Source organism: Pan troglodytes, chromosome 15, assembly GCF_028858775.2.
Source record: "Pan troglodytes isolate AG18354 chromosome 15, NHGRI_mPanTro3-v2.0_pri, whole genome shotgun sequence".
Taxonomy (NCBI): Eukaryota; Metazoa; Chordata; class Mammalia; order Primates; family Hominidae; genus Pan; species Pan troglodytes.
In genome coordinates this window covers 53,819,539-53,963,717 of record NC_072413.2, presented here as the reverse complement: position 1 = coordinate 53,963,717, position 144,179 = coordinate 53,819,539, and the positions used below count along the sequence as shown (strand labels likewise).

Here is a 144,179-nt window from a genome sequence, read left to right as displayed (position 1 = left end):
AAGTGATGAGTTCAGCTTGGACATTTTGAGTTCGAGGTGGTTATGGGACAAACAACAATACCACTCCATGGGGTTCTTATAAGAATTAAGTGACACAACATATGCAAAATTCTGGCACCCGGTGGATATCCACCAAAGTGTAGTTTTCTTTTCTGTTTCTCAAACCATTTCCCTTGCCTGGAATGCCCTCTTTCTCATTTCCATAAGTGTGAATATAACCCATATTGCAGAGCCCATCTCAAAAATCACCTTCTAGCACTTCCCCAACCTTCCTAGTCAGAAGCTTTCCATACTCTGACCTCCCAGAGCATATGCTTGACCTTGCATTGTAGTTATTTGTAGCTCTGTCATGTTGCTCCTATAGCTACGGACATTTCGTTAATGATAGAACCCATGCCTGATTGACCTCTGACCCTCACATTGGCATTTGGTAATAAACAATAATATTTATATAATAATAAAAGAATTGTTATGTATGTAATAATATATATTGCAATATACCATTTATAATGTATAGTATATTATAATAAAATATAATCATATTAGTGTAATAATTCAGGGAGCCAATACAGTTATTACTAAATGAATCTGTATATTTTGCCAGACCATTTTTCTCCTGAAAGTAGTAAAGAGTGGTGGGGAAAAGAGCGTCGGTTTCTGAATAAAACTGACTTCAGTAAGTAGTTCTTTCATTTCCTAATAGTGTGACTTCAAATAAGTTAACCTAATATCTCTGACCCTCAATTTCTTTATCTGGAAAATGGTAATAGAATTACCTGACTCTGGAGGTGACCATGGAAATAGATGAACTACAGTAAGTAAAGTGTCCAGGACAGTATCTGGCCCTTCAACACTAAATTCTGGCTTCTTCACACTCCCACTGTTAGCATTCACTGAAGATCAAGGAGGAATGGAGAACCAAACACTGGCAATAAGAAGACAATATTTATATATTTCAAATGTCTTCAGATATATTTATTGAGTATGCTCACTTATAGTACAAATTTCCGGTATGTCTGCTGCTGTTATTAACGCCGCAATACTTCATTCCATGGTCTGTTTTCATTTCCCATTATGTTATATGCCTTGCTTCCTCTTACTTTGTCATTTCTGCAAATTTGTATAATATTCAGAAATGATAAACAAGGGTCATTGCTTTGATCAGAGTCTAACAGAAATCACTGATAGAAAGCTGGCCTGCCTATTGTTTAAAGAATCTTCCGAGGATGGGAGACGATGAAGTAGAAAACAGAACCAAATATTGACCGAAGGCAGCCACAGAAGTCAGAATGCCACCCTATCTAATCAGGACTTAAAAGAAACAGCAAAATGGGTAAAATTGAACTTGAGAGATGCAAAGGCTCAGAGATGAGGAGTAATTTGAAAATGTGTGCATTGAGGGATAAAAGGGATCAGTGTCTTCTCATTAATATCCAAATTGGCTTTATATTTTTCAGGATCAATCACATAATTAAATATATATCTGGCAAACGATAGCATAAAATCATTTGTTTATAGTACACCATATTAAGAAGTGTTTTTTAAAAGTTCAAAATAAAAACAGGAATTATGGCCATGAAAGAAGAGCAGACACATCATTTATGAGTTTTCCCTGTGTTTGCACTAAAAAGGCAAGATGATTCATTTTCCATGCAAAACATGCTTGAGATTGAGAAGAAAGTTACTGCCAGCAATTTCTGAATCTTCTCTGGGTAATCAATCAAGGTATAGAATTTAGAACCAGGCGGCTCCCTCCCCAGTGGACCAACCTTCATCTGTATCTGCCCTTGTCAAAACAGTTGCAATACCAAACTGGAAGGCAAGATCCTGGGCACCATTCCAGGTGAGTGGAGTGGAATTCTATGCACTGAGTTTTGACCCCCGGCTTCACCCTCATGTGTAAAACGGACATAATATAGTCTCTTGTCTATGTATGCATGTTACCCAAGTGAAGGCATGGCTCAGAGTTTCTCTCACACTAATCATAGCTTTCAGAGATGGAGAGAGTATAATTCTAATTCTGCTGAAACAACCAGACAATCCTGTCTGAGAAGAAAAGCCCTAAAATCTGTCCTTAGCCCAAGGTCACACCAATTTTGGGCTCTCTCCTTTCCCTATCAGCTCCCCTTTGAGATCCCAACATGCCTTACAGTTGAGGCCATATGGGTCATGTCTTTTTGCAGCATTTTTCCTGAAGAAGGTCCAGAGTTTCAATGCTGTTACTTTCTTCTAAGGCAACATTACAATCATATTTTAATGAACTCATTCTCATCAGCTTTCTGTCTTAGTTGATGTTTTCCTTTGGGATCTGTATGGTCTTAGAGAACAAGACCTATGTCCATTTTACCTACTGTGCAATTATCAATGGCATTTTAATAAAGATAATTTAAAATCTCACATCTGCTTCTAGAGTTCTTGGAGATTAGTTTTCAGGAATCTGGAAGGGAGGGCTTCTGAGCTTCCACTGGCAACCACTCAACTTTTATGACCTCGGTGGGTGGCAAAGGGGGTGTAGGGGGCTGTTGCGGTCAGAGACAACCCTTCTTGTCACTATATCTGTCTTTCTTTTAGGGTTCTGGGGAAAAAAAAAAGCCAGGGATCAGCTAACCTTCAGCCCTACCCAGGCCACAACTTCCAGTAGCAGAAGACTGCCAGAGCTCAGACATACAAGCACTCGGTGGACAGAAGATGCCTGAGCTGAGTAGTGGGGCAACCCCACCATGGATATTGTCATTTGGGGAGGGCAAGCTGGACTCATATAGCCTGGGGACAGCCAATCCTATTGCCAACTTAGTTTAAAATCCAACAACAGACTGTCAGCTTACAAATGTCTTTAAACCTGGCTGGGAAATAAGAGCTCAAGTTTTCTCAACAAGAAGGAATCATGGGTTTAGAAAGGGCCATGGGAATACACAGCCAGTTGTCTGCCTTCTGCATATCCTAGAGAGTTACACTTCTACCCTGTGTTTAGAGATTCAGAGAGCAGAATATTTTGCAGGCACCCAGCACCATCCAAGTTCTTTATTCAAGAATGGTTTATTGAGCACCTACTATGAGCTCAGGAAGTAACAAATAAATGTTACTTTTACCATCTGGCTAAAATTTTTTACAAGACACTTCAACCCCTTGCTCCCTGTTCTGGATTAGAATACAAGAATTTCTGAACTAGAAATATCCTGGAAATTGAATTCAAATCCTTCTTTTTAGGGGTGAGGAAATAAAGCCCAGGAGGCCAGGTGAATTTTTCAGTGTTCTGAAAGCAGATATGACAGAGGTAAGATGTGAGCGCAGGCCTCCTAGCTCGCTGTGCAGTGTCATTTGCCTGCTGCTTGACATTTCTTGCAGTGTACCCTGGCATGAGCTTCACCGAGTCCCCACAGAAATACGCTGAAGCACCCAAACATTATTTTCCCAGCAATCCATAAGCCTTTAGGTCTGCATTGTGTTATCTGTGGGGCCCCTAGGCACTTCTGTCTTTGTGGGCCTCTTCCTCCATTAAAAAAAAAAAAATTTAAAATTCCATTTAACAACTGAGCTGGGATGAAGCTGGATATACTCATATTATATATAAAAACATTTTCTTTAACCTAAAAGTTAATTTTTTTCTTCTGATTTTAAAAGAAATTAAAACTTCTTCGTGGACCCCTAAAAGTCTTGTGGGCCCTGGGCAGTATGCCTCCTACGTTAATGGATAAGTCAGTCTTGCACTCACTAAATGCAAGTCACAGAATCCCTTCCTGGAAAGGAGACTGAGAAATGTAAAGATCTTTCCCATCAGCCAGCACATAAGAACGCTGGAGAGAAAGGATGCACTTTTTTTCAGGAGTAGTGGATCTGTTTCCTTCAGAAATGGTAAAGACTGGCATTTACTAAAATAAAAACTGTGCTAGTCACAGATCATTTCCTCCATCAGTGTCTCCCCACTAAGGAAACCCAGATGCAAACATTTTGGTTGAGTCACGCCTGTAAATTCTCCTGCCCTCTTTTGCCCAATCATTTCTAACAACAGCCAACCATTCCAGGGGCTGAGATAATAAGCCCATCTTCAGCGAGGTAATATCTTATTTCACTTCATCATCAGTTATATGATTGGTGTCATCTTTCTTAATAAAAAGCCATTGCTAAAAGCTATCTCCACTAAATACTCTTGACATCACTTCCTTTAATAGAGCTTAAAAGTTATAAAATATTTAAGCGGCAAAGCGTGACAGCGCATTTACTACTCTGGGCCATTCATTCAGCTCTCACTCCTGGTGTGAGACAAGATGCTGAAGGCCAGTCTGTTGCCTGCCTCCCCTGGAGTTTGAGGGCAGATGCTGAAGGCTACCTCATCGGGAAAACTAATTTACTACCAACATTGGTCTTAAAAATAATTACTAGATGGAAAAGCATCAACACAGATGATTACCATAAAAATAAACTGACCCCCTGACAGTACCACGTGTCTCGCTGTCTGTCCTCTGATTATTCTATAATATTGTAGTCTCTCTGTGCCAGTGAATGCTAACTTGAGTGAGGCCCCCTTAAGCAAGGCAAAAGACTGTGTGAGCCACTAACATCACCTATTCCCAATTTTCAGTGGAGAAGGAACTCAATGATCACAAGAACTGAAGAGAAACTAAATAGAAACCCAAAAACTACCGTGCAGCATTGTACACACACAAAACAAGCTTTGAACAGAAGTAAGAGCTACAAATAGAAGTTGATTAATGGTAGAACAGCAATGAAAAGCCACAATCATCCAAAGCAAAACTCATATTCTGTGCTGATAAGGATGCATTCTTTCTCACAAGTTTCAAGAATTCCAATAATCTATAAAAGGGTTCTATGCCCAATAGGAACTTTTCCAAATAAGTAAGTCATTTTAATAGCATAGCTATTATGCCTTAGTTGGCTCTCCTAATGTGTTAATTTATGAATATCAAATTTCAGTAAGCTTTAATACTTCAGTTTGTAAGTTACTAGACATTAGTTGTAAGTAAAAACAAAAATCTGTAAAATTATGCAATCATTTGCATATATGATCCAAAGAAAAGACTTGTTCTTTTGAACTAGTTTTCACCTCACCCTTGAAAGCTATCAGCGGGCTACACTTAGAGAAACATTGTTCTGTTGAGACGTGCCTCACACATAGTAGGTGCTCAACAAAGCAAAAAAGTTTGATCCTCCATCCTGGCTAACACGGTGAAACCCCATCTTTACTAAAAATACAAAAAATTAGCTGGGCGTGGCAGCATGTGCCTGTGGTCCCAGCTATTCGGGAGGCTGAGACAGGAGAATGGCGTGAACCCGGGAGGCAGAGCTTGCAGTGAGCCGAGATCGTGCCACTGCACTCCAGCCTGGGTGACACAGTGAGACTCCGTCTCAAAAACAACAACAACAACAACAACAACAAAAATTTGATCCTAATAGTTCCCACCATTCTCTCCTAGCCTCTCTCTCTTTAGTAGGATGATAAATCATCACCTTTCTAAGAAAACACGTTTGCTTGGTATAATGCAGAGTCTGAGAGCCAAGATATGAAGTCCATATTCCTTGCTCTTTAAAAGCATCTCCCAAAAACATCCACAACTCTTTTGCAGGTGAGATAAAATTAATCTTTTTAATGTCTTTAAAGTGAGTGGTTGAAGGCTTTGAGAAATCAGATCAAAAATGGAAAATGTGGAGTGGAATGTGAGTATAATTAGGCGGTAGCTCATGTCCTGACAGACGATTCCAGAGGAAAAAAAACAAACAAAGCCTGCCATATGTTCAGCTTTCTGTTAAACCACTGTAGACAGAGATCTTTACAGAATATTCTATAGCATATGTCTAGTCAGTATGTTTGTTCCACCCTACTTGTTGCCAAGTTCTAAATGCTTGAAATAATTAACCTTTGCCTCCTCTTTGGAAAGCTTTGCAATACATTCCCAAAAACAAGGCTTTATTCTGTCAACCTTAGAGGTCGTATCCCACCAAAATTCACCAATGAAATAGATTTATTCTCCCCTGAAATTCAGTCCCAGCATTTATGGTAGGAAATCTGTTTTCCAGAATGCAGTTCAGCTGGTTGTACAAACATGTGCCAAACACTAGCTTTTCAACCATTACAAAGTGTATACAAGAAATGATATTAATGAAACATGGACGATACTCAGTGTTAAGTTGCCATTTGTATGAACATGGGTTTTTAAAATCCGTTGTTTCACTGAATATTGAGTAAGTACCTACTACATGGTAAGTGCTTCAGATGCAAATATAAGTGAGACCAGTTCTCTGATCAAAAGAACTTACACCCAAATAGTGGAAACATGCCTGCAAAGAACTATTTCTCTTACAAAAGGAAGATATGGGGGATCGTACTGGGTCGATCAGCTAAGCTGGATCTGTGTTTCTCAGAATCCCCTTCCCTGCACAGTTCTAGGTTGCCACAGGTCACAAGAGCTGTTTTACAGGCAACTTGAAAGCAGAAGTGAAATCGCCACATTTCTTTTACACTGGAGGGTTGGGGTAGGGGCAGGGGTGCTCTGGGAATCCCACATACGCAGCTGCTTACCAGTCGTCTTGCCTGGAGGCGGACGGTGGTGCAACAACAAGGCCCACACAGACTCCAGCTCCTGCTGGATCGTTTTTCAGCTTCTCTGACTCCTGGGCCAGGTGCATATCAAGCATGAAAAAGTGCACCAGCTTCTCTTGCAGAACATCCGCATCATTAAAGTTGAAAGCTTGGATTTCCAACCAAGGTTCCAGACCAACACGGGTTCCAGTTCATCCTCATAGGCACCATTCAGGTCCCAATTTGTTCTTCTTTTCCATTTTCCCTTTTCAACTTCCTGCCTTCAAGATAAACACAACAACCTCCCAAAGGCTGTTTACCAACTAACTAGCGCCCACAGTTGTGAAATGTCAAATTCCTATAATAAGTCATACATATCCTAGTGGTTCTGTCAGGGGACATCAAGAAATATTTCTTAACCAATTGGTATTTGAGTTGAGGGTTTTCAAAGATGAAGAGGAGTTCTCCTGTACAGAAAGTAAGAGCAAGACCTTGCATGCATGGGGAATAGCAGATGCAAAGGCTTGGAGACACGCAAGACTATCACATTTTCAGGGTACAGTGAACCCCAATGTTTGTAGAAGAGGGTCCTAAGAGTTGAAACTGAAAAGGTGGGGCAGAGGTAGCTCTAAGGAGGCTGAGGTAGCTCCATGTGGGCCATGCTAAAAAGTTGAGTGAAATCTAGTCAGCAATCAGGAACCACAGAAACACTTTAAGCAGATGCTGCATGGAGATGTGTGTCTGTTTTTTGTGTAAAATAATAAGATCTGTCTTTTAAAGATAATGCTGGCAGCTATGTGAAGATTAGAAGACACAGGACAGGCCCAGAGCCAGAGAGTTTGGTTAGGTGCCTGTTGCAATACTAATCAGCAAAAGATAAAGGAGGGTAGAAGTTGGGGAAAGTCTCCTGTCCTGTAGAGTCCAAAATTTCATTTTGTATATACAATTATAGGAGACATAAATTCAATCACCATGCAGATGTGCAGGATCATCCCGCTAAACTGTTCTTCTTCACTTAGAGTTAAATCACACTGACTCCCCGTAGCAGTTAGGAACCCTCAAGGTGAAAACAAACATCAAGAGACCTAATCCTAACCAATCTAAACTATAAAGGACTTTAATGCAAGGTTCAGAGGCTGGACTTAAAGATTGGTTTGACCCAGAGCTTCAACCATGTCACCAAAATTTGGTGATTTTTGTCTCTCTGCTCTACCTTCCAAGAAAATTAAAACACAAACACATACCAAAAGCAATAAACAGATATCTTAATTTGTTTGAGCTGCTATAACAAAACACCTTAGACTGGGTAATTTGTAAATAATAGAAATTTATTTCTCAGAGTTCTGGAGGTTGAGAAGTTCAAGATCAAGATGCCGGCAGATTTAATGCCCAGTGAGAGCTTGTTCTCTGCTTCTTGCTTCCAAAATGGCACCTGTTGCTGCTGTGTTTTCATCTGGTAGAAAGAGAGGAAGGGCAAAAGGACAAAAAGGGAGAACTAGCTCCTCAAGCTCTTTTATGAGGGCACTAATCCCATCAATGAGGGCAGAGCGCTTATGGCTCAGTCACCTTCCAAAGGCTCCATCTCTTAATACCATCACCTTGGGGTTTAAGTTCCAACAAATGAATTTTGGAGGGGCACATACATTCAAACCATAGCAATAAAGAACACGTGTTAAGCATTTACTTTGCACCAGGAACTGTTAAAAGTGCTTTACATGTATGTACCAGGTTTCATCCTAAAGTAAAGTGCTACTAGCAGCAATTAAAACACCATAATTCCTTGAACACAGATCACAGGAAATGAAATAATCTCCCTCTGCTGTCACCCAACAGTATTCACCCCAAACCAATTGCTATGGAAGTAGCAATGAGATTATACTCACACTACTCTAATCAAATCTCCTTCTGAATCTGGGGTTAGTGTCAATGACCAACAAAATAATTTGTAATTCCATTACAAGTGAGAAGAGGAGCCTGGAAAATCAACTAACAGTACTCACTATTTGTATTATTATTGGTTAAGTGTCCCAGTCCTGGATCTGCACTCTTCCTTCTTGTGCTCTGCTTGTTATAGCTCTGCTTGTTCTTGTGCTCTGCCTGTTATAGCTGTTATTGTCATGAAAAGTGGCTATTTAGTCCCACCTATCAATACTAAGGGAATGAAAGGAAGACAAAATCTTCTTTTCTCACCTTTAAAATTTTCTTATTCTTTCATCATATTATAAGCACAGTCTCATGTCCCAGTAGGACTGTAGCTCATTGAAGACATGGATCTTGTCATATTATTTTTGCATCACCTAAAGCCAACATATAGAAAGCATTAAGAAATGCCTTCTAACCTAAATTGGAATCATGGGGCCTAAACCCATAATTACATGATGCCATAATAGTGACATGTATCCAGTTGATTCTGTCCATTTTTACTTCATGTATCTGGAAGCTCTGTTATTCAGCATGTACACATTTATGTTTATTAGGTATTCCTGATGAACAAACTTTTATCATTTAGAAATGTTCCTTTATATCTATTTTTTCTGATATTAATATAGCTACTCCAGTCTCTTATATTTTCAATTTGTGTGGTATATCCATTTTCTAGCCATTTACCTTCAACCTACATTGTTTTTATTTTTAAAGTAACTCTTATAGACAGCATATAGTTAGGTAGTGCTTTGTAAAATCCATGTTGACAACCTCTGCCTCTGAACTGAAGTGTTTAACTCACTAATATTGAACACATTTATCCATATGTTTAGATTTAGATTTACCATTTTATTATCTATTTCCTGTTTGCCTGATTGTTTTTTGTTCTTCTGTTCTCTCTTTCCTGACTTCTTTGGATTTTAACATGTTTTAGATTTTTTCTTTTAATTACTTTATTGGCACTTTAGCTATACCTCCTTGCATTACTTTTATACTCTTTGCATTACAGTATTAATTACTGTTAATATTTGCTGCAGTGATTACAAGATATATCCTTAACTTTGCGGACTACTTAAAGTTATTATTGTACCATTTTACATAAAATAGGCTCCAATCCCTTTTCTTTTATCCTATATTTTATTTCTTTATTCTCTTGTCGTCATATGAATTTCTTCCTCATATATTATAGCCCTACATGAAACATTATTTTTTCTTAAATAATTCTCTTTATTTTAAAGAAACAAAGAGGGAAAAATCATCTTTTACAGTTACCTATTGTTCCATTATCTTAAGTAATCTTTATTCCTTCCTGAAGATTCAAGTTTCTCTCCAGTATCATTTTCATTTATCTTGGAGAGATTTATTTAACATTTTTTGTAGTGCAGAACTCCTGATAAGTTCTCTTACTTTTCTTTATCCAAAAATATATTTAGTTTATATTCATTTTGAATATTTTTGCTGAATGTAAACTTCAGAATTTATAGGTTTTATTTTTCTAAGTCTGCAAAACACGTTGTTTTGCTGTCTTTTGACCTCTGGACTTTTTAAGGAGACACCTTCCTGTCATTTAAATCATTCTTCCCCTTTAGGTAATGTATCAGTTTTCCCTGGCTGCTTTCAATATTTTCTGTTTATATTTGGATTTATTTCAACTGTTTGACTAAGAGGTGTTTAAGCATGATTTTCTTCATCTATGTCCTGTTTGGGGATCATTGAGTTTCTTGAATTTGTAAATTTACATCTTTCACCAATTTTGAGAAATTTTTGGCAATTGAAGAAATGTTTGAATTTCTTCAAATATTCCTACTGTCCCATTTTTCTCTCTCTTTTTCTCCTGGAACTCCAATTACATATCTGTTGGATTTTTTTGCCATTATCCCCACATCCTTGAAGCTCTGTTTATGTTTTCAATCTTTTCTCTCTCTTTTTCTGTCATCAAGTTTATTGACACGTTTCTATCATCTCTATTCTGCTATCCAGGCTATCTAGTAATTTTCGCTTGTTTTAGATATTGTAATCTTCCATTCTAGAATTTTCATTTGATTTTTAAAAAATATTTTCTATTTCTTTGCTATGATTTTTAAATCCCATTTATTACAAGTATGTATTCCATTATCTCATTGGGCATAGCTATGATATTTCCTTGTTTGAGAATTCCAATCTAGGTTATCTTGGGATAGGTTTCCATTGATTGTCTTTTCTGGGGGGCTGGGTCACACTTTGTATGTCAAATGATTTTAGCTTGGATTCTGCACATTGTAAATGTTATGTTGTGGAGGCCTTGGATTCTTTTGTTAAATTTATTATTACTATTTTTATGCTATTTTGAATGGAATTTTTTCCTTTAATTTTATAACCTTTTCCAGAAAAAAAAAAAAAAAAAAAAACAGTTCAGGCATCAGGAAGGGACCAGAATAAAACATAAATCAAAGTAGGGTCTATAAGGAATCTACAGCATCATCTCTGATAGGAGTTGGCAGAGATACTGGCCAATGACTCTGCTTGGTAAAATGAGGTGGTTTAAGTTATTGCTTCCTTCTCTCCTTCTATACCTGATTAGGAGAGAGCCACCACAAAGCTCTTACCCTGTGATCCCCTTTCTGGGCCAGTCTCTAGTGCTGCTAGTGCTGCTAGTGCTGGTGGAATTTCCTGATGACTCCGTGAAGTGGATGAATGGGACATACAGAGGGGGCAGTCAGCAGAGAAGAGGACTGGCTTATCGAGGGAGTAGGTCTTCAGTACTAGAAATAGCTTTTGGAAATAGTGGCTCACACCTGTAATCCCAGTGCTTTGGGAGGCTGAGGTGGGTGATTGCTTGAGCCCAGGAGTTCAAGACCAGCCTGAGCAACATGGCAAAACCTGTCTCTATAAAAAAATTTTAAAAATTAGCCAGACGTCGTGGTACACACCTGTAGTCCCAGCTACTCAAGAGGCTGAGATGGAAGAATTACCTGGGCCTAGGGAGGTCAAGGCTGCAGTGAGCTGTGATAGTGCCATTGCACTCCAACCTGGGTGACAGGAGTGAGATCTTGTCAAAAAAAAAAAAAAGAAAGAAAGAAAGAAAGAAAGAAAGAAAGAAAGAAAGAAAGAAAGAAAGAAAGAAGGAAAGAAAGGAAGGGAAAGAAAAAAAGAGGAATAGTAGCTTTAGTCACCACAGTCTACCAATATAGTTAGTGATGGCTTTAAATCCTTTTTTAAAATCTATGCTTCAACAAGAGGCAAGACTAAAGAGTTTAATTCAGTACATGTTCCAAAGCGTATTCAAAGTTACTTTAAATGTGTTGCCTAAAATATTTTAGGAACAAAGCAGGGCATAAATAAATAATAAATAAATACCTATTTCTGTAAGTGGGTCAAGAAAAGTAGAGACGTAACCACTATTCCACAGATATCTGTTGGGACTCAAAAAAATAGGTGCGCCTTAAATAAAAACTCTCCCAAGGGATCTGTGGCACAAAATACTTCTACCACTAATCTACTGGGTCGTAGGACCCAAGAGCTAAGGGGAGTCTTGAGGTCATTTAGTTCAATCTCCTACCCAAACCCAATGTACTAGACCCCATAGTCTAGTACATAGTCTAGTACATTGCTTACGGATAAGTAACAATGATGATAATAATACAAAATACTTATGTGTATTTTACTATGTACTTTTTAACATTAATTTCTTTAAACCTCAGAATAACCTTGGAAGGTAGGTAGTCGAATATGCCCATTTTACAGAAGAGTACAGCTGAAGACACAGGCTTAAATGTCTATCCAACTTTTGCTTAAATGTTACTGCCTTGTAGTTTCATTATGAAAAGGATATGCCTGATATAAAGCTCCCCTTATAAAAATTAGTCCCAAAAGTTTTTCCTCCCTAACAACTCTAATTCCTTTTAATTCAATCTGAGCTGTTTCTTCTTCCTCCCAGATAATAGGAATTCCCAACCCAAACTCAGCATGCACTTCAGTCTATTGCCCTCCCTGCATGAAGGCAATGTTTTCTGGACAGCATCCCTTGGCATCACTCTAAAGGTTATTGCCTGCATTACAAATTTACCTTTGCCCTTTGCTTCAAGGAAGGCCCCAATTACCACATTGCTTCTTCCAAGGGTCTGGGAGCTCTGGGCAGGCAATAATTCAGGTCTCTTTAACAAGCAGGCAGTGGCTCTGTTGTCCAGGGGACAGCATTCGATAAACATGCTGCGCTTCGAACATCCCCCCATCTCCACTTACCTCTAAAACTAATTACCTTGCTAACTCCGGAGGCTGTACAGTCATGCTAATGAGCTGCTGGACAATGGCAGTTTTTGTTCTCCAGAGAAAAGCCACAATGCAGTGGGAGCCTCGGCAAGTTCAGGTCAGCTCTTCTCTGAGACTAAGCTTCGGAATTCTCAAAATACCACTTAGCAGGGAGACGGACTTGGATGCAAATTCCTCCTGGTGCTGAACATGTCCTTTAATTAGCATTCAGGGAAATAAAGAAAAATGAAGATTTAAAGGTCACCGCATTAACATTTTACCCCCATTTCTGAATAGCCTTGTGCGTATACTAATCTTCCACCCATTCCTTCTATTAATCACTGTCTCTAAGGAGAATTTGGCCAAAGCAGATTAGCCAACATGATTCCTGATGGCAAAATTCTCCTCCATAAATAATAATAAAAGAAATCCCTGCCTATTTGTTTAACATTAACGTTTTCATATAAGTGAGTGCAATTGGGGTGGTTAAAATTTTAGCTCCCACTGAAAAGAAGTCAGACAGAATTTCTTGTTCCTCTGCAAACCGAGATCAGTGTCAAGACCTTTTTTTTTTAACCTTCAAATCTGACCAGTTATCCTTCTCCCTAGAAGGATTTCATTTTACAAAATGCCCATTAGTGACAGACTCTTTTCCTGGATGAACTAAGAAGCCATTACAATATTTCCTTTGCAAACAACACAATATGTTCTTTAGATTTGAAAACTGTCGAGTCCAGAAGAAAGGCTTTAGGAAACAGTTTGGAATTCAGCATCTTCTGGTCACTGTACCTGTAGCCCACTCCACCCCAGTCCCCCACCATTTGCAATAACCTCAAAGCCTTTCCCTTGAAGTAGCACCTTTCCATACTGCCCTGCTCTCCTAGTACCTGAATGACTGAGAAGAGGACAAATTACACAGCCGAGCCCCAAATTCCCACAATGCTTGTTCAGTGAAAAAAGAGCCGCTGGGGGTTTCCTTCCAGAGGTCTTCAAATGGACTTGCACTGCTTCTTCAGCTCTGCCCTTTCATGGGAAACATTTTACACTGTATCATGAAAAGACAGTCTCAGAGAAAACCCATCCCTGGTGCTACCCTGGTACAGAGACATCTCAGAATCTGAGGGGCTGGGGGTCTGGACACCAACCATTCTGACCAGTGAGCATAGCCTTGAGATTTGGTAGCCAACAAACCACACTTGTTTCTACAGCACTTTCCATAGCGTTTCTTCTGCACACACACACTACCTCCAGTACAAAATGTTTCTAAAGCTGATGGGAAGGGGAGCGGATGTCCTGACAATTCATCTCTGCAATGATTTTTTTTTCCAGCAAGCAGCCAAAAATCATTCCAAACCAGCAGCTATAAAGATCAGGAGGGAAATCTGTTGCTGTCTTTGAATAATTTCTTATACACATTAGGAGAGTATGGTAGAACAGGGAAAGGAATGGATGCCTCTTTCTTAGTGTCAACCTGAAAGGCATGAGACCTTTCCTTCCCTGCCTCTCCGCCCACCTGTTGGCATCACTCACACCATGCCAAGGTATATTATTATCCAGACCACAAGAGCATTATTGATTCACTGACTTTCACAGACCAGAGTGCTGCCCAATGGACTCTGTTATTACAAATATAATAAGCAAGAAACTGGCCCTTTCTTGTTAGACAATTCCAAGTTTTATTGATCCCATCACTTCTGTCTAATGGTACACAACCAGGAACAATAAATCTCAAAAAATGATTGAAAGCAGAAATCAAATGCATGTTTTCTAGTATTCATAGGCTGGTCCAGTCCTCTTCTCAGAGGAAGGAGTGAACAAAACATTACATTTTGGCTGTGCATCAGGAGAAGTCCCCCAAGAGGCACACAGTCGCATTCACTGTTAAAAATAAAGAAGTTTAGGGTCCACCAGAGAGAGGGAAAAACTTGCTGTGCACATAGGGTTTCAAGAACTTCTAATAAAGGGGCTGTACAATTTGGTCAATGGCTGTTAAGAGCAGACAGAGCCATACGCCATCCTTAACTGTAACTCAGCCCAGTTCCCTGATGCCCATAGGTCAGTAGGCAATGAGACCTTCATTAAATGTCCCTTGGAGGGACATTTCAGGTCTCCAGAATATAGTCAGCCCAGCAACAGAAGAAAGTGAAAGTGACTATAGCTCAATTTTCTTGATCAAAAACACAAGCGTACACCAAGAATTATATACAGGGCAGGCTGGCACTTAATTGAACTACACCTACAAACAAATAGGATAACAGAATTAACAAACTGTTTGAGCAAAATAATTGTAATGAACAATGTAATACTTCTGACCCTTCATGGTACTCTAGGCTTTATTTGGCAGAAGAATTCATCACCAGATGGAAGCAGCAAGTCCTCTGAGTCCTCCTGTGACCCTACCTTCTTTAGATCCACCTATGGGTAGAGCTGGGGTCACAGTAACAGCAATGTCTCATGTGTGAGGTCCTCAGCACTTCTCGGAGTCCCAGGGCATGTCTACTGTATGCTGATGAACAAGCTCCCTCCTGCGGGGCACAGTACATGCTTCGCCCAGAGCTGGGACCCTGCCGTATCACCACCAGCACCCTGGCTTTCCACGATGCTATAGCTGCTTGGTTTATGGCAAATGGAAGTTGAATTCTCCCCTCCCATTTCAGTAATTCTTGCTAAAGCCATACTTTCTGATATTTATAGTTTTCAGCAGGACAGCTTTTGCAGTTCCTACCACTAATTCTCTCTCTGCTTAGGTTCCACAGAGTATCCAAATCCAGCAATGGACCATACACTGTCCTTAGTGTCACTGCACTCCTCTGATGATTAAGGCTGTGACTCAGCCAATTCAACATATCCAGCTCCTTCTCTGTTTGTTTGTTTTTGTTTTTTTGAGACAGAGTCTCACTCTGTCGTCCAGACTGGAGTGCAATGGCATGATCTCGGCTCACTGCAACCTCCGCCTCCCAAGGCTCAAGTGATCCTCCTGCTTCAGCCTCCTAAGTATCTGGGATTACAGGCACGCACCGTCACACTCAGCTAATTTTCTTATTTTTTGTAGAGACAAGGTTTCACCAGGTTGCCCAGGCTGGTCTCAAACTACTGGGCTCAAGCAATCTGCCCACCTTGCTGTCCCAAAGTGCTGGGATTACAGGCATGAGCCACTGGGCCCAGCCTCCTTCTTCCTTTAGGATACTTTCTCTCCAACGGGTTTCCTTAGCTTGTTCACAGAAACTTGTGCCATGTCATCCTGTGGTCCAGACAAATCATAGCACCAGCAGTGGGCAGGTATCAGACAGAAGCAGGGCTTCTGCTTATCTTCGTATAGGAAAATTCTCCCACATCCTTACAGAGACGGCCCCATGGTGGTATGAGACCCTGGGGCAGGGAGTCAACACACAATGTGGGATCTTCTCTCATATGTATTTGCTTCATCTGATCTGACACACCTATAAACTATCAGAGGGGCTCTCTGATGGAGGCAATACTTCACTGTTTCTAGAGAGATGGTGCAGACTTTTGAGTCTGAAATTTAAAACCTTCTTGAACTTTCCTAATGAAATGAATTAAGTCAAGGTTTGGTTGATGGAATAGCAAGGAACAATTTCCACCTTTTCTGTGTGGTATTTGAAGTCCCTCTATTGCCTGTCAGGCTCACCTGCTCACAAGAGCCACTCTGGAAACATTTGCTAAGCAAAACTGAGTTCTACTCCACTTCTCTCCTCCACCTCCAGGGAAGAGCAAAAGGCATGAGAGAGAAAAGTGGAAAGGATTCCTGTTCAATCAAGTCCTGAACCAAGTCCACCATTCTTATATCTACTAAACAAGAGGCCAACATTTCCACCAGAGCATGTCCTCACATCTTGCTTAATGTTGGAAAGCTGAGTGCACAGAACAGCTCTAGGCAACACCAACTGAAAATGTTTCTCATAGTTTCATATTTTAAGTTGATGCTTAAAATAGTAAACACATCTTTTATATTTACCAATAACTTTAGGTTTCAGAAGTACTCTTTAGCATTTATCTCACCCACAAAAGACTTGGAGATAACAGTTTTTTCTTCCTATTTTAGAGAGAATTTATTCCTATTTAGTGTATGGAACCATCTACTCATACACTTACTCACTCTTTCACTTCCCCATCCATCCATTCATCTATCTTCTATTCTTTCCATCTCAAACCTGAATTACATCCATCTTTTCACCTGTTTTTTTTTTAAGTGCCACAATTATGATACGAGCAGGAGAGGGTAGAAGCTTACAGACTTTCTCCCTATCCCATCCCTTCTCCATCAGTCAGGATTCAATCAGAGAAACAGAAACACTAGGAGATAATATTGGAAAGGACTAGGAGATTTATTGGAAAGGACTGCTTATGTGACAGTGGGGCTGGCTAGGCAGGTCCAAAATCTATACAGCAGGCCATCAGGAAGGGCAGGCTGGAATTCTCAGGCACTGACTGAAGCTTCAGTCCACAGGTAGAAACGTCTTCCTCTTCCAGGAAACCTCAGCTCTGCTTCCCAGGCCTTTCAACTGATTGAACCAGGCCCATTAGATTATCGAGGACACTCTCCCTTACTTCATGTCAAATGATTATGGACTTTAATCACAGCTACAAAATACCTTCATGACAACACCTATATTAGTGGTTAACTGGGGCTATAGCCAAGCGAAGCTGACACATAAAACTGACCTTCATACCATCCACAAGACAACACTTCAAGATCACTTTCTTTCTTTCTTTCCTCAAGCTACCATACTCCTCAGACATTCAGAATTATAATTGCACTTTGAAACACAGCATTATGGGCAAGGTCCAAATTTTAAGAGCTGTTAATGTGAAGTGTCTCTGACTGTTTTTTAACATTTTTTAACTCCCTCATTCCTACTGAGAGTATTCTCAACATCCATCATGTCCCAACCCTGGACCCTATCACATGCACCTAGTCCACCGGCACACTTTCAGCCCAAGTCACACTCCACCTGGTTTGGTCAATGATGCTCTAGTAACATGAGCGTCCCCTCTGTGACACTCTGACATTTCTCCAGACTTAACCTGTCTTTTCAATCCCTACTGCTGGGAAACACCAATTCACCCATTTCCACCATTGTTTCTGTCTGTCTGTCTCTCTCTCTGCCTGCCTATTGTAATATCCTAGGAATTCAAGAACTGATGCCATAATAAATGTACATTCTCCACCCTAAATGAGCCTCTCACTGCTACTTGGATTTTTACCCACCTCCATCTGATTCCCCTATCGCTCCTCCAGTATAGGAAATCTTCCCACTCTCTTCAAGCCTCCAGCTGCCCCTTCTCTGCAGGTGACCTAGATCCCTAATCAACTGATGCTGCAGAACATGAATTTTCCCTCCTCTTCCCTCCATTTCTAAATGTCTCTGTATCTTCCCTCACCCTTTCCTCCCTCCTTCCAATTACAGAGATGGTTCTTTCATTTCCCTCTCTGGTCCTAACTCCTTTACTTACATTAACCATCCTAAGCTTCTCAATTCTTCTTGGATTTTGTTTCTTATCAGCCCCTCTCTTGTATCCAAGTTCTCTGCTCTTTACTGCTTTTCTCTCCATTATTAAAAACACGTGCAGCATTATTCTCTTATGAAACAAAACAGAAAAAAACCTTCTCTATGTCCCCGCTTCTTCCTGAAGTTATTTCCTCTTATCAGTTGCTCTCCTTACATCCTCAAAAAGCCTTCTCTGTCCACATTTATTCTACCCATGGCTCTTGCCTCCTCACCAAAGAAATCATTCCTTTGAACATTAAGTGGCTTACCAGGCACCCAACCCAATGGTCTTTTTGCAACACTTGACTGTTAAATCTCCCTCAGTTTCCAAGACCTGGTAATTTCTTGGACTCCTCTGCCTTTCTTGACTATTCCTTGTTTGTCTCCTCTTACCAGTGATTATCCTTTGTTCCACATTTATAGATTACAGGTACTTACATCTTTCAAATGGAGTATTAATATCCATGAGGCTTCCCTATGATGCTGCAGGAGGATGTGAAGACACAAGATAACCAGAATGTGTATAAAGTGGAGAAGATGCGTTTAAAAATAATGACAGGGACCCTTTACAGAGAATTCAAAACTAGCTATGACGTTCAACACAAGCCTTCTAAGAAATAGCATATGTTTAGCAGGACACTTTAAGCCACACCCTCCAGACTACCCACGAATGCTATTCACTGTCTTCTGACACCAGACTTTGGCGGAAAAGGCTCCGAAACTTTGACCACATTATCTTATTTGACCATCATGACAAATCTATTTTCAGGACACTATAATTATTACTCAGTTTTGCAGGTGAGGAATATGAGGGTAGAGTAGTTTCCTTAATTAATCTGGGGCTTCAGTTATCAAGTGCTACATTTGAAAACATACCAAAGTTAGTGGTTTGCAACAACAACCAATTTATTATTTCAAATGATTGTGTGGGTGGACTGGGGATCAGCTGGACAGTTCTTTTGCTGACCTCACTTGGGATTTCTCATGATGCTGCATCAGATGGTGGCTGGGGCTGGAATGTCTTAGATGGCTCACTCCCATGTCTGGCACCTGGCTGGGGACAGCTAAAAGGCCGGGCTCAGCTGGGATGGCTGGGTCACTCTCTCCATGGGGTCTCAGGGCCTCTCCCTTTCTATGGGCTCTCCGGCAGGGTAATTGGATTTCTCGCATGGTGGCTCAGAGTTACTCAAAGAGCAAAAGCCTTCTTAGAACTTAAGTCCAGAATGAACACAATGTCACTCCCACTGCATTCTTTTGCTTAAAGCCAACCACTGGCCTATGCCAGGTGCAAGCAGAGGGGAAGCATGGTCCATTAGAAACTGCCAATATGACCCACTACTGGACTTGTCTGAGTGATGAAGCTGGGGCTTGGGCCCAGTTTTTCTTTAATTTTACCTTTTTAAAATTATTTCTTGCTGTTAAGTTACTTGGTGATGAACAACCTCATTTATGTAGCTTTTTAATGTTTGAGGTTACTTCCTAAATGTCCAAAATTGGTGTTACTAGATTTAATAATATGAATGCTTTTGTAGCTCTTGATGCATACTGCCAACTATTGTCCAAGACATTTAAACTGTTTTATAAAGAGATTTGTATATATCATATGAATACACAATTTTCCTATCCCTTCAATTAGAACTGAATATTATCATCAAAGTTTTTCCAATTTAATTAGCAAGAAGTGATATTAATACTTCAGTTTGTATTTCTTTGAGTAGTGAGGCTGGCCATTTGCATACATTTATTTACCTATTATAATTCTTCTTTTAGGAATTGTGTGTCCATGTCTTTTACCCATTTGCCCTTTGATATTTTGCCTTATTTCTTGTCAATTTTATGGTGCTTTATGTAATAATACAATTTTCAATTGCCTATACATCTTTTAATAGTTTTTTTCTTAGACGGAGTCTCATTGTCACCTGGCTGCAGTGCAGTGGCACGATCTCGGCTCACTGCAACCTCCACCTCCTGGGTTCAAGCAATTCTCCTGCCTCAGTCTCCCGAGTAGTTGGGATTACAGGCACACACCACCACGCCCAGCTAATTTGTGTATTTTTGGTAGAGACGGTGTTTCACCATGTTGGCCAGAATGGTCTTGATCTCCTGACCTTGTGATCCGCCCGCCCTGGCCACAAAGTGCTGGGATTACAAGCGTGAGCCACCTCGCCGAGCCTTAATAGTTATTTTTAAGTCACAGGCCTGAATGTAACAATCTTCTCCTAAAAATGAAACAGAACAGCCAATCAATGAAAAGAAGGGTCAGCAGTTCCCTACTGTGTAACATAGCTGTTCCCACCACCTTCTCACTCAGGCATCTGTGACAGATGGCAGTCACGTGCCTGACACACCACCATGACACATCCCGGGTTATGCACATTTTGCACATTTGTTGTAACTTTACCCCTTTCTTTCGCTTTTAAGAAAGTATATCAAAATTTTCTATTTCTCTGCTGTGATTGCTTATTTTTTCATCCATTAAAAGTATATCTTAGTTTGATATACTCCCACTTGTTTATTTTTGCTTTTGCTGCTGGTACTTTTGGTGCAATATCCAAAAGAATTCTTGCCAACATCAATAAAGGAGATTTTCCCTGTGTTTTGTTTTAGGAGTTTTACGGTTTCAGATCTTATGTTTAAGTCTTTAACTCATTTTGAGTTGATTTTTGTATGTGGCGTAAGATAAGGATTCAATTTCATTCTTTATCATATGAAACTTCATACCCTTTGACCTTTGTACCCTTTGACCCTTTATCATGTGAATATCCAATTTTTCCAGGATGTTTTGTAGAAAAAAAATATTCTTTTCCCATTGTATCTTTTTGGTGACCTTATTGAAGATCTGTTGGCCATATATGAGTGGCTTTGTTTCCGGGCTCTCTACTCTGTTTCATTGGTCTGTACATTTTTTTTTTTACGCCAGTAGCATACTGTTTTGATTACTATTGTTTGTAATATAATTTGAAATTAGGAAGTGTGATACTTCCAACTTTGTTTTTCTTTCTCAGGATTGTTTCAGCTACTTGGAGTTTTTTGTAATTCTATATGAATTTTAGGATTTTTTTCCATTTCTGCTAAGTGAATTAAACCAGAACAGAAAGAAAAATGCTGGATAATCTCACTTATGTGTGGAATCTAAACTAAACAACAACAACAACAAAAATCCCTTGAAATCATAGAAACAGATAATAGAAGGGTGGTTACCAGGGGCAGGGTGGTGGGGAAGGTTGTAAGAGAGGGAATGGGAAGACAGAGGTCAAAGGGTACAAAGTTGCAGTTATGTGGGATAAATAAGTCTAGAAATCTAATGTACAGCATGAGAACTATGGTTAATAATATTGTACTATTTAGTGAAAAATTACTAAGAGAATAGATTTTAGGCACTTTTACCAAAAAAACAAAATTGTGAGATAAAGCATATTTTCTTTTACCTGATTAAGCATGGTTATATCAGCTGCTTTTCTAACAATCCCAATGTCTACATTGCTCTTTTCTAACAATTCTAATGTCTACATTATTTTGAAGTTAACATCTGTTGATTGTCCTATCCCTTAGGAATGGGTCACATCTTCCTGGTTCTTAAGTACTTTTGGACTATGTCTTTAACATATCAATACTATGTTGTGGAGACTCTCAATTCTTTTATACTTTTTCAAAGGGTGTTTTTTTTTTCTTTCTTTAGAAAGCAATTAACTTGGTTAGACTCAAAATGCACACTGCCTGCCCAGGGTGTGGGAAGATTTAGGGGAAAGAATCTAGGGCAACTGGAATCACTGGAGGATAATGGGAAACCCCAGTATACTAGTCCCTTTTTATACTGCTATAAAAAACTGCCCAAGACTGGGTAATTTATAAAGGCTTAGTTGACTCACAGTTCAGCATGGCTGGGGAGGCCTGAGGAAACTTACAATCATGGTGGAAGGTGAAGGGGAAGTAACGCACTTTCTTCACAAGGTAGCAGGAAGGAAAAGTGCCAAGTGAAGGGGAAAGAGTCCCTTATAAAACCATCAGATCTCATGAGAACTCACTCACTATCATGAGAACAGCATGGGGGAAACTTCCCCCATGATCTAATTAACTCCACCTGATCTCTTCCTTGACACGTGGGGATTATGGAGATTACAATTCAAGACGAGATTTAGGTGGGGACACAAAGCCTAACCATATCACCCAGAAAGGAGAAAACCAGAGAAGGGAATGCCAGATTCTGAGTATAAACTATGCCCAAGACATTAGCTGACTGCTGAGCCACACAGGCTCACCTTCCCTTAAATCCTCTCACCAGAGAGGCACAGACTTTCTATTGAAGTTTTAACTTCATGCCAACATTATGATTGCCCTGAGGGTAAAACTCAGCAGTCTGAATTTGACTCCCTTTTTTTTCTGCTCTTCTACACTCTCCAGAGCCCTCAAAGAATAGTTGTTTTTTAAGGGGGATTTTTGGTCTGGACTTTATAGTTGTTACCTGTCAGAGAGTCAGGCTATTAGATAAAAAACTTACTTCACTATACTGGAAACAGAACTCTTTCAGAATATGTGCTTGTTACATGCAATAGAAAGTTCATAAAAATACACATGGTATTTGTCCAAAGTGAGGAAAGGAAAATTTTAGTTTAGGGAATCACTACTTACTCACAACTTTTTGTTAATGATGGCTGTGGAAGTATAAAACATTGCAAGTATAATAGCATTTTTTTCTATATTAATGGCTTACACACACTTCTAACAACATACACAGTTTTTGTAACTCTTTTTTTCTGTTTGTTCTGGTTTAACCCACTGAAATGCTATGTCTATCTGTTAAATATGTATAACATATTAATATCTAAATACATATATGTGTATATTTTAAATATATTTTTGCTATGAAAATATTGACATATAACCAGCCTCTTGTAGTTCATCATCATCAGGTCTATTTGATAAGTATTCTCATGTGGATTTCCAGTAATATTTTTTTTTCTCCACACAAGCAGACTCTGATTAAATTGGTTTATGTTGACTCCCATAAATATTTGCACCTACATTATAACTACCATGTAACATTGTTGGTATAGTACCTAGATTTTGTTGTAATTGCTCTTTGTTGTTTGTTTTGTTTTGTTTAGAATTTCTGTACTGGGCTGGGCACGGTGGTTCGAGTGCAGTGGCACAATCTCAGCTCACTGCAACCTCTGCCTCCCAGGTTCAAGCTCACACCTGTGATCCCAGCACTTTGGGAGGCCGAGCTGGGCAGATCACCTGAGGTCAGGAGTTCGAGACCAGCCTGGTCAACATGGTAAAACTCCATCTCTACTAAAAATACAAAAATTACCCAGGTGTGGTGGTACACACCTGTAATCCCAGCTACTTGTGGGGGCTGAGGCAGGAGAATCACTTGAACCTGGGAGATGGAAGTTGCAGTGAGCCCAGATCGCACCACTGCACTCCAGCCTGGGCAACAGAGCAAGACTCTGTCTCAAAAAAAAAAAAAAAAAGTATTCCTATAGTAAGTGGTGTTAGTAAGTTCCACGAGAATCTGTAGATTCCAGTGGGAAGTCTGGAACCAGTGCTCACTAATAGACTTCTCCATACATTCCCAAAAGAAGGAGGAACTTTGTCGTGTGGGGAAGATCAATAGAATTTTGGTGCCTGGTAAAGGTGGAAGATTCCAGTTTCTTCTTGATCAAACCCCATACAAACATTGGTGATATCAGTGGTATCCTATGTTATGATATGAATATGAGAACTTTGGCCATATCCCTAGTTTCTTCACTCTCACATATTGGCCACCACTTGGTGCACCTGATACAAATGAGTCTTGCAGCACCTCCCGGGGGGGCAGTGATGCCTAACTTCAGACCTAAAGTCCATTTTTGCCAGTGAGTTTTTCATAAAGAGAAAAAAGAGTAAATATACCTTTTTCAGGCAAGCAATACCTACCCCATTAGGACTCCAAAATAATGACTGCTTTAGTCAACCATCTGCAACTAAAGGAATCATAGATACTAATATGTAATTCTTATATTTATGACCAAATATTTATGTGGATGCCCCTCCAAGGAGTAAATGTATATGCATATGTTCAGTGCCATAGTTTCAACTCAGCTGCTATGCTACAAATCCAATCAGCTTGCTGTGCTGTGTCCACACTGTGGTTGCTCTCACAGCTGACCCTGAACTTGGTCATCCTCACAGCCTCTTTCTTCTTCTTTTACCATGATGTCAAGCATACATGTCAACTCACAGCTGAAAATTGCTCCCCTTCCAGAAGCCTCTCCAGCAACTTCCTCTTATTGCTACAGAACATAGATCAGCAGGTCAGTGCTGCATTATTCTGCACTTGTTTTTATATCACTTCTCGGTTAAACAAGATTATTGAGCACGTGACTGCCTTCACTCCCACAATCACTTAGGTGGACCTGAAATTTATGTGATATCCCAGACAGGTAGCCTGAAAAAAAATTTTTTTGAAAAATCTTTTTTATTATATAGCTAATTCAATTGTGTTGTGGAAAATTTATAAAATATATAAAACAATAAAAATTACCCATAATTCTACCTGCAAGCAACAGTAGCTGTTAGCATGTTGGTATATTCCCTTCTAGAGAACACTGCATATAACTGTAGACAGATGTAGAGATAAATATGGATACAGACCCAGATGTCGATGTAGATATAGATGTATTGGAAAAATGTTCAGCTTGTTTTCTAGTCAACTTTGAAAAAACTGACTAGATTATGAATGGTTATGAAGATAACAATTCCATGGGGAAATACAACTTAGATACTGTGATGGTTAATTTTAGGTATAATTTCACCGGATTAAAGGATATCCAGACAGCTGGTAAAGCACTATTTCTAGATGTGTTTGTGAGGGCATTTCTGAAGGAGATTGGCATTAGAATTGATGGACTAAGCAAGAAAGAGCCATCCACAATGTGGATGGGCTCCACCCAATCAGCTGGGGGCCTGGATAGAACAAAAAGGCAGAGAGAATAATTCTCTCCTCTCTTGGAGCTGAGACATCTTTCTTCTCCTGCTCTTGGATGTTAGAATCCCAGGTTATCTGGCCTCTGGACTCTGGGACTTGCACCAGCACCCACCCCCCCAGGTTCTCAGGCCCCCAGCCTTGGACTGAGAGTAACACCATTGACTTCCCTGGTTCTAAGGCCTTCAGACTTGGACTGAGCCACACGCCTGACTTTTCCTCCTTTCCTTACAGCTTATAGATGGTCTACTGTGGGACTTTATAGCCTCTATAATCACAAGAACCAATTCCCCTAATAAACCCCCTCTATGTATGTATGTATGTATGTATGCATCTATCTATTTATCTTTCAGTTCTGCTTCCCTAGAGAACCCTAATTAATGCAGGTATTTTACATTAAGAGATACTCTACCAGTTCTTAGGTTAAATTCCAAAAGACTGCTTTTCTTACCTGGAAAAGAGGAAAGGAATTTTGCCAATTCACTGGCTCTAAGGCCTTTCCTGGATACAAGGAAAGTTAAATGTAAACACGAGTTGCTGGGGGCATGTCATGTAATCTCCTCTAGCTGTCTTAATAGAACCAGTAACAAAACCATATAAATTCTAGTACATAAGGACAATGTAAATGTGGCCTTCTGAAGGCAAGGGTACAATGGCAAAACAATCCTCTAGGTTGCCACATGAAATTCTGCTTCCATCTAGGGGGTCTTGTGGCAAGGTGGGCCAAGTCATGAGCCATGAAACCCTGTTCTAATTAACTACTTCTGTGGCCACAGGAAAGTCAGTTTACCCCTCTGAGCAGCAACATCCTGAGTTTTAAAATAAGGACGTTATAGGGGAAATCATCCATGAGAGGATGTGGCACATCAGCTATGGTCATGATTCCTTACTTCCAGACAAGAAGAGGCTTGCTTCCTATTGGTTTCTAAATCTTTTTTTTCTTCTTCATGAGACATTATAAATAGAAACTTCTCTTAAAAAAAAAAAACCTTTTTGGAGTCTGTATCACTTGAGACTTACCAGTTTCTTAAGGATTGGCAAAGACTTTCTGACAAAATAAAGACACACATCCCCATCCCACATCTTTATACTCATGAAAAGATTTTATATGATCATATGACATTTCCTGGATTTGGTTTGGACTAGAAAATACAACACAGGATGAGACCAAAAATTTCAGAGGTTTTAAAACTCAGACAGTAGAAAAATCAATGCAAACTATTGGAAAAACTGGGGAGAAATGAACCTGAGCAGTGCCTGCCCTGCACTGTCTCTATGTGGTATAATGCTATCCCTGGGGGGAAGGTCTTCATAGAACAGAGTAGCCATTCCAATATTCAGAGAACTTATCACTTCCACACATAAAGGCAAACACACTCTTTTGTAACCCTGGTATTCTTTGGATAGGATTTTGTTAAACAGTATTGTAACATATTTATTAATATAGGGTTTCTATTTTTATACGCATTTGGGTATGGCAGAGAAACTAGAGGAAAGAATGAGTTGGTGAGGTGGAGAGTCAAGTGTACTCCACCAAGTTCTCTAAAACTTGAGGGCCTGAGCCTCAGTTTCTCCACTGTAAAATGTAAATAGTAATTCTCAGTGAGGTGTCATGGTGCTCAAATTACATAATAGATCTGAAAGGGCTAGACAAACTGGAAAGCACTATATCATTATAGGGTAATGTTACTACAAAAGATGAAAATCTCATTTTTGTACACTGAGCATGTGTGACATCTAAGATTTCTTTCCATAGCACCTAAATGTACCTATTTCATTATACTTACTATACCACCAATCCAGATCCCGTCTCTGAGCTCCAGAGTGTGAATCCAATTGCTTACCTGACATGCCCACTGGGATATCTTACAATTACCTCAAACTCTACAGGTCCAAAAGCAAATGCATGATCCTTCCTCCTCAAGCCTGGTCTTCTTTCAGCATTCTTTAACTCAGGGAATGGGGTCACCTTTCATCAAACAATGCAAGCCAGAAAATGTGGAATTATTGACATCTCTCTTTCCATCACCATAAGCTGAACTCAACGGCCTAAGGGAAAAAAATAACAGTTTTTGGCTTTGCACATTTAACAAATTAAATAGTCTTTTCCACAAAGCAGTCTCCAATGTTAAAAGCAAACAAACAAAAACCACTTCATATTGAATTTAAGGACTCGGGATTCCTAATGCAACTAATGGTGACACACCATAGCACCCCAGATTTCTTGACATGTGTATACTATTAGGCTCTCCCTGAATCTGTGCTTCTTATATTCAAGTCAAGATTTAGGTGGGGAAAAGAATCTAGAGACTGGCTATAAATATAATTTAATCAATGCCAGCCAAATCTTTGGCTGGATTAAAGTCAGGATCTGAAATGTGTACTTTGGAAATTCATTCATTTCTCTACGTCTGTGGTTCCCTCCCTCTCTTAGTAAAAATGACAACCTTGTTGTATATGAACAAAGTGGGATGGAAGTCTTCAACCATCAATCAGGTTAGAGGGGTGAGGTAGGGGTAGAGGCAGCAGACCCACAAAACTGAGGGAGACAAACATTAGGACCAGAAGGCGGAAGAATTAGTGCTACCATCGACTGCCAATAGGGGATTTAACTATGCCATCCAATGACATGCTGGGAGCAAAGGGTAAGACTGGACAAAGGAGTGGAGTGCTGAGCAGGGAAGGAGGGCCCCTAGACACCCCAAACCAGGCCAACTGGGCCCCCTAGGAGAGTATCTGACAGCAGGGCTGGAAGGCTGGAGGGCAGGTTGATGGCTATTACTATGGTAATAGCCCTAGAGCTGAATCAATCAGGGATCAAAGCTGGAGACAGGCTTCTTTTCTGTTTTCCACCAATCATTTGCAAAAAAAAAAAAAGTGTAAAGCATTGGAACATTTGCAGACAAATTAAATCTTAAATATAAACCCAATACATAACAGATCAAGGCAAGAAATGCTGCTCTAGTTACAAAGATGTGGGGAGATTGGGCTCCACTTTGTCTACTGGAGATGGGAGGGGTCCCTTTCCACTCCTCTTAATCACTGTGGATGGAGTTGGGGGGTGCAGAAGTGGGGGAGTGGAGACATTGAGCCTTTTCTTCAATCCTTACCCCATCCCTGACTGATGAGAGAAAGATCTGTTAGAAACTCTTGCCTCTGGTTATTTGCCTTCAATCCTGGCCAAGAAAAAAAGCAAATAGGAATGCTAAATCTTATAGAAGATCCTGGCAATGTTGGCCACACCTGGAGCCAAACCAAAAATAAAAAAAAAAAAAAATTCCCTGATAGCTAGCAGGCTTTAAAGTAGATAAGGAGGAAAAATATATTGCCCACATTTTCCCTGGCATAAATTTATGGTGTAGAATTGTGCAATGACAGCTGTCATGTGAACAAGGGTGGCCTTGGGCTTTGACTGCACATAATGGTTACCACTGAGGCAGAAAGTTCTGGGCTGTGGATCCGAAGCTGTGCTACAGTGAGCTGGTGTTACAGGGAGTTTCTGTAACAACAGTAAAGAGAACACACTCAGTGCTCATGTCCAACAAGCACACTAAGTGCGGGGCTGAGTATCCGCCACATACTGTAAATAATGGCAATAAAAACACAGCGGAAGGTGCAGGGAAAAGCCACTCATTCTTTATTGGTGGGAATACAAATTGGTCCAACTTTCCTTGAGAAATCTGGCAATATAGTCATCATTTTAAGCATGCATACTTGTCAGCACTGCAATTCCATTTCTCAGAACATATCTTGTAGAAATACTCAACAAGTATACACATATATAGATACATGAGATTTTTTGCAGCATGGTTTTTAATAGCAAAAAGAAAAAGTGGAAGTATTAAAACGACCATTAGTAGAGAGCTTGTCAAATACATTATGAGCAATACTCAGGATGGAATCCAACACAGCTTTTAAAATGGGATATATCCATATATATGGATGTGGAATTAATTATCACTATAGTAAGCAAAAGAGAGTTTCAGGCAGTATGTATTGTATAATTCCACTTGTGTATAAAAAGCTCAAGACTATATGCATTTATATAATCCATATTGATGGCTGGAGTCATGGTTAGGCAATGCCATGGAAAAAGATAGATAAACACCCAATAATTTTAACACTGTTTTCCCCCTTGGGAACAAGAGTGCAGGAATAACTCAAGGAATCTTCATTTTAACTTTATACTGTTCAGTGTTATTTGAAGTTTTTCAACAAGAAAACAATAAGACAGGTATGGAAAACACAAGGAAATGACAGTGTTCAAGATTTGCGGCCAGGTTGGACTGACTCCACCATCCATATTCTCTGCTCTGTGCCACAAGCAAAAACATACCACCATCTATAATATGAATTGCCTACCACTCTATCTAGGGTTCTTTTCAGCAGGTTCCACTCCTGCTGCCACAGTCTGCAGCCAAAACTTTGTTCATTGCTTTATCCCTCTCAGAACGGTGACTTGTCATTTAAGAGTCCCTGAGATAGAGAACGGGACAAGCTATTTGAGGCCCTGGCCACTCATGACCAGGAATTCGTCTTCGTTTTATTAATCAAAAACAAATCCCCTATTAGCAAGCTCAGCATAAGCACATGTGAAGCAAACATCAGAGCAGAGTAGGTGTTCAGAAGAAACCTCTTGATCAGACAAGCTCCAAGGCCTGGTTGACTATGCTACCCTTCCTAGCATTTAAATCCCTTGTCTCATGGCTGTAGTTAGGTTAAGGAGGGGGTCTGGCTTCTTTTCAGGAGGATGTGGACACCCTCCAAGGGTGACACTGGGTCTGGTTCAGGTTAGAAGCCTAGAAACCATCTCAGCTTCTCCTGAGCACCTGGGGCATGGATTTCTGAGACTCTTGCCCTCCAACTGTTTCCTGCCAAACTTCCCTTTCAAAGGGAGCACAGCCATGGCAGAAAAGGCCCCTGGGTTTCCTGATCTGCTTTTTCACCCTCTCAAAGCAGACTCTTTTACTAGTGCTGGTCAGGTGTCCACACATGAGCCCCACTGCTCCAGGCCAGAACATCCTCTTGTGCCTGTCGCTGGTCAATACAAGGAGACTTTCCTACCTTAGAGTGCTGCTTTACTCTTTCTGTTTGAAAAATATCTGTTCTTGACCTCCCTCTTTTCACACTTCACACTTCTGATCACCAATGTTTTCCTCAGATACCATCAGTGACAACTTTTATTTATCTGATTCTTAACTGTACCCGCTATTGTGGGACTTGTACCCTCCTATTTCTCCATCCCTAATTATCTCCATCACTTTTCTTCCGGGAGAGCCTGATCTTGCTCACAATCCACAAGGCAGTGGTAGCATGCCACCTGCATCCACCTGCATTCAGCGATGCAGGAGGCAGAATCACCTCAGGGCACTCAGCATGTGGGGACAGGCTGGGCTGGGGCCCTCAGAACACTGGCCTCCTGTTCAGTAGAAACCTGCCCAACACCTCCCCTCACCATCCTACTCTCATAAAACCCATAACCATTTACTTAAAATCTTTGTCTTCTAACCTTCAGTAAGATTCTGTGGGAAGTCCCGAGATAACATGTCTAAAATTTGGAGTGTATATTTTCTCTTAGAATTTAGGGCCCCTTTTGGAATTTGGAGTTTATGTCTACCTCTTCAAACAAATGTTTGCAATACTAGCTGTTGTAGTCAGCTCGGGCTACTATAACAAAATACCACAGACTGAGTGGCTTAAACAACAGACATTTGTTTCTTGTGATTCTGGAGGCTGGGAAGTTCAAGATCAAGACCAACAGTTTTGGCTTCTGGTGAAGGCCTTCTTCTGGCTTGCAGGGACCACCTTCTTGCTGTGTCCTCACATGGAGGAGAGAGTGAGCTCCAGTCTCTTCCTCTTCTTATAAGAACACCAATCCCATCATGGGGCCTCACCATCACAACCTCATTTAAACCTAATCACCTCTCAAAGGCCTCACCTCCAAACACTATCACATTGGGGGTTAAGACTTCAATGTAAGAATGTTGGTGGCAAACAAACATTCAGTACTTAATTCCAGCCTCAGCAATTGTCCATTGAAAAACCTTCATCTCTCTTATGTGAAGAAAATCAAATAGATGGCCCCATGTTTGGGTCCTTGCAGTCCACAAGATAGACAACTCTTTGCAGATGGTTACTCTAACTCAGAAAATCTAGGAAAGTGAAATTTGAAAGTATGTCTCCAAAACAGCCCTGATTGACATGGTAATTGTGCTTACCTGCCCTCCTCCCCTGACACAGACAGACAGACACACTTCATCTGTCCCAGGTTCTGGGAGGTGAGTATGGTACAGTGGATAAGGGCCACACTTTGGAGGCAGTGGTGGACCAAGCCTGAGAAAAGGGTTTTTGCAAGATTTCTGGGGATAACCCTCTTCTGTGGTCTGGTCCATTGATATTTCTCATTTCCCTGCATAACTGTCCATTATACCCAATCCCATCCCAAATTCCTTCTCTTACCTAAATGCTCAAACTTCTAAAATGGTTCTATTTGAGGGTATCCACTGGTTGCAGAAGAAAATTAAATAGAGTAAATAAAAGTAATTAAAGGCTAGTACTGCAACCTACTGCCTTCTCCCCACTCTGGTGCCCTCTTACCTAGTTCTTTCTTGGTTTCCAAAGCACTTGTCTTCTGATATACGGTAAAATGCCTTGATTCATTATGTTTATTTCTTATCATTTATCCATCCTATAGACTGTAAACTTCAAAAGGGCAAGAATCTTGGTCTGTTTTCTTTACTGATGTACCCCATGTGCCTGCCTGTAAGAGGTCTGACATGTAGCAGGGGCTCAAAAATTATTTGTCAAATGAATGGAAGTTGCAACTGGGACAGAATTCAAGGTTCTCTTCCCTAATCCCTGAATCCTCAGATTTTCAAAGCTTTTCTTGCTGATGGGTCAGGCCCACTTGTGCCAGCTTGTTGGCACTTGTCTTGGACACTGGCCACATTTTCTCCAGCCAACCGTCGTGACACTGATTCATTGTTTGTATACAGCTCCTCTTAGGCACGAAGACAGTCTTCTGCCCACGGGCTTACGGCCGAGCTTAGGAAACCCAGCTCAGATGTGAAACCCTAGGCTTGGCAGCTCGCAGCTGGCAGCTGGCAGCCAGACATGGTAAGCAGTCCCTAGCTCTTTCAGCCATTCCCAAGCACTCCTGGGTATGCCATGAAACTACTCTGAACTTTTCTGCACACATGCTTTTTCACTGAACATGACTTGGAAGGGAATGAGCGAGCCGTGGTATATTACTCACCATCAGCTGCTTTGCATGACAGTAAACATTCAGCCATGCCCATGTGTTCAGCACAGGCCTGCCTGGGGAAGTAGGCACAAAGGCTGGGCCAGTCGCCAGCAGGTCTAGAAGTGGGCCCCAGATATGTGCTCTCTGCCAGACAGAAGGGAAGAGGGCTGGAGATTATCACTGGGAATGAAAAACTGAAAATCAGATGGGTGAGGGGACGTATCCAATGTTGCATGTCAAGATGGTGGCAAACCAGGATACAGCTCCTTTCCCTTCACTGTCTTGTCTCTTGGCTGTTCAGCATCTTCTCTTACCCTTTTCCCGAGTGGCAGGGCCTGCCTGCATAAGTATGGCTCAGTCACAAAAGGCCTCTGAGAGCTTTCTTGCCTAATCTTCACACAGCTCCACTGGTTCTTCACTTAAGACAACTGACTTCCATAACAGTTTCTCCTCTCCCCCAGGCCACCATTCTCACTCACTCAGCTTTTGCACATCTCTATGCTCCTGAGCATCTAACAAAGTTCTTTGCATTAAGTACTCAATAGGCAGTCATTAAATAATAAAAACCAATCAATAAGCAAGTGAATATGCTTCATCCTCTTAGTGCTATAGACTTGGGACAAAGTGTCTTTCCATGATTATCACAGTTTAAACACCAACCTAGCCAGATAGTCATACAGCTGACCAGTCCTCACTTCTTAGGACAAATCTCCACTGTGGATATTTTAGGCAATTTGGTGCTATTATGCAAAAGTAGGGAGCAGAGAGCACAGAGCAGGCCTGCTGTTGAGCACTGGGCTCCCTGAAATTGACATTCCAAATCAGACCTCCCAGGTCAGCCAAGGTGGGAACATTACTAAAGGAGCAGGTGCAAGATGGAAGAGAGGATATGTTTCCGTCCTGATGTGATTCAACATCAAAGCTGGGCAGTGCTAGGAGATTGCCCACTAGCTGTGCTAATGGGTCAGCAAGGACACAGATAAGTGAAAGCATTTGACTTATGACAGTAGGTTTTTGGGTTAATTTCTGGAGACAATGTGACAGAATGGAAATATCTCAGGCTTTGCAGTCAAATCAACAAGTATTCCTATCTCTGCTCTACCATGTTCTAGCTGTGCGACTTACAACAAGTTACTTGACCTTGTTTACTCATTTGTAAAAAGAAGGAACGTAAATCGCTTGCAGGAATAATGTGGACAGGAAAGGAAAAAAATGTGTGTGTGTGTGTGTACGTGTGTTTTTAATCTTCTCACAGTACGCAAAACACTGCAAGTACTACATTGCTAGTATAAAACTAAATTCTTTTATGTATTCACTTGATAATAGTGTTTAGACAGTTGTTATATGCTAAGCAGAGGAAATTCTGTTTAAGTTTTATCTTAAAATGTTCTAAAATGAGAAACATTCACTTTGAAAAAGTTTCTGGAAGTAGCAGAGGCGTTTTATACAAGTTGCAGGTAAGGTATTATGATATTGTGAAATACACATTTAGTGTTCCTCCGGTTTCCTGGCACATGGCTCCTAAAACCCTTGGAATCTCTGGAGTGATAGGTGTATTTTGCATGATAATGAAATCACTGCTGGCTGGGGGCCCCTAGCTAACTGGGGACTGGTCACTGGAAAGACCAAGGCAGGATTAGAAGGCTGGGACTTTTGGCCGCACCCTCCAACCTCTGGGGAGGGAAGAAGGGTTGATGGTTGAGTTGATTACCAATGGCCAATGATGTAATCAGTCATACCTACATAAAAAAGTTCCATAAGAAAATTAAAGAACTTGGCTGGGCGCAGTGGCTCACGCCTGTAATCCCAGCACTTTGGGAGGCCGAGGCGGGCAGATCACGAGGTCAGGAGATCGAGACCATCCTGGCTAACACGGTGAAACCCTATCTCTACTAAAAATACAAAAAAAAAAAAAATTAGCCAGGCATGGTGGCACGTGCCTGTAAATCCAGCTACTCAGGAGGCTGAGGCAGGAGAATGGCATGAACCTGAGAGGCAGAGCTTGCAATGAGCTGAGATCGCACCACTGCACTCCATCCAGGCTGGGTGACAGAGTGAGACTCCATCTCAAAAAAAAAAAAAAAAGAAAGAAAATTAAAGGACTGGGTCCAGAAAGCCTCCAGATAGCAGAACGAATGGAGATGGCTAGAGGATGGCTCATCTTGAGAGCACAGAAGTGCCATGCCCCTTCCCACATGCCTCACCTAGGCGTCTCTTCCATCTGGCTGTTCATCTGTCGCCTTTGTAATATCCTTTACAATAAATGCGTAAATGTAAGTAAAGTGCTTCCCTGAGTTCTGTGAGCCACTCTGGCAAGTTAATCCAACCTGAGAAAGGGATGAAGGGAACCCTGGGTAGTCTGTCAGAAGGATAAATCACAACCTGGGACTTTATATTGGCATCTGAAATGGGAGCAGTCATGTGGGATTCAGCCCTTAACCTGTGGGATCTGACTTGATCTCCAGGTAGATAGTTTCAAAATTGAATTGATTTATAAGATAGCCAGCTGGTATCTGCTGGAGAATTGCTTAGTGCATAGGAAAAGAAGAAGAAGAAGAAAAACCCTACACATCTGGTGGTAGAGGTGTTGTGTCAGGTGACTAATGTGTGCGAAGAGGAAAAACACTTTTTTCCCCCATCTTTATTAGCTATAATCATTGATAAGAAGTCACCAAAAGAAGTCAGCATGCAAAAATCTCTCAGCTTGATCACTATTAATGAGCAAGAGTTCACTCTAACTGACTAAAGTAACTGGGGAACCACTGCCTTCTGAGTCAAGAGGACATGATCTTGAAAAATTTATCTTCTTAACAAAGGGATACTTGTATAATTTCTCTTTCATTTTGCACATGTTGCAAGAAAGGAAAGTTGTAAAAATGTTAGAGATAGTGCCCATATCTTTAGGTCAGGTGCACCAACCTTTTTAAAATTAATGTGCATCATGCTTAGAAATCCATTTTCATGACTTTTTTTTACTGATAATGGTGAGTCAAGAGGTTCTTCACTTGGTGTGAGTATTGAATGTAGTTCAAATATTAATTAAGCCCATGGTGAGTCTTTATTTCAAATTACCTTATTTTTTGTCTATCATTCTTTATGATGCCCCAATGTAGCTGAATTAAAATCAAATGGTTCAGAAGTACATAATTAATTACATTCTTCTTAAATTACCATTCCTAATTAATCCAAATCTGTTAACATGATATCTGGTGGTAATCAGTTATAAATGGTGGCAGTCAAGTGAAGTCCCCACTGGTTCTTTTGTATTAGCTAAAGAAGTTTAAGAAAATTCTGGCTAATGAATCATGGCCTGTGAGCCACGTATTGGACTCCCAGATTACTGAGGATCTGGACAGCTCAAAGGGAAACTAAGACCATCCTGTAAACACCTCTGATAGGTTAGGCCTGGGTTGACAAGTAATGGGCACTGGTGTCGCCTGCTTGATTCTTTACCCCAGCATGCATGACCAGTTGATCATCAACTCTCTACTGCTGAGCCTAAACTCAACTTCATAACATTTTTTTTTTTGAGACAGAGTCTCGTTCTGTCACCCACTGCACCCCAGAGTGCAGTGGCACAATTTCGGCTCACTGCAATCTCCGCCTCCTGGGTTCACACGATTCTCCTGCCTCAGCCTACAGGTGAACACCACCATGCCTGCCTAATTTTTTGTGTATTTTTAGTAGAGATGGGGTTTCACTATGTTGGCCAGACTGGTCTCAAACTCCTGACCTAGTGATCCGCCCACCTTAGCCTCCCAAAGTGCTGGGATTACAGGCATGAGCTACCTCGCCTGGCCCATAACATTTTTCAAAATGGCCATCACCAATTGTATCAACTAATTAATATCCAATTAGTTATCTATTGACACCATAGACTTGGTGGCTTAAAACAATACACATGTACTGTCTCACAGTGTGTTAGTCCCTTTACATACTGCTGTAAAGAACTGCCTGAGACTGGATAATTTATAAAGGTTTAATTGACACAGTTCCACATGGCTTGGGAGGCCTCAGGAAGCTTATAATCATGGCGGAAGGCAAAGGGGAAGCAAGGTACCTTCTTCACAGAGTGGCAGGAAGGAGAATGAACACAGGAGGAACTACTGGACACCTATAAAGCCATCAGATCTCATGAGAACTCACTCACTATCATGAGAACAGCATGGGGAAACCACCCTCATAATTCAATTACCTCCACCTGGTCTCACCCTTGACATGTGGGGATTATGGGGATTACAAGTAGAGATTTTGGGTGGGGACACAGCCAAACCATATCACACAATTTCTGTGGGTCAGCAGTCTGTGCTCTAAGATCTCTCACAAAGCTGCAATCCAGACATCTTATAGGGCTGAGGTCTCATTTGAGGCCCAACTGGGGAAGGACTCACTTCCCAGCTGAGGTGGTTGTTGGCAGAATCCATTTCCTCACAGGCTGCCACACTGAGGGTCTCGGTTTCTAGCTGGTTGTGGGCTGGAAGCTCCCTTCAGCTCCTCAAGTGGCTCTCCCCATACGCAGCTTACAAAAGGCAGCTTATTTTTTCAAAGCCAGCAAGGAAAACAGTATTCTAGCAAGACAGACATTACAATGTTGTGTAATCAGGGGCATCCCATTACCTTTGCTGTACTCTGTTGGTTAGAAGCAAGTCACATATCCTGCCCACACTCAAAGGAAGGAGATTACACAAGGGTGTGAATCCCAGGAAGTGGGGATGATGAACGTTACCTTAGACTTGGTTAGCCACACCAGTAATTCAGAGTTACCAGGGAAAATGACACATTTTTGCCTTTCTTGGCTTAGATAGGCAGAGTGCCTGTGATAGAAAGCTTTCAACAGCTGAATGAGACAGCTTAAAAGCATTTGAAGGCCATGTTAAGTCAGTCATGGAAGAATATGATGCTAAGGATTTTTGTTTTGTTACAAAGAATCATTCTAATCAAATTCTAGGATGTACACTAAAAAATGTTAGGAAAGACTCCCATATTCAGAAATATGGCCAACAAGTTGTCTAGTATGGAACATCTAAAAGTATAGGATGAAAATACAAGAAAACACCTTGTAAGGGCATGGTTAAGTCTGTTAAAAAAAAAAAAAAAAGTAAGAGAAATCCTCAGAAATCTAAATCAATGAGAACACACAAATCTAAGAGGCAAGAGAGCACTGAAGCACTTGTCTGGGGCAACTGTTAATCTCCAATGTCCTGAAACTTAGGTTTAAAGGACTGAAGATGTGGTGGGGTGGGGCATGGCAGGAGAAAAGCCTGGGTCTCCAGCATTATGTGAGGTTGGAATGAAGCCCACTGCCCTCCACCCAAAAAAAAAAGCCAGAACATCCAAAAGGACAGACCCTCAGAGGTAAACTAGGGGAAAAAACTTCATCTTTCATTGGAAAATGATATAAATTGTTTTTGCCTTGACTATTAGTAGAGAAGAAAATAAAGACAAAAAATCTCCTCTAAGAATCCCTAGCAACCATAAGTATCTGTCATGAAGATTTTGGGATAAGGATTTGCACTAGCACTTCCAAAAAAATCTCACATTGAAAATTTAGATTAAAATTTTCTTGGAGTATAGCTTCCTAAGGTCTTTGGTAGAAACAGATCAAATCCTCTTAGAAGAGATGCATTTTAAATCCAGGCTTCAATTAATTCCCACAGAATTAATGAATTTACAACAACCACAATCACAGCAACAAAATCACAAAACACATAAGGAAACGAGCCATTGTGAGCTATCGTCTGAAGAAACAAACTGAAAAACAAATCTAATCACTAAAAAAGTAGACATGCAAAGGCGAAAGATACAGAAATTATAAGATATGAAATATGAAACAAATATATTTAAAATGTTTAACAATGAAAAAGAAGAATTAAAGATACTAAGGAACAAAAGATTATTATATTTGATTGGGCAAAATTTTTGAAAATACAACTGCTAGAAACACAAAGACCATAACCGATATTAGAAACTTGGTGAGTAATTTAAATAGTAGATTGGACATAGCTAAAGTGAGAATTCAGGAATTGAAAAATAGATCTGAAAAAAATTACACAGGAATTAGCCCAGTGAAACAAAAAAATGAAAAACCTGGAAGAGAGATTAAGAGAAATGAAGGACACAGAAGGTTTAACCAGAGTTCCAGGAGATAACAGAGAGAATGGGGAAGAGGCAATATTCAAAGAGATTAAATGGGCATTGTGTCTGGGGTTCATCGTCTTGCACCAAGAAGATTAAGGACACTGACACACTCGAGGAGTGAGTTTAGGAGCAAAGGTGTAATAGGCAAAAGGAAGAGAAAGGAGAGCAGCTCTCTCCCTCTCACAAGAGACGGGCATCCAAAAGGGAAAAGGCAGCCTGCAGCAGACCACAGCAGATTTTACAGGCAGGCTCGAGGAGGCAGTGTCTGATTTATTTACGGCCCACAGATTGGTTTTGACCAGGTCTGATGTTTACATAGTGCGGGGAAGGCTGGTTGCCCCATCTTAATCTTATTATGCAAATGGGCTTTCCACTTGGCCAATGCCATCTTGTCTGCACCTTACTGTACACATGGCTGGCAAAGAGAAGGGAAGATGGAGCTGCCCTTTTGATCATGCCTAGTCCCAGGTAGCCTATTCCTATTGGCACAGCTGCCGTCATTCACCCGTGCAAGCTTCCAGCTTGCTTGTCTATGTCTGCAGCTTGATTTTACAGGTTGCTCTTTGTAAGAAAAGAAAATGATCTGGGGCTTCTTTTCATTAAAAGGAGAACTTTTTTTTACTTTCTTATAATAATTTTTTTCTTCATTTCTTCTTAAAAAAAGGGGGGGATACGTATGCAGAATGTACAGGTTTGTTACATAGGTATACGTGTGCCATGGTGGTTTGCCGCACCTATTCACCTGTCCTCTAAATTCCCTCCCCTCACTCCCCACCCCCAACAGGCCCTGGTGTGTGTTGTTCCCCTCTCTATGTCCATGTGTTCTCAATGTTCAACTCCCACTCATGAGTGAGGACATGCAGTGTTTGGTTTTCTGTTCCTGTGTTAGTTTGCTAAGGATAATTAATGGCTTCCAGTTTCATTAAAAGGAAAACTTTATCGAGGACTTCTTTACCCTCACTATCTGCCTAAATACTTTCTTTTTAACTCCTATGTCAAGATGACAGATGAGAATTTTCCAGAACTGATAAAAGATACAAATCTTCATATTCAAGAAGCCCAAGAAGTGAATCCCAAGCAGGGTAAATTAAAAGAGGACAAATTAAAAAAACCTAGAATTATTGTTAAATTTTAGAACACCAAAGTCAAACAGAAGATCTTATGCTGTGAAATATTTTAATCTGCTAAAGAGAAAAGGAAAATTACTTATAAAAGAACATTAGACTGACTTAACACCTGACTTCTCGGCAGAACCAATAATAACAGAAGAGGACAGAATAACATATTGAAAGGGTTGAGAACAAATAACTGTCAGATTTCTATTATTTAAAACAATAATAATGTCTAACTTTGGGAACTTACGGAAAAGAACAAACATACTGGGAAATAGTACATGTCTCAGAGTGTGATAGGAGTTAAATTTCTCACATTTTTCTGGGGGAAGAGAAAAATATTGATTAACTTTAGATTTCACTGAATTAATATGAATATTAACATTTGTGGCTGGATGTGGTAGCTCACAACTGTAATCCCAGCACTTTGGGAGGCTGAGGCAGGTGGATTGCTTGAGCCCAGGAGTTCAAGACCAGCCTAGGCAACATGGCGAGAACCCACCTCTACAAAAAATATGAGAGTTAGCCAGGCATGGTGGTGCGTGCCTGTAGTCCCAGCTACTGGGAGGCTGAGGTGGGAGGATGGCTTGAGCCTGGGAGGCAGAGAGTGCAGTGAGCTGAGATTGCGTCATTGCATTCCGGCCTGGGCAACAGAGCGAGACTCTGCTTCACATAATAATAATAAGTCTAGGGTGAACATTGAAAAACATAGAAATAGAGACTATAACTAAGATGAAAAAGTTTTAATATGGATGATAGCCTTAAATAATCTAAAATACAGTAGTTCCCCCCCTTATTCATGATTTCTCTTTCCATAGTTTCAGTTGTCCATGGGCAACCATGGTTCACCATTGTTCATAGATATTAAATAACAAATTCCAGAAATAAACAACTCATAAGTTTTAAATTGTGTACTCTTCTGAGTAGCATGATGAAATCTTGAGCTGTCCTGCTCCATCTCACCAAGGATGTGAATCATCCCTTGGTCCAGTGTATCCATGCTGTATACACTACCTGTCCCTTATTCACTTAGTAGCCATCTTGGTTATCAAATCAAAAAAACATAGTATATATGGGGTTTGGTACTATCCGTGGTTTCAGGCATCCACTGGAGATGTTGGAACATATTCCCCATGGATAAGGGGGGACTACTGTAAGGCAATAAGGGGAGAAAAGAAAAAAATGCATAAAATAAGATGGTAGAAATGAATTCAAATACATCAGTAAATCAATCAACCTAAATGGACCAACTTCCCTAAGTTTAAATTAAAAAGATGGTCAGACGGGGGGGCGGGGGGTGGGGGGCATAAAATTGAGCTACGTAAAAACACACAAAATTAAAACAAAATAAAGTTTAAAACTTAAAAATTTTATACTTAAGCAAGTAGTAACAACATGTAGTATAGCTATTTTATAGCAGGCAAAAATAGACTTTAAGGCAAAAATCATTATTAGAGACAGAGAGTCAATATATATAAATAAATGTTTAATTTATCAGGAAAAGATAACAGTTCTAAACTTGTGTATTCCTAATCAGATAACCTCAAAATATATAAATCGAAAATTCATAGAACTATAAAGAGAAATATGCAATTTACTATCATAGTGAAAAATGTTATCAGCTCTTTCTCAACGATGTATAGACCAAAACCTTGAAGATTTAAACTAAATCATTAAAACCTTGATCTAATGGACAAAACAGAACATGGTAAGCAATAATTACATTTTGTCCACACATTTTTTTTTTCTAGCAGGTATGAAACCCTGTGGTAGAAACAGGCAGTTGACTCTTAATCCCTCTTCTGAGTTTTCACCTGGGTACGAACTACATTTCCCAGCCTCCTTTGAAGCTAAGTGTGGCCACCCAACTACATTTTCACCAATTGGATACATGTGAAGTGATCTCTGCATGGAAGGGAAGGGGCACGCTCTTCCCCTTCCCTTTTCTCCTTCCTCCTGGCTGGAATACAGTCGGGATGGTACATGTGTGCAAAGAGATAAAAACAAGAATGTTCATAGCAGGACAATTTGTGATACAGCAAAACTGGTAACACCCCAAATGTCCATCAACAGGGGAAGGAATAAATAGATTTGGAAAATCTATACAATGGAAAACTATTCCATTGTAAAAATGAATGAACAACAGCTATACTTGTCAACATAGTGTAGAATAAAGCAAACAGGCCAAAGCAATAGATAAATATGATTCTAGCTATATAAAAGAAAACCTAAATACTATATTTTAAAGGATGCATACAAGTGTGATAAGAAAAAACTATAAAGAAAAGCAAGGAATGATAAATTCAACATTTGACAGAGTGGATACATCTTCATGGGAGACAGGAGAGATTCAATTGGGGAGGGATGCATAGAGGGCTTCAGATGCACTGGCAATGTTGTATTCTCGGTGATTACACTGGTTGTCAGTCTTTATTATCAGCTCTTAAATTGCATATATATTATATATTCTCTATTGTATATATAACATATTTCATAATAAAAAGGGTACTTCAAAAAATGGTTAGAAAGAAAACTACCAGATTTTTCGTAGACATTTATATCTTTAAAAGCCTATAACCATTATGGCTTATCTATTGTTTAATGTTTAACAGATTGAGTAAGTGCTTGTTACATAAAATTAAACTGGAAAAAAATATTGTTAGGGAGTGGTTCTTTGATAAGCCTTGTCATTTGGAGCAGGCAAAGGAGAGCAGGGGAGAATTAGTGGCAGCATACTCTAATTGCAGGATAAATACCATGAGTAATTAATTGCTTGAGTGCAACTTTTGCAACCAGTTGTTCTATAGTTATAACAAAGATCACCTTCTTCCATTAATCTTTACCTAGAAAGAGTAAAAAGTCACAAAAGCTAACGATTTATGCTCAACCTTGTCTCTGCCCATCCTCACCTGCTCAGGAGATGTTAATTAAACTGCCTATATTAGCTCCCCTGAGCTGCTTCCATGTTACACTTTTTTATCCCCTTCCTGAATCTGGTTCCTTTAAAAGGCTTTCAGTTTTTTCACGTAGGGGATCACCCCTCACAAGGCATTCTGAGGCATAGCCTTTATTTTAAAGGTCAAATTTCATTTCTTTAAAAGCTCTACACTTTTATTTTTCTATTCCCAACAATACAGTATCACCATAAGGAACCAGAGGTTTCTTCATCTAAGGATCCAGAAGTAATGATCTACAAAACTTCATGTGTAAATCACCAATTCCTAGCATAGCAAAACCTGTGCTCAAAATCATTTCTGCTGGCCTTGCTCCGTGTTCCATCTTCTGAGACGCTGGCATACTCTGGGTGGCAATGCAAACCTCTCCAGGCAGCCAAGCTGGGGCTTCACTGCCACCTGCTCCCATCTCCCTCCCGTCTGAGCCCCTCCTTTCCTCTCAAAGGTGACCCATATTCCAGGGGCAGCGGGCTGGCAGCCCCTCTTGATGAGCTTCGATGACTTCCACACAGGACTCTTCACTCCAATGCTGTCACTGAGAATAAGTCTGTGACTCATGTCAGGGAGCACTTATACCTAGAGGACCAATTATTACAGCTGTGCATGGACTCCTATTATTAAGGTAAGACATCTTGGACTTTGCAGATTCCTTGAAATACCAAAAATGTTAAGATTTTGCCAAAAAAAAAAAAAAAAAGGTGGAGAGGATCGGGGGAATTCACCACAAAGGTTGAAAAAACCACAGTATGTTTATAAAATACGTAAATTAGTATTAAATAAATGGTAGGGGCAATGAAGAGGGATATATACTCCCAAAGGGCCCTATTTACTCACAAAAGGCACCACTGGGCCTCTTGAAATGGCCCCTGGTTAGCCCAGGCAGGGTTAATTGGGACCCATGGTAGGAGATTTTCAGTCTTTCCAGGAAAGAAGCTGCTGGCTCCAGAGTGTCCTTTGCCCTCTGGTCTGTTTTGCATTTCCAGGTCAGAGGCCAGACTTCCCAATGAAAGGCTGCCTTTGGTCCAGGGGACATGCCCAGTCCCTTCACGCCCCGGGCTGTGAACTGATCTTATTCTCATTTGCATCCTCTTGGGGCAGAATTCAGACAGGCTGTGAATGATCTGAGTACTGGACAGCCTTCCTCTCCCACCTTGGGCTTTTTCTTCAAATAGACAAGTACTTTGGAATCAGGGCTTTTCTCATTTCTTATGAAGAAGGGCACAGGAAAATTGGGCCTCACTGTCCAGAAAGGTAGGGAGCAGTAGCCCTACAGTGTGGAATGCTCCTAGAACAAAGCAGGCGCTCTTTAACCTTGTGGGGATGGTGGGAGGTAGAGTGACAAGATGATCCCACTGTCTGTGCATACACATTTTAAACTCCCTAAAGCTGGAATGCTGCCAGAAAAGACCTATAGCTTCCATCGCATGCTCAAAGAGTTCATCACCTAGAGTTTACAACCCCTTCTGCTAAGCATATGGGCTTCAGAGTTAGACAGGTATGACTTTGAATTCCTGCTGTTAGTCAGTAGCTTTCTGACCTTGGAAACATTAACTTCACCTTGAAGGGCCTCAGCTTTCCCATCTGTAACACAGAATTAATAATATATGCGTCGAAGATTTGCTGTGAGGATTAATCCAGACGGGGTATATAGAAGCACAGCACCTGGCATGAAGGAAGCGCTCAGAATAGGTTGGATATTATTACTATTATTATTACTATCCTGACTCAGACAGTACGTTTCTGCCATCAGAAAAGAGTACTTGTAAACCACAGAAGCACCACGTTCTTTGCTTCATAGTTTATATACCATCAGAGCCTGTGGTAGGTAGATCATGCAGGGAGACAAATTTACCCACAGGCGCTCTGGCTTTCTGTTTACTCTTCCTTTTCATACCCACCTTTCACCGGTGGGTGCTGCTGACCAGTGCCAGCTCCTGAATTTCCATATAGGAGGGGCTTACACGCTCCAGGAAATGGGCTCAGGTTTGAAGCTGTATTTACACAGTGCTCTCGGAAAAATGACAGTTGATCATATTGAAGAACGGGGCGCTGTGGGCAGGAGCAGAGACAGAGGTCATGTGGTGTATGCTCAAGGTCACCTCTGTGCCAGGGACTCACTCCCTGCTCACAGCCTTTGTTTTCTAGGAACTGCAACTCCCAGTTCCTCATGGAAATATGCCTCTGCCCTCTGCTTTAATTCTGCTCTGTGTGGCTAATCTGAAATGCAGTCCACCCTGGGGCATTAATGGCTGCTCAGATGTTATTCTCCTTAGGGGGAAACAGCGGAAAAAAATGATCCTATCCAAAGGAGCCCCTCCAGGGGTGGAAATAACAGGCACCGTTGTGAGCCAGTGAGGGAGAGTTTACAGACAGGCAGAGTGGAGCCAGCCTGGTACTTTGTTGTTCATTGGACAGTATATTTTTTCCAAGAAAGAGTCAAAGAAAGCTTGATCCCACAACCAGAAAGAATAAAGGGGTGGAGGTGGGGAAATAAACATGAAATGATATGAAGGAACTTCTAAAAGTGTAAAGAAATTTTAAAATGTAAGGAAAGGGTAAGGGAGGGAGTTGTGGTGAGCCTGCTGTGAGAATTGCAGCTTGCAACCCCATTTAAAAATGAAAACAATACAGTGGTCCATGATCAGTGAACATTCTTCCAGGGACCCTTAGCACCTGAGGGGAAAATTTCCCCACCCTGCTTTCAAAGTAAAATTTTGTATGTGATGGCAATGTTGCTTAGGGTCTTTTGCTCTTTTTAGGTTTGTTCATAAAATTCCAGTGGACTGTTAGGCTCTTGGATTTGAATGTTCTAATGATTTTGTTTTTGAGATACTCAGGATGAAAATCAATCAAACTTTCAGCAACTGAGGAGTCCATATATGTCCACAGAGGCCAACATACAAGCTTCCCCTTAATCAAAAAACAACAACAACAACAACAGAGGTTGTATAAAACAGATGTAACTGTCATTACCACCAAAAATGAGGAAACTTCGTGAATTGACGACATGGCAGAAACTGGCAATTGTCTCCTAAGACCCATGCTCCCTTCTTCTGTAGGAATAAAACACCTGGTTGTTAACCAGCACAGAGCCACGTGGTTAAGTTCTAGCCAACATGAAATGATCAGGAGTGATGTGTGCAACAGCCAGGCATTGCCGATAGAGGGAAGGGACAGGCACTCTATTTGCCCTTTCTGGTTTCCATGGGCTGAAATGCAAACATGGGTGTGAGACAGATTGGATGATGTGGAAGCAGGATGCCCTAGGAACGACAGAGCAGCAAGATTGAAGAAACCTGGGTCCCTGATACAGAGGAACTACCAAGCTAGCCCCAGACTGCTTTCACCTGAACTGTCAGATGAGCGACAAGTTCCTGTCTCCTCTAAGCCACCATAGTTTTGGGTCTGTGTTATAGCTGCTATAATCCACTAGAAGGCTACCGAGATAATTAGAACCTGCAGAACCTTCATTATCAGTTTTTCTGCTTTGAAAAAACACACTTATGAGAATGAAACCCTGGCAGTTTGTATTCCTAAAGGATTTGCTAGAATCTAACATCTTGGGAACTGAATGTAAATGTCCGCTGTTCTCCGTTACAATAGCACCTCCAATTAGCTTCTATAATCCAGAAGAACTCTTAGCAAAACCAACTGTTGTTTTCCCATTCATAAAAATATTTATGAATAAACACATTATTTTAAAGTCCAAATATAAAAGCACCAAGAAAAGAAAGGTTGAGGAAAGAAAGGAGAAAAGGAGAAGAAAATGAAAATATCAGCTGGATTGCATGGTAACAATAGCACAAAAATATCCATTTACTCCCTTTCCTTTTTAACCAATTTGTTGCAAGCTGAAATCACTATATTGGGATTTATTTGTTGAATGCCAGTAAACCTCAATGTGCTTCCAAAAATTAAAGGTAGCTGATGATCACAGACTGTTTTTTCCCATTCTATGTTCAATGGTGACAGGTCTGAAAGTTTCTGATCTCACAGGATGTAGATAGATTCTAAAAAGGGAAATTGATGAGAGTTGCTTGGGCCAATGTTAAATGCCAATAAACTAGCTCCAGGCAACTAGTGACCAATCATGATACTTTTATTTTGGTTCCCAAATAATAGTCTTCAGAATAGGCTGTTGGATGGTGTTTTGGAACTCTGAAATTTTTGACTCCATTGCTAAGTCATAGAAAACAGAACTTTAGAGCTTTCGGAGGCCTTAAAAGTCATCAAAAAATGTTTATTAAGCACCTTCTCTATGTTTAGCCAGGTGATGCACACTGAAGAAATAAGAATAAATAAAACACAACCTCTAACCTAAAGGAGTTCGTGGTTTAGAAAACAAAAAAATCACTTAGATTCACGTTGCAGTTCAATGAAGACTTAAGAAATGGTGAATGACAGAGTGCTATGGAAGGCTTCATGGGAGAGGTGACAGTTGAGCTGGGTTTTGAAGAGTGATTTGGAGTTTTCCAGATAGATAAGAAGGAAAAAAGTGTATTCCTGGTAAAGTGAATGGAATATGGGAAGGGTAGGGTCAAGTGAATATAATGGGTCGAGGGAACAGGTTGTAATCCATAGCTATTCGTGGGAGAAATAATGGTGGAAATTGCCTAAAGTGGGATTTGAAGCCCAATTGTGAAAGACCTGATAAAGGAGACTAATGATTATTAAGTCCTTATTTCCTAGGCAGACCCAGGCCTAGACATATGGGCTCCTTGGACAGACTAAAAATTGTCCCTTTAAACCAGCAGTCTTTGAACATTTTTCCAGCATGCCAGTTATTTAGTGAGATTGGGGTGGAACCGAAAATCTACTAATAAAAACTGTATAAAACAAGCAAACTAGCCAACAAGCAAAATAGCTACTTATACTAATCCATTTCTACCAGCCGAAGCAGAGTTTACATTCTGGAAAGAGCTCAGTTACATGGTTCTCACTTTTCTATAGTTCTTTTTCTCTTCAGTTTTCTTCTGGCCTTCTCTAAATCAGACATCTTGGGAATCACATTAAGGTTTTAAATTTTTAATGATAAAATAAATCACTCTTACCTGGTAAACAGTACCTTGACATGCATATTTGCTTTCTAAATTTCAGCTGACTGCCAACTTTCCACTGATTGAAACCTCACATGCACAGAGCAACAATACTTATCAGAGAAATGCAGCCAGGGAGAACTGTTTTTAGTTTTCCAATGTGAGCTACCACCCATTGCGATGGGAATTGAATCAGCTTTCTATTTTCCAGCCGTGTGAGGACTTGAGTACGGAAACCTGAGTTTTCTGGCACCATTTTAGTAAATCAAAAATGGACTTCCCAGTTAGCTGTTGGATTAACCCACTCTTTATTATATTTTGTTTCTTGACCAAAGATTTTATACTTTACTTTTTGGAATCTTTAATGTTTTTAATGGGTTCTTCTACTCAATTAAATCTTGTAGAAAACAGATAAAGGCTGAGCTTCCTGACTGGAAGTATGATCGTTAATTTTATGTGTCAGTTTGATCAGGCTAAGGGATGCCCAGATAGCTGGTGAAACATTATTTCTGGATGTGTTTGTGCAGGTGTTTCCCGAAGAGATGAATATTTGAATCAGTAGTCTGAGGAAAGAAGATTTTGTCCTCGTGCATGCAGGTGGGCATTATCTAATCTGTTGAGGATGTGATTAGAAAAAAACAAAGGTGGAGGAAGAGCAAATTTCCTCTTTGCTTGAGCTGGGACATTCATTTACTCCTGCCCGCAGACGTCAGCACTCCTGGTTCTCAAGCCTTCAGACTCCAACCAGGACTTGGATAATTGGTCCCTCAATTCTCAGGCCTTCAGATACTAACTGGGACTGACACCATTGGCACTCTTGATTCTCAGGCTTTGGGGTTTAGATTGGAACTATACCTATCTTTCCTGGGCCTCCAGCTTGCAGATGGTAGATCCTGGGACTTCTCAGACTCCATAATCAACCTCACAATAAATCTCTTTCTTATCTCTACATATATCTTCTTGGTTCTGTTTCTCTGGAGAACCCTGACTAATACAGAAGGAAAGGAGTACCTAAAACCTTTCTTGTAAACCCCAGGATTCTGTGGCTCTAAGGAATGGGGGCAGTGGGTGTTTAATGAAGGTATTAAGCAGGAGTGACATTATCATGTTAGTGAAATATCTTTCTTTTGCAAAGGAAGAAACTGGAGCCCAGATGAATTCCAAACCATCGGCAAAAAATGTGTGAGCATTGGAGAGGCCAATATTAATTAGATCAATGAGTAGGTACCATCACCTTTTCATGGTTATCTGCCAGACTCTGAATGTAAACACACACACACAAACACATATACATATTTAGGACACTACTCCCTGCCCCTTCTAAGCTCACTATGAATGCATTAACCTTTCTAATGTGGCTACTCTGAAGGGGACAGCTGCCTTAGCAATGGTACAGGGTGAAGCTCATTATTACAGAATAGCAGGTCATGAAGCAGCAGAGGCAGACTTTCTCCTGCTGAGAAAACCATTCCTACCCACCTGCTGTACCAAGTAACTGTCACCATAAATCAAGGCCAGGGAGGAAGCACATGTTTGCTGGTATGTAGATGCAGTCACAACAACAAAAGCCTAGAGGAGGTGGGCACCTTGGCCTCTTCTCAACAGACCACCTGGGCCTCAGAGATCTCAGCCCTCGGTCCCTACATATACAAAACCAGTCTGCTGTTCCAACTGCAGCAATTCCCTCTGAGCAGTGTTCATCTCTTTGTTCAGGTCACCTTGTCTTTTCCATTTCTAAAGCTGTAGGGTTGAGGGTCAGGCTTATGCACCTGACCTAGAAAAATGTCCCATAAACGCATTTATACTAGAGATGAGGATGGCAAATTTCTGTGTATACTTCACTGTGAGGAGTCTAGTACCTAAAATTTCTCCATTAAAATACATATGAACATTCGTTCGGGTCTTTCTCCTATTTAGGATCAGGTCAGCCCAAAGAATAGGCCATCTTTAGAATATTTGAATTTTAATCTTCAGCTTCCCACTTTGTGTGTCCTGATTGCCTTTGAAAATATGATGAAAGCTATAGACCCTCTCCCAGAAAAATGTGCAGAATTTTACACACAATTTCAGAGGGTTCACAGATCCCTGGAGGCGTGTATGAAAACCTTTCGCTAGGCTGACAAGCATTTCTTTCTCCAATTATAAGAAGATTGCTTGGCCAAGAAGGAATAGTGCTTGTCATTACCAGCTACTAACAAGTCAATCTTTATTTGTCTCTTCAATAAGCTGGTCAGGCTAAGAGCCCTGTTCAATCTGCCACACTCATTGGGATATTTAGATTCCAACAGAATACAGAACAGAAAGTTGTAAAGCATATTTTCTGCCTTATCTGTCTTCCATTTTCTCCTTGGATTTCTCCTCCTCCATCACCACCTTAAATCTTGGTTCTTGATCACATCTCTCTCCTGTTTAAGACATTTCAGTGATGATTTAGTGTCTTCTACAGGGCAAAGTCCAATTTCCTTGACTTGCTTTCAAGGTCTTCCATCTTCTTCCTCTGGCCTCAGCTTCCATTCTTTGCATCATGTGTTGTTTTTGCCACCCAGAAGTACCAATAGCCCACTCTCCATGCTTCTGCTGGTTTTGCTCATGTGGGCTTCTGGCCTGGAACGCTGCTCTGGTCACCTTCCTATCCCTACTCATCAATTCACTCATTTGCTCCAGGGAGCCTTTGCTGACTCCTCCCTGTGTTCTTTGTCACCTCCAGACTCCTTTTTCCTATAGGCACATATCAGTTCATTGTTCTCTCCTGGGTCTGTCTGTCCCACAAGACAGTGAACTTTCTGGGAGCATAGCCGAGTGTGTTCACCTTTGTATCACCAGGATCTCATGCATAGTAGGTACTTGGTAAACATTCATGGAAGGAGTGAAGGAAAGATCCCGTGAATACCTCCATTCCACTCAGAGACACTATATTCTCTAACAGGACAAAGTCTCCCTGAAAGTCTATATGCAGAAAACAATGTTAAATCAGAGAACGGGCCAGGCACAGTTTCTCAAGCCTGTAATCCCAACACTTTGAGAAGCCGAGGCAGGTGGATTGCTTGAGCCCAGGAGTTCAAGACCAGCCTGAGAAATAATGGCAAAACCACATCTCGACAAAAAATACAAAAATTAGTCCACCCGGCGGCCGCCCCATCTGGGAGGTGGGGGGGCCCCTCTGCCCGACTGCCACGTCTGGGAAGTGAGGAGCTCCTCTGCCCGGCCGCCACCCCGTCTGGGAGGTGTACCCAACAGCTCATTGAGAACAGGCCATGATGACAATGGCGGTTTTGTCGAATAGAAAAGGGGGAAATGTAGGGATAAGAAAGAGAGATCAGATTGTTGCTGTGTCTGTGTAGAAAGAAATAGACATAGGAGACTCCATTTTGTTCTGTACTAAGAAAAATTCTTCTGCCTTGGGATGCTGTTAATCTATAACCTTACCCCCAACCCCGTGCTCTCTGAAACATGTGCTGTGTCAACTCAGGGTTAAATGGATTAAGGGCGGTGCAAGATGTGCTTTGTTAAACAGATGCTTGAAGGCAGCATGCTCATTAAGAGTCATCACCACTCCCTAATCTCAAGTACCCAGGGACACAAACACTGCGGAAGGCCACAGGGTCCTCTGCCTAGGTAAACCAGAGACCTTTGTGTTTATCTGCTGACCTTCTCTCCACTATTGTCCTATGACCCTGCCACATCCCCCTCTCCGAGAAACACCCAAGAATGATCAATAAATACTAAAAAAATTTAAAAAAAAATAAAAAACAAAAAAATTAAATTAAAAAAAGAGTAATTACAGCTAAAAAAAAAAAAAAGAAATTCCATTTTCTTTATCCAATCTATCACTGATGGGCATTTGGGTTGGTTCTGAGTCTTTGCTATTGTGGACAGTGCTACAATAAACATAGGTGTGTATGTGTCTTTATAGTAGAATGATTTATAATCCTTTGGGTATATACCCAGTAATGGGATTGCTGGGTCAAATGGTATTTCTTGTTCTAGATCCTTGAGGAATCCCCACACTGCCTTCCACAATGGTTGAACTAATCTACACTCCCACCAACAGTGTAAAAGCATTCCTATTTCTCCACATCCTCTCCAGCATCTGTTGTTTCCTGACTTTTTAATGATCGCCAGTCTAACTGGCATGAGCTAGTATCTCATTGTGGTTTTGATTTGCATTTCTCTAATGACCAGTGACGATGAGCTTTTTTTCATGTTTGTTGGCCACATAAATGTCTTCTTTTGAGAAGTGTCTGTTTATCTCCTTCCCCCACTTTTTGATGGGGTTGTTTTTTTCTTGTAAATTTGTTTAAGTTCCTTGTAGATTCTAGATGTTAGCCCTTTGTCAGATGGATAGATTGCAAAGTTTTTTCCCATTCTGTAGGTTGCCTGTTCACTCTGATGATACTTTTGCTGTGCAGAAGCTCTTTAGTTTACTTAGATCCTACTTGTCAATTTTGGCTTTTGTTGCCATTGCTTTTGGTGTTTTAGTCATGAAGTCTTTGCCCATGCCTATGTCCTGAACGGTATTGCCTAAGTTTTCTTCTAGGGTTTTTATGGTTTTAGGTTTTATGTTTAAGTCTTTAATCCATCTTGAGTTAATTTTTGTATAAGGTGTAAGGAAGGGGTCCAGTTTCAGTTTTTTGCATATGACTAGCCAGTTTTCCCAATATCATTTATTAAATGGGACTGCATCTTTAATAATTATGCCTGGTTAAGCTGATGCCGGTGTTCTTCAAACTATACCTTGAGAAATATTATCCTAGGGTTTAGGGCAGTGGTCCCCAACCTTTTGGGCACCGGGGACTGGTTTTGTGGGAGACAATTTTTCCATGGACCAGGGTTGAGGAGGGGGGATGATTTCAGGATTAAACTCAGATAATCAGGCATTAGATTCTCATAAGGAACATGCAACCTAGATTCCTCGCATGCACAGTTCACAATAGCGTTCACGTTCCTGTGAGAATCTAATGCCACCACCGATCTGAGAGGAGGTGGAGCTCAGGCGGTAATGAGCTCGCTTACCTGCCACTCACCTCCTGCTGTACAGCTTGCTTTCTAACAGGCTACAGACCAGTACTGTTCCACAGCCCCCAGTGGTTGCGGACCCCTGGTTTAGGACACTGGCTAACCCATGTATACCCCTTTTCTGATCACCAGGATCTGCATCTTTCTTTTGAAACAGGGCTAAGGGCTCACCAGTCTCCTGCAGTCAAATGGTCAAATCAAAAATGGAGAGAAGGCTAAGGTACTGCTTTCCAAGTTGTGTATTCTCTCAGGCCAGCGAGCTCACTGGTGTGGGAAGATCAGGGAGTCAGAGGCTAATGGTGAAGACCTTTCTCACATTCTCCATCCTCAGTCTTTTAAAGATACAGTTTTTAATCATATTAAGGAGGAAGACATAAGATGAGGTAAAGCAAATGCCACTGATGTCTGAAGCAGGGACCTGTATTAATGACCTGAAGAAAGATACCTCTGAAGGGAAAGTTATGGAAGAATTCCAGAGAGATGGCCTGAGTATCACTTCAGAGAGAGCCCAGATGGCCTAGATGATATCTGAAGACAATGAAGTATGGTGCTGACAAGGCCGGTCAGCTTGGCAAGGATCCTTTCACAAAGATCTGAAAAGGAGAGCTTCACAAGAGGTGAACCCATGAGAAGGGGATGAAGGTTTGCCAGGAGCTATGGAGCTGGGGTCAGGTTCAGCAACTCACTGCCTCTTCTTACCACCTTAAAGATCACACTGGTGAACCACTGACACATGGATTCTCATTTTTCCTCCAAGAAATTATTTTATATAGCCTTTCCTCCCCAAACCACTTTATTGTTCATTTCATTCCTTTCGGTTTTTCCTTTTTGGTAACACTATACCCCTGTAAGATACAACAACAGATGAGTGCATCACTATGTTTGCACATACACAGAATTTCAGAAGCTCTATGCTTTTCCTTCTCCTCCTCTTCCCTCAGCCTCCTTCTCCTCCTCCTTTCTCCCCCACCTCCTTCTCTGATGTGTGTGTGTGTCCATGTTTCATGACCCATACCTGGCATTTGACACAATACCAGTGTCAGAAGTCAAAGCAATAAAATACTATGCCATGTCAACTCAGTCTATTTATGAAAATGGACTTGCCAGCCAGTCCCAGCCTGATGATAGAAGTGCGTTCACTTTCTAGTGGCTAATATTAAAAAGCCAAAAAATAACAGATGTTGGCGAGGTTGTGGAGGAAAGAGAAATCTTATACATTGTTGGTGGGAGTGTAAATTAGTTCAACAATTGTGGAAAGCAGTGTGGCAATTCCTCAAAGAGCTAAAAACAGAACTACCATTCGACCCAGCAATCCCATTACTGGGTATATACCCAGAGGAGTATAAAGCATTCTACCATAAAGACACACATGCGAATGTGCATTGCAGCACTATTCACAACAGCAAAGACATGGAATCAACCTAAATGCCCATCAATGACAGATCGACAAAGAAAATGTGATACATATACATCATGGAGTACTATGCAGCCATAAAAAAGAAAAAGATCATGTCTTTTACAGGAACATGAATGGAGCTAGAGGCCATTATCTTTAGCAAACTAACGCAGGAATAGAAAACCAAATACCATATGTTCTCACTTATAAAGTGGGAGCTAAATGATGAGAACTCACAGATGCAAAGAAGGGAACAACAAACACTGCGGCTTACTTGAGGGAGAAGGGTGGGAGGAGGGAGGGGAACAGAAAAAATAATGAATGGTTACTAGGCTTAATACCTGAGTGATGAAATAATCTGTACAACAAACTCTGTGACACAAGTTTACCTATATAGCAAACTTGCACATGTACTCCTGAACCTAAAGTAAAAGTTAAAAAAAAGAAAGAAGTCTGTTTAGTTTCCACAACTGTTTCATTTGGAGTTTTTCTTTTATTGATTCATCCATCCATCCAACAAACATTTAATGAGGACCTGGAAAGTACCAGGCACTGTCCTGGTTGCTGAGGATACCAAATTTAAATAAGATTGGTTCTTCTTTTCCAAGGGTTTACTGTCCAGTTGGAGAAACAGACATTGAAACAGACAAATGACAAGATGGCACTGTAGTTCAGGAGTAGAAATGAGCACAGGAGTGGGAGCACAGAGGATGCTGCTTGAAGAGTTGGGAGACCCTGCAATTCATCCAAGAAGCTGCTCTGCCATCGGTGACCTCCATCCATGCAAGATGCAGCAGGCTTAATGAAGTGAGGGAAGGATCATAGGGCAGGAGTACTGAGAAAAGCTTTCATAATTTATCACTAGATGCATGCTGGAAACTTGGTTTCTCCCAAAGTAAAATCAGTTGTTCTAATTAGCTCTTCTCATGTGAAAGCCAAGACTGTCCCCATCCTTTAGGACATTGTCAAGCAAATCTGTTATGTGTGAAGCTGGGAGATTAGATATGAAATTACGGAAGAAACAAGTACTTCAAGGAAAACAACATGTTCTCTCTGAGAACCTCTTGAAGTTTAGCCACAAGTTCATACCAACGCTTTGTGCTGGCTAAGTGCCTGATTTCTGAGGAGTTCAAAGCACATTGTGGACAGTTCCTCCATGGTTGTCATAGAAACTCTCCAATGGGGATGCATAGCCAGAGACATTGTCCAAGTGGGAGGTAAACAATAGAGAAGAACATAAGCTAGGTTCCCCCTGAGTTCTTCTGGGGGCCCCTTCCCCTTGTTTTTCACATTTGCTCATTACCTCCTAAGGCTTCCACCCCCACTGACCCTGCGGACCCCTAGGTCTGTGGGTTCGGCCCTTGCTTCTTCGATAGATATAGAGCTCTCTGTCTACCTGGACATCCTCTGGATGTCCACAGCCACACTTGGCATCTAGCTTCTCCAGACCTGTGGGTGGGAAAGAAAGTACATATCAGGAAGGTATTTTTAAAATCTGACATTCTAATGAAGATAGAGATGGAGATTCTAATCTCTTTTCTAGAATTTTTTAAAAAATCAGATCTGATAGTAACAAAATAGATTAGTTTGGATTAGTTTGACTTTCATTTTTTTTTTCTACTTGCTTTTCTTTTTGAAGAATCCCAATATCAGGAAGACAGAAAAAAAGCCCCAAGATATTTAAATGGAATGTGGCAGAAACTCTGAGCAGCCTCCTACTCCTCTCTCTTTTTTCTTAATAACAGGACCTTGATTTTATTTGGTCCAGCAGTGCACACAGCTGAAAGATGTTTGTCAGCCTGCTTTGTGGTTAGCAGTAGCCATGTGACTGAGCTCTGGTGAGTGAGATGTATCATATGGGACTTCCAAGAAGACTGTTTGAAGAGATTTAAGGATGCCTGACATGCTGGGAAAAGAGGCTGTTGTCCTCCTTCCTCCTTCCTGCTGCCTGGGATACAGACATGATTGCTAGAGCTTCAGCAGCCTTCTTCTTCTTCTAAGAAGACTTGGGGGATTGAGAACTATGCTGAAGATAGAGGAGCCTGGGTCTCTAATGACTTCACAGAGCTGCCATACAAACTCTGGGCTGCTTTCTTCCAGATTTCCTTAAGTGAAAGGATTTAAGCCACTGTCTATTTGAATTACTATATTCAGATCTCTGTTACAACAAAACCTAATCCTTACTGACAAATAATGAGGAATTAATTGTAATATCAAAAGCTTAAGCTTGAGAGAGACTAACAGCCACTTTGTGAGGGTGACAAATCAGTCCTTTCCATATTCAAGGTCATCGTGACCCTATTGGATGTGAGGCAGTGGCATCAGTGGGACAAGGAATGAATATTGGGTTGAGGGGCACTGCATGGCCTGATCAAGTTCAAAGGCCCTGGTAGCTAATGCTCTTCCTGGTTTTGTTGTTGAATGACTTCTCTTTTAGCCAATTTCAGCACTAGGACACTGACTCCTCAGCCTGCATTGGACTGGGTCAGACTGTGAGCTACATGACCCAAGTTAGCATGGAGCAAACCATCCTCACCATAACTAATCTTACTTGGAAGCTGGTGACAAATCCATTCACAGCTGAGATCAACTGTGAAAGAGGGAAGAAGTCTCATTTAGTGAGAAAAACAAGTTACTTTCTGCCCTTCCCAACCCATCTAGATGGCCATGCCCATCTCCACAAAACCCCAGCACAAGAACTATCCCTATCACCAGGAGGACAGACTGACAGGAGGCCAGAGATCAAATTTTGCCAGTGGTACTTCCTCCCCCTTCACCACTGCCTCTTAATATCCCATAGGGTCAAGCAGGGATCCGGACGGCAACTTCCACAATCAGAGACTCAGGAGACTCCTGGAGTCAGCCCTGCCCACTTGCCTCTGAGAGCCATTGTCTAGGAATGCAGACAGGACACGGTTTCCCCACAAGGTCAGTGGAAAGAGGCTTTGCCTTTCCCTTGTGTTTCTTTTGGCTCCCTGACATGAGCACAGCCTGTCCCACATCAAGGAATTCTTCAGGATTTCTTGGGAGTGCTGTGACGGCAGGAGCATAATTCCCAGTAGTCCAGGATAAAGCCACTTTTGATTGGGTGCCTCCTTTTTCACATTACAAACTAACACTCTTGGCATTTCTTAATGAAAAACAGGTCTTTAGAATCTGAGAATTAGTAGTCAGATTTTTAACACCTTGTCAAAGACAACCTCACTCAGCACAGTGTTTTGGAAACAGCCCTGTTATTGGCCACCCGAGGGTCAGGTTAGAGTGCTGCTGTTCTGTTGATTGGCCGTGAGATCTTGGGCAAGTCACTTGGACTTATGGAGCCTCGAGTTGTATCCAGTCATCTTTATTTTTGTGACTTCTATGTACTAAGCATTTTCCAAGGTGCTGAGAATTCAAGAGTAAACAAATAGATCAAAAATCCTTGCCATTACGGGGTTTATGATGGAGGGACGTGGGGATGTGGGAAGAGACCTTAAATACAGATGTCACATATTCATAGATGTTTACAAACTTTGATAAATACTATGAAAGGAAAGTACCTAGCTGTCAGATAGGTAGTCATTTAATTTAGATTGAGGGGTAGAAGACAAGGAATGTATGGGACATAGCCAGGCAAAAATGGGGAAAGACAGTTCCAACAGCAGGGAGTAGACAGGGAATGGATCTGCGAATTTCTCTTGCATAGCTCCAACATCATAATAATTATAATAGTCAAGTGGTCTGGGAGAACCTGCTGACTAAGACCAAATGAGAGCTGTGAGCATCTCTGGAAATGCTGATAGGATATAAGCCAGTCACCAATGACCAGACAAGAGGATTTGCACTCAGGTAGATGCCAGCCAAGAACCAAACCATCTACCTTCCACCTCCACTATACCCCTAATGCCCAGATAGCATGTGACGCCAGGGAGCTTAGGTCCCCCTGAAGGTAAAAAAGGGGTGGGGGCAGTTATCCTGAATTGACTGAGATTAAACCTGAAAATATTGAAAAACACTGCAGCGATCAAGCCTAAAGTTACAGCTAGGTGCAGTTTCTGTCACGGGCTTCAGATGGGAGTTGTTTTTGCCACAGGAGATCAAGGGTCTTGTTTTGTCTGCTCTACACACCTGTATTGTAACCTGTGAAGCATTTCTGTGTAGGTATGTGATGTGTGCCCTGTGCAAAAAGAGCACAGTGGAATGAGTCACTTGTTTGTTGTTATGGGGCACAGGTAGGGAGGCAGGCACAGCTGCATCACTATCTTGGCAGACTGGTGGTGACACTCCCCATGCCCATGTCCAGGCTCCTACTCTCACCCCACTCGGTCCTCGCTCTGGCCTGGACTGAGATTTTCCCCTGCCCTCCAGGACTGTGCACACTCACAAGAGGGGCTTCACCTGCTCTCGGGTACATTTCCCAGCCTGCTGCCAACTTTTCTTCTTCCTCTCCAGGATGCGGCTCTGAGAACCAGGCTCCTGGAGTATTGCCTCCCGGCAGCCCCCTCCCCCCCATGCCCTCTGAGATACCCCCTGGGTGAGCCTACAACCCTGACTGCTGTCTACCCAGCAGGGGTGGCTTCTGCTTGCCCTGCCATCCAAGGGAAGGGGCTGCAGGCACCAACGTCAGACAGAGGCCTGAGCAGAAATGTGAGTAACCATGAACATGTAAGAGGCAGGCCTAGCAGAGCGAGGGATGGGCTGCATTGAAGCCTACAGGGCACATGCCTGTGGTCCAGAAGAACAGCATCCCCCAGAGCAGAGGGACCATCTCCTGCCAAAATGTACGGCCACGTAGAACTCACCCACGCGAAACCAAGACCCAGCCTTGTGTAACTAACAAATAGTATGAGGCCTTCCCTAGGGAGCACATTATACCAAGTCCATCATTGATTTATTGTGAAAACTGAGATTTCTTTTTTCTTCTGGCAGACAGAGAGCTTGCAGACAGGATGGGGGAACTACACCACACTGAGACCTGACCACAGCCTGGAAATTCAACCACACTCTCCAATTACATCGGGGGGGTCTCCATGTGCCTTAGAACACAGCAGAAAGAGCACTAGCCTTGGAGTCAGACAGACCCAGTCTTGCACCCGGCTCTCTGTCACCTGGAACAAGCTACTGAATGTCTCTAAGTTCAGGGCGAGTATCCACTTCATGAGTGTTTTGGCAGATTTGTGATATTGCATGTGACATGTGATATTGCATAAAACCCGACTATTTTTCTCTATCTCGGAAACCTACTGTTGACACTGAACCTATTGCAATTGTAATTTTATTAGTTTGCATTTTACTTGCATTTACTGTTATTGTTGTTGCTGTTTATATCCCTCACCAGACTATAAAATCCATGAGAGCACAGACCATAGCTGCCTTGCTCACATGCATTCCAGAACCTAGCACATAATAGGTACTCAAGAACACTATTTTCTGTAAAATGTATATCCACCCAATAAAAATTAGTTTCTCTTCCTCTCTTGGCTCTGCAGAGAAGTCAAATATTCCTGACCTAGCCCTCAAAGCTGGGTGGTTGGATATTCATTGCAGCATTTATACCCCAAACTCCTGAGAAAGGAGACTGAGGAAACCAGGAGGCACTGCTGATCACTAGAAACAGTTCCAGTGTTTATCTAATGGGATACTACTAAGTCACACCCCCAGGAGCCACTTTAGAAAGAGACAATAAACCGCCTCCCTCTGCCAGGACCAAGCAGAGAGATGCTGCCTCTGCCCCATCTCCCAGGAGCCTCAGCAAAGGCCCTCCGGCCCAGGGGTGGGCTGCTGGGGTGAGCAAAGCTTCCAGTAATTGCAACACAGTTTCTTCAAGAGATGGAAGGAAAAGCATTTCAATAATAAGCAAAGGAGAGGGAAAATCAATAAGGATGTGTGTAATGAATTTTTGTTTCCTGAAATAGCCTGGCAGGAGCCTTGCCAGGAAGAGTTAGGACTAATCAGTGACAAGATGAGAGACACAAATCCAAGAATATTATTCAGCTCTGCAGCCTCCCTGGGTGAAAGAATGTCAGGGTAAGGAATTGCAAAGAGCTTAGCCTATTGTCCAGAAACATAGGAGAATCTGGACAAAGGTAACAATAGCACTTCTACTTGTTTGGGAAGAAACCTGCACTTCTCTGGAATTTGAGGGGGGTTCTGAGCAGGTTGGACAAATGGTAACATTTTCTTTAACCCTCAAGTCAACCACCCCATCATCAATACTACATAAAAGACTAAATACGGGGCTATTGCGGGCTGCATGATGGTGATGAGCAAACTGCAACTCTGCCATTCACTAATCATTCACTGTGTAGTCTTGGGTAGGTTACTTAAAACCTCTGAGCCTCCGTTTCCTTCTATAAAATAGGGATCTAAGCATTCCCAGGTTGTAAAACTGTTGTGAAGATTAAATGAGGTAGAATGTCAATCACAGCTCAGTGCCTGACACAGGGTAAGCTCCCAATAAATGGTTGCTGTTATTGTCACCATTATGGTTAAATAATCCCATGTCACTGTGAGTCCTTGTTAAGATCACTGAAGCTTCTGCTAGACTGCATGCCCTTGACAGGAGAGGACCACATTTTCATCCTAGAATACCCTGTACCTGGAAGAGCCAATAGATGTAGAAATAAGGACAAAGTGATTCTCGCTTTCATAATCTCCTCTGAACATCTGAGATTGTGTGTGTGTTTGTGTGTGTGTGTGTGTCCCCTGACAAATGGAGAGAATTCCCTTACAGGGATTTAAGTGTCTAACAACTCACTCACCTATGACAGAGCAATTAGGCTTGCATTAGCACTTCTTAAAACCACTCTGAAGTATTTTCACTTTTTGCCATAATTATGTACAACGTAGTAAAGTGGCTCTGAAGCATACTATCATCTTTTCTGTAACTACATTTTTACATCAACTTTACTGAGGCACAATTTACATATAATAAAATAGACGCACTCTGGTGTACGGTTTGGTGAGTTTTGATAAATGTCTACACTCAGGTAACTACTACCTAAATCACAATGTAAAAACTTTCCACCACGCAAATGGGCTCCTTTGTGCCCTTTCCCAGTCAATCCCCACCTCCACCTCCAGCCCCAGATAACCACTAGCACATCTGTTGTAGATGGGATGAGTCTTTTCTAGAGTTTTATTTAAATGGAAACATGCCATATTTAGTCTTTTATGTCTGGACTCTTTTGCTCAACAGAATGTGTTTGAGATTCATTCATTTAGCTGCATGTATTATCAATAGTATATTTCCTTCTTATCGCTAAGCAGTATTCCATTGTATGAATATATTACATTTTTAAAAAATCTGTTCACCTATTGATGAACTCTTTGGGTTGTTTCCAATTTTTAACTATTATGAATAAAGCCACTATGAATATTCATGTACAAGTCTTTTGACACATTTTCATTTTTCTTGGGTAAATACCCAAAAGTGGTATCGCTGGGTCATATAAGTGTACGTTCAAATTTATAAGATGCTGCCAGGCTATTTTCCGAAGTGGCTGTGCCATTTTACATTCTCACTCACAATTAGAGTTCTTGTAGCTCCATCTATTCTCTAGCACTTGGCATAGTTGAGACTGCTTTTTAATGAGTGATCATTGCTCTGTTTTACTTGGACCTTTCTAGAATTTCTTCTTCTCTCCCTCTGCTTCTGTTTTCCAGAACTTCTGTCTTCCATTTAGTGTCTCCAAAGGGCAGAAGTAAGGTGACGGTGTTTATTATTACATTGCAGAACTTGTTTTAAATACATTTTGAAAGTGCTGAAAGGACTGTCAGGGCTCATCTGTCAGAGAGAGTTCTTCCACCCAGATTTTCTCTTGTTTACTTCACCACAACCCACACATGCAAAGATATACATGTATGATCTCTTTCTCTTTGGGCAAACTGGGCCCTGGAATAGTTTATTTGTAGCAAACAAAGGGGAAAAAAGGCTCAATTTCCTTTAGACACTAAACAGTCCATTTCTAGGCCATTCTCTTCAACATCTGCTCAGAGAGTGAAATCTTCTCTGGTGTCTGTCGCTCTGGACTTGCCTCCAGTCTCTCGTTAGCCCACTTTGGCCTCTATAGCTTATGCCAGTCACTAATTTCACAGTAGCTGGCTACTGATTGCACCTGTAAACAGATTCATTGTTTCATAAAAAGTAAAATATCTCAGCTATGTTTCCTTTCATGATATCAATTACTATCTTAGAAACTAAAATCTCAATCTGCAGCAGAACGAAGAAAGCACACAAGGTATTTCATTATAAAATTATAAAGATTTTGACTTAAAAAAATTCATGTACTTTAATTTTCCAAGATTCTAACATAACCAGCTTTTTTCTGGGACTAAAAAAAATAAAACCAAACAAATCTTTATGATGGAAATGATGGAAATGCCAAGATCTTTCTTAAAGTTGTGTAAATGATTTCTTAAGAAAGGCGATTAAGAGAGTCTGGCAGACTTTGAGGTTCCCGAACATGTTTGGATGGTCAGATGATATTCTTTGAATAGCTTACCATTCTTTTCCAAACCCCAGCTATAAGAAAATGCAAACTTTTTTGCCAAATGCTTTTTCAATTTTAAAACTGAGTAATTGAAGGAAGATGTTTGTGCCACTATTCCTTTCTACTTAAGTCATTCAATGTTGTGCACCATAAAGCCTTGGATATGTTTGGAAGCCATTTGTAAGGCTTTTCTAAGCCCTTTTCTCAGGCACAGAATATTTTTATTTTAAGAGTAAATTAAACATTGAAAGTTTCCTGTTCAGGTGGAAATGCTGAACCCAGGGGTTTTGGGTGAGTTACAAACTTGGCAAAATGCATCCTCTGCCATCCCCAGTGATCAGTCTAGCTTCCAGCAATAGAAATACAATGGTCAAACATGCTGCTGGAGAGGAACATGGCCAGTCCCTGCAACAGGCAGATGATCAGTAATGCTGTCAGCCTCTTCTTAAGGGTTAAAGGATAGAGGCCCCGAGCTCCTCAACATTCCAGTAAATGAAAAAAAACACAAACAAAACACTAAACACCAAAGCATAGAATTGCTCATGAATGTGCAAGGTTTTTGCACTAAAAGGACAATATGGTAAGGAGATAGTCACAGATGGTACAAATATAGAATTAGCAAGAAAATTATGAAAGACTTATAAAAGACAAATATAGTATGCACACTATGCATTGATTAAAACGCACATTCTAGGACAGTGGATGTCATAACCAATCTTTCTTAAGTGTGATTCATGGAGCACCTGCCCCAGGATCACAGGAGGAGCTTGCTGAAATGAAGATTCCTGGGCCCTACCCCAAATCTACAGTTCCTCAGACAAATCTTATACACACTGAAGTTTGAGAACCACTTCCATAGATGGATGCTCACAAGGTTATTTTTGGTAGCTAGAATAATGCCCCCCCCCAACCCCCCAACTAACACCCATGTCCTTATTCTGGAACCTGTAACTATGTTTTCTTGCATGACAAAATGGACTTTGCAGATGTGATTAAGATTATTGTTAAATGGGGAGCATAGCCTGGATTATCCAGATGGGCCCGACCTAATTCGATTTAATTTAAATCCTTAAAATTGAGAAACGTTCTTAGCTGCAGTGAGAGAGATACAACATGAGAGGGACGATATCCACTGTTGCCGGCTTTGAAAGACAGGAAAAGTGGCCATGAGCCAAAGGATGTGGGCAGCCCTAGAAGCTGGGGATGGACCTCCGTGTTCTTCTAGCAGGAAATGAGATCCTTAGCTCTACAACTGCTGGGAAAACTAGATTCTGCTGACAACCCAAGTGAGCAAGAAAATGAATTCTCCCCTGGAGCTTCCAAAATGCAATGCCTTGCGAACACCTTGATTTTAGCCCTTCAAGACTTATACCTCTTAACTTATAGGGATTTTTAAAAATGTGTGTGGTTGTACACCACTAAGTTTGTGGTAATTTATTATGGCAGCAGCAATAAGAAAGTAATAGAGTTATGAAACAGCATACAAGTTATGTACCCATTATACTATTTTAAAAATAGATACATGTTAGTACATATCAGTACGTATTTCTAGTATACACATATATATGTACTAGAAAATGCACCAAAATGTTAATAGCTGTCATCTTTAAGTGTTGGCTTTCTAAGCATCTTTATTTTTCTTCTTTGTGCTTTTATTTTTCAAAAGTTTGAATAACAAATATGTATTACTTTTGTAATCAGAAAAAGTTACTTGAAAAATTAAGTAAAAAAGCAAAGGTAAGAAACAAAACCTAACATGACTCAGTCAGCACACTGTGCTGGAATAGACCCAGGAAAAGGCCTTGAACTTGGCGCTGTGGACCCTGAATTCAGTCTTGGGGCATCCAGCATCCCACAAGGAGCTCTTTGCATACGTGTATGGGGCCCAAGCTCACTTGCATCTCTTTTATTCCAGGGAGAAAGATAGGGGCTGAATTACTTTAAAACACCTGTTCTTCACGGGAAAGCAGCCCAGACAATTGATTAGATTATTTTTAATCTCTCATTTTAAAAAACCCAAATTGCTATTAATACAACTGGTGCTCTGTCCAACTGAGGGAATGATTCAAAGTGGGAAGCAAAAAGATTCTGTAATTGCTGTTGCTAGAATATATTAATAACTCAGGCAGAGGTACAACATTTTAAGTGCATGAAATTCATTGCTGACTATGCTGAGCAGTAGAGAAAAAATATCCAGTCGATTGAAACCTCATTTGAAAAATGGAGGATATTTATTACAATATAAAAGTGTAATGTCTAATGGATATAGTTTGCATATTTGTCCCCACCCAAATCTCAGGCTGAATTGTAATCCTCAATGCTGGAGGAGGGGCCTTGGAGGAGGGGCCTTGGGGGAGGTGTTTGGATCATGCGGGCAGATCCCTCATGGCTTGGTGTTATCTTTGTGATAGTGAGTTCTCAGGAGATCTGCTCTTTTATTTTATTTTTATGTATTTATTTATTTATTTTTTGAGATGGAGTTTCCCTCTGTTGCCCAGGCTGGAGTGCAGTAGCATGATCTCAGCTCACTGCAACCTCCACCTCCCGGGTTCAAGCGATTCTCCTCCTTCAGCCTCCAGAGTAGCTGGGATTACAGGCAGGCGCCACCATGCCCGGCTAATAGATCTAGTCTTTTAAAAGTGTGTGGCACTTCCCCCACCAACTCTCTCTCTTTCTTTCTTTCTTTCTTTCTCTGTCTCTCTCTCTCTTGCTTGCTCCTGCTTTTGCCATGTGATGTGCCTGCTCACCCTTTGCCTTCTGCCATGATTGTCAGCTTCCTGAGGCCTCCCTACAAGCTGATCAGATGCAAGCACCATGCTTCCTGTACAGCCTGCAGAACCAGGAGCCAATTAAACGTCTTTCCTTTATAAGTCACCCCTTCTCAAGTATTTCTTTATAGCAATGCAAGAATCGCCTAATATACTAAATAAAGTAAAATTTCTATTAGAATTATTTAATTCTGTAGAGTGTTAAGTCAAAGGCAGTACTAGGAGGAGGTGTTGCTACCTGTTCACTGAATCAGACGCCTCAAGGCACATCTGAGCATCAACATGACTACTTTAAAACAATGATAAACTAGAATAACAATTTGTTAATTTAGAAGAGAAATCAGTTTTGTATGGGGACTATAATATATCAATCCAGGTGGCCTAGTTAAATTCACAGGCATCTGAGCCAAACAGACCTGGATTCAAATCCCAGCCTTTGCAGTTTATTACTGGGTGACCTTGGCTACACCTTGACCCCAAGGTTTAAGCCTTGCTTATTTCTCCTGAAGAAAAATTGATAAGAATACCACCTTATTGAGGGGTTTGCATTAAATTAGATACTACGTATTGACCATTTGGAACATTGCCTGACATATGGTAAGAGTTCAATAAGTGCTAGCCATTATTATCTTACGTTGCAGATAAAGCTCAAAAAAAGTGGAAAAATTTGTCCAAGGTCCCAGATATAGAACATAGATGCAAATCCAAGAGGCCTGGCTCTTCATATACAGATCATAGATGAAGAGACGAGAGAAAGTAAGAAGGTCCACGTAACTGGAAAGAGATACAAATGCCTTCTCGTTTCTGCAATATTTATAAGCAATTCTAATCCATAACAGGGGAGGAAAGAGAAGTCTCTCCTTTGTCATCTGAAGCTGCCCAAAGAAAAGCTGCCATGATTAGTTAGTTGTGCCCTGCACAACTCTTCAGGGTTTCATTCATGTAGACAGCAGTCCAGACCTGCAGAGCCATTATTATCCACTGGAACTAAGATAGCACTGGGAATGAAGAGTTAAATCGCAGAAGCTGTATATTTTAGGAGTACAAGTAGACATCATCAAAACTTTCTTTGATTTGCAGATACACAGAGAATAGTCCTTAGTAGCGCTACCACCTCTTTTTTCAATGCTAAACAGTTCTCCCTTTGGAAAGGACAAAGCACTTTTATAAATATCCCCATAATACCAGTTGTTACTTTGGCAGCGCTTAGTCCCAACAGGATCCACTGTTAAAAGTTTCAAATAGCTTCTGGGCCAAAAGCCTGCAGTAGGATTCTGAGGCATAAAAGCTATGCTGTGACTGGTGAATCTAGAATTTTAGGGGAATTCTTCCAGGAAACAACAGCATGCCAGTCATCATTATCCCCAGCCTTCCAGGATCGGTGAGCTGTGCACTTGTGAGCTTTCGTTATGGCTGAGGCTCCCTCTCTTCTAGTATTCCTTGTGTGTCCTGCAGCTCCCCACACTGTCAGGCCCCTGAAAGCCTGGAAGGACTATGCCTCTTATCTCTGTCTTTCCAGTGCCTGGCCCAGAGCAGAGCATCAGTGCTCAAATGAATGAATGAATTTATATCTTCTTGAGGAGGTCTCTCTGATGGTTCACAGATCCGACAGTCATAGAAAATTCCACTGAGAACTTTGCTTTTGTTAAAAAGGAATCAGAGTAACTTGCCCATCCTAAGGCTGATGCTACCAAGCTTTCCCCACACCACAGTGAGCAAAAGAATCTCTGGGATTTCATGATGTTGCGTTCATCCTACTTCAGTTCAAAGAGATGTGTTCTATTCCACACTTGGAATAAGGCATGAAATGGACTGTCCCCAGAAGCTTTCTCAGGGCCACACTCAGTGAAGTTTACTCTTTAGAAACCATCACCATAGCTGTGTTCTTCATACTAAGCCTCTTCAAAGAAGGCAATATGTGAACCCTACATTTCTCTCTCTCGCTTCCTGAAGTCTGTCATGATGCAGGCTGAACAAATGTATCTCCTCACTGTGTTCTGTAGCCTTTTCCCCATTCTTTGGGCCTACTGCTGTTTTTTTAAAGTAATAATTACATACTTAATGGTGTACTAATCAAAAACAATACATTAATATATGTAATAATTAGTGATTATAATACATCCAATATTCTAATATATGTAATCACAAGTGATTATACAATATTTAATATGTATAATAATTAGTGATTATAATAACAATGACAACCTGTATTTTTAGGACAGGCACAGCTAGAATACACATACACACTGTAGGATAAATATATATATATATACACACACACACACATATGTGTATTTATGTATTTTTAAAAACATACTGCTGGAATATATATACATGTGTTTATATGTATAATCTCCATCAATCCTTACAATAACTTTACAAGGTTAGTTCTATTATCTCAATTCAATTCAACTCAATTCAATTCAATTGACGGTGAATCCAAGGCTCAGTAATTCCCAATGTCACATCACTAATAAGTGGCAGCATGTGAAATGGATCTGAGAGATCTGTCTACAGCCCAAACCCCTACCCTCTACACTATGCTTCACTAGTAAAGCCACAAAGCTGCCTCCATCCTGTTAGGTTAATGGCATATCTTTTTAAATTCATGCATTCTCCTCCCAATCTTTCAGCCTCCCAAATAATAAGTAACCAAATAATAAGATTGTCTCCCAGGGTGAGATTTCATCTGAGCGATGAAGTGTACACACCTAGGGCTTTGATTTAATTCTCTTGGACTAAGCTGATTAAGTCCTGAGCAGTTTAGACTCTTTTATAATTTTATTAGATGAGATCATTAGATTTCAGAGATGAAATGAATGGAAGCCTGACTGGAGACTAAAATAGCCAAATCCAGCCGCATCAAGGGTTCCTTGGGGCTAGCTTTCAGGATTCAAACACTCAACAGTACATACAAAGCATGACTCTCTGAACAATAGGGATAAAATTTCAATATTAAGATAACTTTTATGATGCCAGGAAATACAGTGACATGCTTTTCTCTTGAAGCAGCATGCTTTTGCTTTAATGAAACCATAGATTATTGATTCTCAGACTCAGGGAATACTGTCCTAATGGATATGGTCTCGAGTTATATTACTACTACAGCCATTAACTCGTGCAACTAAAAGCAAATGACTTCACCTCCCTGGGTTTTATCTCCCTCCAACCTTTCTCCCAGAATTTAGACAAATGAGGACATTCAATTAAGAAGACACTTGTGTCCACGTGTAAAAAAGACAATAAAAATGGAATATGTCACTGCGTGTGCTTCTTGCTGCTTTCCAGGGGTCAGGATTCCCTGAGCAAAACCATTGTAGTAATATCTCCACAGAAACAAAAATATCCCTGATTTTGTATATCATAGCGGATTCTATCCTAAGACAAATTATTCTTTTCTGTCTTTATACCAATTCCTAATTTACCCACTACAAATGTCAACATTGCTCACATGAAGATGTCTCCCAAGCCTCTATTAGCCATAATTTCTCATTCTCTGTTGAGTTTTATATTCCAGTTGTCCATGGGATATCTTTACTTGGATATGAAAACTTAGCAGTTTTTCACCACCCTCTTCTCCCAGTTTCTTCATCTGGCAATGGCATCAGGTATGACAGGCACAGAAATTCGTTTTTCTCATGTCTCATGTCAGATCGATTACCATGTCCAGCTCATTTTCTTTCTTTTTTATGTCTATAGTTCTATTCTTAATCCAGGACTCATTATCTTATCTCTAATTTTTTTGGCAATTGCCTTCCATCCTGTCCTCTGATCTCTTTCTACTATTTCTCTGATCTCTCCCTGCTATTATTCTACACTAAGTGGCTAGCTCAGTGACACAGAAGTTTCCTCTTCTCTGTCATGGAAACTAATTTCTATCGTGGTCCTGATCTTCTGTCTCTTCTCCCTATGCCATCAGCCTCAAAAGTGTCTTTTCCAACTTACACCTCTAACGTGGGCCCTGCATTCCAGCCAAGCTCATTTGCACTTTTGCCCCAACACACTCTTGGCCTGTTTCCATTAATGTCATTCCAAAAGAATTAACTGAATGTAAGAATGGATACGTGGATGGACGGATGGATGCATACATGCATGCATGCATGTGCCGAAACCTCAAATCTCCTCTGTTAACTCTATCCCTCAATACCACAATAAGAGAGAAATATGTACCTAGAGTCTTTGGAAATTGATCTCCTTCACAGCTTGCCACTACTGAGAATTGTTCTTCCCTTGGTTCATGTTGCAAACATGTGATCTGCAGTCTCCAATGTGTGTGTGTTCTCCTTCCTTGTGGCAGAGATTGCTAGCTGTTTACAAAACCCAATTCCTCTCATTGTATGTGACTGGGCGAGTAACTGGACTGCATTTCCCAACCTGCTTTGCAGTTTTAGAGGTGTGACTAATGGACTACAAAATGCAAGTGGAAGTGATGTGGGTAACTTCCAAGCTGTGGAGGCTCAATATCAGGCTATACCTCTCCTATGCTTTCTTTTTTGTGTCCCTCCTGGTGGGAAAGGCAAAGAGCAAAGTGACCTCGGAAGTCAGGTGTTGATGATGGCAGAGCTGTCATCAGCCTGGGACCCTAAATGCAGTCATACACTGCATAATAACATGTTGATCAACACAGACCACATATACAACAGTAGTCACATAAGAATATAATGGAGCTAAAAAAATTCCTGTTGCCTAGTGATGTAGCCATTGTAAAGTCATAGTGCAATGCCTTACTCACTTGTTTATGGTGATGCTGGTGTACACAAACCTACTGCCTGGTAGGTTGCATACAGTACCTAATACTTGATAATGATAATAAATGACTATGTTGCTGGCTTATGTGTTTACTATACATTTTATCATTAGAGTGTACTCCTACTTATTAAAAAAAAACAAGTTAACTATAAAATAGTCTCAGGCAGGCCCTTCAGGAAGTGTTCCAGAAGAAGGCATTGTTGTCATAGGGAATGACAGTTCTATGTATTATTGCCCTGAAGACCCTCCACTGGACAAGACGCAGAGGTGGAAGACAGCGATATTGATGATCCTAGCCTTGTACAGGCCTAGGTTAATGTGTGTGTTTGTGTCTTCGTTTTTTAATTTCAAAATTTTACAAAGTAAAAAGCAGAAACAAAATTTTTAAAATAGAAAAGAACTTATAGGATAGATACAAAGAGTGAAAATATTGTTATACAGTTGTACAATGTGTCTGTTTTAAGCTAAGTATTATAAAGGGCCAAAAAGGTTTTGAAAATTAAAAATATTATAAAGTTAAAAAGTTAAAATAAACTTATTAGAGAAAAAATATACCTTTATAAATTTAGTGTAGCCCAAGTGTACAGTGTTTATAGTCCACAGTAGTATAGGGTAATGTCCTAGGCCTGCAGAGTCACTCATCATGCACTCGCTGGTTCACCCAGAGCAACTTCCAGTCCTGCAAACTCCATTCACGGTAAGTGCCCTCTACAGGTGTGCCATTTTTTATCTTTTAATACAGTGTTTTTACTGTACCTTTCCTATATTTAGATGTGCTTAGATATATACTTACCATTGTGTTACAGTTACCTACAATATTCAGGATAGTAACATGCTATACAGGTTTGTAGCCTAGAAGTAATGTGCTAGACCAGATAACCTAGGTATGTAGTACACTATACCATCTAGGTTTTTATAAGTACACTCTATGATGTTCTCCAACAAAGAAATCACCTAAGGAGGCATTTCTCAGAATGTTTCCCCAGTGCTGAGCAACACATGACTATAATGAGGAGAGTCAACCACTGACTTGGAATATTTCCCTGGATGTGAAAGATAAATAAATTTCTATGTTCCTGAACCCACACATTTTTGCTGGATCTTGTTACAGCAGCTCAGCCCTCCCTAACTAATTCGCTCCTCTACTGGATCACCAGTGACTTGATTAGCTGCAGATGTCTGAGTGGTCAGACCCACACCGGGATGTGAATCAGAGCTGCAGAATTGCCTCGGGTAAGACCAGGTAATCCAGTGAAAGGTGAGAAGAAAGGTGGGCTTGGCTGCGCTTTGCAATTGATCCTGAATATAAATGCAGCTTGAATCATGGACAAGGAGGAAAATGTTTTAGAAGAATTAATGTGAACTCAGTGCTGGAGACTAGTTGACTAGTAAGGCAGAAGGTAAGAGAGTGGATTAAAATAACACCAGATCATTCTCACTAGGTTTGGTTCTGTGCTAAGTCTATGAGGAACACTGGGCTCTATTCTAGAAGAGCTTAGATTTTTCTTCCAATCTTACCTGGTAAACCTTTAAGACTCTTCCTTCTGTAGATTTCTGGGTTACTTCCTTATCCATGCTGTCTTTCAGAGAAAGTACAGGGTTGGGTTGAAGAGTCTTCTGAGGCCCTACAACAACTCTCCTCCGTTCTTTCTGGGCCTAAGCTGGGGCTGGAGTTCTGATAGCTGGGCTTTTTGCCAAGGCCTAAACTCCGTCCCCATTGCCAAGGGCAGCTCTGGTCAGGGTAAGTTGCAGATGGCTGAAGAAACTCCATCCTGGACCTCTGGATTAGGCTCTTTTCCAGGGGGTTAAGTGTGTATAGGAAGATCTTGGGCTGATAGAGGTTGGGTGCATTGGAGAAGCATTGAGTGTGCCAGTACAGAGGAAAGAGTAAGGGAGGGGAGGGCAGGTCACTAGGGCCCTGAGGAGCTGAAATTTGTAGACTTCAGGTTCATTCATTCATTCACTGCATAAGCAATTGTATACCATATAGTGATTTTCAGGCCCTATGCCTGTAGAACTTTGATGCTATGAAAGAGTCTAAAAAAGCAGTGTACCCAGATTTTTTTGTAAAGTCAAATGGAAACTAATAGCACAGTATATGGCCACATCTGATCTCTGTATCTGTTGAAAGAAAAAACTTTCAACAATGTCTTTCCCTGTTGAAATTGTTAGAATTTTATAGAAATGTTTGGATTGAGCCACTCTGAGGTCCTCATCTTGGGCAGTCCATGGCTTGAAAGGAAATGAGGGGAGAGAAGGAAGTAGCATGGGTAAATAGTCATGATCTATGGGGAAGTGACATCCTCAAACCAAGAAGTCCAGGTGTGAGGATCAGCATAGGAGCCTCTAATGTGGCAGCTGGCAGGACGGCAGATCAGAGGGCTAAGAATTGTTTTTGAATGAAGAGACCTCTTACTGCAGTAACTTGATCAGCATCACAAAATCCAGACAGGGCTGAGAGACAGCATCATTTCCTAGACATAAGGCCAGAGTGGCCCGATTTCCTCAGGCCAAAGCTGGGATTCTAGTTTTAATGACAAAGCTTTGGCCCTTAGACTCAGGATCTAGAGATACATTTTGTCTGAAAGTTAAGGAAAGGAATGAAGAAGAATCATAGTACATGACTAGGGCAGCATAAAAGAATGTCTGGCCCCCCACATCTGTCACTGGGTCTCAAGCAGAGCCTTCGTTGCCAGCAACGTCCCTTCAAGATCAAGTCGTCAGCTCCGTAACCAGCTTATGCCAGGCTAGAACCTCATGGCCCCCAGTGATCAGTTACAAGCTGTCTCCACCATGAAGAGCTATCTTGGATCCTCAAATCTGTAGGACTCAGGCCAATGTGATTTTTTCACATCCAGAAAAATATGCTTTTGGGAAAGAAACCACTAAACTCAATCACTCTGGGTAAATGACTTTGATGATATGAATATGGTATGGTATGGTATGGTATGGTATGGTATGATATGGTACAGTATTAGTTCTGATATGTTTGCACTTCAGTCATAAGAAGCCTTTATCCCAAAAATTGATCAACTAAGTTGGAGAAGTATTGGGAGATCAAGAGCATAAGACTTATGGCTAAGCTTTTCCATATTTCCTTCGCACCAGATGGGAATACGGGTATGGAGGGGTTGAGGGTGGGGGTTTCTGGGATAATATGATTAGGAGCAACAATGAAGTAACAGTTAAGGACTAGAGTCTGTTCCTGCCTTCACAAGTAAGCGGCTGTAGGACAATGGGCAAGTCAACTATCCTTTCTGTGACATAGTTACCTTTGGATAAAATCAGAATAACAATACTTTCTACCCTTACATGGGAATTATGAGGATCAAATGAGGTGATAGATGTGGACAACTTTACTAAATACATACAAATACATGACATAATATTGTGTGCTAATGTTGTCAACAATGAGATTGTGTGAGGAGGGTGGATTTGTTAAACAGAGATGTAGAAAGCAACACAGTCCCACACAATCATTCTCAGCATGGACCCTCCTAGTAGCAGAAGTGACTCCTTCCACCAAGGAAAGCAAAACACACACACACACACACACGCTCTTACACAGTCTGTGAGTCTGTGGATATAGGACAGGGAGCTCAGGTTACAGAAAGAACTGCCAGGCCAAGGCACAGATCAAAGCTAATCCATGGTAAATGAGTAAAATGGTCAGGTAGAAATTTATAGAATTTACATTGAAGATTTTGTTATGCCTTCCACAGAAATAACTAATAAAAACTTGCTACTTAAAGTAAACTTTAGGAAGCAGAAATGAGAAGCAATCTACAAGTAATAGCAAGTGCCTTAAAACAAGGATGCCAACTCCAAGGCAGACAGCCTGGTAGAAGTGTAATAGAAACCAGGATTATGAAGCAAAACAGTTTTGTGGCCTCAAATAAGGTGCGACTAAGGAAGGAGTGCCTCAAAAGTTTTGCCAGCTGACTGTTGAGGAGAAGGATGGCCATTTCTGTGCCATCTAGCGTGTAAGACGTGCAACATTCATAGCCTGTGTGAGTGCAGCCAGGACCAGGGCCAGGGCATTGGCAGCCAGAACCCCCGGCATGAGGTGGACCCAAAAGGAAGGGGCAGTGGAAATGCTCCCCAAAGTAGCTGTATTAGTCCGTTTTCACACTGCTGATAAACACATACCCAAGACAGGGTAAGTTATAAAGAAAAAGAGGTTTAATGGACTCACAGTTCCACGTAGGTGGGGAGGCCTCACAATCATGGCAGAAGCCACCTCTTCACAGGGTGGCAGGAGAGAGAATGAGAGCCAAGTGGAAGGGGAAACCCCTCAGAAAACTCAGCTCTTGTGAGACTCATTCACTACCATGAGAACAATATGGGGGAAACTGCCCCCGTGATTCAATTATCTCCCTCTGGGTCCCTCCCACAACACGTGGGAATTATGGGAGCTACAATTCAAGATGAGGTTCAGGTGAGGACACAGAGCCAAACCATATCAGTAGCTGAGAAGACAGCTTTCCTTCAGGAGCACCTAGGAGCTTACTCCTCCCTATCCGAGGGCTGGCTGAGGTTCCAGTGATTTTCCTAGGAGAGGCTGCCCCAGACACAATACGAACCTCCAATTCCTCAGTGCACCCAGGCTGATGTGGCCACAGGAAGCAAAGCTGCTTGTGCATCATAAGGGTACAATTCACCAGTTTGGTGCTTAAGAAAATAAAGCGCAAGTGAGGCCAACTTGCTTTCCATTGCCTACTTGAACCTTCCCTCCAAGTGCTTCCAACTTTAAAAGCAGCTGGAACACAGAAAGCTCACTGGTAGTTAAAAATTCAGACAGAGTTCGACATGGATTACTTTTGTTCCTTGGAATCTGTGTGGGCAGCTTTTCTTTAGTCCTTGACACTTAGCAAGGGACAAGGGACCACAGAAATTACAAAGGCAAGCTTCTAGAGAGCAATCCGTGGTGAGCTGTAATATGTTTACTTATGAATTAGCCTTTAATCAACAGATTTAATATTAATTAAAAATTCATAAGCTGCTCTTTGCATAGAAATGACATAATTATGTCTCTGATTCAACTTAAAGTGTCCACTGCAGAATGTGTAAAGTGTTAATTAGTGAAATGCACTTAAGAAAAAATTCTTTTAATTATGTAATAAGGCTCATTACAATGGGTAATCAACAAAGCTGCCAAATTAGCCGTCTGGTGGCATTTTTCTACATAGAGCAAACAAACTTTTGTTTGTAGAAAAGGGGTGTATGTGTGTGTGTGTGTGAATAGACAGATTTTAAATTGCTGTGGAGAAGGAAGCAGCAGTAAGTCCCAGAAACAGTTAGAAATGACCTTGTAATCTCTCAATTCTGTCAGACAGTAAAGATGACGCAGATAAAGGAAGAAAGAGTCTGAAGTATTCCTCCACTAGTTGAGCAAATGCTCAAAACCTCCACTGGGTTTCACCCGATGTGGTGTGATCTTTCAGAGACCTGAGCTCTTTCTAATAGTGGTAAGAGTTCAGGCAGCAAGAGTATTAACAGGTATTGAGATAGCATCAACAGAATATAGAATATCAAAGAAATAGAAAATGTGATCCCTGCTTTTTATTGATATGACCCCAAAAACTGAGTCTCCATCCATCCCATTTGTGCATATGCCAGCATCAAGAACTCATCAAACACATATTTGTGAGCCAGGCACAGTGCTATAATCCCAGCACTCTCGTAGGCCGAGGAAGAAGGATCACTTGAGATCAAGAGATCAAGACCATCCTGGCCAACATGGTGAAACCCCATCTCTACTAAAAATACAAAACTTAGCCAGGCATGGTTGTGCATGCCTGTAATCCCAGCTACTCAGGAGGCTGAGGTGGGAGTAATCACTTGAACCTGGGAGGTGGAGGTTGCAGTGAGCCGAGATTGTGCCACTGCACTCCATCCTGGGCAACAGAATGAGACTCCGTCTCAAAAAAAAAAAATTGTGAACAAAGATGCAACCCATCGATCAGTGGTTCACCATTCACTCATTCATTCATTAAGCCCAGTGCCAGGGGCACACAGAGGACAAAGGTCTGCTTCCAAGAAGCTCTTGAAAGCAGCTTGAGGAGCAAATTTGGGCTTTGAAAATGAGACCATCCCAGATTCCACACATCATAGCCTCATCCTCACTACACAGAGCCACAGGAGCTTAGGCAAATAACTGTTGAGACTCAATGTCCTCATCTACATGGGGGTTACTTTGTCTGCTTGGTGGCGTTCTATAAAGGTTCCAGTGAGACAATCAATGTAAAGGATTTGGCTCCCCGCACGGCAAAAGGCAGTGCACAATGACTGTCTCTGCCCCATCCTCACTTCGTGGCTGGTGCTGGTTTGTCAGCCTTAGCTAAATTTCACACACAGTATGATATAAAGACAGTGGATTTTAAGAAATTCTCCATGGACTTTAAATTAACTAATGTTGGTATTAAGCTGGGTAGCCCTGAAAAGCTACGAAGGTTTCAGACCCACCTGTAGATGAGTGCAGAGCTACTGCATCTGAATGAGGATGATCAAGGAGGTCTTGGGCACCTTTCTATATTCAGTGGCTCAGAATGCCTGGCTCACAGAGGGTGCTTAATACATGTGGAATTCACAAATGCATGAATCTGCTAGGCAGGCCACCCAGTGCACACAAACTAGCCCAAAGCAGGGAACAACCGAGAGCTTAATCACCCAGTTTAAGCAGACTTGCTGAGACCCACTTTGCAAGGAGGCTGCCAACTGTCAGACTTCACGGCTCCAGCAGAGGCACTGATCCATCTTGGAGCCTATGAGTTCATTCTGACAAATGCCTGGAACGTGAAATGGAATGAGGTTGCCACAGTGGATGTGTTCCAGGATGGATCAGGGATCCATCCAAGATGAGCTTGCCCAGGCTGTAATGCACAGGCTCGGTCCTAAAGTAAGCAGCCAATGCCACTGAGATCTCCTTACCATGCTCTCCCGCTGCCAGGATATGCCTTGTTTAGAAAGGAGGGCCAGAGCCTGTGTATGAAAACCAGGAGATCAGCACCAGCCAGGGCAAGGGCAGAAAGACTCAGAAATGTTCTGTTCAGCCTCAACCACTTCTGGTTCCCCTCCTTACTCAGATATTGCTTTTACAAAAGAATTTAATGAACAGTAAAGGATAGATTGCTTAGCTAGAGATAGATGATAGGTAGGTAGGTAGGTAGGTAGGTAGGTAGGTAGGTAGGTAGGTAGATACATAGATACATAAACATAGATGGATAGATAGAGAAGGTGGGAGGGTTCAGGCATGGCACTTTCCCAGAGGTATGAGCATTTACAAAGAGAATGCAAACCTTTAAAAAGGAAAATCCTGTGTGTGGGGATTCATGGGACAGCCCAAATTTGCCAGCTAAGTGGTACAGCCAGCCCTCAAACATAGGCTTTCTGATTCCAAATCATCATTTCAGGCTGCCCTCATACGTAACATTATATCCTAGGGAAATAAATATGAATAATCAGTTACTCTTGCTTTAAAAAATTCCTCCCACGACACAAAACCTGCTGTAGGAACAAAGTTAAGTTAAATAATTTGGGGGCTCTAATGACAACAATCAGATAATTGAGACAGGAAGAAACACCAAGTGTTTTGACTCCCAAAACCATTTTCTTATAACCCAATTTCAGTTTAAATCTACACAACAGCTGCCGGTGGTGTTATGTAATTCCCTAGAGGCACTACCTCCTAGAAGACAACATTGTAAATAACCGCATCAAATCCCAGCAAACTCTGGTCTCAGCAATGACCTTGAGGCTAATCGGACCTCTACTTTCTATATCCAACAGACACCCAGAAGTGCAGGATATGTCTGGGTGGGCTCCTCCAGGAGCTACATTCACTGTTGTAACCTACAAAACCATAGTAACAATCTCTATACAATTTGGATAATGACAGTCTGTAAGTGTGCTATTGGTTTTCATTATGATAGACCATATTACAAAACTAGCTATAAAATGTTAGATGGGCAGCAATGACCTTCATTTCAATATCAGATTCTTCCCTGACAGCCTCCTCAGTGTCCACTTCGGGATCACGCAGGTGCTGAGTTTCAGTCAGGGCATATGGGAACATTTTTGCTGGCCGTTTGTAATCAGAGCCATAGGAACTTGGGGTGCTTGTTAGCTCTGTAACTCAGATGTTAGCTGGGATTTCACAGACACTTAAGATCTAGGTAAGATGAATTCATGCCCTCTTATCAAAGCCCAAAGCCCTAAGCTCTCTCCCTAAAATTCCTCAGATCCTCAAATATTTATACTTATATCATCTTTGACCTCCAATTCCCAGCTTCTGCTGTAATTTTGTTTTTCACTCTGCATCTTGTCCATTGATCTCTACTCTGGAATTGACCCAAACTAAGTATCCACTCTCCTAAATCCTCACCTTCAAAACAAGTTCAAATAGTAATAATTATTATTAATAACTAAGACATTGAGTACTTACTATATATCAAGCACTATTCAAAGCACCTGTGTATAATGATGCATTTGGTCTGCCCAACAACCCTTTGAAAGATGTTCAGAACTGTTGCATGTACCATAATTAAGATTTGAGGATCACAGCGAAGCAACATCGCATTATGCACCCAAGAAAAACAATATACAATTCTGTCTAGTTCATTCTGGTTGCTCTGGTCTTCAGTTTTTTATAGTCTATCTCTGTCCCATGTAGCAAACCCAGCCTTTCACTCTCATCACATCTCCTTCTACTCTCTCCCACCCCAAATTTCCTTCTCACTTATTCTCTCTTAAATTAACCTAAGAACCTCTTTTTTTTTTTTTTTTTAGACGGAGTTTTGCTCTTGTCTCCCAGGCTGGAGTGCAATGGCGGGATCTCAGCTTACAGCAACCACCGCCTCCTGGGAAGAATCTCTTTCTTATGCAGAGAAATTCTGCACCTACCCCCAAATTCACGTGTAGAAACAATTGCTATGCTCAGCAGAACAAGGAGACTCACTCTCCATGGGCAATGACTTCCCTTAGAAGGCAGCTTGGGTTATAAATAACACGTTTGCTTGAGGTTGTTGGTTCTTGTTGTTGTTATACCTATAAACATAGCAGGAATTGAACTGAAATCATTTGTGGACAATCACTTTTAATATTTTAAATTTAATTTCTTTGCATAGGTAGTACATTTTCAAGTTCTAAATTCAAAGAATTCAAAAGCATATACATAATAAGAATTCTCCTTTTGCCCCAGACCTCCAGCAACTGAATTCCTTTCCCAATAGCAACCAATTTCATCAAGTTTGTGTATACTCCAGAAATATTTTAGGCATCTATAAATACACTTTCTGAAATTTCATCCTTCATTTTTTTATCATAATGATATGAAAATGGTAACATGTTTTGCCACTGTTTGGCACTTTGCTTCTTTCATTCAACAATAGCTCTTGGTGGTCATTCCATATTTACATGAACAGCCGCTTTATTCTTTGCTATGGTTGTGTATCTAACCAATTCCATAGGGTGGACATTTATGTTGGTTCCAACCTTCTTCTCTTATAAACTATAGCACAATTAATAATATACCCATTAATCATCTCACATGTGTGTTCACACATAGACATTTAGGTTGATTCCGTATCTTGGCTATTGTGAATAGTGCTGCAATAAATACAGGGGTGCAGATATCACTTTGACATACTGGCTTCATTTCCTTTGAATATACACCCAGTAGTTGTACTGCTGGATGATATGGTAGTTCCATTTTTTTTCTTTTTGAGGAACCCTATATTATTTTCCATAATGGTTGTCCTAATTTATATTCCTACCAACAGTGTGTAAGGGTACCCTTTACTCCACATCCTTGACAATGCTTGTTATCTTTTGTCTTTTTGATGATAGCTGTTCTTACTGGAGTGAGGTGACGTTTCACTGTGGTTTTAACTTGCATGTCCAGACCTTCCATGAACTGAGTTCAAGTTCTTTTTGCCCTATCTTCAACCGATCTTCTGCCCACCCTACACTCCAGGTCAACTGATCTCCCAGCTCATCCTCATCCACTCTCAGAGCATTTCTGCTTAAGATGCCTTCCTCAACCTCATTTTTCCACAATCTCTCCTCCAGGAATTCTTCTTCCTGGGCCCCTATCCCTCCAGTATCAGTGTATTCCTTTTCTGGACTCTTCTAGTGTTCTATTTATACCTCGCTATTGGCCTATTCTGCATTGTGATATGTGTATTTATTCATCTAACATTCGACAAGTATTATTTAGGCTCCATGATGTGCCAGGCACTGTGCTAAGTGCTGAGTAGACAGAGGTGACCAAAGCAGTGAGGAGCTCAGTCTGGAGCTCCTCGCAGAGCTCTAACCATCTAGAGGCCTGAATGGAGGCCTAAATCTCCTACCAGGGCAGTGGTTCTTAACGGCAGGTGGTGGTGGCCGTTTTGTCCCCCTGTGGGACATCTGGCAATGTCTGGAGACATTTTTGGTTGTCACAGCTGGAAAGGGGTGCATTGCTATATAGTGGGTAGAGGCCAGGGGTGGTACTAAGCATCCTTCAATTCATAGAACCTGCACCCATAACAAAGAATTATCTGGCCAACCTGGACAACATAGTAACACCCCATCTCTACTAAAATTTTTTTTAATTAGCCAGACATGGTGGTGCACCCCTGTAGTCCCAGCTACTCAGGAGGCTGAGGTGAGAGGATTGCTTGAGCCCAGGAGGTCGAGGCTTCAGTGAGTCATGATGGTGCCACTGCACTCCAGCCTGGGTGACAGAGCAAGACCCCATCTCAAAAAATAAAAAAATAAAAAAAGAAAGAAAAGAAAAGAAAAAATTATCTGGCTGCAAATGCCAAATGTCAATAGTGCTGAATGGAGAGACATTGTCCTAGATTTAAAAAATAAATAAAATTAAGTACCTAGGGAGGGGAGTGTGTTTATTGCTTAGTTTAATATTCTCCAAAACCCCCAACACAGTGACTTGATACATAGTAGCTCCTACATATTTTCAGGAATAAAAATGGTACCCTTAGGATATAGGAAAGAGATAAGTTTTAATTACGAAAAGCAATAAGAAATATTAGTTAATTTCAGAGGGGAAACCATAGTCTAAACTTCTTTGCCATGGGTATGGTAAATCAAGTTAGTATTTTATGCTCCACTGTTGTGTTTTCTTCATTATAATATTTATCATATAAATCCACCAACTTACATAACTCATTGGGAAAGCAAGGGATTAATTAGGTGATTTCAAGATGCATAAATACATTAATATTAACAAAATATATATGGTGACTGGGGAACACATTAAGAGACATAAACCAAAGATAATATAGCAGAGCAAACTTACCAGCAGAAAGCAGGCTTGCAATGTCTACAAATGTTCTTTTGTATTTAATAATGTGACAGATTCCTGGCACAATCCTCGTATTTGTTATAGGGCTATTAATTTCATCATACGCACCTTGCATGAACTTGCTTTATTGCATTTGTGAGTATAATGGGAAGGGTCATAAGAGGTCACTGCCACGGCAATGACTTGGCATCCACAGCTTTTGAAATGATTCCTAGGCGCACAGCAAAGACAAACCTCTGGCAAGGAATGGCGTTCCGATGTGCTAACAGGATGCCCACAGATATGCATATCAGGTTCAGGCTACCTGGGAGCTCTAGCCAAGCCCAGAGTCTCCTTATATCTGCGGGATTTTCCTCCCAGCTGTCCAAGGAAGACTTTACTCAAAGGTATAAATCCCTGACACTTCAGTCTTAGAATCTTACTGAGAGCTGTAATTGGGCCCTTTTCATTTTACAGAGAGTGAAACTAAGGCAGAAAGAGTTGAGGTGGTTGCCAAAGGCAGACAACTGGCTGATAGATGACCTGGTCTAGAGGCCTCTGAGGCTACTAACATCTCTTTACCTTTTCTGATTTAAAAATCAAAGAATCTCCCACTATTAAAGAGAGATTACACTTAATATACCCATTGCTAGCAACTGGCTTCTTTATTTCATGTATTATTTGGTTTCAAATGCATTTTACCGTTGAAAGAGGCTTTGTATACCTTTAACCAAACATGGATATGTTAATTTACGCATTTGTCAATGTCTGGTGGTCGATGTCTGTGGAGCAGCCAGTGTCTAATCAAGAAAATGGAAAATATTCCAGATATTTCAGAGGGCATTTCATACAGGTAAATGGTTCATGGGGTGTTGGAGGGATTGGGGAGCACAAAAAGCCAAACTGCAAAATTTCTCAAAGATAAGTAACTGTGGAAAGGGCTTAGAAGAGCAAGGGGGACAAAATGTCCTGGCCCATGTCCACTGCACTCTCCTGGCTGCCACAGTGGGAATCACCTGGCTACTGAGGAGGAACCCAGGAGAGGCGCTTGCTGCCCACTGATGCTGTTTCCATTGCTGCTACTGCTGCCTGGAGCTGGTAGTCTCCCATCACTACCTCCCACTAGCAGAATCTAGTAAGCCAGCTAGCTAAGAAGTCTGAGAAGCATAGTTTCAGGCTTTTCCTGTCCCAGAAGTAGAAAGGTGGGTAAAAAAAAGCTAAGTATGAAGTTGAGTGACCACCCTTCCATTGAAAATTCTGTGCATGTCTCATGTAAGAACAAACTGCACGTGTATTTTTAAAATGTGCCCATTGTTGCTCCCATGTCATCCAGTCTTCATCATCTTTTATTCCTATTTTTTCTCTTTCCTTCCTTCTTCACGTATTCTGGGCTAAGCAATGCATTTGGCATTGGGAATGCCAAGTGAACCAGGCAGTGTTCCTGCTCCATGAGAGTTATAATTTATGCCAATGGTAAGACAAACCTTTTGAGCTCTTCCAAATTTTTTTCTTGTTTTCATTTTTGTTTTTACTTTTCCCATTTCTAACTTTCCCAGGATAGTAATTCCCTTATTTAAATGACATACAGATGCTGCTTAATATTCATGAATTAGAGTGCTGTTTACACTCCTACAGTAAACATAAATCATTTGTCCAATAGGATGCAATTTCAAGATTAAGAGAGGATACTAGTTAATGAGTGTGTGTGAATTTTATCGTCTTATTCTTCACAGCTGAGACTCAGTCAAGGCTTTCTGTATTTTTATTGTAATCAGTCTAAGGGATATTAATAAATAATATTTTTCAAGACAAAAAAGATGAAACCATAGTTTGTATATATGGATCTCTCTCTCTCTCTCTATATATATATATATATACACATATATATACATATACATATATATACATATACATATATATACATATACATATATATATATACACACACATATACATATATATATATATATTTTTTTTTGAGACAGAGTTTTGCTCTCATTGCCCAGGCTAGAGTGCAATGGCATGATCTCAGCTCAACGCAACCTCCACCTCTCATGTTCAAGCAATTTTCCTGCCTCAGCCTCCTGAATAGCTGGGATTACAGGCATGCACCACCATGCCTGGCTAATTTTGTATTTTTAGTAGAGATGGGGTTTCTCCATGTTGGTCAGGCTGGTCTCGAACTCCCAACCTCAGGTGATCCACCCATCTCGGCCTCCCAAAGTGCTGGGATTACAGGTGTGAGCCACCGCGCCTGGCAGGATCTATATTTCTCATAGAGCTTCTCTGCAAAATGCATAAAAACCAGTTTGTTCACTCATTGAGCTAAATGTATTGATGGTTACCAGTGTATCCAGTGCTTGGTGCTAAGTATACAGAAGAACATAAGAAAGAAACCCTGTTCTCCAGAACTTGCCACCTACTGGAGTCAATTAACAGTGACGGCCTGGGGTACAGAATGCCTAATGAAGGGATAAGAACACACAGAGAGAGGGTGCCCACGTCAGCCGGAGGACTCAGGGAAGCTTTCCAAGAGAAGGGAGGATTTCAATGAATTTGAAGGTGGGTACAAATCAAGTGAATAAGGGAGAGGAGGAGAAGGCCTTTCAACCCCAGGGCACATTGCACAGGAAAGGTCATGAGATAGGTATTAAGGAAGGTGCAAGGATGACTTCTATCAAGCGTGAAATGAGATGACACTGTGGTTGTTAGCAGGAGTTGGGCTTTGGAAGTTTTAAGCTAATGTGCAAAGGGCTTTATTCTTAAGGAGGTGGTGAGCCACCTACCAGCTTTGGAGGGGAGAATAAGATCATTCTGGGAGCAGCATGGAGGATGGATTGAAAGGAATCAAGACTGAGACAGAGGGAACAGTTGGAAGACATTGTGGTCCCTAGATGAGAAATTACAAGGACAGAAATTGTGAAGCTGGAGGGGGAGATGAAGAGCAGAAGGCAGAGCCAAGAAATATACAAGCTAGAGAGTCAATAACATAGAGTGAGAAGAGGAATGCTGTGAGAGGGCAAGGAGGATCTCAAATGCCTTCCAGGATGCTGATTTGGGTGACCTGCAGGCTGGCGGTCCAATGACCGAAGCCAGGAAACATAGGAGCAGGACAAGTTAGCACAGACAGATAGTGAGTAGTGGAAGATGGCTGGGGGAGAAGGGGAGTTCCATTTTCAACACGTTCAAATTCAAATGCCTAAGAAACATCCCCATGAAAAGACCCAGTGTTTGGTGGGCAACATGGATACGGAACTCAGTGGACAGGCCTGAGCTGTCTGCATGGCTTTGAGAGTCATCTGCTTTGTAAGTGAAGCCACGGATGTGGAAGAAATAACTCACATGGGAGAAAAGAAGGCTGAGGATAAATTTCCCGAAAACATCGACGTTTAAAGGACTTACAAAGTGAAAGAAACTCACAAAGAAAAGGGAAAGAATGGTCAGAACTGCAGGAGGAAAAAAAGTATGCCTGTTCTGCTCTTCTTCATCTTATGCACCTGGATCCCCCAGGTTGTTTCTGTTGGAAACCAGTTGTCCATCCTTTCGTTTCCTATTCTTCCGTGAGTTCTATCATTACATTTTCAAAACAGATCACAACTCTGTGTGCCTCTCCTTACACTACTGGCAGCATCTGGGTCCTGGTTCAAGCCCCTGGACTATGTGATCTTCACCTCCCCACTCATCCTTAATTCCCCCTTGCTCAGCTGTAATCCAGAGAACCTGCCTGTTTTGTTCATTCAACACAGCAGTAGTTTGTTGAATGATTGAATAAATGTAGAACTGCCTAATGGTACAAAGAAATCGGGAAAATTCTTTTGATTGGGCATTCTGGAAGACATTGGTAAAGCCATTCTCCTGGAGAGGTAGAAGGTGTTAGCAGTTGTGTCTTTAATTCTCCGTGATGTTAGTGACAGGGATTATTCTCTGCGACCAGAGATTACTCTCTTGCCTGTAGACAGAAGAGCTGAAATTAAACTATTTCTTAAGACTTTAAGTTTCCATAGAGAAGGGGATTTTTTTTTTTTTTTGGATGATCAAAAATATCCATTGCTACTCAGTGCCTCATGCTTTTAAGGAAATCATAGCATTAACTGTCCAAATCTTGAATCTTCCTTAAACCTCCCACTAAAATTTTGATATATCATAAATTTCAGTGCCTCTAATGAGATACCAGTACCAAATCCCCTGGGCTCCTCATATGCTTTCTATGTCACATCTTGGCAACTTTCAGGAAGTCAGGTAAGGGATTTTGTTCCTTCTACAACAGAACCAAATTGAGGAGTAGATGCTTTCACAATGGAAAATTTATCTCACTAGGTACATGTCTGCCAGACCATTACTGCACCTCTCTGTAACCTTTATGAGGTGTGGAGTGAGTGGGTTTTAAAGAGGGAAAAAAAAAATCCTCTAACAGGATTTCTCATGAGTCAATTGCCAGAGTTGGCAGAAAGAGTAAAACTGAGTTGATGAGGAAGGAGGGGCTGGAGTTTTGCTGCAGGACTTGGGCCTCATTAGTGCTTGGCACAGAGGCCTAATGGAAGGCTTAAAGTATTGTTGGGACAATCCCTCAGATTCCCGAGTCTGGGGACTGTCTCCAGAAAAAGATGAGTAAACAAGTGTGCAGCATCAGCGTTGGAGTCAGCATGCCCAGGCAAGAACTGCGGCCCGATATTTATTGCTCTGCCAATGCTTCCCATTAAGGATGTCCCCTGAAGGCTCTAGTATTGGGCACCATTTTTCAGATAGAAATTTAGTAACTCAATTGGCATCCACCTGGGCCCCATGGCAAGTGGGAATAAAGCTTGTTTTCCCTTCAAGTGACAACACAGTGATAAATAGATCTACCATCTTTCCCTCCACTGTAATACTTACCCTCTGGCCCTCCTGCATAGGAAAAATGTTTTCATCTTTCCTTGCTAGAAAGAGGTGTGCATTAACCCAGTTCTCCCAAACCCAGCTCTAAGCGGAGTATAGCCGGAGAGCTGGGTTTGGGATTTGGTGATTGTTGATGACACCCGACTTTCCTTAAGGTCATTCTGCCCCAGAAGAAAGCTCAGATTGTCAGACTGCAATGAGTGTTCCCTCCCTTTTAGCTGCCCTGCAAGGTAGGGAATTAGTCCCAAGACTGTCAAAGTCATAACAGCTGTGGAGGAAATCCAACATGGAAGGGGCCCAGAGAGGGCCCAAGGAAAAGGGCTGCCTTGCCGACAAAGCACTAAGGATGTCCTTGAGCTGAGTTTATCAAAGAGATCAGTTCATGATGGGCTGTTCCCCACGATATTGGAGATAGATGGCAACCAGTATCCCAAGACCCTGAGTTTGCTCCAGGCTGATTTTCCAGGAGCATAGAGATCTTCACCAGAGATCAGAAGCAAAGCACCAGAATCCACAACAGGCGCCTTAAAAGCAGCCCTGAGCAGAAGCTGCCAGAGGAAGGTGTGCTTCCTCCTCCCTCCTGATACCCCTGGCACCTAAGATTCCCAGGTCTTGGAGCCTGGGCTTCAAAGCAAGGCCATCTAAATGGTCACAACAAAACCAACCAACAGCCCAGACACGGTAGCTCACACCTGTAGTCCCAGCACTTTGGGAGGCCAAGGCGGGCAGATCACCTGAGGTCAGGAGTTCGAGACCTGCCTGGCCTACATGGCAAAACCCCATCTCTACTAAAAATACAAAAAATTAACTGGGCTTGGTGGTGTGCACCTGTAATCCCAGCTACTCAAGAGGCTGAGGCACAAGAATCGCTTGAACCCGGGAGGCAGAGATTGCAATGAATCGAGATTGCCCCACTGCCCTCCAGCCTGGGTGACAGAGCGAGACTCCATCTCCAAAAAAAAAAAAAAAAACCAACAAGAAGGTGCCCCTCTGGAGACCTCCAGCTTCTATCTCCTGCCAAGTTCCTCCCACCTGGGTCTTGAATGCTGCTTCTGGGAGCAGGGTGTCCTCTGTGCTCATGAACAAATGTAGGCTCTTGTGCCTCAACCCTGGCCCAGCTTCAGAATCATTTAGGGGAGCTCTTAAAGAAATAAATGTTCAGGCCCCACCTCCAGACACACTGGAGGCGTGTGGAATTTTAAAGGTGGCGCCCAGGAATTTTAAATCACTTTGAAAAGAGACTTGATGCTGATGCGGCTATCCATGGGCTCACTTTGAAACCACAGTGCTGTAGAGAGGAAGGATTCCAATCTGATTTCAAATCTCTGCTTTGCCACCAACTGGCTTAATATGTAGACAAGCTCTTTTAACATCTCCACATCCTAATTTCCTTACCTCTGTGGTACAGGTAATATATTGACGTTTATAAAGCACTGATCCTTATTTGTATTTTCTTGCTGTTGTCTAAGCCTGTGCATTTACATGAGGTTTATTGTCCCAGAGAAGGAAAGGGTGGAACTAGTGTGGCCACTCCCTTATTAATACCTGGGGAGCCAGGGTTGGGGCACAGTGGTCTTCAGACTTCCAGAAACTTCCTGCTTACCAAGGCACCTCTGGGTCCAGATCATTATAAGGAAATCAGTGTCCTCTTCCACCTGCAGTGTGTGTCTGTGACCCTTTCCTATCTCCCCCTACACAAGTGCCCTTCCCTGACTCTACAGAGAAAGGCACTCACCTCCAATCTCACCAAGAAGCCTTGTCCTAGGGTGCAAAACCTATGTTTAAATAACTAACCATAAAATGCATAGTGTGTATGTGTGTGTACCTATATATGTATAACTTTGATCAACTATGTATCAAAAATAATTTTAATTGAACTTAATCCATAATAAATTTTCTAGGAGAGTGCTGTGGTGACAAAAAAAATAACAATTGAAAATGTTCAACTTATATACAAATTTTTGTTGAGAAGAATGATAGGGTAATTCATAAAAGACTTTCAAGCATAAGAATACATCATGTTAGGATAAAGTTCTGCAGAAATGAAATGGAAATACAATTTCAAGGAAAGAGATAAACATTATGTAACTTACAACTGATAAAAAAGAGCTCGTTCATGTGTTTTTTTGAAACATGGGTATTAAATCACTATGGTATTTAGATTCTATTGGATAAGTTTAAAAGAGTGATATAACAGTTGTACCCTAAAATATCAACATTTGCAAGATACCAATAATTACATCCTTTGCAACTATTTAATTTAGATAAAAGGCATCTAGTATAATTTAGATAAAAGGCATCTTTAAAGGAGATTGTAGCTTTTTAGAAGGTTTTGAGGACACAGACAGAAAAAAAAGTTAGAAGGCCACTGAGCTGTACCACAGAGCTGTCATGCATGCCAAGTTGGAGAGAACCTGCAGGGGACATGGAGGTAGTGGAAGCATGGCCCCTTCCAGCCCCAGGGATCATGGTAAGAGAGGGACTGGGAGAGTGGCAAGCCAGTGTGATCCCCCGCCGCCCAAGGCATGGGGATCCCTGTGGCCGGTACATGACATACAGGGATCCACAAGTTTCCATGTGCCCCAGCACAGAGACAGGACACGAAGGTGCTGAGTCATTGCCTCGTGCAGACTTCACTACAGGACAGCCAACCAGAGCCTGGCAGTTCCAGGCACCTGTCACCCTCGAAGACCAGTGGGTCCATTTTCCTCCCCTGGCCACCCAGACCTGGTGTACACCAGACCAGCCTCCCCTGTTAGAGAGCAGTGAGAGTCCAGAAATCCCATCCCTGACCCTGTGGAATCCCAGTGAGTCCTACAAACACTCAGGACCATCTGTGGGCAAGAAGCAGGGAGTAAGAAATGCTGCAAGAGAACGGGATCATCAAGGGAGAATGAGTCATCCAAAAGAGACTAATTAAAAGACAAATGAAAACAGCCCTGATAGGGAATTTAACTTAGGAAACCTTGACTATTTAAATAGGAAAGAGGCTATAAACCAGAAGACATTGAGACACTGTTAATTGGCAAGAGTCAGTTTTGTGCTACCCAGCAGGGTGTGGACTCATAAGAAGGTTCAAGTCAGCTAGAGAAAATAGAGTCTACGTTGTCTTTGCACGTCTGCACATTCTGTGAGCAAATTTGACATTCTATTACACCTGGAAACAGGGTTAATGATATTTATCTCGCGGGGTTCCTGTAAGAATTAGAGAGAATGCACATAAAGTTCCCCAGCACGTATGTGCCCCTCAAAGGACAACTATCATTCTTTAAAGTTCTGTGGTACATGTGTAGGATGTGCAGGTTGTTACATAGGTAAATGTGTGCCATGGTGGTTTGCTGCACCTATCAACCCATCACCTAGGTATTAAGCCCTGCATGCATTAGCTATTTTTTCTGATGCTCTCCCTCCCTGCAGCCTCTGCCCCACAGGCCCCAGTGTGTGTTTTTCCCCTCCTGTGTCCATGTGTTCTCATTGTTCAGCTCCCACTTATAAGTGAGAACATATGGTGTTTGATTTTCCATTCCTGCATTAGTTTGCTGAGGATAATGGCTTCCAGCTCCATCCACGTCTCTACAAAGGACATGATCCCATTCCTGTTTGTGGCTGCATAGTATTCCATGGTGTATATGTACCACATTTTCTTTATCCAATCTATCATTGATGGGCATTTGGGTTGACTCCATGTCTTTGCTATTGTGAATAGTACTTCAGTGAACATACGTGTGCATGTATTTTTATAAGAGAATGATTTATATTCCTTTGGGTATATACCCAGTAATGGGACTGCCAGGTCAAATGATATTTCTGGTTCTAGATCCTTGAGGAATCGCCACAATGTCTTGCACAATGTTGAATGAATTTACATTCCTACCAACAGCGTAAAAGCCTTCTTGTTCCTCTGCAACCTCACCAGCATCTGTTATTTCTCGGCTTTTTAATAAGCACCATTCTGGCTGGCATGAGATGGTATCTCATCATGGTTTTGATTTGCATTTCTCTAATGACCAGTGATAATGAGCTTTTTTTCATGTTTGTTGGCCGCATGAATGTCTTCTTTTGAGAAGTATCTGTTTATGTCAATTGTTCACTTTTTAATGGGATTGTTTTATTTTTGTATATTTAAGTTCCCTATAGATTCTGGATATTAGACCTTCGTCAGATGGATAGATCGCAAAAATTTTCTCCCACTCTGTAGGGTTGTCTGTTTGCTTTGATGGTAGTTTATTTTGCTGTGCAGAAGCTCTTTAGTTTAATTAGATCTCACTTGTCAATTTTGGCTTTTATACTAAAGTCTCCCAACCTTCACTGCTGCCTGGGAGGGCAGGAAGATACCCAGATGGTGGTCTCTGCAGCCAGCATCAAGCTGTCCCCACCCCCACCTTTGTGTGACACCAGCATGCTCCGGCATTGCAGCCCACTTCAAAATAGAGGCAAGAAGATGCCGCTCATGTCTTCTATGCTTTTGTCTCTGGGCTGCTGTATCTTACAGAGCTTGAGAGAAAGCAGCTCTGAGAAGACCTCGCGCTCTTCTCAGACTTGATTCTATGATGACTGAGGCATCGTTATTAGTAGGCTCAACCATTCCTTAGGACAAGATAGTTCTCAGGGCGTACTGCCTCCTCCAGCAAACAGGACCTCAGCAAGCCCACCCCAGAAGTTGCCTGATAAAGGCAAATCCCAAGGCTGTCAGCACACCCAGACCTGGAAGCAGATTCACTGTCAAACCACTGAAGCTCACGCTTCCAGGTTTCTTATGTACCCAGGCCTCTTTCTAGACTCTCTGACTAATTTTGTATTCATTCTCTCAAAGAGGACCACCCAAATTGTAAGCAGTTCAGGCTCCACAAAACCTGGATCTGGCCCATGCAGACTTTATTGTTACCCTCTCCTGGTGACTTAAATAAAGCACTGGACCTAGCATGCTGCTATTATGAGAAAACCCTCACTGTGCCAGTGATAAAAGCACCTCTGCAGATGAAAAAGCACTTTCAAGTTAGATTTTCTCACCAAGTTCTCTCAGATAATGAATGCAATGATCAAACGTTAATTAAGCACCCACCAAGTGTAGGCACTGTGCCAGGTGCTCCCAGCCCAGGCCAGGAGAGCCTCATAGCCGAGTGGTAGATCCACGACTTTGGCACTTACCAGGGAAATCCACCTGCATATGGCCTGAGCAATCTGCAAGCTCCACTCCCTGGAGCTGATGGTCAGCCTGAAGGCAGCAGCACGTGTCATGCTGCTGCCCCGCCCCAGCTGCCTTGAAGCCCCTAGACCTACCCAAGATCCACCAACTAAAGGGTTAAGCCCTGCCACAGCAGGAGATGGGGGTTATACTGGCTGTTAATATTTTAATATCATTCCTCCTTTCCATCATGTCCTTCAGTTCTACTGGTCTTCATGAGGGGCCAATAGACAGATCCAGAAGTAGTGAGAACTCTAATCACAATACCATTTATACAGAAAGCCCAGATGAGTCTAGATGACTCTTGGAATGTTCTCCATCATGCACAGAGCCACATACAGGTGGATCTGGCTGTTACGAAAATCTAACTCCAAAACTCAGATCAAAGCAAAAGGCAAGCTGGGAATTATAATTCCTTTTATAGAATTGGTTAAAGATAGGATTCATTTGAACAACTTTTTCCTAGTGCATTTAAAATGTTTCCACTCATAATTAACTTATATACAATTACTTGGGAACATGTGCATTGGGTAAAGTGAATTCAATCATTCATTTATTCATTCATTTCAACAAAACCCTACTGGATATCTACCATGTGTCAGGCACTGCTCTAGGTGCTAGGGACGCTGTAGTGAACAAAACATACAATAGTTCTTTTCATGAAGCTGGCATTCTGGTGGGGGTAGACAAATAAGCAAATACACAATAGATTAGGGAGGAATAAGTGCTATGTATAAAATAAAGCAGGGGCACGCTCGTGTAGGAGTGACTGCATAGAGAGTAGGGTGCTATCTTTATAGGGAAGGAGACTCTGCTAGGTGATGTTTGAGCTGAGAAGATCCAGGCAGAGGAAAGGAAACAGCAAATGCCTTTCATCAGATCATGTTTGTTGTATTTGAGAAACAGCAAAAATCCTGTTGTGGCTGGAGCCTGGTGCAGCTGGAGACAAGCCAGCAAAGAGGAGAGCAGAAGGGTTTGGGGCTGGAGGGTGAGCCAGGACCTGTGTCTGAACTGCCGGAGCAGGCATTTGTTCTTAGATAGCTCTCCACGTGCCCAGCGTATTGTCAGGGCTCAAATCTACCTGTGTCTCTTCTAGAAAATCCAATCATAAAATACTAAGCTAAGTTTAGAAACTCTAAACACATTTTAGATTAAAAAACAATTTCCTTCCAATATCCTGTCACTTTAGACCAGGATATCCATGACACGGTGGACACAGCACACAATGTTTCCTTGTCACTGAGTAAATGTGCTTTCTGCTACCCAAGCCGAGAGAGGGAAGGATGGTGCTTTCAAGACTTCATTCCACTCTGATTTGGATTAGGTCACTGTGCTTCACCGCCAGCTCCTGGAAGGCTCTCTGAAATGCCAGTGCTGACGGCTTGGTATGCAATATTCATTGGAAAGGTTATGCTCTGACGCTGACCTCCAAATTCCTGATAATAAACATGAATGGGCTAGGAAGCAAATTCAACCCAACCTAGTGTCCTTCCTTCCCCAAAGAGCAGTGTTCTTCAAATTCTCACCTCTTCTTTTGACGACTTAGCCTTTATTTTGTACTTTAAAAAAGTAAAGTGATATTAACAATTTTCATGAATTATTTTTTCCCTAGAAATTCAGTTACAAGGATATAGGAAGAGCCCGTGTCTTCAGACTCTCTGGAGGATCTGCCACAATAATGTCAAAGATAGATATTTTTTTCTTACGGGGAAGTTACAGTTCACATAGGATGGCTGGCTGTAGGAAGTTACCAGGTAGCCTCTCAGCAACAGACAGAAACTGCTATGGTGAAGTTGCTCAACTAGGCAATGCATCTCTGAAGAGTATTTTGGCTTCCTATCCAAGAAAAAGAATAATCTGCAAGGAATTAAGTAAATAAGAATTCCACTTTCAAAAGTTACTAATAAGTTTTTTTAAAATTAACCTAGCTCCTATAAAAACAAAGCATTCTCACTGTAGAAGCATATTAAGGCAATCCAGAAAAGTATGAAGAAAGTGAAAAAGAAGTCATCTGATATTATCATCCAGAGATAATCCATGTTAATATTTTGGTGAACACCTTTTCAGACTTCGTTTTATGCTTGAGTACACTCACACGGTTTTACATAAACAGAATTAAAGTATACTTAAAGTTCTGTGACTTGCTTTTTCACTCTAATGTATCATGGACAGCTTTCTAAGTTATCAAATATAGACCTGAATCATTATTTTAAATAGATATATAATATTCCATTATGCAAATTGTGGGGTCATAAATTAACTACATTCAAAGAAACATGGTTTTTTAGTGAATTATGAGGTGCCTCATTCACCAGCTAGCGAGGAAAAAAATTTACTCCATTCCATAATCTCAGTACAATCCCTTAATGTGAACCATCCTCTAAGGATGATATTCCTTTTCAGGCAAAACGCCTAATCTCTCATATTCATCTGTCTTCCATAGTTTCTTTCTAGGAAGGGGTGTCTATGACAGAAAAGGGCATGGCTTATGTAATATGATAATGACAAGGGAAGGGGTCCTCAGATGTACCTCCCTTGCCTGCTTCTCTGGACATTTGCTGGAACTTCCAGTGTTGTGGCAGGTCTTAAATGCTCCCTGAACCAAGGCTGCTGAGGTGCAACTAGTTATCTTGTTTTTGTTCAGGAAATGAGCAAAACCCATCCATGATAGCACCCACTGTATAGCACTATAGTCAGGGCCACAGACAGAAAGGCATGGGGCTCCCAGGCAACTCAGCTAATGCTAGGGCTGCTCTGGGAAACACACTTGAAAGGAGGCCATACTATTGACATCTTCTATTGCACCCTTGGGATATTGTTAAAGACAGAAATCTTACAAGCCTAGGGTGGCTGCCCAGTTACCCCATCCAAGAGACAGGCCTGCTTTATTCTTAGTCAGTTGACTCTGGTCTCAAAGGTCCCACCTCTGCAGCCTCTTTGACCTGTCCCTGAGTCCCTGCTCATTTACTGAGCTCTCAGCACATCCATAGCTCCTTGAGGTTGCAATGGCTGGTACTTTCTTGGCTCATAACCTTGTGAATAGCAGCGCCTGTGGTCAGTAAAACAATCTAGTTGGGTTTACAACTCCCTTAGGGGATTCAGGTGCCCCATTCCCTGCCTCCCCATCCTTCGTGGATCCCTCATCATTGGAGTCTTCCTGTCTGCCATGTCCCCATTGTATAGAGTTCCCATGTGCTCTGTAGTCCCCCTCAATGCATTTAACACCTTCCCCGTTCTCCCTTGCAAGCTCCAGAGGGGTGGAGACCATGTCTGCTGTGTTCAAGTAGATACTCAAGGCACATTTGGGGAATGAAAAAGCAAAAAGACGAATGAGCATATGAATGTGTGAATGAAGCTCCTGTACAGGGATGGCCCTGGGAGGAGCATTTCTAGCTAGATTACAGGAAGCTGTAAGCCTGGGGATGCTGGTCCTATCTTCAGGGTCTGACAGAACCCAGATGGGATCCCTGGTTAGGTTGTTTTCCTACCCTGGCATCCAGCTTCACTGTGTCTGGACACTAGATTGCATACTAAAGATCAGGGGAAGTGAGGGTGGCTGGACATTCAGAGACGCACCGTTCTCCAACACCTGGAGAGAGAGAGGGCCCACGTGCTACCAGGACACCTGCCGCACCCTCTCTGTGTCTGGCTCTCACATCACAGTGCCTTACACTTATTAAGAGGTGAGAATCTCCCCTTTGTGATTTATCAAACAACTCTAATAAGTACATTTTATGGTCTGGGTCATATCCTTCATGAGCCTCATTATTTTAAACCAGTTTTATAGCAATGAAAAATGAAATACACCATAAATTGTTTCTCACTAAGTGTCAATTAGCAGTTCTGTTTAAGTACTGCTTCTAAATCTGAAGGAAGTTGTTTTAAATTACATGTTGCTATGATAGGATAAGTGTCTAAAAGATGTTTGTGTTAATTTTAAACCACTGGGATAAACTATGTCTTTTATTTTCATAAAATACTGTTTTTTGCCAACTTCTAAAAAAATGGATTTTTGCTGTCATTATTTGTATCCCTAGTTGTTGTTTTTTTTTAAAAAAAAAAGTAGTTACTGATATTTTTCTGTGAGTTTAAAATGTAAATATAATTGGCTCTAGCCAGCCAATAAATTCAAGGGGGAAATTAGGATTTTCCTTGTTCTATGAATATATTACCTAGGAAAGTTTGCTAATTATCCTGCTTTATTATAACTGCCTCCCTCAAGATCTATTTATTGAAAAAATCCCTTAAACTACCTCCGCGGTTTGTTACTAATGCAGAAATATTTGTTTCTAGCTCTTTGCTAGAGTAAAAGATTGCCACCTATTTGCTGGTTGGAGATGGGGAGATGACATCCTGCCAGCTGTTCTCTCTGACCTATGGCAAAATCGGCTCCAAACTCATTGTCGCTCATAGCCCTCATTCATCCAGCTGCTGCAGTGCGTCCCCACGGGTGTCAGCTGGCCCTGTCTCATGGCTACCACCTCTAACACAGTCCCCATTGGAAATTCTGTGCCGCAGTTAACCTCTTTCATTTCGATCGTCCTTCAATCTTGCTGTCCCTCAGCTGAGGACCTCGCATGGCTGGCTGGGAAAACTCATGTTGCATTTTATTTCCACCAAAATCACCCTGTTCTTGCTCACAGGCTATGTAAGAATCAGTGTTCTATTCACCCTGGAACAAAAGATAATCGTCAAGAGGCATTGTGCTTTAAAATTCTATCTCCAGATTTATCAACTCAAGTGACAAAAGACTGGCACATCCAAAACTAATATTAATATAGTAGTACTTTGAACAGGCATTACTAAAACCAAGATTGATCATTTAGTTTAAGGCTGGCCAAGATAAATGTTTTCATATTTAATAACAAAAGCAAAGAAATATGGCATCAAGAAGCTAAGAAAAGATATTTGGGGGAAAGGGTCCTGATCCTGGAGTTAATAAGAGTTTCTCTACACATCCCACCAGTTTAGGCATCTTGGTAACATCACAGGTGGTATTTCAGAGCCCAGATAGAACCTCAGAGTGGTGTAGTACATGTTTTATAACTTCAAGTTTCAGTGGGAATGTCTGTATTTACTCAAAATTCTCTGAAATAATTATGTAAGGAAAAAATCACAATTTTCTACTTACCATGTTGTCGGAAATGTTGCTTGGGTGTATGTCAGTTTTTGGAAACCCAGTGTGAGACAGTGTGATTTGATTAAGTGCGTGCGATCTTCCAGGACAAATGCAGAAGCACGTAACTTGCATTTTTAAACACGTTATGAAATGCACATTGCCTATTTCACTTTCTATCGATTCTCCTAACTCCTCTATTTTCATCCTTTTAATTTTTAATTAAAATGATTTTCTTTCTTCAGCATTATTTTCCTTACTCCTTTTTTTTTTTTTTAATTGAGACAGTTCCCTCTGTAACCCAGGCTGGAGTGCAGTAGCACAATCTCGGCTCACTGCAACTTCCACCTCCCAGGTTCAAGCAATTCTCGTGCCTCAGCCTCCCACGTAGCTGGGATTTCAGGCACATGCCACCACAGCCAGCTAATGTTTCTGTTTTGTAGAGACGGGGTTTCATCATATTGCCCAGGTTGGTCTCAAACTCCTGAGCTCAAGCCATCCACCCACCTCGGCCTCCCAAAGTGCTGGGATTACAGGTGTGAGCCACCAGGCCTGGCCTATTTTCCTTATTCCTAACCCTTCAAGCAATTATTTATATGACCTTATTTTCTACCAACCTTTAAAAATTTTTTCCCTACAGGCTTCATCTTTGATGTTATTTTTCCATAACCATTATTGGTGTAGTGTCCAGCATCACAACAGTTACCATTTACTGGGCGCTTACTATGCACCAGGCACTACATTATCTCATCTAATTTACTGAAAACATAGTTGTAAATGCTCCTGTTACTTTTACTTAGTAGAATTTGTTAAAGCCCCATTTATTAGTGGGAGAATTAGCAGCAGCTTTGCGGCCTGGAGCCGACTGAAAACATAAACCACTCTGTATTCAAGCCGGGGGAGCTGAACGTGGCTGCTGCATCCAGCTGGCCATGGGAAGCGTCTGGATGATTTCATTTAATGCCTTTAGAAATATTTCTCACTGGGCTAATTCAAGGAAAATGGCTTGTCACGGATGATATCTGACTATAATAAGCAGCTAAAATGCTTTCCCAATAAATATTGTAAAATGAAACAGGTGTAAAGCCACGGTTGGAAAATTAGCAGCCAAGGAGGACTGCAAGGCTTATGGGCCAAGTTTCCAGCAGAAGGGTGGAACCCTGGGATGTAGCCGGAATCTGTGTTATCAGGACATTTCCTCGATGCTTTCAAGAAATTCGTCATTTATTAAATCGTTCATTTAATTCATTTAATTCAATATTGGTATGCTATGTAAAGGCACTTTACTGGTTCTTTGTAGGGTATGAAGATTAATGAATTTTAGCCTTAACGAGTTGCCGGCTAGTGGGAAGGAGACAAACCTGACAAGATCAGGGTGTAGCACTGCAATCCCATATACGTGCAGAATGCTCCCCGCTGTGTGTAGAGAAAACCCAAGTCCCTGAGTTGAAGGAGGTGCCAAAAAGAAGTGAGTCTGGACTGGCTGGAGAGAAAAGACCTACAGAGGATGCTGAAAGAGAACAAGGTGGTGGATGCTGGTGGCAGGAAACAGCTCTCCTCCTGCCTGAGAAACCAGCCAGGCATTAGGGGCGTGCAACTTGAGAGCTAAGCACAGGCTGCCTGTGACGACAGCCTGCCATGTGGGAGCAGGTGGAGAAGATGGGGTAGCAGGCAGAGGTGGAGAGCCATGAGCGAGCCACTTGCAGGCAGGTTGGCTGGCTGCTGTTTGCCTCCAACACAGTGTGTGCAGTGCATGCAGGGTGGGCCCTGAGAAAGGGGTGAGCAATGTCTACAGGATCCAGAGCTTGGAGGGGCTGAAAGTTAGTGTATTCCATAGAGCTCCAGAGAAGTGGGCACTGTGGACTGAACTGAGAAGTTGCCAACCCAAGTCTTACAGGTCTGCACGAAAAGGAAAGCCAAGGTCATAGTGACGCAAAACCAGTACAAAAATGTTTATAGCACCTTTATTCTTAATAGCCAGAAACCAGGAGCAACCCAAATGTCCTTCAACGGGTGAATGGTTAGACAAATGGTGGTACATCCACACCGTGGAAGGCAACTCAGCAAAGACAGGCTACTGATACACACAAGACTTGGACAAATCTCCAGGAACGATGTTAAGTGAAAAAAGCCAATTCTAAATAATTGCATATTTTATTATTTTATGTATATCACATTCTTGAAATGACAAAACTATAAAAATAGAGAATGGATTCATGATTGCCAAGGGTCAGGGATGGGGGTTAGAGGGAGGTATACGTGGCTACAAAAGGGCAACACGAAGGACCCTTGAGGTGACGGTAATGCTCTGTATCTTGGCCGGGTGCAGTAGCTCACACCTGTAATTCCAGCACTTTGGGAGGCCGAGGCGGGCAGATCACCTGAGGTCAAGGAGTTCAAGACCAGCCTGGCCAACATGGTGAAACCCCATCTCTACTGAAAATACAAGTGAGCTGGGCGTGGTGGCGGGTGCCTGTAATCCCAGCTACTCAAGTGGCTGAGGCACAAGAATTGCTTGAACCTGGGAGGCAGGGGTTGCAGTGAGCCGAGATGGCGCCACTGCACTCCAGCTTGGATGACAGAGAATCAAAAAAGAAAAAAAAAAAAAAAGCAGAAGAATAAGAAAAAGAAGAAGAAATGCTCTGTATCTTGACTGTATCAATGAGCTGTGCTGATTGTCATAATGTACTACAGTTTTACAAGATGTCACCATGGAGCAAAATGGAACAAAGGGTATACAGGATCTCTGTATTATTTCTTACCAATACCTGTAAATCTACAATTATCTTAAAAGGAAAATTCTAATTTTTAAAAAACCCTACATCTTTGGAACCTGATTCGTTTCTTTTTACATTTTTTCCTTATAATTTTTTTTAGGCTCCTTTGAAAATTTTAGCCTATTTGTTTATTAGAGACTTAAACATGTTGATTATTTGGCACAGTATTCTAAGCCTAAAAATATTCTGAGGAAAAATCCAAAATGCAGACAAACATGTCCATTGTAACATGATTAGTGCACAACCCTGAAATGGAATTTATGTCCAATATCAAAGAAGGGGTTAGACAAAACATCAAATCCAAATGATGGAATATTCTGCAACCATTAAAGTTAATAACAAAAAATTCAATGACATGATAAAAATTTTAAAAATAATGTTATGGAAGAAAGTGAAGATAGACAATGATACCTTCAATATGATTTCAGTAATCTATGTTAATGTGCATAAAATGAGGGAAATAATCCAAATGTTAGCAATAATAATCTCTATGTAGTAGAACTGTGAGTGAGCTTTATTCTGCTATCTCATATTTATTTTAGTTTTCTAAGTTTTACACAGTGAGCTTTCCACCAGTATGATCTTGGACTAGTTGTTACCCTTCCTAAGCCTTTGTGTCCTCCTTCATAAAATGGAGGTGATAATAGAAGCATCCTTATATTTGCATCATCTTTACAATGTTTAGTGAAGCATCTGCTACACAATAAATTAGAAATAAATGTTACTTATTTGAAAAACATTTATGTATAGGACTCTCAATGTAGCAAGCACTATTCGAAGATCTTTACAAATAATAACTCATGTAGTCCTCATAGCAACCCTCTAAGTACTGTTATTATCCCCCACAAATCAAATGAGGAAACTGAAACACATAGAAGTTACATGATTTGCCCAAAGTTGCAGAGCCAATAAATAACAGAGCTGGAGTTTGAACACAGATAGTCTGGTTCCAAAGTCTGTGCTATTCATCATTACACTATTTTCTGTTTGTTAATTATTATTATTATGGAATAGAATCAAAATTATAGTCAGTCACTAAAATAATTGGAAAAGGCAGAAGTTCACTGGAAATAGATGATCGATGACAGCTGGCATGGGGAAAAAATGGTGGGGCAAACATTCTGCTTGAAGTGCTTACAGGATTTGGAGTCATATAGTTTAAGCTGCATATCAGTACCTATATGGGCTTGCATGAATTAAGGTCTTTGAGTATGAATTTCAAAATCTGTGAAATAATATGTTAAAAGTACCTGCCTTTCAAACTCAAGGAGAGGATTATGGAAGATAGTACATGTAAAGTAATTCTATCAGTACATACTCAACAAACGCTAGTTTCCTTTCTCCTTGTAAACATTTAAAACATTGCTTTAATAGGGCAGAACACGTTCAGATGATCGCATCCAAATATACATCTCATGATAAATGAACCATCTTTTGATTATCGTTAGCAAAATAAAATTGATGCCTGGTATCTAAGTGGCTTAATAGACCATCTCTACGACATAACTCAAAGTTCCTGGAGAATGCAGAATTTATAGGGTGTATAGTTGGAGCATCTCAGTGATCCCTCTTGGAGCCTGAACACCCAGCACAAACAGCAAGAATCTGATTTACAATAAATGGTAACACAGGATTCTTGTGGCAACACAAGAATAACACACATAATAAATACAGCAGACACTATAAAAACATCCACTGGCAGAGTCCAAGGACGTAACAGCATCAGAAACAAATATACACCATCTATTCTTTATGGAGCTTTATGATCCAATAAAAACTGAAACAATAGACCACTGTATCAATATACAATCCCAATTTAACAATGAAGCACAAGAAACACTGGGATACACCATCTGAAGCAAAAGAAAAGAAGCATTATCAAATAAAGATAACTAAACTATCGGTAGTAGATCCATACTAGTAGTGTGGTATTCCCTAAGGCTGGAGACAGATCATCAGGGAATCTTGCTCACATGTTGTGACCTGTGGGTTTCCTGGTCACAGGGAACAAAAGGCCTTTCTCACATGAGTCATGAGGCTCAGGAAAAATGGATTATCTGCCATGACACAAAATGTGTTTTACACTGATCATTTTAACAGTTAGGTAATTTCACAGACTGAGCTATGACCATTAGTGAAGTTCTGTGCAATGAAGTCATATGTGCCAAATCTGTGAAAGGTACTATGGAAAGAGCACAGGCTTTGGTGCCAGATGAGTGTTGGCCTCTGATTCCTCCCATTATCATTAAGGTAACCTTGAGCAAGATATTTAAGCCCTTTAAATCTCAGTTTGATTTAGCTATAAAATTTTAAAAAATCTTAACCTGGCAGCATTGTTATAAAGATTATAGATTAGGTATGGAAAGGGCACTTATTCCAAGCCTAAGAATATTCTGAGGAAAAACCCAAAACACAAAGATGTTCATTGTAACATGATTTATTAGAGTGGAACCCTAAAATGAAATTTATGTCCAGTATCAAAGAAGAGGTTAGATAAAATATCATATCCAAATGATGGAATATTCTGCAACCATTAAAGATAATAACAAAAAATTCAATGACATGATAAGATGAAATCAGGTGCCCATTATACCATAGCTGCTGCTATTGTTATTATTATCACTAAATCAATAACAAGGAGTGGAAACTCTTTAAACATCAACAAACAATATTTCCTATGACAAGATTTCAAAAAAACCAACACCACTATCTTCAAAAACAAAAGTCACAATTAAAATGGATTACTAAAGATATTTGAATAACCCAAAAGAAGAAGGAAAGGTGAGACAAAGGAACAAAAGACATGGAGAACAAATGTAAAACAAATTATAAAATGGTAAGCCTAAGTCCAAACATATCAACACTAACATTAATTGTGAATGGTCTAAACAAACCAATTAAAATAATGAGATTGTTAGAAGGGAAAAACAAAACTACTCAAGTATATTCTATATATAGGAAACTCACCTCAAACATCATGATATACGTAGGTTAAAAGTAGAAGTGGCTCATACCTGTAATCCCAGCACTTGGGGAGGCTGAAGGGAGTGGATCACTTGAGTCCAGGAGTTCAAGACCACCCTAAGCAACATGGTGAAACCCCATCTCTACAAAAGAATAAAAAATCAGTCAGGCATGGTGGCAGGCACCTATAGTCCCAGCTACTCTGGAGGCTCAGGCAGGAAGATCACTTGAGCCTGGGAGATTGAGGCTGCAGTGAGCCAAGATTGCACCACTACACTTCATCCTGAGTGGCAAAAAAAAAAAAAAAAATTAAGTGGCATGGCTGTATTAGTATCACATAAAGTATCTTTATAACAAAGAAAATTTTCAGAGATAAAGAGGGACATTATATAATGATAAAAGGGTCAATTCACCAAGAAAACATACATTCCTTAATGCATATACAATTAACAACACAGTCTCAAAATACTTGAAGAAAAGCTGACAGAACTGAACAAGAAACAGAAAAAGCCACAGTTATGTTTGGAGACTTCAACACTACTCTCTAGGTAATAGATACAACTAGTAGATGGAAAAAAAATCAGCAAAGACACAGAAGAACTGAACAACACCACTAATCCACTTGCTCTGGTTAACATATAGTAAACATTCTCCACAACAACAGTGAAATACACATTCTTTTCAAGTATACATGGAACAGTCACCATCTTCTGAGTCATAAAATAAACCTTAGCAAAATGAAAAGAATGGAAATCATAGAAAGTATGACCTCTAACCATGATAGAATTAAATTAGAAATGGGTAACAAAGATAACAGAAAAATCCCCAAACACTTTACTTCAAAATAATCCATGTTTCAAAGAAGAAGTCTCAAGGAAATTTTTTTTAATTTTAGCTATCAGAAAATAAAAATAAAACACATCAAAAATTGTGATATGCCTCTGAGGCAGTGCTGGGTGAAATCAACATTAAATGTTTATAGTAAAAGAAAATAAATGCTTCAAATAGTCTTTTCCTCTTTAACTAGGAAAAGAATAGTAAAATAAACCCAAAGCAAGAAGAGAGAAGGAAATAAACAGCAGTAATCCATGAAACTGAAAGCAAAAAAAGAGGAAATTAGTAAAACAAATAGTTCCTTCTTTGAAAAGGTCAATGAAATTGATAAACCTCTAGCAAAACTAACAAAGAGAAAAAGAGAAAATACAGTAATTGCCAATATCAAGAATGAAGGAGGGACTATCATTATAGACCACACAGTATCAAAAGAACAATAAGGGAATACTCCAAACAACTCTATGCACATAAATTTGACAACTCAGGTGAAATGAACAAACTGCTCAAAAAACACAAACTAAAAAAATCACCCAGATGAAATAGGTAACCAGAATAGTTCTATGACTATCAACGAAATCGAATTAATAACACCTTCTGAACAAAAATTTGGGGGCCCAGATACCTTCACTGGTGAATTTTACCAAACATTTTAAAAAGCAACATGCAAATTATGTTAATCTTTTCCAGAAAATAGAAGGGCAGAGAATACTTCCTAGCTCATTTTGCGAAGTCAGAGGCCATTACCCTGATACCAAAACTGCACAATAAGAGTACAAGGAAAAGAAAATTAAAGACCAAATTCTCTAATAAACATAGATGAAAAAATCCTCAACAAAGTATCAGTAAATTGAATCCAGCAGTGTATAAAAAGAATAACACACCACAATCAAGCAGGGTATGGCCCTGAAACGCAAGGCTGGTTCATGTCTGAAACTCAATCATGTAACCCACCATATTAAAGTTCTAGAGAAGGAATGTCACATGATTATAGACTGATGCAGAAAAAGCATTTGAAAAAAAAATCCAAATTCATTATGATAAAAATTCTTACAAACCAGGAATAGAAGAGATCATCCTCAACCTCCTAAAAGGCATCTAACCTACAGCTAACATCATACTTAAGGTCAGCTGAATGTTTTCAAGCTAAAACCTGGAACAAAGCAAGAATATTCACTTTTACTTCTCCCATTCACTATCAGGAAGTCTTAGCCAGAGTAACTAACAAGAAAACGAAATAAGACATACAGAATAGAAAGGAAGAAATAAAACTGTCCCTATTCATAAATAATATGACTGTTCACATAGAAAAAAAACCAATAAATTAATATGTGAGTTTAACAAGGCTTCAGGATACAAGGTTACCACACAAAATTCAATCTTACTTCTATATACCAAAACAAACACTGAAAATTAAAATTTTAAAGACTGATCGAAGACAGCCAACTAGAAGTAGCTAGTATGTGCCGGAAACATCCAGGTGTGCACACTGGGAATCATCAAGGAAATAACTCGATCCACAGAGAATAGAGAGGAGCCAGGCAGGACAACCACCCATCTGGGAGAGGCAAGGAGCCAGAGGAGGCTCCCCTTCCATGGGAACACTGAGTGAGTGAGAGATCCCAGGGACCCACGCTTCTTCCACAGACCTTTGCAACGCTGAGGTCAGGAGGTCTCCCTCATGAACCTACTACCAGGGCTCACTCTGACACACAGAGCTAGGTGGAGTCTGGGCAGAGCCACTGATCAGGGTCCTAGGAGCCTTTGGTCCCCGGGCATCCCAGCATTAGCAGCCACAGCTCTGGCAAAGGGGTAGGTTAGGCTCCCTTAAGGGAAAGGGGCTGAATCCAAGGGGCTGAGCAGAGACAGTCTGCAGGCCTCACTTCCATGGCACCTGGTGGGGTAAGACCCACTGACCTGGAACTCCAGCCACATGTGACCATGGTAGCAGCTCCACGCCTCCCTGAGAGGGAGCTCCCTGAGGGAGGGGTGGGCCACCATCTTTGCTGTTTTGCAGCCTTTGCTGTTGCTGCCTTCAGGCACTGGAGAGCCCAGAGTGATGAGGGACTGACTGGCCCCCCGGCACAGTGCAGCTGCCCTACAAAAAAGCATTCAGATCGTTTTTTACATGGATCCTCCACCCCATTTCTCCTCACTGGGCAAGACCTCTCAACCTGGGACTCCACCCACCACCCCCGGCAGTCCCCCCCACCCCCACCCCCACCAGGGCAATCGGGCCAGTAGCAGCTCCTCGCCTCTCTGGGGCAGAGCTCCCAGAGGGAGGGCCGGCCTAGAAAGTCTGTTGGGACAGGGGATGGTACGGACCCCTAGCACAGAGCAGCTGCCTCACGGAAAAGCGGCAGGACTGTTCCCCTCCCTATGCAGGTCCCACCCTCACTTCTCACGGACTGGGGGCCGCCTAACCTGGGACGCCAGCACAGCCACCCTGCCTGCGGAAACACTTCAATCAGAGGCAGCCCAGCATTTCTCCCAGGAAGAAATGCCGGAGTCAACCTAAGAACAAAGGGCCTAGTCTCTAGGCTGGGACCTCCAGCACACAGCAGCCACCATACAGAAAGGAGTCTAGCCCCTCTTCCCGGGGAGCCCCTACCCTGCCCTCTCCACCAGGCAGGGCCGCCAGCTCAGGATCGCAGAACAGCTGCCCTGGCTGAGCGCACCCACTGGCAGTGGCTCTGGGTGTCCCTGGGGAGAGACTCCCAGAGGCAACCGACAGCCCCTCTGTCGCGGCCACAGCAGCGGTTCTGCCCATGCTGTCCTTGGTCTGGGGAAGAAACAAAGAGCCTGGGGGCTCATTATGCTTAAGTGCCACCTAGTGGATCACACCCCAAACTTCAACACCAAAAATACTTGACAAACATAACCCACTGTGAAACCAACAAGAATTCAGCTACAAAGACCCTGCACAAAGCCTCACCCTCTGAAAACATCCAGAAAAGAAGCCTATTGAGTGTACTCAATCTACACCACAGTTAAAGGAACACCCACATGCAGAGATGAGAAAGAACCAGGCAATTCAAAAGACCAAAGTGTCTTCATTCCTCCAAACAACCTCTCTAGTTTTCCAGCAAGGGTTTTTAACTGGGCTGAGATGGCTGAAACAACAGAAATAAAATTCAGAATATGAATAGGAATGAAGATCAAGATTAAGGGAAACATCAAAACCCAATCAAAGGAATCTAAGGATCACAATAAAACAATTCAAGAGCTGACAGACAAAACAGTGTAAAAAAGAACCTAACTGATCTGATAGAGCTAAAAAATACACTACAAGAATTTCATAATGCAATTGCAGTAGTAACAGCAGAATAGACCAAGCTGAGGAAAGAATCTCAGAGATTGAAGACTGGCTTTCTGAAATAAGACCATCAGACAAAAATAAAGAAAAAATAATGAAAAGGAATAAACAAAACCTCCAAGAAATATGGGATTATGTAAACAGATCAAATCTATGACTCACTGGCATCCCTGAAAGAGACAGGGAATAAAGACAGGAAAATGGCACAAGCAAATGGAAAACAGAAAATAGCAAGGGTTGCAATCCTAATTTCAGACAAAATAGACTTTAAACCAACAATGATCAAAAAAGACAAAGAAGGAAATTACATAATGGCAAAGGGCTTAATTCAACAAGAAAACCTAACTATCCTAAGTATATATGTATCCAACACAGGAGCACACAGATTCATAAAGCAAGTTCTTAGAGACCTATGAAGAGACTTAGATTCCCACACAATAATGGTGGGAGACTTCAACATCCCACTTACAGGATTGGACAGATCCTCGAGGCAGAAAATTAACAAAGATATTCAGAACCTGAACTCAATACTTAACTAAATGGACCTAGTAGACATCTACAGAACTCTCCACCTAAAAACAACAGAATATACATTCTTCTCATTACCACATGGCATATACTCTAAAATTGACCACACAGTCAGGCATAAAACAGTTCTCAGCAATTTTTTAAAAATCATGCCAATTACACTCTCAGAGCAGAATGCAATAAAAATAGAAATCAATACTAAGAAAATTGCTCACAGCCATATAATTACATGGAAATTAAACAAGCTTCTCCTGAATGACTTTTGGGTGAATAATAAAATTAGAGAAGAAATAAAGAAATCCTTCAAAACTAGTGAGATCAAAGATACAATATACCAGAATCTCTGGGACACAGCTAAGACAGTGTTAAGAGGAAAAGTTATAGCACTAAACACCCACATCAAAAAGTTAGCAAGATCTCTCCTTCACTTATGAAGCTTAGTTTGGCTGGATATGAAATTCTGGGTTGAAAATTCTTTTCTTTAAGAATGTTGAATATTGGCCCCCACTCTCTTCTGGCTTGTAGAGTTTCTGCGGAGAGATCTGCTGTTAGTCTGATGGGCTTCGCTTTGAGGGTAACCCGACCTTTCTCTCTGGCTGCCCTTAACATTTTTTCCTTCATTTCAACTTTGGTGAATCTGACAATTATGTGTCTTGGAGTTGCTCTTCTCGAGGAGTATCTTTGTGGCGTTCTCTGTATTTCCTGAATCTGAATGTTGGCCTGCCTTGCTAGATTGGGGAAGTTCTCCTGGATAATATCCTGCAGAGTATTTTCCAACTTGGTTCCATTCTCCCCGTCATTTTCAGGTACACCAATCAGACGTAGATTTGGTCTTTTCACATAGTCCCATATTTCTTGGAGGCTTTGTTCATTTCCTTTTATTCTTTTTTCTCTAAACTTCCCTTCTCGCTTCATTTCATTCATTTCACCTTCCATCACTGATACCCTTTCTTCCAGTTGATCGCATTGGCTCCTGAGGCGTCTGCATTTTTCACGTAGTTGTCGAGCCTTGGCTTTCAGCTCCATCAGCTCCTTTAAGCACTTCTCTGTATTGGTTATTCTAGTTATACATTCATCTAAATTTTTTTCAAAGTTTTTAACCTCTTTGCCTTTAGTTTGAATTTCCTCCTGTAGCTCGTAGTTTGATCATCTGAAGCCTTCTTCTCTCAACTCGTCAAAATCATTCTCCGTCCAGCTTTGTTCCATTGCTGGTGAGGAACTGCATTCCTTTGGAGGAGGAGAGGTGCTCTGCTTTTTAGAGTTTCCAGTTTTTCTGCTCTGTTTTTTCCCCATCTTTGTGGTTTTATCTACTTTTGGTCTTTGATGATGGTGATGTACAGATGGGTTTTTGGTGTGGATGTCCTTTCTGTTTGTTAGTTTTCCTTCTAACAGACAAGACCCTCAGCTGCAGGTCTGTTGGAGTTTGCTAGAGGTCCACTCCAGACCCTGTTTGCCTGGGTATCAGCAGTGGTGTCTGCAGAACAGTGGTTTTTCGTGAACCGCAAATGCTGCTGTCTGATCGTTCCTCTAAAAGTTTTATCTCAGAGGAGTACCCAGCCGTGTGAGGTGTCAGTCTGCCCCTACTGGGGGGTGCCTCCCAGTTAGGCTGCTCAGGGGTCAGGGGTCAGGGACCCACTTGAGGAGGCAGTCTGCCCGTTCTCACATCTCCAGCTGCATGCTGGGAGAACCACTGCTCTCTTCAAAGCTGTCAGACAGGGACATTTAAGTCTGCAGAGGTTACTGCTGTCTTTTTGTTTGTCTGTGCCCTGCCCCCAGAGGTGGAGCCTACAGAGGCAGGCAGGCCTCCTTGAGCTGTGGTGGGCTCCACCCAGTTAGAATTTCCTGGCTGCTTTGTTTACCTAAGCAAGCCTGGGCAATGGTGGGCGCCCCTCCCCCAGCCTTGCTGCTGCCTTGCAGTTTGATCTCAGACTGCTGTGCTAGCAATCAGCAAGACTCCGTGGGCGTAGGACCCTCTGAGCCATGTGCGGGATATAATCTCCTGGTGCGCCGTTTTTTAAGCCCGTTGGAAAAGTGCAGTATTCGGGTAGAAATGACCCGATTTTCCAGGTGCCGTCTGTCACCCCTTTCTTTGACTAGGAAAGGGAACTCCCTGACCCCTTGCGCTTCCCGAGTGAGGCAATGCCTCACCCTGCTTCCGCTCACGCACGGTGCGCTGTGCCCACTGACCTGCGCCCACTGTCTGGCACTCCCTAGTGAGATGAACCTGGTACCTCAATGGAAATGCAGAAATCACCCGTCTTCTGCGTGGCTCACGCTGGGAGCTGTAGACCAGAGCTGTTGCTATTCGGCCATCTTGGCTCCTCCCCAGTTAGCAAGATCTCAAATTAACAACCTAAAATCACAGCTAGAAGAACTAGAGAAGCAAGAGCAAAACAATCCCAAAGCTAGCAGAAGGCAAGAAATAACCAAAATCAGAGCTGAATTAAAGGAAATTGAGATATGAAAAACCATATGAAAGATAAATGAATCCAGGAGTTGGTTCTTTGAAAAAAATTAATAAAATAGATAGATTGCTAGACTAATAAAGAAAAAAGAGAGAAAATCCAAATAAACACAATTACAAATGACAAAGGGGACATTACCACTGACCTCACAGAAATACAAAAAACATCAAAGACCCTATGAACACCTCTATGCACAAAACTAGAAAATCTAGAAGAAATGGAAAAATTTCTGGACACATACATCAACCCAAGACTAAACCAGGAAGAAACTGAATCCTTAACCATACCAGTAATGAGCTCTGAAACTGAATCAGTAATAAAGAGCCTGCCAACCAAAAAAAAAAAGGGCCCAGACCTGATGGATTCACAGCTAAATTCTAGGAGATGTATTAAGAAGAGCTGTTACCATTCCTACTGAAACTATTCCAAAAAATGAGGAGGAGGAGCTCCTCCTCAATTCATTCTGTGAGGCCAGCATTTTCCTGACACCAAAACCTGGCAGAGAAACAGCAAAATAAAGAAAACTTCAAGTGAATATCTCTGATGAACATAGATGCAAAAATCCTCAACAAAATGCTAGCAATGTGGATCCAGCAGCACGTCAAAAAGCTAATCCACCACAATCAAGTAGGCTTTAGCCCTGGGATGCAAGGTTGCTTCAACATATGCAAATCAATAAATGTGATTCATCACATGAATGGAGCTAAAGACTAAAACCACACGATTATCTCAATAGATACAGAAAAGTCTTTTGGTAAAGTTCAACATCCCTTAAAGTTTAAAATCCTCAATAAACTATGCACTGAATATTTCAATACTTTGAAATAATAAGAGCCATCTATGAAAAACCCACAGCCAACATCATACTGAATGGGCAAAAGCTGGAAACAGTCCCCCTTGGAAAATGACGCAAGACAAGGATACACTGTCTCACCACTCCTATTCAATATAGTATTGGAAGTCCTGGCCAAAGCAATAAGGCAAGAGAAAGAAATAAAAGTCATCCAAATGGGAAGACAGGAAGTCACACTATCCCTGTTTGTAGGTGATATGATTCTATATCTAGAAAAATCCCATTGTTTCTGCCTAAGAGCTACTTAAGCTGATAAACAACTTCAGCAAAGTTTAAGGATGCAACATCAACATAGAAAATGAGTAGCATTCCTATATGCTAACAACATCCAAGCCAAGATCTGAATCAGGATCACAATCCCGTTCACAATTGCCACAAAAAGAATAAAATGCCTAGGAATACAGCTACCCGGGGGAGGGGGGTGAAAGATCTCTACAATGATAATTACAAACCACCGCTCAAAGAAATCAGAGATGACACAAACAAATGGAAAAACATTCCATGCTCACGGATAGGAAGAATCAATATCATTAAAATGTCCATATTGCCCAGAGCAATTTACAGATTCAATGCTATTCCTATCAAACTACCAATGACATTCTTCACAGGACTAGAAAAATTTATTTTAAAATTTATATGGAAACAAAAAAGAGCCCAAATAGCCAAGACAATCCTCAGCCAAAAGAACAAAGCTGGAGGCATCTTGCTACCCAACTTCAAACTATACTACAGGGCTATAGTAACCAACCAAAACAATATGGTACTGGTAGAAGAACAGACACATAGACCAATGGAACCGAATAGAGAGCCCAGAAATAATGCTGCACAACTACAACCATCTGATCCTCAACAAAGCTAACAAAAACAAGCAATAGGAAAAGGACTCCCTATTCAATAAATGGTTCTGAGATAACTGGCTAGCTATACAGAGAAAATTGAAGCTGGAACCCTTCCTTATACCATACACAAAAATCAACTCAACCTGAATTAAAAACTTAAATGTAAAACTATAGAAACCCTGGAAGATAACCTAGGAAGTACCATTCTGGACAGAGGAATAGGCAAAGATTTTAGGACAAACATGCCAAAACCAATTACAACAAAGCAAAAATTGATAAATGGGATCTAATCAAACTAAAGAGCATCTGCATAGCAAAAAAAAAAAAAAAAACTATCAATGGAGTAAACAGACAGTCTACAGAATGGGAAAAAATATTTCCCTATACATCTATACATCTGACTATACATCTGACAAAACCCTAATATCCAGCATCTATAAGGAACTTAATCAAATTTACAAGCAAAAAACTAACAACCCTATTAAAAAGTGGACAAAGAACATTAACAGACACTTTTCAAAAGACAGCATACACACAGCCAACAAGCATATGAAAAAAATGCTTAATTTCAGTAATCATTAGAGAAATGCAAATCAAAACCACAATGTGATGTCATCTCTCTCCAAGCAGAATGGCTATCATTAAAAAGTCAAAAAATTACAGATGTTAGAAAGGTTGTGGAGAAAAGGGAACATTTATACACTGTTGGCAGGAGTGTAAATTAGTTCAATCATTGTGGAAAGCAGTATGATGATTCCTCAAAGAACTTGAGACAGAATTACCGTTTAGTCCAGCAATCCCATTATTGAGTATATACTGAAAGGAATATAAATTCTGCCACAAAGACACATGCACTCAAAATGTTTGCATTCAAATTTGCAGCACTATTCACAATAGCAAAGACATGGAATCAGCATAAATGCTCATCAATGACAAGACTGGATAAAGGAAATGTGGTACATATACAGCATGGAATACTACGCAGCCATGAAAAGGAATGAGATCACATCCTTTAAAGGAACATGAATGGAGCTGGAGGCCATTATCCTTAGCAAACTAATGCAGGAACAGAAAACCAAATATCATGCATTCTCACTTGTAAGTGGGAGCTAAATAACGAGAACACATGGACACAAAGAAAGGAGCAACAGACACTGGGGCCTACTTGAAGGTAGACGGTGGGAGGATGAAGAAGAGCATAAGAAATAACTAGTGAGTTGTATTAGGCCGTTTTCACACTGCTGATAAAAACATACCCAAGACTGTGTAATTTATAAAGAAAACAAGGCTTAATGGACTCACAGTTCCACATGGCTGGGGAGGCCTTGCAATCATGGCAGAAGGCAAAAGGCACATCTTACGTGGTGGCAGACAAGAGAAAATAACAGAACTTGTGCAGGGAAACTCCCCTTTATAAAACCATCAGATCTTGTGAGACTTATTCACTATCGTGAGAACAGCACAGGAAAGACTTGCCCCCATGATTCAATTACCTCCCACTGGGCCCCTCCCAGAACACATGGGAATTGTGGAAGCTACAATTCAAGATGAGATTTGGGTGGGGACACAGCCAAACCATATCATGAGTACTATGTTTAGTACATGGGTGACAAAATAATTTGTATACCAAACCCCTGTGACACAAGTTTACCTATATAACAAACATGCATATGTATCCCTAAGCCCAAAATAAAAGTTAAAGAAAAATGAAAAGAAAACTAAAATTTAAAAAAATACAGTGCCATTTACAATAGTTCCAAAGAGAAAATATTTAGCTATAAATCTAGCAAAATATATATAAGATATGCTGAAAGCAAAGCACTAATGGAAGAAATTAAAGAAAACCTAAATAAATGAAGAAACATACTGGGTGTTAAGAACTGAATGTTTCTGTACACCCCCACCACAAATTATATGTTAAAGCCCTAACCCCTTAAGGGGTTATATTTGTGGAGATGAGGGGCGCTAAGGAAACAAAGTTAAATAAGGTTGTAAGAGTGGGGCCTTGATCCAATAGGATTAGTGTCCTTATAAGAAGAGACACCAGTGAGCCCACTCTCTCTCTCTCCACACATACACAAGAAAGAGATCATATAAGGACCCAATGAGAAGGTGGCCATCTACAACCTAAGGGGAGACCCCTCACCAGACACCAACCCTACTGGCACCTTGATCGTGGACACCTAGTGTCCAAAACTGTAAGAAAATTAATTCCTGCTGTTAAACTAAACTCAGTCAATGGTATTTCATTACAGCAGCCCAAGCAGACAAATATACCATGTTTGTGAATTAGAAGAGTCAACAAAGTAAAAAATGATAATGCTATCCAAATTAATCTAGAGATTTAATACCATTTCTATCAAAATCTCAACAGGATTTTTGCATATAAAAGCCAATTCTCAAATTTATACAGAAAGACAAGCAACTAGAATAGCCAAAACAATTTTTAAAAATAAGAATAAAGAACAACACTCCCTAAATTTAAGATTAGTAAAACCTACAGTAATCAAAAAAACATAATGTTGGTCAGAAATAGATATATAGATCAGTGGAACAAAATGGAGGATCCATAAATAAGCCATACAAGTATAGCCAATTTTTGACAAAGGTAAAAGTAATTCAGTGGAGAAAGGATAGTCTTTTTGACAAGTGGTGTTGGAACATCCTTATGCAAAAATACGAAACCTCAACCTAGGCCTCATAACTTACACAAAAATTAACTCAAAATGTATCATAGGTTAAAAGGTGAAAATAGAAATCTAAAATTTTTAGGAGAAAACCTTTGTGATCTGGAGTTAGGCAACGAGTTCCTAGAAGTGAACCAAACACATAATCCACAGAAAAATTAATAAATCAGACTTTATCAAATTATTACCTTTTGCTCTGTGACAGACACATTTAAGAGACTGAAAAGACTAGCTGCAGACTTGGAAAAAATATTTGTAAGTCACATATCTGACAAAAGACTCCTGAATATATAAAGAACTCTCAAAATTCAAAAAATGAAGAATCCAATTTAAAAACTGGCAAAAGACTTAAACAGATACAACTAACGATATATAGGCCAGGCACAGTGGATAATGCCTGTAATCCCAGCACTTTGGGAGGCTGAGTAGGGCAGATCTCTTGAGTCCAGGAGTTCAAGACCAGCCTGGCCAACATGGTGAAACCTTGTCTCTACTAAAAATACAAAAATTAGCCAGGCGTGGTGGCATGCACCTTAATCCCAGCTACTCGGGAGGCTGAAGCATAAAAACTGCTTGAACCCCAGAGGCAAAGGTTACAGTGAGCTGAGATCACATATCGGCACTCCAGCCTGGGCAACACAGCGAGGCTCAAAAAAAAAAAAAAAAAACAAACCCAATGATATACAGATATCAATGAAAAGTTGTTCAGTATCATTAGCCATCACAGAAATGTGAATTAAAACCACAATTAGATATCACTACATGCATATTAGAATGAATAAAATTGAAAATAGTGACCATATTTATAAAGGTAAATATAAATATAATCCCTCCCAAAGTGCTGGGATTACAGGCATTATCCACTGTGCCTGGCCTATATATCATTGCTAGTGAATACCTGTGTAAGTCTTTTGCCAATTTTTAAACTGTGTTCTTAATTTTTTCAGTTTTGAGAGTTCTTTATATATTCAAGAGTCTTTTGTCAGATACGTGACTTACGAATATTTTTTTCCAAATCTGCAGCTAGTCTTTTCAGTCTCTTAAAAGTGTCTGTCACAGAGCAAAAGTTAAGAAGTTGATAAAGTCTGATTTAGTAAGTGCTGCAAGCATGTGGGTCAGCTAAAGCTCTCATACATTGCTGTGAGAATGCCAAACAGCACAGCTTTTATGAAAAGCATTTTGGCAGTTTCTTATAAAGTTAAAGATACACTTACCATATGATCCAGCAATCCCACTCCTAGATGTTTACTGTAGTGAAATGAAACATACATTCACACAAAAACCTGTATACAAATGTAAATATCAACTCTAGTCTTAACGACCTAAAACTGGAAACAATCTAACTGTCCCTCATTGGGTAAAGGGATAAACAGGTGCAGCTATACAATGAAATACTACTTCACAATAAGAATGAACAGTCTACTGATGCATGCAGCAAATTGGGTGAATCTTAAGGGTATTTACGCTAAGTGAAAGAAGCCAGTATCAAAAGGCTATGTTCTGTATCATTCCATTTATATAATATCCTCAAAAAGAAAAAAATTATAGTGATGGATCAGTGGTTGTTGGGGTTGGGGTGGTGTAGGGTGTTACTAAAAGGGAGTAGAACAACAGTGTCTTTTGGTGCTGCAACTGTTCTGTACCCTAATTGCAGAGGTAGTTTCATAAATTTTTACATGTGCTAAATTTATAAAAAACTATACATACAACAAAGTCAATTTTTGGTATATTAACTTAAAATAATTTTTAAAAAACAGAAGAACATTAAATTGGTAGGACCATTTTGACCAAACTCTTTGGGTCTGAGAATTGTATTTAAAAGACATGCTATGAGTGTCCGAATCAAAATGCATATTTGGATACATCATGAAAATGTGGACATGAATTTGACTGAGTTATATTTATAGGCCTAGGGCTAAGATGCAGATCACAATCTTTAGTTGGTGCCGTACTTGTATACCTTAGAGAATTTCTTAGCAGAGATCTAATTTATCATAAGTAAGATTACCTGTCTAGAGATTTTTGCAAGGCTACTCCTTGATAACCTGACTGGCCAAATCAAATTGGATCTTATGATCAATATTCTTCATAATAAAGAGACTAAGCCAGCTTGGCTAAAAGAGTCAGTCTCCCTCAAAGTACTAAATTGTATTTGCTATGTCTTATGCTCCAAGAACTGCCTGTTTCATAGACATATATGATACAAATGGTCAGAAACTCCCTGTCCAGATATCAACTAGAGCTCACTGTCTCCATTAGTACTTTTACCGTGCCAGAATTTAATTGAACTTGAGAGCTTATGTTTGCCAACCTCTTCTAAATATAGTGCTTACAAACTTTATACAGAGTGGAATACTTGGGCACTTAGAACTTTACTTTTTCTTGTTTGGGAAATCAGTAACAGACATGGGAGAAGAATCCTCAAGCAAAGTAAAAGCAAAGTGATGTTGAAGAGGCTCTAGAATAATATGATTTCCAGAGACATTCACTCATCATTTACTCATTCATTCATCTATTCAACAAATATTTGCAGAGCACCAACTATGTGGCAAGCGTAGTTGAACAAGACAGATAAGACCCCTGCTCATAAAGCTTGCAATCCAATAAAGGAGAAGGACAAATAATAATCAAGCAACTAGCTAAAAAAAATAAGATATTTACATATTATAATGAGCATTAGGAAGAAAGAACCAGGTGGGGCAATAGAGGGTAAAATGGGGGAACACTTTAGAAGGAATGGTCAGAAGAGGTCCTTAAAAAAGGTAATATTTGGGCTGAGCCCTGAATATAAGATGGCTGTGTGAAAATGAAAGAATGGGATTCAGACACGGTGAATGAGAATGCCTGAAGGCAAAAGATGGCTCCATGCATTTGAGTAACAGAAAGGCCAGTGTGGTTAGGAAGCAGTGAATGAGAGGGAAGCATGGTATAAAATACATCTGAGAAGTGCAGCAGACAAATTAGACATAACTTATAGGTCAAGGTGAGTTCAAAATTTATTGTAAGAGAAATAGGGAGTTATTAAAGCATTTTAAGCAGGAGAGTGACATATCTAGTTTATGTTATTTGAAAAAATCACCTGTAATCCCAGTACTTTGGGAGTCTGAGGGAAGAGGATCACTTGAGCCCAGGAGTTTGAGACCAGCCTGGGCAACATGGCAAGACCCCATCTCTACAAAAAATAAAAAATTCGCTGGGTGTGGTGGCACGTGTCTGTAGTCTCAACAACTTGAGAGGCTGAGGTGGGAAGATTGCTTGAGCCTAGGAGGTGGAGCCTGCAGTGAGCCATTATCCTGCCACTGCACTTCAGCGTGAGCAACAGAACAAGACTGTCTCAAATGAAAAAGAAAAAAAAAACTAATTTTGTTAACTAGGGAATGGGTTGAAAGGGGGCAAGACTAAACACAATGATGCCAGTTGGACCTACATGGCAGTGGTGAAGATGGGGAGAACTGGACAGATTTTAAATCTATTTTTGAGGTAGAACCAACAAGAATTCTGAGCGATTGAATGTGGGAGTTGAAGGAATGGGGAAAGTCAAGTATTATGTTTAGACTTTTGGCTTGAGCAACTGAGAGTTTGGTAATGCCATTTATTGGAAAGGTTAATACTCAAGAAGACTAGGTTTGTGAGAGAAAGAAACCCCTCCATTTGTAACACATTAAGTTTCAGAAGTCATGTGGACATTCAAATGAGAAAAACTGATAGGGGACTGGATAGGTGAGTAAGAAGCTAAGTGGGGTAGGTCCAAGTTAGACTTAACCAGGAGATGTTATACTAAAACCTTGCGGGGAGTATGGATGGAAAAGGAAAAGAGCTCAAGATTGAATTCCAAGATGTGCCAACATTTGGAAATTAGGTAGAGAAAGAAAAACCAGCAAAAGAGGCTGAAAAGGAGCAGTTGCTGTATTAATTTGTTCTCACATTGCTATAAGGAAATACCTGAGACTGGGTAATTTATAAAGGAAAGAGGTTTAATTGACTCACAGTTCCACATGGCTGGGAAGGCCTCTGGAAACTTACAATCATGGCAGAAGGGGAAGAAAGGTACCTTCTTCACAGGACAGCAGGAAGGAGAAGTGCAAGCAGGGGAAATGCCAGATGCTTATAAAACCATCAGATCTTGTGAGACTCACTCACTATCACAAGAACAGCATGAGGGGAACCGTACCCATGATCCACTTACCTTCACCCTTGGTCCCCGCCCCCCACCCCGTACATGGGGATTATGGGGATTATGGGGACTACAATTCAAGATGAGATTTTGGGTGGAGACAGAGCCAAACCATATCAATTGATGATATTGGAGGAAAACCAACAGAGTTCAGTGTTTTTTGGAAGCCAAGAGATGGAAGTGATGGTAAATGGAGGAAAGGTCAACCAGCCAACAACTGGAGTGGTTGATGCTGCTTAAAGGTCAAATCTAATGAGGCCAGAGAACAGCCCTTTGGATGGACAGCATGGAAGCCATTGGTACCTACCCTTAAGGAGAATGGTTTCAGTGGACAGAAAAAACATTTAAGTGGGACTGCTGGGTAGAAACTTGACTGAAGTTAAAGTATGAATGAGAGATAAAGAAATGGAGGCAGTGAGTATAGATAATGCATTCCAAAAGTTTCTCTATTTAGGCGAGCTGAAAAGTGGAGTCAAGAGAAAGTCTTTTAACATGGGAGATCTTACAGCATATTTATATGCTGTTGGGAATCACCAGCTCAGAAGGAGTAACTGGTGATGCAGGAGAGAATGGATATAAAAGTAGTATCAGGGCCCTGGAGAAAGATGTGATCTTTGATAGCAGGTAAGGTAGAGAAGGTGAATATACATGTGTAGTTAATTCTGTCCAGGAAATAATTAGGTTACCATGCCTAAGACATGACTCGCCAAATTAAAGACTGTGTGAAGATCCAGCCCAGAGACACTCAGCTATTTCAGTCCTCTTACTCCCCTGCCATCATGCTATCATGAGGGCAGTGGGCCAACAAGCCTAGCATGCCTCCAAAGGGAACTGGTTGAGGAGGGGAACCACGTCAGAGAAAATCTGTAATCGTTGCTGCCCCACTGTCTATTTGGTTTCATGCAATTAATGAGTGAATTGATTTTATGTTATTAATAACATAGTACTGTCACAGTTATTTTCTCTTGGCCTCAAACTGTTCGTGGAACCTTAGAGGAGACCATAGTTTAGCCTGTAACATACTCAACTAATGAAACCAACAGCAATACAAGACTTATGAGAGTAAGAACATACTATTTTAAATATGTTGGTGGTGCGGGCTGGCTTGGCTTTAAGAAATGCTGAGACCACTATGGTGGACAAACTCAAAACTGGGACAGAAATTTCCTCAGGCAGACAGGGTCCACATAGTGATGATGAGGGGGAATAAAGGCTACAGCTTTCTGGGTATCTAGTGCCCTTTAGATAACCAAAGGATTATCCCTTCAGGTTGCAGATTAAATCCAGGCATCACCCACGGTGGACATTCACACTGATAGAATGCAAAGCTTTGCTCAATCACTGGGCAGTTCTAACCCTGTGAAGGCTTCAGTATTCACAGCTGAGCAGGGGCACAGCAGGAAGGAACTGACAGAGGCTAAGAACACAGTGCCAGGACACAGGGCTACAGGAACCAGAAAAGAGTGGATACTGGCAATGAATGCAAGCTTCCTGGGCAATCCTGCTGACTCCAGAGATTTCTTTTTGTCCCTCACCCTTCAGCCGCAGTTAAGCTCTAATAAGAATATGTTTTTACTAAGCGGATTTGGAGTTACTTTATTTTGAGAGCTGGGTGGATTTTTTTACCAAATTGAAAGTAGGCATTCTTATTTTATCATAAAAAATACACACATACACGCATGCACACACACACACACACATACTGGAAACATCCTAGAAATAGACCAGAATACACTCTAACTTAGGGTAAAGGAATAGAGCAGGAATCCATCATACAATCAAATCTTTTGACCCACAAACCCCATCAAGATATTTCCCTAATCTCATGAGAATGCCTCCAGAGGCACGCCCGTGATGGCATGCACACAATTATGAGTCACAAGCAGTCTGCATAATTATGAACATAAACATGCAACCCAAGATTAAACACATCCCACACATCAGGACAACCCTAAAAACAGCTGGATATCCTCCACTGGCTTCAAAGCTATCAGAGTGTGTCCTCCGAGGCACCACACTACTCATGCTCAGGAAGTTCTGCATGTTCTTAGGGATCTCACCATGACATCAAGCTCCATCCCTAACTGAGTGGGGCGAAGAACAACTCTTCCAGTTTGCAGAAGCTGCTAGACTGGAACATGCAGATCTCACATATTCCTTCTTGAGGAAGGAGCTCCCAACTCTCAACTGCCAGTAGGGTTATTTCTCATATTGCATTTGAGGTTGGTTGACTTATGGTTCTTTCTTGATAAATGCATGTATTTGAAAATGACATCCCAAAAGCTTTTTTCCCCTCCCTGGCAATCTCTTGATGGCTACTCGTCTCCAAGAGTATTTGTCCATTTCTCTCTCACACAAACTGACACTCTACTGGGAGACACAGAAAAACTGTTTTCTCATGGCCATATATAAGCTTATCACATAGGTCACATTTGTGTCCTTAGAGTTTTCCCAGTTTCATTCATCATTTTAGTGTGTGAGGGGTAACTCGTCCAACTTTTCCTGGACTTTTGACACAGCTGAAAGATGTGACGGTGGGAAATGAGCAGCAGAGAAAACTTTGAGAAACATAGTTCATCTACACAAACACTGTTTATTGACCCTAGGAAGACAGAAACAATCACGGAGACCAGGAGCTGAAGATGGAGACTCACAGACATAGCAATGACTAAAACCTAAGGAGAAACCAGGCACAGTAGTCCCAGCTACTGAAGGGGCTAAGGCAGGATAATCACTTGAGCCCAGGAGCTCAGAGCTACAGTGCACTTAGGATCACACCTGTGAATAGCCACTGCACTCCAGCCTGGGCAACATAGCAAGACCCTGTTTTAAAAGGAGAAGAAAAAGGCTTAGAGGGCAGAGTGGAAATCAGGACAAGTGTGCTATGCTGACCATGGTCCTGAGAAATATTTGCCTACTGGAGCCTAGATGCTTCTCCTAATCCTGAGGTATTGGTGACTTTCATACAACTCTCTTCGGGACATCTCAACTAGGTGAGGAAGGAGGTGGTGGTAGGAAAGGAGGCAAGGGTGAGATAGATGGACAGTCGCTCTTGGAGAGGCATCATTTCCCTGACTACCAGGGACAAAAAGAAAAGATTTTCTGAATGACATCTTCGATGAGTTGTAATTACCAAAAAATAAACCACTAACAACAGTTAAAAATCAAATCTTTGAAAGAAGCTGAGAAATTTTGTGCTGTAAGATGCAGTACTGTACAAGTGAAGACATAAACAAATAATTGTAATCAGGTGATGAGCAGAATATCAACCAGGTAGAATTGAAGTGTCATTGTGAGTTGAGTCATAACAACATTCTCCTCTCACTCCTCAACATTATCTCCTTGAGAGACCTCATCCATTCTCATGGCTTCAATATCATCCAATGCTTATGACCCCAACTTTATATTTTTACCTATGATCTCTCCTTTGAGCTCCAGAACTTGGTATCCAACTAGCTTACTTTCCATCTCTACTTGGATGATTCATAAATGGGAATCCCCCTATCAAAATGCCAATGGGAGATACCAATTGGCAGTATGGAAAATAATGCTTTAATTGGATACTTAAATACAATATCAGAAAGTGGAAACATTCAGAGCAAAGGAAAAAGAATCCTAACTGGACAGGAAACTTGGACATAAGACATGGTAGGCTTACTATAAGAAGACAGTGAATAATGAGAACAAACCTCAAACAGGGGTATTTCCTGCTGATGGAAACTGCAAATAAGAGCAGTTCTTTTCTGAATAGCCTACAGAAGGAATTATTGGCTAGGCATCTATCTTCTCAGTTATGTCTGCACCCATGAATAGAAACATTGTCATCTAATCATAATAAATAAAATTCTCAGTCTGGAAACTCCAAGTCTGAAGGAAACTCACATACACTTTTTTTTGAGACAAGGTCTTGCTCTGTCACCCAGGCTAGAATGCAGTGGCATGATCTTGGCTCACTGCAACCTCAGCCTCCAAGGCTCAATCGATCCTCCCACCTCAGCCCCTCAAGTAGCTGGGACTACAGGTACGCACCACTATGTCTGGCTAATTTTTGTATTTTTTTGTAGGAATAGGGTTTCACCATGTTCGCCAGGCTGGGATACTTATAAATCAGGAAAAGCTATGATGAAGTCATCAGGGTCGAGAGCCCCCACATTCTAGAATCAAGGCTTGAAGGATGATGTCTTAGAGAAAGTAAAAATGTTACTTTACATAGTGTGTAATAAACTTATGGAATTCTTAGTTCTAGAAGAAACAGAGGCCAAAAACATAAATCAGGTTGAGAATTATTTGGATCCTTCCCTTGGTGGAGGCACCCTAGCAGATTAGCAAGGGAGTTTTATTTTGGAGGAATATAACTAATTTTGTAAGGCTGAAGCTCTGGAGAGATTTGTAAATGCCATCTTGGTGCCCCTTCTGTTTAAGTTCATCTCCCAGAGAAGCCAGGACCCCTCAAACCTCAGATCAATGTAGAAGTGAAACAAGACTGCTTAGAGATTACAGAAGATGGAGCTGATAGAGATTGAATGTCAACATCTGGGACTAAAATCAGAACCAAGACAACCTGAACACCATGGATGCAGTCACAGAATGACATATAGTGGCAAAAAGACAGAACGTGCAAATTCAGAAGAGAGGAAGGAGATAGAGACTGGAGAGATGTCATCTTGGGGGCAAAGACTTGAGCATGGGTGAGGAGCAGGCTATTACAGGCACAAAGCCATTGTACATCCCTTAGAAATAAGCCTGCCAATGGACCAGTGACCATTTCATGTACCCTTTGGACTTTGCAACATAAAATACAACACGTACACACATTATAAACGCATCTAGGAACATGCTCTCATGCAAAAAGTGGGGCATGAGACGACACACACATACACATACATTCCATAAAGTTTTTATTAGCACCAAAAGCCAAGAAAGGAAGAGGGAAAGGATCCTCTGAACGAAGCACTGCACAGTTTTTCCCAATATGTCATGCACATGAGAATTTAATGAGTCACAAATTCCAGTGGGTATTTTCCCCTCAATTTTCCAGTTTGTTCTATTTTGCAAATATTTGTACTCAAATGATAATGTGACTTTTGTCATACAGCCACACTGACTCCCTCATGAAGAGCTTTATTTAGAGTCAGAAGACATCTGCTAAATTGAGATTTACAAAGAACTTATTAAACACAAACATAAATAGATGGGCTCTGAATATTATATTCTGAGCATTCACTTCCTTATGTACTTGCAAATTATACACCAGCATGCAAAGCATCTCAAAAGAGCAATGCATAAAATCTCCTTAGAATCTCTTTCTTCTGAGCACCTTGGAGATGTTCTCTCATCCGAAGCCATTAATTAGGAAGGTTAAACACTGCCTTCCTGGTTTGCAGCCTTTGTCTCCACAGGCTATTGATGCAGAACGTGGGAAAAGACTAAGTAAGTACTTCTGAGGATTATGACAATTGATGATTGACATCAAGGATCCATAATAGAGACACAGATTTCAATCAAGTCTGACAGTGGATGGGACATGCTACAGTACAAGCCAAAATCCTTGAGAACATCATATTCCTGGGGAGCAGACTGTTTTATGATTTTCAGGCTCATAAGTGAGTCAGAATTGGACTTACTGCTTCACTTGTGAAACCGTTACTTGGCACTGTCACAGTGACAAACCAATGGCCTAAAATGCAATTAGCTATTATGCATCCTTGTTAAGCAACAGCCTGGTCGCCCCTGGCACTACATGTGAGCTGCAGTTAATGTGGCATGCCTAGCTAACAGGCAGGTCCCAGTTTGAATGAGATAAGGAACTCACTTCAAACAAGGCATTTCTTTGCAGACTCCAAAAACTATTTTTAAAAAAAACATACTTTCTGCCAAATTAAAGAGAAGTTTTACTACATAATACAAATGCAGTGTTGAAGAGGTTCTGGGATCCCTCTGGAATTGTGTAATATTTTAGTAATATTTATCATTTATCTCCTGTAGTTAGGAAGATAGAAAGGGTCAGAAAAGTACAACATATAAATTAGTTTCTGTGGCCTTTGATAAAAAAAACTGTTTGCATTACATCATTTTAGTGGCTCTTGAATTGTGATTGAGGACATTATTGTCTCTCCAAGACTGACCACATCTCCTTAGGGAGTAAAGCCATTATATGGAAAACCTTGTACCCCTTGCCCTTCCCTTCTAAATTTAAATCCTACCAAGAGGAAAAACATCAGTTTTACCATCTATCTGCAAATGCATGACCAATACCATGATAATGACAATGACCAAGTCCTCATTGCACAAGATTGCTCTAGTAATTCAGAGCAGCCAGAGTCTCAAACCCAAATGAAAGAAGGGTCCAGTGGTCACACTCCTACCTCACCCAGCTGGTGGCCAATCATACACAGTAAGAGCTTAGTAATTTCCCAAATGCGCAGCAACAGAACACAAATTTCCTCCCAAAATAAATGCCTCTGAGATAGTAGGTCCTGATCATTGGAAACTTTGGTTGTCAGTGTGGGATGTGCGTGTTTGCGGCCTTTTGTGGATTGAGTGCATGAACAGCCCTAATTAATGGCCTCCTTAAATTCAGGCTTTTCATCCTGTAACTGTGCAGGCCCCACGCACTCTGACTCTGGGCCATGTGACTTCCTTTGGCCAATGGGACAGTAGCAAATCTGACACATTAAAAAGCTCTTCAAAATGTGTGAGTCTTCCTGTTTCCTCCATTGTTTCTCTGTGACTGTCATGAGAACCCAGGGAAGCTAGCCTGCCAGAGGGATGTGTGGGCGTGAGACATGGGCATGTGACAGGTCCATGGAGGAGATCAAAGCAATCCTAGCTGTGGCCCTCAATGAAGCAGCCCTTGATATGGACATAAGGCAGGGAAATACTACATAGAAAAGGGTGGGGTCCCTGGCAAACCTGGATCCCTGGCCCTAAATGAGAACTTCACACATCCCTGTTTTCCCATCAGAATGTTGGTTTTCCAAAACCACCCTTGCCAGCCCCACCCCCACCCTGTACTCATAAAAACCCCAAGTTCCACTAGCAGGAGAGCAGAGCAGGGCAGCAGAGAAGGAGAAAAGAAAAGCAGCAGCTGGATGTCAGATAAAAGCAGCTTGACTTCAGAGGAATGGCCTGACAGCAGGATTTTGGAGAAGAGTTCAGCCAAGGACGGCAGAACTCCAGGGGAAGATTATCTTTCCACTCCATCCCCCTTCCAGCTCCCCTTCCCACTGAGAGCTACTTACACTGCTCAATAAAATCCTCTGCATACACCACCCTTCAATTCATTCATGTGACCTGATTCTTCCTGGACGCTGGACAAGAACTCAGGTACCAAGAGGGCAGGGTGTAAAAGGCTGGCACCCTGACCCTCCACTCAGTTGGGTGACACTTAGCCATTTGTGGATAGCAAATGCTAAGACAGCACTGATTGTAACACATGCCCTCTGAAGCTCCAGGGGTCACAGACACCCTCTTCCAGACAGCAGAGCTCAAAGAGCATTGTAACACACTTGGATGCTGCCATAGGACCCACATAGAGCCTGCTTCTGCCAGAGAGGAGCGACCAGCCAGTTCCAGTGTTCGTTCACCCCGGCTCCTGTACCTACTCACCTGTGTGTTCCGCCCCCCACCATGAGGGGTTCAGAGCTGCAGGCTGAGTAAACAAACCACCCCTTCACAAGTCCTGCAAAGGGGTCAAGGGAAATATCCTGTCTCACCTTCATCTGACCCACGAGCTGAACAGATGCATGAATGAGCCCAGCTGGGAGAGGCCAAGACTGGCCAGATGAGCACAGCTGGCTGGTGAACCCATAGACCCATGGGAAATCATACATGGCTATTGTTTTGGTTTTGTTGTTGCTGTTTTGAGACAGAGTCTCGCTCTGTCGCCCAGGCTGGTGTGTGGTGGCACGATCACAGCTCACTGCAAGCTCCACCTCCTGGGTCACACAATTCTCCTGCCTCAGCCTCCCGAGTAGCTGGGACTACAGGGGCCCGCCACCACGCCTGGCTGATTTTTTGTATTTTTAGTACAGACAGGGTTTCACCATGTTAGCCAGGATGGTCTCGATCTCCTGACCTCGTGATCCACCCACCTCGGCCTCCCAAAGTGCTGGGATTACAGGTGTGAGCCACCGTGCCCGGCCCTTACATGGCTATTGTTTTAAACCACAATGTTGGATTGGTCTGTTACATAGTATTATGTTGGTAACTGATACAGAGTCAGAGCTGATTTTTTTAGGGCAGCAGAGGAGAGCTTTTGTGCTACCATCAGTAATCAAGCATCACCATTCTTCCTCAAGTAGCCTCTTCTTAAAATAAATGTTGAACAAAAATGTAAATAATCAGTTTGAAAGAACACTGAATTTTAATTCTGAGTCTGTCTTAAGCACTCACAGTTTTGGGAAGCATCACAGACAAGAGGTGAAATAAGAGCTCAGGAACTGAGTGCTTGTGAACAGGCCTGGATGGATGGAACTCAAGAGCTTAAGATATGGAAGCTTCATAAAGATGAGTACCCAGCTATTTACAGGCCCTGGGTCTCAGGAGGATGTCAGCAAATTTAAAGGGACAAGATTTATTTTGTTGCCATCTTCCTTGAAAGAAACTTTAAAGAATCTCAGAAGGATTCTAAAGGTCATCTGTCTGTGTACTCTTGACACTTGATCATTGAGTTGTCAACCAGCCCGGTTTGTTATAAACTGAACAAATGGCAGTTTGGGAGTGGTGTTAAACGACTGAGGATCACTGAAGACATTTAGACAGGTCTGAGAATTAGAAAAGGCCTCAGTGAGTTCAGGCTTCCTGCCTGGAAAACTCCTCCCTTGGCTCTGCCAGCAAGGAATACTAAACAGTATAGAGCTTTAGATGTCTCTGAAGCTCCTCAATTTACAAGTTAAGTCCAGATCCTGAAGAAAACATAAACTAGATTTAATTAAACAAGATTTTACAAAATCTCAAATCAAAATGTCAAATAAAAATGTATTAAGGATCTGGTTTTGTGCCCTCTGCTGGACATGGTTTTACAAAATAAAAAAAGGAGGACACGGTCCCCTACCTTTAAGATTTTTATAATTTGATAAAATTAGATAAATGTACCTGAAATACTAGCAGACTAATAAGATCTATACAATTGTGGTAATCATTCATATTATACCATATGAATGATTCATATGATTCATAAATGGTTCATAAATATTCAGATTCTCTTCCATCCACATATAAGAAAAAATTGTACTTCACCCACCCGGAAGTAAGGTGTGGTCATAGGACTTGTTTTGGACAAGAAAATAAGAAGTGATGGGTGTCATTTTTCCAGGAAAATATTTAACCACTTAGTTAAACCGAACCCCAAACTCCTTTCCTCGTGGCAGTGATCATGGAAGCACATGTCAAGACAGAGCCTCTGTCAGCCAGGACCCTGCTGAATGACTGCAATAAACAGAAGCCGCCTGTTGACCTACATGGCAGATGTAGTATAAATGAGAAATACATCTTGTTATGTAAAACCACAGAAATTTGAGGTTGTTTGTTTCCCCAGTGTAACCTAACCTATTGTGACTGAGATAACAATAAACTTCTCAAATATTGTCACCTTAACTATGAGCATAAAAAGTCATAGGGGAGAAATCATTGTGGGTTACAGTAGTCTGAAGGCATAGTTAGGTCATAAAAGATAATACAAGGGATATAAAGGAGTAGGAAGAGAGTTAGAGGCAGAAAAAACCCACAAAGGCATACAAACAAGAATGTATTTCTGCCTTTATTATAGGGCTTAATATAATATAATCACTAGTGTATTTGGTGGGCTCCTTTCTTCCAAAGACCTGGGCTTGCCACCTTGGTCCCCGCAGGGCTGGCTATGATGGGTGCTCAGGGTGTATTTGTTGAATAAACTAGCAGAGCATATTGAGGACAATGGGATGACCAAGCTGAGTCAATCAAAAGGTAAAAGAATATTCTATTTGACTGGCAAAAGGCACCACTTTAAATATCAGGGACAATACACGTACAGCAGGAGTGTCAATTTCAAGAAAACCTTCATCTTGGAAAGACCTGAGTTTCCTCATCTGTAAAATGAGGGTTCAAGACCAAATGGCACCAAAGGTTTGCTCCAGTCCTCATAGCTAGGATGCTATTATTATTTTTTCATCCAAGAATTGAATCGCTTTCTCCACTAAACTTTAATCACTTCTATGGTCTAACCATGTCATTGGATTTTTCATAACGTTATTGTTCTTTTAAAAGCTTCAGGGTCTTATAAAATTCTATGCCAGCATTTAAGCCAGGGGTTCTTTAAAGTGGAAAACATTGGTTTCTAAAGAAATATTCAGATTGTGATAAGTTCAAACCAGGCCCAAATTTCTTCAATGCATGTGTAATATACAATTTCGTTTTTGCTCAAGAATTTTATTCTTAGTGAAGTTTTTGAGGTGTCATGAGAAAGGAGGGGGAATGAAGTAGAGAATGATCTCTGTGTGGTAGTGAATGCAAATAATTGGCTACATCTAAAATTTTTATAAGTATGATTGATTCATGTACAACTTAGGTATTAAAAAATAAAAATAAAAAATAGACCAGGCATGGTGGTTCATGCCTGTAAACCCAGCATTTTTGGGAGCCAAGGTGGGAGCAACACTTGAGCCCAGGCATTTGAAACCAGCCTGAGCAACACAGTGAGACCCCATCTCTCCAAAAAAAAAAATAGCCAGGCGTGGTGGCATACCTGTGGTCCCAGCTATTGGGGAGCCTGAGGCAGAAGTATCGCTTGAACCCAGAAGGTCAAGGCTGCAGTGGGGTATGTTCATGCCACTGCACTTCAGCCTGGGTGATAAGAGCAAGATGCTGTCTCAAAAATAAAAATTAAAAATATGTGTGTGTGTGTGTGTGTGTGTGTATACTTTTTTCTCTAAAATTTTCCAAAGTTATATTTCAGAAATCCTTCTTTTTTTTCTTTTCATAAATACATTTGGATTTCACTGCTGGTTTCTGGTTTGCTTCACTGCGTGACCCCTATCACACCTTGCACCATTTTTAAAAATACATATAAGGACTGAAGTCAAGAGCACTCTAACACTTACTCACACTTTAGCACACCCAAGGCGGGGGCCAGGGTCCTGAGGAGTGCCAGCCCTTGGGCCAACCACTAAGTACTTTCAGGCAAGAGCAGGCCCAGGGGGGTTGAGACACATCCTCCATTCAACACTCCAACCCCAGGGGTGTCATCCTGCTCCAGGCCGCCAGCCCTTCCGACGGAACTGTCTAAACTGTCTTTGACTAAGGCCTGGGACAGCCTTCGTCCTAGGTAATCTAATAAAGCTATTAAGCAATAATGATAGAGACCATGCTTATTAGAAGATAACTGCACACTCAGGAGGATGATATTAGCAGCAAGGCCCACCCAGAGGACCTTCAATCTCCTAGGAAGGAGATTAATTCATGATAAATACACTCATTGGGGCCTTCCTTGCTTTTGAAATTTAAAAAATAATATTCTTTATTTTGGAGAAAGATGATAAGAGAGGGAGAGGGAAGAGGGCTTTTGAACAATAATATCAGATGTGATGCGTTCAGATTAATGGGTTCTGCTAGACTGTTCCACTGCCAGTCAGTGCCTCATTAATCCAACTATTTTTATAATAAAAGCAGAAGATACTCAAGACGAGTTTCTCCTGTTGTGGAAAAAAAATACATATATCTATTCCAAAAGCATATCTTAGGGAGGCTCAGTGAGGGAATGAGGAAGGCAGGGTATTCACCTAGTCTAATTACATGTGGTCAGTTTGAATGCTTTTCTTTTTATTTGTACTTTCTTAACACCGTTTGGGAAAAACATGACATATTTTTCTCTCTGGTTTCAACAAGCGTATTGACTCATCCGTGCCAATGCACATCAAAGCATATGCTGTCAGCCCCCTAGCAGGTATGCGGGGTGTGCGTGTGTGTGTGTGTATGTGTGTGTGAGATTCCCATCCAGTGCTGGATCAGTACTTCTGATACGGCTGTCTTCACTTCCAGGGAGGCATCTCAGACATGACATGATAGAAATGTGACCAACACACAAGCTCCCAGATACTTTCCCCACAAGAAGCCTAAGATTCTCCACAATGGCATAGCTGTACAATGGCTGCAAATATAACACATTTTACCACACGTCCACCTACAAAAGCAAGGAGTTCTAAGCACATAAAGCAAAGAATTCATCTGGGAACACCCCCAGCAAAAAATTTCCCCCATTTCCCTTTTCCCCTTCATCTCGACACCACATTGGAGCCCATGTGATATTGTGTCCAGAATTGGTAGGTTCTTGGTCTCACTGACTTCAAGAATGAAGCCGCGGACCCTCGCAGTGTTACAGTTCTTAAAGGCGGTGTGTCCGGAGTTTGTTCCTTCTGATGTTCCGATGTGTGCAGTTTCTTCCTTCTGATGGGGTTCGTGGTCTCGCTGGCTCAGGAGTGAAGCTGCGGACCTTCGCGGTGAGTCTTACAGCTCTTAAGGCGGCGCATCTGGAGTTGTTCGTTCCTCCCGGTGGGTTCGTGGTCTCGCTGCTTCAGGACTGAAGCTGCAGACCTTCGCAGTGAGTGTTACAGCTCATAAACGCTGGGTGGATCCAAAGAGTGAGCAGCAACAGAACTTATTGCAAAGAGCGAAAGAACAAAGCTTCCATGGCGTGGAAGGCAACAGGAGCGTGTTGCCACTGCTGGCTCGGGCAGCCTGCTTTTATTCTCTTATCTGGCCCCACCCACATCCTGCTGATTGGTAGAGCCCAGTGGTCTGTTTTGACAGGGCGCTGATTGGTGCGTTTACAATCCCTGAGCTAGATACAAAGGTTCTCCACGTCCCCACCAGAGTAGGTAAACACAGAGTGTCAATTGATGCATTCACAAACCCTGAGCTAGACACAGGGTGCTGATTGGTGTGTTTACAAACCTTGAGCTAGATACAGAGTGCTGATTGGTGTATTTACAATCCCTTAGCTAGACATAAAGGTTCTCCAAGTCCCCACCAGACTCAGGAGCCCAGCTGGCTTCACCCAGTGGATCCCACACCAGGGCTGCAAGTGGAGCTGCCTGCCAGTCCCGTGCCATGCGCCCACACTCCTCAGCCCTTGGGTGGTCGATGGGACTGGGCACCGTGGAGCAGGGGGCGGTGCTCGTCAGGGAGGCTCGGGCCGCAAAGGAGCCCACGGAGGGCTGGGGGAGGCTCAGGCATGGCGGGCTGCAGGTCCCGAGCACTGCCCCAGGGGAAGGCAGCTAAGACCCGGCGAGAAATTGAGCACAGCAGCCGCTGGTCCAGGTGCTAAGCCCCTCACTGCCCAGGGCTGGTGGGGCCGGCCGGCCGCTCTGAGTGCAGGGTCCGCCAAGCCCACGCCCACCTGGAACTCGCGCTGGCCTGCAAGCACCGCGCGCAGCCCCGGTTCCTGCCGGCGCCTCTCCCTCCACACCTCTCCACAAGCTGAGTGAGCCGGCTCTGGCCTTGGCCATCCCAGAAAGGGGCTCCCACACTGCAGCGGCGGGCTGAAGGGCTCCTTAAGTGCTGCCAAAGCGGGAGCCCAGGCAGCGGAGGCGCCGAGAGCGAGCGAGTGAGGGCTGTGATGACTGCCAGCACGCTGTCACCTCTCAATATGAGGGTTTACTTTTGCAGGTGTACATCCTTAACAATTACCTCCAAATGTCTCTCAGATCTTCTGCTCCTCTCTACCTCCATAGACATGACCCTAGTTCAAACTATTATAATTTCTCACTTGGGCCATTGCAATAGACTTGCAACCTGCCCCTTCTAATCCATCCTCCACATTGCATTCAGAATAATCAAGTTTTCTTTTTGAGGTAAAATTCACATAACATAAAATTAAGCATTTTAAAGTTTACAATACATTGGTATTTAGTATATTCACAATGTTGTGTACACCTATGCCAACTTCCAAAACCTTTGAACCACCCCAAAAGAAAATCTGTTAGGCCATCCCTCCCATCCCGCCCCCAACCCATAGCAACCACCAATCTGATTTACTTATTCTGGATGTTTCACAAAAATGAAACATGAGATATGTGATCTTTGGGCCTGGCTTCTTTCATTTAGTGTGCTGTTTCTGAGGTTCATCCACACTGTAACATTATCTCATTCGTTTGAATGAGTAACATTCCATTGGATGGGTATACCACTATTTGTTTATCTTTTCATCTGTTGATGGATGTTTATTTCCACTTTTGGCTATAGGCATAATGCTGCCATGAACGTTCATATACAAAGTCAGAGTCATCTTCATACACACACACACACACACACACACACACACCTGATCATAACCTCACTTCCTTAACAGAGGACCAATAAAAACTCAAGAAGGCCAAAAAGACCTGAGCCTAAAACAATCTGACAATTCTGGTGGCAAACAGAAGTCAATCAAAGTGGCTAGGTGGTGTCATGAAAATAGTTTGAGTTGAAAGGTCCTGTGAAGCTTGTAGAAGTCTGGCCAGCCTTGAGCTATTGACCCCTCGCCTTTCAAAGGGAAGGGAGGAGAGAAACTAAACTGGGAGCTTCCAGCCAAGGCGATCATGGGCTGCCACTTCCCAGATGTTGGGGATTTCCCCACCTCACTCTTCAGGGCTCTCACCAACCAAATGAAATTTAACCAATGAATAGAACAGGGTCAAAACATTGGTCTTTCATCAGACTCTGATTTCTGCTCTCAGGCCTGTCAGTATTACTTATGAACTGCAATGGAGAGAACCCTTCATTTTGATGGATTTTTGCAGGCAAATTTACCTTCTAACTGTATGCCAAAGTGATTAACCCTTTTATGCTAATATCAAGCCAGACCAGTTGCAGGCATTTTATTCATTAGAAGGCATCATTTTTCAACTCTTATCAGTATGTAAATTAGATTTTGACTCTCGGGTTGCCTCCTCCAAAGGCACAACCCCCCAAAATTCAATTAATGTAATTTTCATTCTAGAGTGACACTTCAGATGGTGAGGGCTTGATAGAGACCAAGCTGAGGACAGAGCTGGGCTCTCAGGAAAGCTGCCACTTCAGTCTACTACTGGCAGAACCAGGGAATGCTAGGTCTTCCTAAGGGAGCAACCACCAAAAATCAAACCACAGGGATATGAACCAGAAGATGCCACTATTTTCTTGCTGAAAGTTCTTTAGAAATCACTAATACCAACCACCTTCCTTGACAAATCAGGAAACAGAGGCTTCCATTGCAGAGAGGGGAAAGTTCCAATGTGGATGTTCACCATGGGCTATCTGAGCATTCCTAGAATGCCAGCTGCTGACCTAGGTCCAACTGAACATCAGAGAAACATGTTTTTCATCTATTTGCTGGAGCTCAGAACATAATACCCCAAAGTATACCATCTTGGCATGTGGAGTACTTTGAACTAATGGAGTTTGGAAGAACCTCAGAAACTGGATCTTTCTGACCTCCCATGCTCCTATCTCCTGCCCTTCTTTCTCTCTGAAAGCAAATCATAGAAACCAAAACTGCTGTCCTCCAGGGCAGGTCATAGAAACTAAAACTCCTCTCCCACAAAGCAAACCATAAAACCTAGAAAGATCACTCTCTCTCTTCTCCCTTGAAGACCCCCATTCAGAGGGGTCCTGTCCCATACCCAGGAGGAAGGAATGCTACACAGAGAGTCTGAGAAGGATCTGAACAGATAGGGCTTAATGGATTTCCCCCTTAGTCTATTCCCATTAGATCATCCTCTTTTTGTCCAATCACATTTCTACACAGCTTCATTGAATCTAAGCATAAAAATAGACAGTTTTCCCTGGGCTTTTGGGTCTTCATTTCTGAAGCCTCCTGTGTCACATAGATCCTAAATAAATTTGTTATGCTTTTCTCCTGTTAACCTGCATTTGGTTGGAGTGTTGGCCATGACCCTTATGATGGGTGGGAAAAAGTTATCATGACTTTTCACCCCTACTGTTTTTCTATACTTTCCTACTTTTTTTCTATACTTTTCCTTTCCCTGGTGCCATCACCCTCCTGGTACCATCACCCTCCTGGTACCATCACTTCCCGACACCACCACCTCCCTGGTGCCATCACCCCAGCTACTCAGCAGATTACATGTGGTATCCCTTTTCTATCTGTCTTCTCAAACATTGCCTTAGATCTTAAATTTTTCCTTTTGTTTCTTCTCCCTTTTCTATCGCTTCTTGGTTATTTGCTTTGATGACCTATTGAATGCAGTGGATTCTCCCAGAAAAAAATGAAAAATGCATGCAAACACACAATTTCGTGTAGGATTTTAGAGAGTTCACAGACTTCCTGAAGCCTGATTCACCTATCCCAACTTAAGAACTCTTGCTTTCTGCCTTTCCCTCACTAAGAAAACATGGAAGAAAGTGGCATAGCATGTACATTTTGCACTGAAAGGGGTTAACCAACCCAGTGCCCTAGAAAGCAGAGCCTGAGACCAAGACTTAAAAGAGAACACTTTGTTGGGAAGTGTGATTCTAGGGAGATGGATGGAGGGAGGATAAAACAAGGAGGGATGCACTGTGGAGTTTGCCAACATGAGGGGTGGGACATTAACTGCCCTGAATGGTACAACCTGAAAGCCTAGTGGATACCCAAGGAATCCCACACTGAGGCATCAAGAAAGAAGCTCTGTGGTGGGTGTTCAGAGATGTAGGAGTGAGGGCCTGAGGTGAATCATGGCTGGGCTCCTTGCACCTGCATGAAGCTGGTCTGACCTCTCCCTGATGACTACTAATCCCCAGGATAGGGGACAAAATAAGGTACAGGTGAGGCTATAAGGTTCTACAGCGCTGCCTGAGGTGTATCTGATATAGGAATCTTGGAGATTGATTTATAGTCCTCATTAAGCTAATAAACTCACTCACACTTACCTGTCAGTGACTGATAAGAATTCTGATTGCCCAGAGGTTTCCTAGGCAGAGTTACACCTCGTAAACAAACTATTCAAAAAATAGTTAAATATACTAAATCGGTTAAATAGACTAAGATGTGGTTTTCAAAGTATGGCCCCCAAAGGAAAATATCAGCAGCGTTCAGGAACTTGTTAGAAATGCAAATTCTGAACAGGTGAGGTGGCTCACACCTATAATTCCAGCACATTGGGAGGCCGAGGCAGGCAGATCACCTGAGGCCAGGAATTTGAGACCAGCCTGGTCGACTTGGAGAAACCCCATCTCTACTAAAATAAAATACAAAAATTAGCCATGTATGGTGGTGCGCACCTGTAATCCCCTCTACTCAGTAGGCTGAGGAAGGAGAATCGCTTGAACCTGGGAGGTGGAGGTTGTAGTGAGCCGAGATCACGCCATTGCACTCCAGCCTGGGTGACAGAGTGAGACTCCATCTCAAAAAAAAAAAAAAAAAAACCAAACAAACAAAAAACAAAACCACAAATCCTTAGGAAGTGTCTCAGGTGTACTCAATCAGAAACTTCCAGCAATCTGCTTTAACAAGCGTCCAAGTGATTCTAATGCAGACTGTAATTTGAGAAGCACTGCACTAAGGTATATCCATATATATTTTGCAGAATACTTATGCAACTATTAAAATTGTTCTCACAGATGAATAATGATAGGGAAAGGTGTGCCTAGTACTATGACACTGTGATTTATGATAAGATATATATATATGTGTATATATATATCTATATATAGTGTGTGTGTATATACACACACACACATATATACTGGCACACAGCTTCTAAAACCCTTGGAATCTTCAGTGTAATAAGAGTATCTTTTGTATGTTAAAGAGATGACTGGCACCTGGCAGCCCCTAGATAGCTTCAGGGTGGGAGTTGGCCATGGGAAAGACCAAGACAGGATTGGAGGGTTGGGACTTTCATCTCCACCCCACCAACCTCAAGGAAAGGGAGAGGGGTTGAAGGTTAAGTTGATCACCAATATCAAATGATGTAATCAATCATGCCTATATAATGAAGCCCCCATAAAAACCCAAAAAGACTAGGTTGGTGACTTCTAGATAACTGAACACATGGAAGTTCCTTGAGGGTAGCCTGCCACAGAGGGTATGGAAGCTCTGAATCCCATCCCATATGCTTTGCCCTATGCATCTCTTCCATCTGGCTGTTCATCTGTATCCTTCAAAATATCCTTTGTAATAAATGGGTAAATGGAAGTGTTTCCCTGACTTCTGTGAGCTGCTCTAATTAATTGAAACCAAGGAGGCAGTTGTGGAAACCCTGATATATAACTGGTAGGTCAAGAGAGTAGATGACAAGCTGTCAGAGGTGTCTGAATCAGAGCAAGTCCATCTTGAGCTGTGTAAAATGAGGCTGAAACCTACTGGGCTGCATTCTCAGATGGTTAAAAGATAGGAAAAACCAAAACGTCCTACTCTCACACACCACTCAACACAATACTTTTGATACGACATGTGTGAGATTTTTCCACAAACACCAACCAATTCAGCAGACACCAGCTGGGTGTCATCTAATTCAGTTCAAACCTGGCACTATCTATCTATCTGGAGTAGCAGGTTGAGGGATCCACCCCACAAGACTGCCCTGCACTTCAAATGCCACTTATAAGTAATAGCTTTGTTACAGGAAAGGAGTCCTAATTCAGACTCCAAGAGGGTTCTTGGATCTTGTGCAAGAAAGAATTCAGGGCAAGTCCACAGAGTAAAGTGAAAGCAAGTTTATTAAGAAAGTAGAAGAATAGAAGAATGGCTACTCCATAGACAAGCCCTGAGGACTGCTGTTTGCCCATTTTTAGGGTTATTTCTTGATTATATGCTTAAAAAACACATGGATTATTCATGGGTCCACTTTTTAGAACATATAGGGTAACTTCCTGACGTTGCTATGGCATTTGTAAACTGTCATGGAGCTGGTGGGAGTGTAGTCATTAGGACAACCAGAGGTCAGTCTCGTCATCTTGGTTTGGGTGGGTTTTGGCTGGCTTTTTTACTGCAACTTGTTTTATCAGCAAGGTCTTTATGACTTGTATCTTGTGCTGACATCCTGTCTCACCCTGTGATTTAGAATGCCTCAACCATCTGAGAATGCAGCCAAGTAAGTCTCAGCCTCATTTTACCAAGCGCCTAGTGGGGTTTCTATAAATGTTGGCTAAATTAGTTATAGTTAACGCCTACATAGTCCTTATTATATATCAGGCTCTATTTAAGAGCTTTATGTATATTAGCTCATTTAATCCACAGACCAATCCTATGAGGTGAGAACTAATATTATTCCAATTTTATGGATGAGGAAATTACATGAAGAAGACATGCCCAAGATCATACAGCTATTAAGTAATGGAGGTAAAATTCACATCCAAAATTCTGAATTAGAGTCCATAACATTAGCCATGATGGATGGATGGATGGATGGATGGATGGATGGATGGATGGATGGATGGATTTTGGTTCTCCTTGGCAACTTACTTCATAATTTTTCTATGAAACCACATTACAACTGAGTGTTTTGTGCCACAGGTATCTCATAAATACATAGAACTCCACAATCAGTCTCTCTTCTAATGCAGAAATAGCTCTTTGGAAGGCAAAGTTTCCTTCCATGTGAAATGAATTTAATTTTCCAGGTATCAGTAAGCAACTGATTTTTTTCTTACTCTATAAGAATCCCTTGATTTTAAAAGAGTAGCATTTTATTGCCAGAGAAGAATGACTTTTTTATGATGTAACCATGTCATTAGCCAAGCATGAGGGGCAGTTTCAACCCTCATTTTAAAAATAGTATCGTCCTAATAGTAGTACATTAACAAGAGCAGGCTCAGTCTGGGGCAGCCGATTCTGTTTCTTGCTATTCTTTAACTTTCCCTTCTTTCCCACTTCCTTCCTTTCTTCCTCCCTTTCTTCCTTCTGGAAGTAATACCCTCTGAAGGAACATCAAATTAGAGTTCAGATAATGTGGCTATTTTTTATGAGAAACCAATTACATTCAGTACAAACGCCTTTTATTTTGACAAAGTTCTTTGTATTTTAAAGTACTGCTTTCCTGTATATTATCTCACTTGATTCTAGCAAAAAAAAAAAAATCCCCTTAAATAAAACAAAATACATCATTATTTTGCAGATTAGAAGACTAAAGTTGCCATTCTATACCTTTCACCAAATTGTAATACCAATTTGTTTAGAGATAGGATTATTTATTTGATTCATTCAACAAATATTTATTCAGAATGTACTGTGTGCTGAACACTGTTCTAGGTGCTTGGGATATACCAGTGGACAAACAAAGATTTCTGAGGCTGAGGAGCTTAATTCCAGAAGGAGAGATGCAAAATAAACATAACATAGTATATAGTATGAAGTATATAGTTAGAAAATGATAGAGGACGTGGAGAAGCCCAGAGAAAGTGGGACAGGATGTGCAGTGATGAACATGTTGCAGGGACAAATGGGTGGTCAGGAAAGACCTCATTGAGATGGTGGCTTTTGATAAAGACTGGAAGAGAAGGAGGAAGCAATGAGAGCCAAGCTGTTACCTGAGGAAGACAGTTCCAGGCAGAAGAGCAGCTTGGATCGGAACCCTACCTTCCAGACACCTGGTACAAAGCCTTTGGCACCTCACCCAATGAACATGATATGGGGAGGGGCAATGGAACAAATGGGCTTTTTACATAAAGTCTACTAGGAAAACATAACCCAGGCCTCCTAGCTGTAATAAAGCAAACACACTCTATGGAAATGCCTATGATTCACTGGTAAATGTTTAACAATCAGCATTCCAGAGAGACCTGTAATGTATGTCAATTTGGGTGGTGTACTTTCACTATGGCCAATTTCAAGTTATCAAAATGACATTACTGAACTTGGAGTTGGAGCTGGCTTCAACATGCTGATCCTTACCCTCTTCTAGGGAAAAAATTTCCAAAACCTACCCCCAGAATTCCAGAATTTCTTACCATCTATCCCTTACTTATTATTTCTTTATTCTGAGATGGGGCCTTTTTCCCCCACCTTCATACTGTTACTGGAAAGAGGTCCCAATCCAGACCCCAAGAGAGGGTTCTTGAATCTCATGCAAGAAAGAATTCAGGTTGAATTCATACAGTAAAGTGAGAGTTAGTTTATGAGGAAAGTAAAGGAATAAAAGAATGGATACTCCATGGAGCAGCCCTGAGGGCTGCTGATTGGCTATTTTTATGCTTTTTCCTTGATTATATGTCAAACAAGGAGTGGATTATTCATGAGTTTTCTGGGAAAAGGTTGGGCAAATCCCAGAACTGAGGATTACTCCCCTTTTTAGACCATATAGGGTCAATTCCTGACGTTGCCATGGCATTTGTAAACTGTCATGGCACTGGTGGGAGTGTCTTTTAGCATGCTAAGGCATTGTAATTAGCATATAATGATCAAAGAGGACGACCAGAGGTCACTTTCATCACCATCTTGGTTTTGGTGGATTTTGGCCGACTTCTTTACCCCACTCTGTTTCATCAGCAAGGTCTTTGAGACCTGTACCTTGTGCCAATATCCTATCTCATCCTGTGACAGAATGCCCAACCTCCTGGGAATGCAGCCCAGTAGGTCTCAGACTCATTTTACCCCTATTCAGGATGCAATCACTCTGGTTCAAATGTCTCTGACAATACCCCAGCACCGAAAGTCAAATCAGGAATTTATCTTTTCCTTTATGTTCTACAGGAAAATTTATGGAGAAAGGCCTGAATAGAGAAAGAAAAATCCAGAGAGACAGAGATGCAAATGGAGGAGTCAAAGACAAATGTTGAGATGAGGGGAAAGGAAAACTTAGCCCCTAATACACAGTCCAGCTGGGTGAAATATTAAAACTTATGTGAATTAGAATTCTATGAACTCCAGCACCAGGGGGAAAAAAGGGAGAAAAAAAGAAAATGCACTGAAAGCATGTGCTTTTTACTTGAGAAAATGATGTGAATCTATCCAAAATACAAATTTGAGTGCAGCTGTCCATCCTGTTTGTTTTACAAAAAAAAAAATACATACATAAAAATAAATAAATAAGTCTTACAAAGGATTTGGGATGGAGTTAGGAAAGTAGGATAGTTAGGCCTGAGTTTAAAACTAGGTGTGCAGAGCTGTCTTAATCATAGCTTTTAATAGTAACAATAGTAACCACATGAAGCCACCTGCTTGCCTTGGTTTATTTAGCAAAATTAACCAGGACAAAGAATGAAATTAAAGGTCCAATTAAAACAGGCCAGAGGATTTTGAGTGTCCACATCTCACCAACCAAAGAAGTTCTAAGTGTGATGAACAAAGGTGCCAGGTAGAGAAAGCTCAGAAATGGGATGCTCTGCCATTCCACCCATGGCAAGGGGACTCTGCAATAAGCCCACATCCTTTGGATAGAATGTCTCAATCCATTTAGTGGAATGATTCCTTTGAGTTTCATTCAAATTTGTAATCCACTGAGCAACACTGAATTGAATCTATGTTGGAAGGCTATTGTGGAATAAAGCCATTAAAACTATTCTTAAGTCTTTATCTCTGAAATTCCTTTCCAATTTGCTTCAGATAATACCAACTCTGCTAGCCTTCTGGATGCAATACTCAAGGTGTTCTTTCTCTGTGCACTTAGTAGAGGGGAGAGACCAGGGAGATCCCACAAATATTTTAGAGGCTTTTTTCCAAAGAGGCACCGATCTTCTTTATCTCTTGTATGAAATATTTTCTACCTATCTCACCGAGTTCCTATGAAAACTGAGCTTTAAGTAAAACTGAAAGCACCATGAGCCTTTGAATCAGAGGTTTTGATAACTATCATTATTATTTGCTATCACAAGAGACATCCACTGTTTTGTCTTCTGAGAAATGTACCTTTCACTAAGCTCCAAACATGATTTTAAAGAGAGCAGCGGTCATTTTATAGAACATGCCTCCCTGGCCACAGTGATTGTTCTAGAGGTATCATGTGACTCAAGCAGGAACAATCATGGCAGACTACCCTGTGGGCTATGATGAAAAGAATATAAGCTTTGGAGGAAATATACATTGAAAAGTCTTTAGAAATGAAAGAAGTCTCAGCTGCACAGGATGTTCTGTCTGGAACCAGCTAGATTTGCATTCTAGTTCAAATATATAGAATATTTCTTGTACACAACTCCTAATCTTCCCTGCCTCACCTCTTATCCATCCTCAGTGACCAGTTCTGTCTAGGTTTTGACCAGCTCAAGCAGGCATGACCTGATAGCACCTCTCCTCTACAAGCTTTTCATGTCCCACCCTGGGACTAGCCAGGAAGGATGGATTCAGATAAGAGCAACCCAGAAGCGCAGGGGAATTAACACTTTGCAGAGCAACACTTGACCATAGGGCAAATAAACCAACAGATAGATGTTCCCTTTTTTCTTTCCCCAGATGGACAGTTCTGAGAGGTATTTCAGATGGTCCTGTGAGATAGAGCACGCAGGTTCTATCTGGCTCAGAGTGGCCAATTATAGCTCTGTGACCTGAGCAAGTTACTTTCAAAAGGTATACTATCACTTTCCTTGAAGGTCTACTTTAAGCCACCTTCCTGACACCATGGTTACCTATTGTAAATATCAGCTGTGACCCTTTATAACCCACTCTACTGACAATCAAAAAATACATCCTTCTCTCCAATTCTTCTTTATAATCTATCAGAATCCCTAACAGTCCATCCGCATTTTAATTACAGTTACCTCAAACTTTAATAAAGATCATGATCATTCATACTTTGTCTTTCTCTTTTCCACATAATTTCTGCTTTTTTCTTCCCTCATAGCGCTTACCTTCTAACCTCTGTGTCACCATGATCAGTGAAATCTCTCCAAATTCTTCACACTCTTCTAAGAAGGCAAGATGGTGTTTTGTGAAAGAGCAGAAAAAGCTCTGGACAAAGAATCACGATTCCTGGGTTCCAGGTCCTACTTGCCAGTGATGGCCTCAGGGGCCTACAGCAAGAGCCGCCTCCTCTCAGTTCAGTGTCTTCAAACATAAAGAGATGCCCAGCAAGGTCATTTCCAAAGCTCCTTCTTGTCCTAACTTACAGTGTCTAAGCCAAATGTTATAGAATTGTGAGGTGGCCTTGGGTCAGTCATTTGACTTTGATGCTGCCATTTGCCTCCTCAATTGTCCCAGCTCCCTCATTCCTAAACCACAGGAGGCCACACCAAGACAGCGGCTGAAGTGTATCTACCTGACTGCCACGAACACATGCAAAATGGTGTGGAGGAAGACTGTTCAATAACCATGAAATATATACATCCAAATGTATTCACAGTAAGAACACTATTTCCTTGAGGAAAAGGGGGGATAGAAAAAAATGTTTTAAAGTTTACACATTATAGCCAGATTATGAGTGATTTTTTTCCTTGTGATTGCTGAATTATCTAAGTTTGCTACAATAAGCATGTATTGTTCATTGTAATAATGTTTAAATAAGATTATGAACTGAAACTGCTCTGCCCATAGGCCAGGCAGGCAGCCTCTAATGCTGTGGCCTGAGCCTCCTGCATCCTGAAACATCTGCCTGAGCAGCAGCTTCCACGAGGTCTTTCCTTCTCGGCCTTATTTCCCACCATTCATCTCACCCACTCTGTGTTGAACAACAAACAAGGCAGTGTCTCCAGGGGACCCCTGTTAAAGGATTATGTGTTTTTTGGAGGAAAGCAGGAGACCCACGAGCCTTGTCTGGCCCTCCCCATTGGTACACAGAAGCAGATTTGCTTCTCACATCAGTTCATTCTCACCTTGGACAGCAGTAATAGATGACCCCTCGATGGCCTGAGGGTGCTGGGAACAACCTGGGGGTCATAAGCCAGAGAACATAGGCCCTTGAACCAGCTTCTGGGTAAAGAGATAAGGAGGGAAGAGAAAAAGAGATGTCAAGGATGGTGAGAAACAGATGTGATCCCAAAAAATCATTATTAATAGCAACCTGTTTAATCTCAGGTGTCCCAGGTTTGGCAATGTTGGGAGGGAAAAGTTGTCTCCAAGTGAACTTAGAAAGGGAGAAAACAGTGGATTCTGGAGTCAAGTAGAACTGGTTCCAATCCCACTTACTAGCTATTGCTCCTTTAAAAAAGCTGCTCAATCTCCTTCAACCTGTGTTGTTTACTCCTTAACAGTAAAGCGGGTAAGAAAAAAAAAAAAAACCCTATCTTGTCAGGCTATTTTGAAGACTAAAGGAGACAATATCTCTGAAAGGCCTAAAATAATACCTAAAGTAGATCCTCCTATATAACTCCTACTATTAATAATTTGAATTTATTATAAGGTTGCCCTTGGATATTGCTCTTGATAACGTGAATGGTTTGTGACTACCTAATGGAATTCATAGGTAGTCACAAACCATTCATATGATCATTTATACATTTATTTAACAAAAATCTATCAAGCACTCAAATACCATATTCTGGGGAAACACATCTATGCCCTTAATGAGCAGCCAGTTTGGTACATGAGGGAGACATCTAACAGACAGCGGGGTCACAGTGTAACAGGTGGATGGAAGGTAGGAAGAGGAGTTTCAGGAGTGCTAGAAAGAGAGATCACTGCCTGGGAGAATTGGGGAAAGCTTCACAAAGAAGACAAGGTTTTATCTTTTTGAGGAGGTTTCTTTTGGTAGAGAAGAACAGGGAGGGCATTTTAGTGAGCTCAGCTTATGCGGAAACAGAATTGTGGACAGGATAGGGCGTATTTGGGCAATGGGGTGACTTTCAGTGTTAGCAAAGTACATTTGGGTCAGGAGATGTGAGAACTGAAATTGGAGGCCAGAACTAGATTGTGATCTTACACACCACGACAGGGAATTTGGCAAGGTGGAGCCAGCACAAATCTTTAAGCGGGTGAGTGACTCAATCACATTTAAACATGTTCACTCTGATAGGAGACTGAACTGAAGTGAGAGAAACCTCGAGCAAGAAGACCAGAAAGGAAGCTGTTGTAATGATCCAGAGAGGAGGTAATGAGACCCTAAGTAAGGCAAGGACAATGATAAGAAGTAGGGGTGGATTCAGAAGCTATGTCAGTGATAGAATTGAAAGGATTTGGAGACTGGCAGGGGCAACGAGGGAGTTGGATGAGTTCCAGGTCCTGGCAAGGTATCCAGCTCTAAAGACAGGATGGCTGAGTTCACTGAGAGGCAGGAAGGGAGCCCACTTTGAAGGGATGCTGAATCCAACTTGAGTTTGAGGTGGCTGAGGGGCATGTGGGTGAGATACTTGGCATAATGTTGGAAATATGGGATCAGGAGTTCAAGAGAAAAGTCGGATGCAAACTTTAGTATAATTAGCACATGGGTTGTCATTGA

General features: G+C 41.3%; 1 long non-coding RNA gene across 1 annotated transcript; it reads right to left on the bottom strand.

The window, feature by feature from the left end:
* Positions 1 to 27,123: 27,123 nt before the first annotated feature.
* LOC107968172 (uncharacterized) lies at positions 27,124 to 142,694 on the bottom strand. Its single transcript, XR_001709172.4, has 3 exons — positions 142,618 to 142,694; positions 102,297 to 102,389; positions 27,124 to 27,211 (listed from the first exon to the last, which is right to left on the bottom strand). It is a non-coding gene; the product is annotated as an uncharacterized LOC107968172 (long non-coding RNA).
* Between the last annotated feature and the right edge of the window lie 1,485 nt (positions 142,695 to 144,179).